The 144,179-nt window shown below is 44.6% G+C and overlaps 3 protein-coding genes, 1 long non-coding RNA gene and 1 pseudogene across 9 annotated transcripts; 2 read left to right on the top strand and 3 right to left on the bottom strand.

Moving 5' to 3' along the window:
* The first annotated feature begins 5,727 nt into the window (after positions 1–5,727).
* Positions 5,728–6,838, top strand: NKX2-4 (NK2 homeobox 4). Its single transcript, XM_085218657.1, has 2 exons — positions 5,728–6,094; positions 6,192–6,838. Exons 1-2 carry the CDS (start codon positions 5,728–5,730, stop codon positions 6,836–6,838), a joined length of 1,014 nt encoding a protein of 337 aa, XP_085074783.1.
* Positions 6,839–8,633: 1,795 nt separating this feature from the next.
* XRN2 (5'-3' exoribonuclease 2) lies at positions 8,634–53,424 on the bottom strand. Its single transcript, XM_019612476.3, has 30 exons — positions 53,256–53,424; positions 49,341–49,468; positions 49,149–49,260; positions 47,827–47,938; positions 46,723–46,781; positions 46,555–46,644; positions 45,674–45,746; positions 45,535–45,585; positions 45,044–45,201; positions 44,572–44,646; positions 44,345–44,478; positions 44,203–44,260; positions 43,991–44,098; positions 42,998–43,042; positions 42,134–42,265; positions 40,511–40,626; positions 38,128–38,263; positions 34,620–34,727; positions 34,454–34,543; positions 33,886–33,958; positions 30,782–30,865; positions 29,944–30,041; positions 29,777–29,856; positions 28,084–28,140; positions 25,563–25,631; positions 25,338–25,472; positions 23,930–24,057; positions 17,917–17,977; positions 13,061–13,202; positions 8,634–9,400 (listed from the first exon to the last, which is right to left on the bottom strand). Exons 1-30 carry the CDS (start codon positions 53,328–53,330, stop codon positions 9,338–9,340), a joined length of 2,850 nt encoding a protein of 949 aa, XP_019468021.2. The 5' UTR covers positions 53,331–53,424; the 3' UTR covers positions 8,634–9,337.
* On the top strand, positions 53,343–58,194 carry LOC146544840 (uncharacterized). Its single transcript, XR_014881801.1, has 3 exons — positions 53,343–54,166; positions 55,630–55,727; positions 57,331–58,194. It is a non-coding gene; the product is annotated as an uncharacterized LOC146544840 (long non-coding RNA).
* On the bottom strand, positions 55,584–57,347 carry LOC146544841 (uncharacterized; annotated as a pseudogene).
* Positions 58,195–60,013: 1,819 nt separating the features above from the next.
* On the bottom strand, positions 60,014–99,807 carry KIZ (kizuna centrosomal protein). Of its 6 annotated transcripts, none has more exons than XM_085218652.1 (12): positions 99,648–99,807; positions 97,940–98,002; positions 95,955–96,111; positions 92,266–92,355; positions 87,564–88,071; positions 85,082–85,220; positions 81,611–81,842; positions 79,003–79,162; positions 77,922–77,987; positions 70,501–70,597; positions 62,628–62,671; positions 60,014–60,250 (listed from the first exon to the last, which is right to left on the bottom strand). In XM_085218652.1, the coding sequence occupies exons 1-12, from the start codon at positions 99,743–99,745 to the stop codon at positions 60,147–60,149; spliced, it is 1,758 nt and encodes a 585-aa protein (XP_085074778.1). In that variant the 5' UTR covers positions 99,746–99,807; the 3' UTR covers positions 60,014–60,146. The 6 variants fall into 6 exon arrangements, with proteins under 6 accessions (XP_085074778.1, XP_085074777.1, XP_085074780.1 ...); XM_085218651.1 differs by having other exon boundaries at positions 70,501–70,600; XM_085218655.1 differs by lacking the exon at positions 60,014–60,250 and adding an exon at positions 60,278–61,001 and having other exon boundaries at positions 70,501–70,600.
* Between the last annotated feature and the right edge of the window lie 44,372 nt (positions 99,808–144,179).

Consider the following 144,179-nt stretch of genomic DNA (forward strand, 5'->3'; position numbering starts at 1 on the left):
GAAGCTGAACCAGAGGCCAAAACAGAGCAAATCACATCTATTTACTCATCTCAAGATGCAGTGCTGTCCTCCAGGATCCCCGCTCTGAACTTCTTGCTGAACCATCCAACACAAACCAGGTGCCAAGATTGTGCATAATAGTTAATAACACGAGTGTGCGCCAAGAATTGATTCAAAATCTTTGTTATTTGCTGTTGAACAAGCTATTGCCTTGATTTCTCAGCAAAGTTCAAGTTTACAGCTGGCTGATTTGTCCTGCTAGCATTCCTGAAGCACTGCTGTTGTATGAAATTTTATTAAATTGCCAGCATCGGCGGCTGTTCAAAGTTTGTGCGCCTTATTTCAATTGATGACAGCAAAATAAGGAAATAAAGGGAGGGGGAGGCAGGGGAACCCTGTTAAGGTTTTTTTTCTTTCTCCTTTTCAATAAAATGTCAACTCTATTATATAGATGTCAACTCCATTACTGTAATGCTCCTTCTGTAACCTCACCACAGAACTACCTGCTAATAAAACAAGTTTCTCAAAGGAAGCGCCGAGGGCAAGCGCACCCTCTGTAGCCTTCAATCCGCTTAAGGAATGCCTGTTCATCCCCATAGGCACCTATGTCGTTTCCATTATCCCATTTCTCCTGGTTATCTTGCCATCTGCTTGTTATCCCACAGAGCCTGCGGTGCCACAGGCCTCGCTGGAGAAGGCAGGAGGTGGTGATGAAGAGCAATGCTCAGCATCCTGATGGCACCACTGGGACGGCACCATGGGGACCACAGGGAGCACCTCATGGAATCACAGAATCACTGAACTGTTTCAGTTGGAAAGAACCCCTAAGGAGCATCTGGTCCACCCCCCTGCAGTGCACAGGGACACCCATAGCTCCATCAGTGCTCAGAGCCCCATCCAGCCTGACCTTGGCTGCCTGCAGGAATGGGGCAGCATCGCCTCTCTGGGCAGCCTGTGCCACTGCCTCACCACTCTTAGCATGCCCTGGTGTCCCCGAGGTGCAGCCAAGCCCCCAGCCAAGTCTCCCCACAAAATGCATCAAGGTCATAAATCCCTCTTCTATATACATACACATATATTCATACATTTTAAACCAGAATTTCCATCCTCAGTTGATATTCTCACTCATCCCCACGCAGCACCAGTGGGGGACAGACCACCATCACTGGCTCAGGTTTGTCAGCTGTATGCATCAATATCAAGAGAAAGATGAGTACATATTTAAAAAAGAATAAAGCAAGCCATTCCAGAATGGGAGTTGTTTAGATAATTGATTTCCCTTGGACTCACAAGCACTAAATAACACCCTCTGAGTTGCATCTCCCAGATAACCTTTTCCTTCAAATCGCTCTTCCTAAGGACTGGCCTTTGACAGAGGCATCTCACAAAGTGCAAATCCAGCAAGCTTTAAGCAAGCTCGTAGGTAAGACCTTTCTGAGAGAACGCCACGATGATTCCTCAAGCAATTATTTTTTCTTGGTATCCTTTGCATAGAGAGAGCTAATTAACTGCCTGCCAGGTTCTGCGGATTCACAGCGAAAAATGAAGTAGTACAAATGTCATAATTAATTAGCAGTTTAATGCTAGAATGAACACAGCAAAGGTGCTATAAATATTCAGGCAATGGGACCTCTGTGCTAGCACGTGCTTGTGGCACTGATCTGTCTTGTGGGACCCTGGACTGACCCCAGATCTGCACCCCACAGCCCCAGCCAAGAGCCCAAGCATTGCATGCCCGGCACGGGGCGTGCGCGAGCCTTGCTCCCATGGAGCTCCTCCTCTCCCCTGCTGGATGCCCCCTGCTCGGCTCAGCCTCCCGGAGCGAGGGCTCCCAGTAACTATGGTTACTTCTAATTGTGCAGGGAAAATTATTCCGACTTCAAAGGTAATGGAGAGAATCCTTCAGGAAGTCAACACTCTGTCATTTCCTCCTGCTGCATCTACCCCTAACCCAAGGAGTCACCTTGACCGCACGCTGACTTCAAGATGCCAACAAAGGAAACCAAGGGATGTCATCAAATGAGTACCCCCCCCCCCCCCTCTTTTTTTTCCCTTTCCAAAGCGAGCCCACATGATGCTATATGCCAATCTGTCTGCAGGGAGAGGTGGGGTCACCTGGAGGTGTCCCAGAGCCGTGGGATGTGGCACTGAGGGACGTGGGCAATGGGCACGGTGGGTAGGTTGGAGTTGGACCGGATGATCTTTTAGTGGTCTCCTCTACCTTCACGATTCTATGATTCTATGCCTCTAAACCAACCAGGAGAGCAAGTTAGCCAGGAGGTGCTGCGCCAGAAGTGGGGAAACAGAGCCGACAGCATCCAGCCTGATCCCGAGGGGTTCTGCTGAGCACAGAACCAGCTCCAGCTGGAACCACGGCAACCCACCTTAATGCCATCAGCATCCCTCCTCCGTGCTCGCAGCCCTGCCAACCCGCAGCACGCTTCCCATGGGCTTCGGAGCTGTCCAGCATCTTCCCCAGCGATGCGACAGAAAATCGGAAAAGTTTTTTTTTCAACCACCCTCCAAATGAACAGATTAACAGCCTGGCAAACGGCTCGAGGAGCGGGTTTCTGCCACGGGGTGCAAGAGGCACGCGGCACCCAGTGTGGGCGTCCAGCCAGAGGTAGGCATGGACCCATTGCGAGGATGGGGAGGGCACAGAGAAGGCCCCTCTGCTGCAAACTGCTCCGAAAACACTCTGACAGAATGCTTTGCTCAGCATGCACAGCTCTTGAGGAAGGATTTCAGGAGACCAATACGTTCGGCTTTTGTTCCAAGTAGGGGCACGTGCAACACCTACAGTCACTATAGTAGAAAGTAATTATCGAGTGGTAATTGCCATCAAGTAAAGACAGGCAGCACGGGGGGCCATAGGAGTGAGTGGTGAGACCAGGACCCCACCATACAACTCTGCTGTTGACTTTATCTCCTTATAAGCAACTCCCCCAAAAACACAAAACCATCTCCAGTGCGTGAAGTAGGCACCCAGCCCTGTAATTAATTCCCAAGGGCCTGATTGCTCTCGGACACATTGGTGTGGGCAGTGGGAGCAACACGTGCAGCTGGAGATGTACAGACATCACTCCTTCCCTCTGAACAGGGGGGGAAGAGCTGCTACACCTGGGGTTTGTAGGGAAATGATGTCAGAGCGCCCTGGAAAACCCACGTTCCCTTTTTAATCAAATTAAACGTCTTTAGAAAGCAATGCTTTAAGCCTCCATTCCTGAGCCCCTTTTTAATCTCTGCAAATTATTGGTAGGAGGTGAATGGAGGCAATCTGCCATCAGCCCGAGCGCAGCGCCGTAACTCAGCAATGGGCAGCTATGGCTGATGAGTTGGAGGGAACTACAAGCAGCAATAAATTAGCATTTATACAGGCTTACTGAAACGTGGCCCCCCAAAATCAGCCCCGAGCCTTGTGTCAATTGTGTCTCGCCAAGGTCAGTATCTTCACTGTAATAGACACAGTCTAAAACAGCAAGAACAACTCAGCGGTGGAAATGAGCGCCGTCCGCCCAAAATATGCCGTTATTAGCAGAAAGATAAGCCAAGCCATTATGATCAGAAAGACAAATCGAGCTCTGAAATAACACCTGCACTTTGCAGTGATCAGCAGTGGTGACCTCCTGCGCTGTGTGTGTCAGTGGGGAGCTACGGAAACAACCCCCAAATTAAAACCCCATCGTGGCACTTCTCGGCGGGCTCTTCGCTATCACTGCCTGCCTTATCGCACTTTCTTTTATAATGCCTTTTGAAAATCTGCCTTTGGAATTACTTGGCTGGAATTCTACAGCTCGGTCATCCCATACTATGGGAGGGTACGGTCTGGTTTTGCTTCTCACTTCCAGGTATGGAGCTATTCAGTTAACAAATATACATTCTATCATTAAGGATGACTTCAAGGGTCGGTTTGGGGTTTTTGGGGTTTTTTTTGGTGTGAAAATGCGCCTTATCAATTGGATCTTCATTTTCACACGTATTCTAAAGCAATGAAACATTTTTTCCGGTTGGAAAATTCCGACTCACGGGAGTGAGGAAACAAAGGCACGAGTTGGGTTGCTGCAAAGAGTAAAGCAGCACAGGGATAAAGCACCTCAACACTGCATTCCAACCCGGACCTGCTGCTTCATACCGCCCTTGCCAACACGCTTTCTTTCTGTGAAGACAAGATGGGCAACTTAGGAAATGATAGAAGAGATCATTACAATGCTGAGGGGTTGACCTATATAAATATAGACGTAAAAATCACACTTTTAATGAGTGAAGAATTCCAGGGCGCTCCTGGTGGGAGCAGCATATGGGCTGCATTTCTCCTGGCTGCACTCATCCTTCGGGGCTCAGCGCTGTGGGGAGCACTGTGCGTTCTGCAGCAGAGCTGTGAGATGTCCCCACACTGTCCTGCCAGGCATCCTTAGGGCAGGTCCCCATAAGACATCCTTAGGGCAGGAGGGTTTGGGTCCTGCGGCCCCTCCAGTCCCCTCCACTCTTTGCCAGTGGGGCTGAGGATGCAGAGAGGGAGGAAATGCACGAGAAAAAAAAATAAATGGGAGCACCAGGAATTCTGCTTAAAGTCTGGAAAACCTGCACATGAACCAAGTTTTGTAGGTAAACTTGGTGGGGATAAAGAGTTTGGGATGGATGAGTTAGTGAGAGAATTAATACACATACATCTCTGTCTGTGCTTAACTACTGGGATCAGAAAAAGGATGGATCCACAGAGATGGGATGTGGGGAGAGGATGGGATGAGAAGGGAAAGGGAACAGGGAAGGGAAAGGGAGAGGGAGAGGAAAAGGGAAGGGAAAACAAGAGGGAAAGGGAGAAGGAAAGGGAAAGGAAAAAAAAAAGGGGAGGGAAAGGAAAAGGAAAGGGAAGAGATGGGAAAGTGTAAGAGGAACGTGAGGGAAAAGAGAAGGGAAGGGTCCCACGGCCCCCAGGCCATCCTGCAGTGTGGGAGCAGCCTGCAGCATCCTGCACCGGCCACCTGGGTGCACGTCGAGGGGCTGCGTACGGTTGTGTGGTGCCCGGCGGCCCGTCCTCACCCAAGGAAGGGGCGGTAGCGGCGCGGGGACACGCCGAGAGCTCAGCCCCTACTCGCGGACAAGGCCGCCCCGTCGGGCTGCCCGGAGCGGGGAGCGGAGCCCGGCCGCAGTTCCCCCGACGGCTCCGCAGCCCCAGCCCGGCGGCAGCGGCAGCCCCAAGGGGGCACTTCGCCGTCGCAAAGCGAACGAAATCCCAAATCCCCGACCGTCCATCGCCCTTCCAAACTCCCCCCGGCCAGGCCCGGACCCCACGGAGCGGCGACCCCCGGGTCCCATCCCCACCGCGCCCACGCCGGGAGCGCCGCGGGTTTCGGGAGAGGCGTTTTCCGTTAGGGCCGTGCCGTCGGGTCGCGGATACTTACGGGCGAGGGCCGCGGAGGAGCTGCTGCGGCCGTGCCCCGGGGCGGCCGGGCTTAAGAGCCCGACGGCGGCCGCGGGACAATGCCGGGAGGAGGGGGCCGGGGCCGGGCGGCGGCGGGAGGCGGGGGCGCTGCCCGGCGGCGGGGAGGGGACGGGGCCGCCCGCCGCCGCTGTCCCCCTCCGGGCCGTCGCTCCGCCCCTCGGTGTCTGGCGTAAAGCTGGCGCCGGGCTAAAAGAAACGGCGAGCTACGAGCGCCCAGGGGCTGGTAGCCGCCAGCGCACGGCTCGCCGGTGGCGGCGGGAGCGGAGGGCCCGGCCCGCCCCGCCATGTCGCTGAGCCCCAAGCACACGACGCCCTTCTCCGTCACCGACATCCTCAGCCCCATGGAGGAGAGCTACAAGAAGTTCGGCGGCATGGACGGGGCGGCCGGGCTGGGGCCCTACAGGCAGCCCGCGGTGCCCGGCGCCGCAGCGGCCGCCGTCCCGCAGCACGTCGTGGCGGGCCCCGCCGGGGCGGCCGCCTACCACATGCCGCACGGCGTCTCCCAGTTCCCGCACGGCGCCGTCGGGGGGTACTGCGGCGGCGGGCTGGGCAACGTGGGCGAGCTGCCCGCCTACCCCGACGGCATGAGGAGCGGCGCGGCGGCGGGCGGCGGCTGGTACGGGGCCGGCGGAGACCCGCGTTACCCTGGCAGTAAGTGCGGGCGCGGGGCGAGGGGCGGCGGGCGGCGGGATGGGGCGGCCGCGCTCCGACGGGGCGGCCCCCGCTCTGAGCCGCGCGTCCCGCTCAGTCTCCAGGTTCGTGGGCCCGGCGGCGGGGATGAACGTAGCCGGGATGGGCGGCCTGAGCGGCCTCGGCGAAGGAGCCAAGGGCATCGTGCCGCTGCACGCGGCCCCGCGGAGGAAGAGGCGAGTGCTCTTCTCGCAGGCGCAGGTCTACGAGCTGGAGCGGCGCTTCAAGCAGCAGAAGTACCTGTCAGCGCCGGAGCGGGAGCACCTGGCCAGCCTCATCCACCTCACGCCCACCCAGGTGAAGATCTGGTTCCAGAACCACCGCTACAAGATGAAGCGGCAGGCCAAGGACAAGGCGGCCGCCCAGCAGCTGCACCCCGACGGCTCCGGCGGCCTCTGCCAGCAGCCCTCGCCCCGCCGCGTCGCCGTGCCCGTGCTGGTGAAGGACGGCAAGCCCTGCCCGCCGCCGGGCAGCGGCACCCCGGCCCCCGGGCAGCCCGCGGCCCCCAGCGGCCCCGGGGGCTCGCTGCCCGCCTCCCACCCTCACCCCGGCTCGCTGGGGCAGGCGGCAGACCTGGAGGAGCTGGCGCCCAGCCCGCCGCCGCTGCACGGCCAGGTGCCCCCCCTGGCCCCCATGGACTCGGCCGGCGTCGATTACAGCGGCGGCATGGTCAGCCCCAACCTGCTCTACGGCAGGACGTGGTAATCCGACGGGGCGGGCGGCTCGGGGTGTCCGCACCCAGCCCGGCCCCGCCGTCCCGCGGAGCCCGAGAGCCGCCGTGCGCGTACCTTGCGGCCCCGCCGAGCGCGAACAATAAACCTTCTGAAGTGCAACTTAGCCCGGCAGAATTAATTTTAGAAGGGTGCCCCCGAAGTGCGATTTCATTATCGGTTGATTGGAGGGAAATTGAGTTGTAACCGGAGGTCGAGGAGGCGGCGAGCGGTGCGGGCGGGAGCGGCCGCTGCCTTCCGCAGGACGGGGAGCGCCGGCAGCGCCGAGAGGACGCGGAGACTTTCCGGAGGAGCTCGTCGGCTTCGACGCTCGCGTTCCAGGGGGAAAAAAGAGTCGCGTTCGTTGTTCTGAATTACGGCTTACGAAATTAACGGTCGCGCATGGACAGAAAGCCCCCCGACGGCAGCGGGCAGCCCCCGCCGGGCCGCCTCGGGGCTGCGAACGGCGGGCGGGCGGGGAGCGCCGCGGGTCCCGGTGTGCGAGCCGCTTCCTTTTTCTGATTTTCTTCTTTGCTCTTGTTGTCGTTTGTTTGTTTGCTTTGTTTCCCCATCCCTTTATTTTTATTCCTTTTCCCCTGAATTTTTTTGTTTTTTCCTTTTACTTTTCCGGGTTTTTTTTTTTTTTTTTTTTTGCGTCTTTTTTTTCTGTTTACATTTTTTTTCCTCCCGATTTCTTTCTTTATTTCTTTTTCTTTCCTCGATTTCTTTCTATTTATTTATTTATTTTTCCCTTCTCTTTTTCTTTCTTTCTTCTTTATTTTTTTTTATTTTTTATTTTTACAATAAAGACAAACGTTGTTCTGAACCCTGGCTGCTTCCTTCCCGCTCCACACCCGCGGCCGCCGCCTCCCTCCTGCAAAACTGCGCTGGGATTTCGTTCCGTGATGCTACCTGGGGTCGTTCTGCTATTGGAACGGTTTTGGGGGTGGAATAGATTTATGGCTCCCGCTCCCCTGCACCACGCAGGAGCAAAGGGGATGCTGTGCCCATGCGGACACTCACACTGCTCTCTAACCGGCTCCGAGGGGGAACGCCAGCTTTGAGAAGCGTGGCTGCCAGCCTGGGGGCAAAGAGCTGGGCAGGGGGATGCTGCTCTTCAGGAGCTCCCTTTCACCCTAAGCTTCCTCCCCTTACCCCAGAAATGATTGAGGGACAAGGGCATGCCTGCACCCCGGGTTCAAGCCCAGGAGCGGCATCTGTAGGGGAAGCAGCAGCTCCTTCCACCAGCCTCCCGCCCACCACTGCACTTGCACGAAGAGCCACGCTCGCTGTGGCTCAAAAATTACTTTCGGAGACCCATGTATTTTTATGGAAGTGGGAGAAGGGCACGGGGGAGCGCTGACAATGTTTGCCAGCTCCAGGTAGGACAGCAATTGCATTGCAACGAAGGGTATTACACCAATCTCCATCACTTGAAAATAAAGAACGCAGTTTCACCCTCCAAGGTCACAGGGTTCGAGGCTTTTGCCCCATTGTTGGTGATGAAGGTGTGGGCCTAAACAGAGAGATGATACAAAAACACTCTCAGGAGATGGCTGCAGCAATGCTGTCTCACAGCTGCGCGTGCAAACCTTAGGAGCACGAGCAAGAGGTGCTACAGCAGCTTTTACCTGGACGCTCCACGGCAGCAGAAACATGCTCAGGTTTTGGTTAAACAAAGCTTTGAAATGCTACGGTAGAGGCTGTGTGGAATTAGTGCTGCAGTAATTAATATCAACTGTGTGTGTACAGAAATACAAAGGGAAGAAATAAAGCACGGGGTAGCGCTCCAAATTTCAAAAGCCACTTTATAAAGCAAATAAAAATATTTACTGATTTGGTACACTCACATGGAAAACCCCTAGAAAGAGTACTAAAAATGAATGGAAACTCCATACAGGGCAGCTATTTTAAATTATATATCAAAACAGACCGATACGCCTTCCGTGCTTGTTTGTGTTACAAAAACCAAGTCAAAAAACAGGCAACAAGCTGTAGAAGTGGAAACGTTCTGCTTCAAAGTCCAAAAATCTCCTCTTTTCCCCTATGAGAAATCCAAAGAAGCACCAGAGCAGCACTGCTGGACACGTCCTTAACCCCACGCGCTCCGTGCTGCCCGCTGCGCCCTCCCCGAGTTCATCAAATCTGATTTCTGTGCATTCTTTACAACTCCGTGTCTGTTTTCAGGCTCTTGTGTGTGAAGTAGAGGGTGGCTGCAGCTCGCATTGACAGGCGTTGTGCGGCACAGCTTGGGGATGCCACGAGGACAAAACAGCTCTCCCACCTCGGCTCACGGCTTTGCAGATCGGGGTGAACTCGTGGTTCGCAGCGACAAAACATAATCGGTTCGGTAAGAAATGTACACATGTAAAACAAGCAGAGTTTAAAAACTACAGGGAGGTTTCCGAACGATTTCATTTCTTCCCCCCTTCCTCCCCCAGTTAATAAAAACAAAACCAAAACCCGGACGTTTTCTGGGCTTGGGAGAGCAGAGCTAATTCCAGCTGTATCTTCCCGAGGGTGGAGGCAGCAGGTAGGGCCTCCCGGGGCCGTATGCCTACAAACAAACAAAAGCAAGCATTTATTTTTTGGATTAACAGCACAGCAAACAAGTTAGCGGGGCTCCGGGCGCCCCTACAGCAATGAAACAATGCATCCTCAGCACAGAAAGGCACCGCGCCGCAGCCGCGCTCAGCGCAGCTTCAGCCTCCGCTCAAGGAGGGCAGATCCACACAGCATCCGTGCCCCAGCAGAAGCAGTGCTGCTCAATCAATGGCTCCTTTTCTGCTTGAGCTGTATGCGAGCTGAAGCTAAAGGGAGTCACCCGTTGGTACAGAGGGACGACTGAAAACAAAAAATGAAAACCATTTGGTTTTGTTACAGAAGCGTTTTTCAGCACTTGTTTGCTTTTAATACCAGGTGAAGCAGCCCAAAATCTCACACAGACTCAGCGCAAATTAAGGCATTTTTGTCTTTGGGATCAAGCCTTCTATACACTACGTAAGAAAAAAAAAAAAAAAGCTGCTGGAAGAAAAAAAAAAAAGGTAAGAAAGGTTAAAGTGTCCTTGAAGCATTTCAAACGATTTAAAATCCTGATGCGCCGCAGAGCCCACAAAGTTCATTCTGTTGGCAGCCACGGGGTTTTTGTTGGCTTTTCCTGGGGGAGGGACCGGGGGGACCAAGGGGTGATGAAGAGGCTTCGTTTTGTTCTTTCAAAGAGAAAACCATCTTTACCCGGGAGCGGAGATAGCTGCTGGAACTGAAAAGGCAGAGGGCTTCGCTCCACGTGTTTGTGGCAGGCAAGCAACTAGACTTGAACAGAAAACATTTTCTTTTACACCCTGTTTTTAAGCGGGAGCTGAAGAGAGATGTGCAGAATGTGCTGCTTTAGGAAGATCTTGGGTTTGTTTTTAATCGCAATCAATACAAAACCCAACAATTAAACTAGCTGAGTTGCCTGCAACCCCTGAGAAATCCTTCCAGTTGCACAAAGAGCAGAAAGCTCCGTCTGTCTGTGCCCAAGCATGGTTCAGGAGGGCTCTTCACAGCTACACAAGGCATTTATCTGGACGTTCAGTTACGTATTAGCACGGCCTAAAATCAGGATGTCAAGCAGCTCCACGACCACATTTATGCTTTATTTCTCTGTGCCAGCTCCGAGGCACAGGGAATGTGCACCACCCCCCAGCAGCCCCTATCCGTGGCAGTTGCATTAATTTTGTAAGCACTTTGCAGCAGCGTGTTTATTAACCTCTTCACGCCATGTTCTGGATGCTGTAAAAAAAAATTCAGAGGTGAAAGGGACCAAAGATGATTATTTATGCTGCTCTGTGTCACCGCTTCCACTTGAATCCTTTTCAGGGCTTTAAAGCTTTGAGATGTGCAGGCAGCAGTGCTAGATTCAATTATTGGTTTCGCATCCTAAACCTTTTCAGGTAGAGGCTAATTTTACTTCATTGCCATCAGCCCCAAGGAAATAATTGCATCTGAAAGTTCATTCAAAAATAATGTAAAAAAAAAAAAAAAAAAAAAAACCACACAAAAAAGGCATGGCTGCCATCCTGGCTCCCATTTCACCACTGGGGCAGCAAGCAGCTGTAGAGCTGCAGAGGTTGTATATCAGTGCACATGCAGGTTGTATATCAGTGCTCCGAGATCTCAGTTCCAACCTCCCAAACAGGCACTGACCCCCATCCCACCCTGCTCTAAAACAATTCGTGTCCACTTCTGTGCTGCCTGGCAGCAACTGTTATTCACAAAGACTTAAGGTTGGGAATAAGCTAGTTGAAGCGCTGACTTCTTTCACCAAACTGCAGGATTCAGCTCCTGGACACCATTTCCCCACTAAGGCTAATGTGATAAAGATCCATGCTGTTTAATTTTGCTTACAGTCAAGCCTGTGCTGGAAGGATTAGCACTGGCCACACCTCCTCTGCATACTCAAAGCCAGGGTGCACAGTATACTTGCCTCTCTTTTCCTCATTTCCTGCTGCAATACTAAACACTACAGCTGAATGAGCTGGAGACAGTTCTTCCTCCAATCTTAAAAGCCTCCTCTGCACTAAAAATGCTTCAGGGTAGGAGATGGGGGGAGGTGTGGAGAGAAGGGAGATCTCAGCGCTGCTAACAAGGGTTCAGCCAAACACGAGTTGAAGAGTTGGGAGCAGTGGGGCAGGCTGCTTGTTGGCTATAGATCTTTTCAGCAGCAAGATGTAATCCTGCAGCCCAGAGACAATGCTGAGAACGGTATTAGTGGCTCTCAGGCTGTTTCTGCTGGGCTCTGGTCCTGACAAGCTGAACCAGCGACAGAAGCACATGGCACTCTGCAAAAAGCTTCCCCAGCAAAGGCCAAAGGCTCTTCTGTTACAAACTGGATTTGACAGTACGTGTCTTTATTGTATTAACTGCTTTAGAAAACTCAGAGCTAACGATGTCACAGTGCAAAGTGGTTGTGATGGATTCTGCTACCTGAGTCTCCCAGTCGGAATAGAAAAGAAAAATATGAAGTGGACAAAGAACCAGAAGTGGCAAAAAATGTAAGACTTTCAAGTACATTATGTATTAAATGGATTGTGCTTGCAGCTCCTGCTGCGTAAGCAAAGGAGACTGGGATGTTATCCAACACACTGCAGGACAGAGTTCAGACCTAAGAGAAAATCACTACTGGCAGCACAAGGGAACAGCCCTAGGAATCAAACATCAAATCTGACTCTGTCAAACTGTGCAACAAATGCGTGCGGGCTGGGATGGTCACAAGGAAAACTAAGAGTATATACCAAGTGTGACTTGACTGGAGTACATTTGTAAGAGGTAGGGAAGAAGCAGGTCCCAAAAAAAGGCAAATTTCAAACGGTTTGTGCCTTGTTTGCTATATTAAAGGGCTGGGAAATAGTCGCTGAGCAGCTGAGTACCTTTCTTTCTCTTTCCCCACTACTGGCCAGTAGCCTTCCCACTGCTGAGTAACAGTTCCAAGTCACAAAAACAGTACCAGAACGTGAAGCTTAATATAAACATCTGAAAAGTGTTTTAAACTAGTGAATAGCACTGCAAATGCTCAAGTTCCTAGCATAAGAGAATATGCAGACTGAGTTTTTACTGGGAATACACACTCAAAAATAGCACATAAGCAAAACAACCTCCTGTTTTCAGGCCTTTCTGTTCTGTTGCGTCTTCATAAACCGATGATAAAAACCACCTACCGTTTTGGATGTTCTCCTACCACGTTTGCTCGTTTTCGTTTAGCCAAACTTATTTCCAGGTGTACATTCACAGATGCTTCTTACTCTGACTACTAGAGCCTGACATTTAAATAGATTCAGCCAGTAAGCATTTGAGGGGGCAAAAAAAAAAAAGTCAAGTTGTAAGAAGCTACAGTTTAAACACACAGCGAGGAGACATCCTTCCATCTCCAAAGCACGTAGATCTCGTTTGTTTCCTTACAGAAAAGGAAGGCTCTGGTTGAAACACTTGCCTTCAGATTCTATTTTCTCAAGCTGCAAGAGGTGTGTGACTTGGTAAGACGCTTGATCTGGTTTTAATGAAATGCACGGTGATGGTGTGGGCCTCGTGCCACAAGCACACACACACAGAGGGGCTGTAGGGAGGCTTATTTGTCAGTGCTTGCACTGGTGGCACAGCCACCGGCCGAAAAGCAGCAGAGGAAGGCCCACCCCCTGCAGCCACGCACCGAGAAGACGTGCAGACAGCATTTCCATACCTGCCTTCCCCGGTCCATCCGATCCTCAGGTCTCTGTGGGTAGTTCATGGGCCCACCCATCCCCTGGTACTGGCCCGGTGGGTACTGACTTTGGGCTGGCAGCATGCGGTTCCAGGCGAGCAGCGGGGCGGCCCCAGCAGTTCTGGAATAGAGAAGAAAGCATGACCTCAAGAGTTCTGTGCTACAGAACGCACATTGCTGTGCTGTTGTTTGATACGTGCTCCCATTTGCCTCACGTTTGCTCACTGCTTCTTTCCCCACGCTTGAAAGCTACAGAACCACAGCTACCGCCAGCTGCAAACTCAGACTTCACAAACCAGATATTCCAAAATATTCCTTGAAAGGATTCCGTCCAGCTTTTATTCTAGGAGCAAATTTGCCAGCTCATCTGCAGCAATCCCGCCCATCGATTAAAACCCAGCTATCACCAAGCTAGCTAAACGTAACGCACCGTCCAAAGAGTAAACATGTGCAACACGGGAGAATGAGGCTTTCTTTTCTAAATGTCCAGGCTCTTTCTGGGAGTCCATTCTTTCTTGTTAATTGCAGGTTGCAAATGAATTCTTACTGCGAGTATTCTGAATCTAGGGTAGGGGCCTTGGCTGCTTTTTCCCATCCATTATTCTGCTCAATATGTCAGAAGGTCTGATCGGGAAGAAACCTTTTCAAGTTCTATTGATGCCGTTTTCAATTGACCACGGTGACCTAGCAACATAAGCACTAATTGGCATGGACTGACTGACATTTGGTGTACAGTTTATATGGGAACGCAAATCCAACATCCATTATAACCCAGTTTGCCATCCTAGATTACTAACGGCAAGAAATGTTTTAATTGCCTTCAAGTACCTATTCTAACATTACAATTATAAAGCAACAGGTATAATACATCCAATCATTGTTTGATTAAAAATATTTAGAAAAATGATACAGCCATGATATAGGCTTCAGAGCTAAACACTGGTAAGGGTACAACTGCTCACAGAATTCGTGGCACTTACGTTTTTGCACTGCAATATGTTGTTGTAATGAGAAAACACTGGCTAGCTGAGACAGCTAATCTTTTATGACCCACATTCAAGAGAGCCAGTTAAGCACAGAGACAGAAATAGGAGCACAGTGAGCACAAGTACCACGTTTCACATTTACCTGTTGCACTCCTTAACTGAGTTACTGAGCATATCTTCCAAGTCTTCGTCTAGGTTTGTTGGAGTACACTGGTGGGACTTTGGCTTTGGCCAAACAACCTGAGGCAGGGACTCAATCTGATACACACTGTCAAACACACACAGCTTAAGGAGGTGGTGTGACTTCAGGAAAGAGGCTGTCCTCAATAGGAGGATGCTCTGATGGGAGCAGAGCTCTACCATGGGAGGCAAACACTGCTTGAGTAAGTGGGGAAGCAATGCCAGGAGAACTGGGAAACAATTTCACCTACTGGAGCAGAGGCAAAGTTTGATTTGGCATAGAAACTCCTATCATCTCCCAAAATGAAACAAATGATACCTATTCATACAATGGTTGGTCTTACCTGATAAGTATGCAACAGGTAAACACGATGTGCAACAGATGTACTAAAAAGGAATTTGCACAAAAGCTAAATGGCAATAGGCAGCTTTATTTTTAGCTTCAGAGATGCCTAGAAAATGCAGTGTTATTGAAGTATTCAACAGGAAGAGCAAAATCATCTTTTGAGTTAATAGCACATTGTGCTTCCTAAACTAACACTCAAAATCAGCATTGTACCAAGGATGTTCCTTTTGATTAAGGGTTTTGAACACTAACTTCATTTTGTTATTGTTCCTAAAAGACAGCAGGCTCTTCAGGAAGAACATACTGTTCTGCCTTATGGAAAAATCCATTGGATTACCCACATAACCCCAGTTCTAGAGCTCATCAATCATTCAGTTTCTACAGCTTTGCCAACATCCTTGCGAGAAATACCCTCAGCCCTGAGGATTACAGGTCAAAAGTTGTGTCATATACCTGGAACGGGAAAGTTCGAAGCAAATTTCATCTGCCATTAACATGCATTTTGCACAGAGTTTAAATGTCACATTTTTATAAAGTGATGTTTATTATCAGGACATTCAGCATCTTGGTTTTGAATCCTTCTTAAGGTGTGAAACTGATAATAATCAGTTTACTATCACATATTCTGGGGGAACACAGAAAGGCCTGGATTGAAAAGGACCACGATGCTCATCTAGTTTCAACCCCCTGCTATGTGCAGGGTCACCAACCACATGTCCAGAGAATAAACCCAGGGATAAACCTGTTAGGAAAAGATATGCTGTAGTGCATAGTCTGATCTTCAAGCTACAAAAAACAGTTTAAACCCTTTCTGCTGCTCTTAATTCACCGAGCCATCTACTATTTTTAATCAAACAACTTCTTAGATCATCGTCTGCTAAACAACTCAGCAACCTATATGGTTCATGGCAATCGACTCCTCCAATGACTGCATTAATGGGTGATTTAAGCAACCTAAGGGCAGAGACAGCAAAGCTATGGCCCAGGGGTAACAAAAAACGTGTGCTGTGTGGAATATCACATGAATCCCCATTGGCAGTTACTCAAACGCAGTGCCCAGAGTTGTGCTGACTCAGAATTCAAGTAACACATCTGTGTAGGGAGTAGCTAACACACCGTGTCAGGAAGCTTTATGTAAAAAGAAGAAACCTTATGCTGGACACGAGATCATCTGGATTACGAGGAAAAAGCTTTACACTACTGATTTCCACCCCCTCCCAGAGGCCTGTGAAACAAGAGGCAGTTTAGCACCAGCTGCACTACTCTATCCCAGAAACAGCACAAAGGCTCAAAGCTTTACTGTCAGGGACAGGCTCCTTGCTTATCCTTTGCTTGATCAGGGATATCGTAGCCTCCTGCCAACCCACTTCATCTGAAAAGGCTGGAGCAGGGGCTGGCCTCTCTCTCTGCTGCTTTCTTCCTGGGAGTCGCAGTGGCAGAGAGCAGAAATTCCTTGCAGCTTTTGCTGTTGGAACACCTGAAGCAGCAGCAGCACGCAGGAACAGCCCCAGCAGCACATGCAGCAGCAGCTTTGTAGCACCCAGAGCTCACTGCTGGCCTGGCTGCCACCAGGAATTAACTGGGAAGCTGGAAACCTCTTGGGGAGAAAGTGATCGGTTCAATAGGTTTGACCATTGCCCAAAGCATATCTTTGAACACCCTCCTTTTTCCAATCAAATATACGTTCCAAAACCACAGCAGAATTACTTATCCTAGCTCTACAACTGGCAAGTCTGGGATCTTCATCATCAAATGAAATACAAAACAGGAAGGGGAAAGTCTTGTAAAGAGAACAGCTGGAAAAGCAGGAATTACATTTTCCAAGCAGCACCATTCATCTGCAAAAATGGTGCATCTGGAGAGTGGGTGATTGTTTCTGAAGGTATTAGCAAGAATCACATGCAGCAATCCTACGATAGGATTCTAAACAGAAACAGTCCACTGTGACAGTTAGGTGAGAAGACGCATTTCAAGTGTGAAACAAAACAATTTCTGCCTGAAGGGAATTATTTATATGTGAATTGAGAAACCCTTTCGCTTTCCAAAAATGAAGGACCCAATGACAGAAGCAAGCAGTGTAAAAAAAAAAAAAAATAATTCCATGTTACAGATGTGTGGCAATATTTCACAAAATGACACAATACAGACCGCATTCAGTTAAGGTGCAGGAACAGCAACTCTCACAGACAAAGTGATAGTAAAGTTTGTAATGTGACATTCAGGTATAATGCAATATTTCCCATTGACACGACACAGGACAAGGGAGCTGAACTTCCACAGGGATCAAAACGGTTGCCATGGAAAGCGTGACTGCAGAGAGCTCCATAAATTCTACCGAAGCTGATGCTTTCAATGGTTAACGTTTGCAAATAAAAACATGGGGGAAAAAAAAACTCCTGCCTAATAGGAGCAGAAACTTCAAGGACCTTCCACATAGCCCCGTTCCTCCATAAATATAAACAAATGTAATTATTCATAGCTTTCACAGGTACGCTGAAGTTTGTGAAGTCTGCCTGACTTAAGGGCACACAACCTATCAATGAGAGAACGCATGTAAGACATCCCTTATTATCAAACCATGTCACATTCCTTCTATTCGATGGCACTTATTGGACTGCGGATTCCATAATCCTCCTCTGAGTCCCTTCTGCATTTAATTCAGTTCAGTCTTAAGTAGTTAAAGAAACTGTTTTCAGTGGCAACTAATAACTACTGACCTACAGTGACACTGCCCTACAATAGGCTTGTCAGGCCTGAAAAACTTGTACCAAAGAAGCTGATTAGGACTTCAAGAGGTTTGTAGCAAGAATCAATGGCTGGTCTGTACTAATGCTCTGGTTGCGGCACAGAAATGATAAAAGTGGAACACCATTAGTTATGCCTCATTAAGCTCCACAGCCCTCCTAAAAAGAAATTTGTTTAGCCTGTCCAAAATCTAATGCAGTTTTAAGCTCTCTGTGTTCAATTTCATAGCATCTCAAAAGCTTCAATAAGATAAAGGCCAAAGAACCAAGAACGGTACCAAAGCACCAACAGTAAAGTTAATTTTGAAGTCTGAGTTTTTAATGGAAAGTGTTTTTGCCTTCCTTTTTTAATACAAAGTACTCAAACCTTTTAAAGGATGAACGCCGCACAGTGCGCTCACAAAATATAAATAAATCATGGACATTAATTAACTTTAAAAAAAAAAAAACACAACATGATTTGAACAAATTTAAACAACGGAGTTCAAAACAAAGAGGTAAGAATGTTGTGAAAGCCAAACAGAAACAAGTACATACTTTTAACCACGCTTTACAAAACATCAGTGCCACCTGCCTTACCTTTGTGGTGCTTGTTGAAATAAGGGCGTAGGGCCTCGCCAAGACTCCTGGGGTCTAAGATCTATAGGGCAAAACAAGAAGTTAAGAGTAAATACTCTTACAAGAACCATGCTCTGATTTCTATCCTGCATCATTCGTTCTTAAACTAGACAGATCACAAAATACACATCACTAATTTTTTGGTTACCACTGCTGGTTTTGATGGATTTCCTTTACGCCGGTCCACGACAAGCTCAATGCTAATGAAAGTCAACCTTTTAAAATAAGCTTCGAGCTAGAGGAATTAATTTTAATCACTTGATGCTTGAACACTTCACAGGCGTCTACCATTTCAAAATGCAAAACCAAGTCTGTTGCTCTAAAACTGAAGACTCGAATGTTTCCCACAAGTATGTCTGTCACTGCATTATATGAAAGAACTCTGCATTAACATACATATATAAATAAATCTAAACTTAGGATTTTGAGGTCTTAGAAGTGCATATAGATGAGATATTTAAGACATTCACAAGTCTATTAATTAAATCTATTAATTATCTCTCAGATCATATAATTAGATTGAGTTAAATCTTTTGGCCAAAGACACAGCCCTGCAGTTATAAGAAACTGGAATGAAGAGGACCACCCACTTCTCAATTGTGTCTTCTACCCAAACCACCTCTTTACAAAGACGTAGCAGTAACAACATTGCTTTAACAGGACACGCAATTAAATGGTTGTTGTTCTTCTAAATAAACTGGTCAGTAAACAGGATGAAAGAAACAGCTCATCAATAGCTCCCCGGTCAGGTCACAACACTCAAATTGTGTAGCAACCAAAAGCTTCAGTTTCAGTGACACCTTTGATTCTTTTCAATGGTGTTTAAGTGTGACCTAATTTTAACAGCTGGTTCCAGAAGCTGACTAATGGATATGCTATGATGGAACAGTAAAACCCTGTTAAACCACCAATATTCAAGTACACTAAAGCCCTGCAATCGTTTGAAAGAAACGGGGAGAAATAGATAGAGGGAGATCTGTGCCTCTCTCCTAACTCTGGCTGGATTGTCTGCGTGCTTTAATGGCCTGACCTGAACAGAAAGCTTTCATGGCAGCACTTGAGAGCTCAGCACACAGTGTGGGCAGGCCTTACTGAAGATAACACACTCTTGGGTCAGTGGAAATCAATCGTGATGCCCAGCAGCTCCGTCGTTTGTGTCTGGCCACCTCTAGCCACAGCTAATCCCCTCCAGCCAAGGAACACAGTCACCTCCTCAGTGGTACCTATATTTTATCTGTAAATATATTGTATTTCTGCACACATACACACACAGGTGCATCTTGTTACCAACTGATGCTCAGCATCAGGTAGAAGTGGTTATCTCATACCTAACGCACCACAAGGACCAGAAAGATGGAGGTATGACACACTGATTAAGCCTATCAGAATTGCAAGGGTTTTCACATGCATAAGCAGGCTGGACAAACACGATGCTTTAGTGACAGTGTTTGCTATTGAATAGAAAAATCAGAAAGAAAACCCCCGAATCGTAGTGCTGGCTTTGAGACTGTGTGTGTGTTTGTGTGAGAGAAAGAGAGAAAGTGAGCAATTCAGTTACAGCCCTCATCTGAAATGAAAATCATTACAGATTTTTATTTTTAAATTCGAGCTAAGATTTTGTTACATTTAACCATAAATTTGTTAAAGCCCAAGAGCATCCCTCCTTTCAAACAAAAATATCCCAGCAAGACTTTTCATTTCTAATAATTTCCAAGCCCTAATAATACTAGCACTGCAGAGAAACGTGCAATACAGCAGAACTGAGCTCTGCTAACATATGTTTGCAATTAGAAATCCTCCACCTGTAGCTAGCACATCTAGTTCTTTATGTGCAGCCACCAGGATGACTGCTGGGTTTGGGCTCCAGCATAGCTCAGGTTTAGGAGACCTACAGATCCACATACCTTGATAAACCGTGTAGTTTTCAAGCTACAGTTTCTTTTGCACAGATGCCTTTGTCACACTGCAATGTACCAGTCACCACAGAAGTGGGAGGAGGCAGCTCAGTTCTCTTGCTGCTTGCTGGAAGACAAACTTCCAGTAAGAAGACCCCAGTCTTGCCCTGGCATGGTGTTTCCCATTCGTACGGATCCCTGAATAAGGGCTAGTTAAAGTTTTATTTCATACTTAACTGCTTCTTTTCCATCTGAAAGAGGCCCCACTAGCCTGCCGTAAGCACATCTTTATCTAACAGTTCCCTAGAGCTGCAAAGAGTTTAATGAAATCACCATAAACACATGTAAAGCCACCTTATTACTGTTCATTTGTGTGGCTCTGGCAGAGAACAGTCTTTGAAGGGGAAAAAGCTTGGAACAGTAAATTACACTCCAAAAAGCGACAGAACTGGAAGAGAAATGACAATTAATATTTTATTTAGTCTTCAAAACAGAGGCATTTCCTAGAGCTATAAGGCCAAATAAACCGCCTTCCTCAGCAGCTCCTCAAGTAACAATTTATCTAATCAGTGCGGCAATCAAAGATGAGATTTTCTGTTTACTGATTGCACTAATCAAAATCACTTTTCAAATGCAGCTAATCGACAAGTTTACTGACTGAAATGGAAGTCATAAATCAGATACTTTGTGTTGCAGAAACCAAATATGCCATTCACAGAGTGCTACCATTCCACACTTGACTCCCCAAGTTATCAGCACAGACAATTATTCATCAGCTGAAAATTGGCACATCAAAGTCAAATCAGAGAACAGCAGTCAGGAACACCCCCAGCAGGCCCTTGAAGGAGAGGTGGCACTTTGCTCGACCGCATTGCCCTTCGAGAGTCTCATTTTTCTTCATCACACATAGAAGAACGTTAGATGTAAAACAAAAAGTTGCTTTGCATCAATCCCATAAGGAGTGGGCATTATAACCACATCAGTGCTCATTTGTCCTGAATGAATGTGCATTTTCAGAGAGCTTCCCAATCTAGTAATTCTGTATCATACAGGTGTTCTCTCACATTCTGCCTTTTACACCCTCACAAGGATGTAGCTGATGAACATCATCCTGACACAAGACAATCTGCCCCAGGGAGAAAATTCTGCTTACACCTTTTCAATGCCTTGTAAGTTGGTTTTCTGGTTGAAGACACCTGCCTTTTGATAGTGGCACTTGATTGAGCTTGGACTGAAAGGTGTGGCTGCAAAGACAAGGAGACAGCTGTGCTCTCCTGTTCAGGAAGGTACTCCCTGGTACTCCTAGACACAACTCTGTCTGGGTGAAACTGGTGGCAAGGAGAAATAAGCCTTACCCAATTCTGTCCACGTGTGCCTGTTCAAAGGGTACAGAGAGATGCTGATGTGCTCTCACCTCAACAGTTTGCAATCCATGACCTGGAACAGTACAGGGGTGTAGTCCCAACTGCAAAAACATCCCTTCATGCATGAGCATAAGAAACTGATCTCGGCACACGTTATGATAACTGAAGATGTTTTCACAGGTGCTTTTAAATGGTTTAAGCAGACCTCATTCTTAACTTGGTAGAAGAGAAGCTGAGGCACACAATGCAGTGACAGGTCCTCCTGACCCACCAGCCAGATGGCAGCACAGGAGGCAACACACTGCAACGGAGCTGGAAGGACCAGCAGGTTGACCTGGCAACCTTTTAATGCACAAACAATAAATCAGTCCCTGCCTGATGGAAAACAAAGCAGGAAGGAAAAGGCACAACAAGGAAGGAAAAAAAAAAAGAAAAAAAGGCTTTTAGGTTTGTCAAGCACACCCACAGAACAGCAACTGGGGATGCGAGGACTCTGTGATGCCTGGAGCAATTTGAGAATGAGGAAAGGGCAGGAGATGAGGAGAGAATGAGATGTGTGGAAGAAAGCCCCCAGACAATTTCTGTGAGCAACAGATGTGCTGAGATTCCACACTGATCAGTGGATTCAAGCCTCCTCAATTTGAAAGAATGACGGCATTGGGGCATATTTGCATTTGGAGTATTTCCTACACAACACAAAGTGCTCCAACGCCCCAAGGATGAGAGCTTTCAGAAGTATCTAATTGGCAAGATAAGCTCCACGTATGTAAGGCTCACAAAATTGCTTTGAAATAAGTGTTTTTCAGAAAGTGTCAAGATTCAAAGTTTCAGAAGACATGAACAGTACAGGGGGGACCTACGGACTCATGAACCCTTTATCTCCCCACAAAACCACACGTACTCTGTCCTTGGAGAGAAATACAAAAATATGATGCCAGTCTGGTAGTCCCACTCCTCTCTTCTTTCTAGACCGAATTTTTGCTTACTCCAAAAACCCACTTGTTTTCTTTTAAACAAAGTTCATAGCTCTGGACTCATACTCAATCTGTGCCTCCAGCCAATCTGGTTCCTCACACAGGAAGATTTCTGCACACCCCACTCAAGCACAGCTCATCCACTTTGGACCCAGGCAATAAGTTTAACTCAGTATGGCCAATGATATCATTTGCTGTTCCCCACGCAGTCAAGAAATACAAGTCAGCTCTAAGTAGTATGCAAGCCTTACTATGCAGCAATCTGGTTTGCTACGTATGACAAGATGCTGGAGCTTGGACTTCAGCTATTTCAGCTGTTGAAACTTCTAACATATGTATAAGTTTAATATTTCAAGAATTCAGCTAAATAATTACAACTTCTAAATTTAAAGCACCTTTTTGGGCAGTTTAGCAATGTTTCCTCCTGCTTCAATCCCACCGTTACAGAAATGCACTTCCTAATCACATGTAAAGAGACAAGATGAAAAGTTCTACTGTAACTCTTAAGTAACTGAAGCAGATGGCCCAAAATAAGAGTGGTATATAGGAAAGGACAGAACCAAACAGCTCCAAAAGGGACTGGGCACTCCATGTATAGCAGGAGCAAAGTCTACAAGACACCACAGTTGCCCTCTCCAAACACAAGCCATCAAAACGCTAAGTCCACAGATGCTGGTGATGTTGAAATTCAGCCAATACACTCAGACACTAAAATCCTTATTGGAAAAAATGCAATTTGAATAGCAGGCACGGTATTTAAAGTGGGATCCTGCTTACAGGTACATCTTTGCATTTTAGAATCAAAACTGTTTCAGCACGTTTCTTTTTTGGAATTGCTGTAGTGAAAAGTAATACAGAAGAGCAGCCCAAGGTTAATCACTCTGCTTCCCAATTTTCAGACACACAAAAAGCTCTGTAGCAGTTGTGGACTCTGCAAAAGCGTGACTGACACAAGGCAGATGTTTGGAGAAGAGTCATGTTCATATCAAATCATGCCTTGACATTTAACTAAGTCAAATCAAAATAATTTTGTGATTGAACTCGAAACAGTTTCCCCCCTACCACCAATTTGATGCCAATTATCCAACAGCTAAAGGGAAGAAAAGGTTTTCAAAAATGCTTCTTCTAGCATATTTTCATTTTTTTTCCAGCATTGTGCTACTATTTCACAGAAGGAAACTATCTGGTTGGGCTCTAAACAGCATGGCTAGTCAAGACTAAACAACAAAGCCAAATTGCTTTTAGTAACAGCAAGATTTTCCCAGTGAACAACACACACTGTGTTGTGTCATTTCAACAAGTTTAAAGAAAAGTAAATAATAAATAATTGTTATAAAAAAGCAGTGCTCACAATGGTGCTAATTCATAGGAAAAACAAACTTCTGCAAAAAGCAGAAGGTGGTCAGGCAAAAGGAGGAAATGGTGTTTGCTTCTTGGCAGGATCTCTGTAACAAAACATCAAATGAAGCAGTATAAACACTTCCCATTCGCTGATGTGAAAAGTGTTTAAAATTCAGCACCTCGTTGGGCAAGGGCACCAAATATACCATACCTGAGTACAACCATTTAAAGAGTGCAGAAAAATGCATTGCCTGAACTCTGTTGTCAGAACATCAAAGCAGGCAAAACACACCTCCTGCAGGATGAATTCCTGATTCTACTTGTCACCTGTAATAGCACAACAGACCAAAATCCAACTCATTTTTCAAACTCAGAAACGTATACAGCAGAACTCACTTACTTGACAGCAATTTAGGGATCTGCTGCTGCCCACTCATAAGAGGCCGGGTGTATGGGCTCCCATAAGCTCCAAGAGGTACTGCATTGGCATACATTCCTGGCATCCCTCTTTCCCTTGGCATTGCATGGCTATTGTGGGTAAGAAATGAAGAGGAGAATGAATAGGATGTTTTCACAAATGCCATCTTACAGCACAGCTGCTACCTAGTCCTTTAATACCCAGTTCTCTCCAGTGCATCAGGGGAGATGTGCACAAACATGATGTGGTGACATCTAAGGGTGCCAGGCACACCACAAACAAAGCATACACTCTGTGAGCTGGTGCTAGCACAAACACTCAAGATTCTATAGCAAATCCCAGTAAATAGGAGAAAAAAAAAACAACATTTTTGTGCAAACTGTGTAAGAGTTCAGTAAGAGTGAACTGCTAACACTGAAGGCAACATTTGTCAAGCCTGGATGTCTTTTCCTGTGTGAAATTACATTCACATTAAGACCTTAAAGATCCCAGTGGCTTATTGAATTGCATTTCACTGGCAGACACATGCGATCAGGAACATAACTTTTTGGTTCACAAATATAGTAGTGGAACAAGTTATGCTTTCTAATGCATGAATAAAAGAAAGGTTGTTATTTTTTCTTATTCCAGCTCCTCTACAGTCATAAGATGAGGTAAAAGAAAAGAAAAAAAGTATTTTCTCTTCCTATAGAGACTCACAGTTTACTTTTATTTGATAGTATTACAATCTACGTTAAAACATTCTCTGTTCAGGCTCTGAGAGACATATGGCTCCCTGTACTTCCCAGTAAGGGAATATTTCATTTTATCTGTAATACACAGCCCCAGCTCATTCCCTCTTAGTTGTCATACAATAATGCTTCAGAGCACAGAATGAAAGTTATCTTGACTTTTGGAGATCTAATAAAAACGGACTGTGAAAACGCCTTGAAAAATGACAATCAAACGGACTGTAGGGTGTAACACAAGTGCTTTAAATAAAGGTTTGTAAAACCCCCTCATTTTTAAAAGCATGAAAGACATTCCTGGCTTTGTAATAGTATTAACTACCACTTGTGTGCAATATCCTCATTGTATCTTCTGTACTCAAGAGAGTATCTAGCAAACAAGTTGAAAAAAGAAAAAAACAGGAAAGCTAGTAAGAAATATTTTGTAGAAGAAATAACCCTCAATATAAACAACTGTGCAGGGTACTACTGCAAAATTGTCCTGCCTGATTTTTATTAACATTGAATACAAAAAAAATCACACAGCAAAGTTTCCAGTATGGAACATCAGCATCTGATTTGTTTCTCTTTCCCCAATCCCTAGATGTTTGTTTGGGTTTTTGTTTTCTTGTTTTTAAAAGGGGAAAATAAAGGAGCATAGTCAGTAGTACTGCCAGGCTTACCCTAAAGTTCTAAATGCTGACTGGTCCAAGTGGACTGGCTTTCTGTCTCGATTAAAACCAAGCTGTGGTCTCCAAGGCCTGCCATCATTGTTGGTCTTTTCCCAGTCTCCTGGCTTCAGAACTGGAGGAGGTTTCCTGAATATCAAAAATAGTTCCATAAGTAGTTACCAGGGCAAATGCTCAGATTAATGAAAGTAAATTCAATTACTCACAACCAGTACTTACTTTGCACCAGGTAATACAATAGCCTTGAAAATAAAGTCTTCATCAAACTGTGGATCCTTGAAAGAGATACTGCAAGAAAATATTTGAGAAACGTGTTTACTTGAGAATTAAGACAAGCAAGATGAAAAAGTTACTTGCTGGTCAATTAACACTGACATGCACAACAGGAAGATAGAAGAACCCAAAACTTAAACTGTAAAAACACCTGGGTATTGACTGCAGGGAGTTGGATCTCTATGTTGTTTTCTACATGGTGATGTTTTTCCTCTACTGTGCCAGTATTCCATCCAAAAGAAAATCTTGTATTTAGAAAAGAGTTAATCCTATGTATGGTAACGAAAGTATCTTTTGCAGATCTGGGAGAACAGATCTTCTAGTAAAAGCACTTGTACTTGATTAAGGTCAAAGGATACCATAGCAAGGATGGGAAAGTTCGCAGACTGCTATGCAATCTACTCATAAATGCACAGAACTTGGAAGCAGGGACTTTTTATTCCCAAAGGCAGCCTTGTACTTGTATGTAGTTCTATTGTGAGATGTATGTTTTTTTCAGTGATCTCAAAGAACATCCATCTTGAGCTGTCTACCATCACCCAAAGAAAGAACAAAATATGGCTGGAAAATTATTTTATGCTGGTAGAATGCATTCTGTAGCAGTTTGGGTTTGCTTTTGGTAAATCTGTCCACACTCCAGTCTCCTGGTTTAAGTATCCACATTCCACCAGCTGCCAGGAAGAATTCTGAAGTACACAGGACCAGTTTGCTTGCTTCCTGTTCTCTCACTGTCAACCATTTCATACAGAAGAATGCTAGGGATGCCAAGAAAGACAAAAGCAACTCACTAAGCAGGCTAATCTCACTCTTCCAGATGAAATAAACCTATCTTTCCCCAAAACAGAGAATGAATTAGACTCCAAGGAAAGAGAATAACGGTCCCTTGGAAAATTCAATCAGAGTCAAAAGAACTGAAGAGTAGAACCATGACTACTCACACCATCTCAAAGCACAGGAAGAAAAATCTCTGCAAGAGAGGAATAGATAGAAGCATAAAACAATTCAAACCTCCTGACAGTGGCAGATGGGAAGCAAAGAACAACTACTCATGGCTCAGCGATGTTCTCATTTCAGAGCATCCTTTCAACAATACCCTGACAATCCACAATTTAATATTTCTTATAGCCCCTAAATAGTTGCACTAGTTGAACCAAGTTATGCCTCTTTTGAGGAAAAAAATTACTCAAGCAGATCAGAAGTGATTTTCAGTGTCTCAAGTATCTTACGTGGCACAAGACATGAGAAGTTACAGGCTCAAGTATTAAATACCTTCTCTACTGTGACAAATTAAGTGAGAAAAACATATAATAGCTTGTACAGAAATTTGCTGTTGAGTACAAGAGTCATTCAGATCATTTGTGACCACAAGATTTACCCCTGTAAAAACTCTACATTATTTTTTATTCATCATGAAGTTTCTTAGTACCCCCCCCAAACACTACAGTCAGGCGAAGACAGTATTACTGCTATATATTCTGCATTTAGGAGGAGGACAAAAAGGAAAAAAACAAGCCAGATCACATTGCTGGGGTGAAGCTTTGCATCTAACACATTAGGATCTGATTTTTAAAGGGACTGACAGGTACCACATGCCTCACAGAGAACATCCAGCACTTGCAGGGCTGAAATATGCTATCAGGTGGGTTTGCCCCAAGAATAACATGCGGATGGAAAAGGTTCACTTGATCAGGAGAACCCCTCTGTTAACCAAGACTTGTAAGACAGGAAGCTGATGAGAACCCATCTCCAGAAGAGAGAAGGTACTAAAATAAGAAATAGCAAAAAAAAAAAAAAAAAAAAAGTCCTAGCAGTAGAAACAACTTATGGAAAGAGTTCCTTCCTACAAGGCAGGGAACTCAGCCACTCAGGGAGAAAAAAAAAAAAAAGAAGAAACAGCTCCTTATTGCTGACTCTAAGATACAAAAAGCTTATATTCTCAGACACTGTCTGGGAATTGTTAGCAATTAAAGTAGATAAAAATCCAACCAGAAAAAAAAAAAGCTGAAAAAAAAAAGATAAAAATCAATATCCAATTCTATCTCAGGGGCTTGTCCCATGGAAGCTAGGTTTTCTTTCATTTAAAAGGCTTGAAAGAGAATACAGAGTTCTATCGGTGCTGCTCTTTGCTTGCCAAAGATCCAGAAGTTGCATAAAACAAGCAAAAAAGTAAAGGCAGACAAGAAGAGGCACTTCTGAAGGGATGTAAACCACTGGGTTTGATGCACTGAGAAGCAACCACTTCAGATATCCCTGCAATGGGCATGCCACCACACCATGCTTAACCATCATGACCCAAACATGACTACATTATATTCTGAATTCAAAAATGAGAAGAATTTAAAAGAAAAGTTCAATTTTTTCTTGAGATGAATTCTGCAGCAAATTCAAAACTACAAAACTACAGATTAAGCTGAGTTTTCTTACTGCACTCTGTACACCAACGTATTAAATCCCAAAATTTACTTACCTGACCGCAGAATTTTGGGTAAGATCACGGAGCATTGGAACAGGAGACTCTACTGTCCTGGTAAGAGAAAGGGCTCTGTTAAAATGTCACAAACTTCTCAGCATCTGCTTCACTTTCTCTGTGACTGTCAGTTAAGTCTTTGTCAAATAAATGATTTCAAAATTAGCTTGTCTTTTCACTACACCAAGCTGCTGTATAAGCAGTGGAATTAGTGAATTCTTATTTCTTAATGACCTTACTTTTGCAGCTGATCATTCACGTCGGTCTCACTAAGGTCCAACAGTGGATTTGCATATTTTCCACTGTCCAAGTGTTTAAGAGTTAAAACTATTCTGCACCTCAGAAACCTTTCCACATCAGTTTGATTATTACAAGCCAGCAGGTTCTGAGAGGGCAGGAGAAGAGCAGAGCAGACACACACAGATGCCACATGGACACAAACTGACTTCTCAGGGAAAAATGGCTCTGAAGAAATAAATATTTTTAGCAGCTGTTTTTACAAAGCACTTGAGGACTTAATAGGCTGGGATGCAGCTGCTTCTTAACCCCTTCCTTCTTCCCTCCAGAGAACTTATATCCTCATGTTGAGTAGACAGACAACATGATAGAGAACATTAACCTTATCGATCAGAAGCTGGATCCCTTAGTTCACATCACCATGCACAGCCATCACACATCCATGGGCACACAAATCAAACTGTGCACATGCTTTGCTAAAGAGATCTACATGAAATTCTGTGAGCTAGACACGTTTTGAAGTGGTGATAGAAATGCTTATCTTCACAGAATTCCTAGCAAACAGTACCTCTCCAGGTAAAACAAACAAGAAACCCCACACATTTCTCAAGCCCTAGATAGGGAGGGCAATGAGAGAGTTTTCTTGTTCCTGCATTACTGTTCTCTCCAAGAACAGCTCTGACTTGCTCATGTTCTCCACAAGCCATGAGAAGAATAGAGAAGTGTATATTAGTGAGTGTGATGGAGGATATATTATCTGCCCAACAAAATCAGAGTATTTCTGCATTTAATAGAAATGAGTTACAGAACACCTGCTTACACCTCTAAGCAAAGTTAGATTAATGAATGCATATCCAACAAAGCAAAGATGACACTGATGATTTCCCAAAATAAATGCATTAGCCAGAAAGAGGAAAAAAACAAGCTTATTATCTGTGTGTAGTTGGCTAATGTATATTCCTGAATTTAGCACTACCACCTAAACCAGAAAACAGCAAAGTACATCCCTATTTGGATTTTTCTTTAACACAATGAAAATTAGCAGGTAGGAAACAGGATGTTTTTTCTTTGAACAGCATGCCCTACAACTGGAAGTCACATCAGACTCTTAAATCAGAATTGGTACAAAAGCACAAGACCAAAGCAACACAATGATAGTGAGGAATTTCAATATATTTTCAATATATTGATATATAACTTTCAATATATAGCCCTGGTTTATCTAAAATAAGCTAGTAAAATGAGTGTTCTTGCCTCTGAGTAGTATAGTGATCACAATGCACACCTACTCTGAATCCTAGCAGAAAGCACACTTGGCTTTGACCTAGATACACCGTCTTATCAGGAATTTAAGTTTGTCATTGTTATTTTGTTGTTGTTTTTCAGTTTAAACGCAGGTGTAACTGAAGAAAGTACCCTCTGCCATCAAACAACTGAAGCTGATATTTATACTCACTTATCTGGAAGAACAGCATTTTCATTCAGTGTAAGCTTTCCCTGGATTCCATAACACAACTCTGGTGGCATATCCACTGGCTATGGAAAAAACATTTCAGATGAAGCACGTGATAAGAACTCCACCCCCATCATCTGTATAATCCCTTAAGAACAAATATCACCTACCTCTGTATTTTTGGACTTGTACTGTTCCACAATAAAGTCACAAAGTGGATGGTGTTTTCCAACAAAAAGAACATCCCCACCAAGGCTATTTCTTCTGTCTAGGAAAAAATAATGAAGACGACAGTAACAGTTCAGAAGAAGGAAGTGAGGAACACAGCACACCAGCACCATTCCATTGCTATCTCCACCAGTGCTCCTCCAGAGGAAAGCTTCATTGTGATTTGAGAAAGCTCTGGAAGTTCTTAGTATCTCTGCCCAGAACAGGATGCCCCCAGTCACAAAGAATAGCAGCGCAGTAAAAGAATGGAAATCCTGTGCTTAGTGGGAAGAATCTTGAATTCAGAACGAAGTGATGGCAAGGACATAGGTTGAAAAGGAATCTCCCATGATTTCTTTACCTACAAGAACTGGCTAACCAGGTTTAATTTTCACACAATGCTGAAAGCAAGGCACGATTTTGCTTACACAGATTGAACACGAAGCTTCACACGCTGTAACTGGATGCAGTCAGACTGCTAACCAGCTCTAATTTTAAAATACAAGTTTACTCATTGATTCCAATATATTCATCTACCAATTACTTCGACAACATACGCTGGTAGAAGATTCTGACATGACTAAGTCACCATCTAATTTTCAGGTTAGATCTTATGCAAGTCTACTCCATTAAAATAAAAGCAAAAATGAAAGTTATGAAAACAAATCCATCAAGGATCATTCTAATTACCAACACATAATTCAGCTCCTGCTCATTTAGTGCTTACAGCTATATGAAACTGCAGTAAAAGCATGTTCTGATGAATACACCACAGTCACAACAAAACACTGTAAGTCTTACTTTCTTCAGGAGTGAGGTCAGGATAGACTTCTTCCAAGGCAGCCCTAAGGCGTCGCTCATCAACAAATGGCAATAACGCAACACCTGTGAAAATCAAATCATCCCATTTCAACAAGTGAGGAAAAACAGCCACTGCTTTGTGGCAACCTAGGAGAAAACCATCTGAAAAAAAAAATAATCTACCCAGAAAAACACCAAAAAAAAAAATAAAAAAGCACTGTCCTCTTCAAACTCAAAACATTACACAAGCACTTTACTTGTGGCACTGTCTTACTGCAAATTATCTTTGCTATGCACTGCTCAGATGAACACACGTTGGATGTTGTTCTCCGTACCAAATCAAGCTAAATTACAGTAAGTTAATAGAGTATTCCTGCTCAGAGAGGAAAGGAAAAAAGTAGCATGAGGGTTTGGGAAAATGTGATTGTCACAGGTTTTAGCTTTTGCTATGTTTGAGACCATCCAGGCTGTATGATACCATGTGCTGGACCATTCTGCCAACTACCGATGCTTTAAACCAAAGCTCTCAAAACTGTGACTGGCTGGAAAAAGCTTGAAAGAGACAGCCCAACCATTTCAACTTTCTAAGTGTAGTTAAGAACAGAGAAAAGATGAGTCTGGACTGATGTGTTCTGAGCAGCTGTGGTTACAGGAATGATAAACGAGTGTTTGTGAATGGCCATCCTTGAAAAGGTACTAGCATGGAAAGTTTGAATAGATGCTTTACCTCACTGTTCCATCAGTATGATTAAAAAAAAAAAGTCTGTTACCCTGCAGGCTGCCGAGGAAAGGAGGAAAAGCAGTACAGGATAAAAGAGAATGTTTATGTCTGAGCACTCCTCTATCCTCCTCCCTTCTTACAGACTGGAGAGAGAGACACTTGGAAGCAGCATCCAGTACCCATATCTGCTTCATTTAGGAATAAGATGAGGTCATTAAGACAGTCATTATTTATCTCATTTGCAAAAGATACTCTCCCAACGGAATTCAATTCTACTTTATTCAATTTATTAGGAGATGACAACGGAAGAAATCACTGTGTTCAGACATGTGGTGATAAAGATTATATAAGTCATTAGGGACTATTCATATTAGCTATTAGTTTCACTCCCAAGTAAAATGCAGGCTCCTCTCAGGACCAAAATTCCTCACTAAGCAGTACATCTCACAACACTTCTCTGAGCCCATTCTTAATCATATTTGATAAAACTAGAGAACAGCAATCCCTGGTGTGCTCCAGTATTTTTCTTCAATTATCAACTCTAAAAAGCACTAAGAAGTTTACCATGGAAATTCTTTAAAAGATTTACTTCTGTCACCTTTATTAGGGGTTTTAATGTAGAGTTATTATTCCAGTTTTTAATTTCATTTCCCTTACCACAAACAGCAGGGCTTTATCTGACCATGACAACAGCTTGCTTCTACTGATGAGTTTCCCACTGACGATATTCAGTTTCCTATTTGCATCTGCACCAGTTCTACCAGCAGGCAGATCTCAGATGCATCTGCCATTAAATACAGTTTTAAATATGTCAGTATGAAGACTGACAGAGTCTCAGGATATTATTTAGCTGGGAGCTGCCTACCACAAGTAAGAAAGTAAGTTCTTGCTCTGCAAGCACAAGGGGCTAACTTCCACAGAGACTGAGCCCTGCTGTATCACATTCAAATTTCAGCTGGAACTACTTGTGAAGGAAAACTGATGAGCCTACTTGGAAAACAAACTATTCTCACCTTCACAACACAGTGGCAGAATGACAGTGAAGCATGAACAGAGCATTCATAACCCAAGAAATTACAGAAAGGACCAACGGTGAACCTTCAGGAGCTTAATTACAACCATAATAAGATGATCTTCAGATGTTGTATCAACAACACAAGGTACACTAGGCACTTTTACCTAGATATTTCTAACTTGGGAGCTATTTCTTGTTTTACTGACTATTTCTTGTTTTAACTGCCTCTTAAATATGAAAATTCTGGATGGTTACAGAACAAAGAACTTACAATGCAATTAAATATTAGATGAATGAAAAGTAATGTTACAGACTGCTAAAAGCATATCCAAGCTACTTAAAACACTACTGCTTTAAGCTGTGCATTTGATAATCAGACAAAAGGACTAAAGACAGTTGCCAGAACTACAGCAGGTGGTAAAAAAGACTTCAACTCACAGAGCAAAAACATGCTAAGCAATGTATCTCATAACACTCAGGTCTACTCTCTTTGATTTTGGTTCACTATCTGCAGTTAAGTCACTGGTGTCTCTAGCTGGCTATTTCAAAGCATGGATGAGATGATTTAGAGAAGGAACCACAGCATCATAGATGTTGGCAGAAACCTCTGGGGACAGTCTTTTCTAAACCTCTCCTCAAGCACAGTCACAGGTTGAGCAAGACTGTCCAGCTGGATTTGAAGCATCTCTGAGGACAGAGAATCTACAGGTTCTCTAGGTTAGCATGTTCCAGTGTCAGACCACCCGCAAAGGAAAAAAAAAAGTGTTTTATTGTGTTCAGATGGAATTTCCTGAGTTTCAATTTGTGCCCAAATCATGATTTATACATCTAATAGTGCTGTTACACTGCGAGCTGAATAACAGATAGAAAAATTTGGTAGCTCGTTAGAACTACTATTCTCTACAGAAAGAGACTCTAATAAATACTGTATCCATTTCCTCATTCTTTGTACATATCCAAGTATTTCTATATTCCTGAGCATTTTTCACTAGCTACCAATGAGCCACTGATTGAACAGAATAAAATCCATTAGTTAAACCACAAGGACAACAAGAGGCAATAACACAGTATGGCTAATAAAAATAGAAAAATGATTAATCTAGCTCAGAACAAATTAATCTAGAACGACTGCTGAAGTTACTGCTAACCACTGCCAATCCTGTATCAGTTTCTGAATCATAGTTTGTTACTCACAGAAATTCCTTCTCAAAAATACAGCTGCTGCAAAATACTTCTGCCTCACACCAGCTAATACAAGTTACCCCTGTTACTTGGTGTGTCCTTATCTCACTAGCATCATTTCTCATTTTCTTCCTGTTCTTACAGGCCAACATATTGTAGTTCAAAAGAAGAAACCTCAAGTTTCACCTTGCCAAGCGTACTTCTTCCCATTCAGATCAATAGCAAAGTCTTCAGGGTAGAAGTCAATTATGCTGGATTCCTGTATTTGAGAAAAATTAAAAAAAAATCATTAAAAACCTATTATGGAATTGACTGAGAATGCCATGTACTTATGTGTTAGCTCACACTCAGTAAGCATGCAAAGAACTCTGACTAAGAGAAACACCTTTTACTAAATACCAAGTAAATAAGAAGTTTGGTAGAGCATTCCCATTACCTACAACATCAGAACAAGAAATTAAGTGGGATAGGAGAACTCCTGACAACTGGTCTCTGCTCCCCGGATGAGTTTCACAGAGTTTCTTACATAAAGTGAATGTAACTAAAGCATGAAAAAGTCACAAAATGATTCTTGCTTGTTGAAAACTCCAATTCTAAAAATTCACTTGTAAGGATCTTGAAATGGTCTCTACAGTCCACCAAAAACATTTCCTTCTGTTCTCCACTATTTTTTCTGCCTGAAGTCAAAAGCAGCAAGTCATGATCACACAAAACAGCAAAACCTCACACAGAGGAATAAACCAAGAACTCTTACCGGATCTGTCATGAGCTTCCTCCAGGTTGGAGGCAGAAAATTCCCACTTGCAGCTGGAAAAACTCCCATCAGTTGCTCAAGAGGCTTGAACTGTCAAAAATAAACCAGCAGATGTAGGACATTTCTAGCAAGCTGTTAAGTCATAAAAAAAATAAGTATGCCCTACCGGTTTGGAGCCCTTTTCAAAATCTGAGGGCATGTCTGCAATACCCTCAAAGTCAGAAGCAAACGGAGCGTAGTGAAAAGGGTAATACCAGTTCCAGGAGGCACAGCCCTAGGACACAAAACAAGAGAATTACCATCAGGCAAATCAGAAGTATAAGAAAAATCAAATAAAATAGAAATCAAACAGCCCGGTAACTAAAGTTGTTAAAACTTAGCCCAGCATCAACCGGGAGAAAGAGAAGTCCCCACAATTAGAAAAGAAAGAGCTCTTGCCTCTAAAGGTACTCTGGACTTCGGGTTGGGACTTAATTTTTCATAGCCAGATTAGAGCGAGTGAGTTCAGTGGATAGTGAATGGAGACCTCGGGCATTTCCTTGGCAGCACAGAACAGCAGATAGGCTTCTCTGCCAGAGTACTCCTGCTATGTGCTAGGTCTGAGTCACTAAGGGAGACAGCCAAAGAGACAGACCTAGCACCGTAACGATACAAAAGACCTCACAGTACAGTCTTAACCTTAACTTCAGGACACTGCAACGTACCTCATGCTTATTTCCTCCCCCTTGAGAGAGAACACACACACACACACACACACACACACACACACACACACACACACAATCCAATAAAACCAAACACAAAAATGTCTTGCCAAGAGCAGGGGATCACAGTCTATCCACACAGTTCACCAGGCCCTGGGGCTAAGCAGAGCAGCTTACAGCAACTAGACATTTTAAATGTGTGTAGAGTTTCTGGCACATCTCAGAGCGTGGAAACGTGTGTTGGCAACACAGAACTCATTTACAAGTTCTCCATAACAGCATAACTGCACAAGTCAAAGCCATGACAGAGGTCTCAAGGGGAGTAGCAGTAGTATTTCTCTGGCAGCATACAGTTTGCAGCACTGTTTTTCCAAGCTAAATCCCACCATCAGCTTGAGAATACAAGGGACCAGACAGATAGGATGCACTCCACGTCATGTGAGTATCTGAATGGTACTTGCTGCAGGCTGAAAAGCTATTGCTTTAATTAGTTACTTTTGTACTGTGTAAAAGCACAGACATGAGCACGTCAGGTAACATTTTGTTTTTCCTTCTTACTTATTCCACCTTGGGCACTAGGAAATACTAAGTGCATTCACTTGAAAGTGGCAAAATAATACTCAGAAAGAAGAAAAGAAAGTCAACTCAAACATCGGTACACAATGCACTTTAAAGGAAATGTGCCTCCAGAAGGTCTAAGTCAAGTTTTCACCTCCTCAGCTATTTTTCTTAGCAGTACCACTTGAAACAAAAGCCTACTGTTTTGACTTCCAATGCTGAATAAGTAAATGTCAACGAGGCTTCTCCAGCAATATTTTTGGTACAAAGCTACACAGACTTTAATTATCGGATGCAATTCTTCAGACAGCTTCAGTATATGTCAGGAGCCAGGTGGACTGGGGTTCTTTTTTGCCCCCCAAACAGATGTTCCTACTAGTGGAACACGCTCCCCATCATTTGCTTTTTATAGGAGTAGAAAAGCACGTAGGATTCTTTCTGATGCTTTATGGATAATGAGCAGTGGTTGATTACTGGAAGGAATTTGTATTGTGGCCAACTGTCAAAAAAAAAAGCAAACTTATCTTGAAATTCTTACAGTCAACTAATGCAATCTGGCAGGTGTATGGGCAGAAAGTTACCTGACTGCTACACACTAACAGCTCTGTTATTCAAGTACAGACGACAGCAGCACATGCAAGCATTTCACTGCTGCATTACTTTAAGTCTGCAATATCATTTTTGATCAGGTCTAGAGAGAAATTTGCCTTCTTTTAGAGTTCTCTGGACACAAAGCAAACCATCTGTGTTTGTTCATCAAGTTTGTCTTTGAAACTTTACTAAACCAGAAATACTTTCTATGCAGGCACTTTTCCTCGAGACCTTATTTGTACTCCTCAATTTTCTCGAGAGCACTGTGGTCCTGCCTGAAGCCTCAAGTTATCAACCTCACTGATTTATTTTCTTTGCAACTGTAATCACTTATTACTCCTGTACGTACCAGTCACCTCCGTCTACAAACTCCAGAGGACAATGAGCTATCTCATATACACATCTCATTAACTAAGTTGGTTTTATATGCTAAACCAGGCAACGTTGCAGCAGGACTTGCCTGTATGGCTTTAAGTTTGGGTATAAATCAGTCTGTCAGTTCCTGTAATTTAAAACCACAGATATCTCAGCAGTGCAAGTGCAACTGAGGTTTGAACAGTTACAAAACCCCATGCCTTTTGCACAAGGCTGCAGCACGCTCACCGAAGAGCAATGAACGTACATCCCCCACTCCTCTGAATACAACAGCCTTAATGTTACAGCCTCCAAATGAATAGAAATATTTCAGTCCTCTTACAAGCCTTCTCTCAAGAACATCTAATCTCAGCTTCTTTTATAAGCTAGACTGCCTCTTGCAGGGGTTTTGTACCACTGCAGTAGTGAAGGCTGCACTGACAGTTTTCCAGCATACGTCTGTAGCTGATCTGAAGACTTACTTACAAAGCTGAGAGAGACGTTGGCACATACTGAGCTCTAGGAACACATCTTGCCACAATTAATAGGAACACAGTAAGCTTCCAGCAGACCTTAACCGTGTGCAGGATTGTGGGAATTACCAAGGTGGAATTTCCAACGTGGCCATTAACTCCAGGTGATGTTTTTCCTCTGCAGGAGGTAGGATATGCAGAGCTAAGTTCAACTCTCCTGCAGATCAGCTGCAATAGACTTGCCAGCCTTAAGCTGCAAGTCCTCATCCACCATAACTCTAATAAGCTAATATAACAGAATGGAAGACGCTTTTATTTTTGTCATTCCCAAGGAGTAATAAAAAAAAGCACATTAGAATAAGCATGCATGTAAGGTATCTGCCCTGCTGGTGTTTCAAGTCAGACAGGTGTGAGCCTCCTACGAAGAGCGCGTGGGCAAAGCCTTGGAGCTACAAAACCATACTGAGACAGATAAACTTCATCTGCCCAAGCAGATTCTATTCCCAGCTCATGCACAAAATATAACTTACTTTATCTTCAGAGCACGAAACTAGTTATTAACCAGCAGTGCAACAAAGGCCAATCTGACATCTCAATTATCAAAAGATTTAAATCAGATACAGATTACTTCAATCACAGTGCACTTCATGGAACATCATTACAATCCATAGAGCAGACCAACAACTCTGCTCCTTGCTAGCATTTCACATGCTTTGTGCTTTATTTGCTCACTGCCATTTACCATTTCACCAGCCATTGCACTGCTATCTACTGCAAAGGGGAAACACACACTGCTTCTTAATAAAGTAACAAGCACTGCTACTGTATGTGAGGGATGAACTGCATTCAGATCTTAAGTGTCAAACAGAATGGCTACTTACATCTTCAGAAAAGCAATGCTTTTCAAAAATAAGGAATGGAAGGTTATTATTTCCTGAAAAGAGGCAGGGTGCAGACAAAAGAAAACTGAAGTTGCAGGGAAGAAAATAAGTACCTGATAATAATATCTGAGAACCCAGCAAAGCCCTTCAACATAGGACTGTACAACTTTACGACGGAATTTCTCATCAGATGCATCAACATCAAACTTGTTTTTATAGTAGCGTTGCTTCCAACCAGATTCCCATAACCTGCATAACAAACAGAGGTCAATACACGTTAACATTATATGCCTGTTTACATTTTTGCATTAAAATTCAACTTGCCACTTCAGTTTTCTATATTAGGACGAGTTCCCCTCTTACTAAAAAAGAACCCAATTGTTATTTTATTAATAATAATCAGTTGGCTTCCTACTGCTCCTACTGCTGTTGAGACAAGCTGTGGTTACCAGCAGAATTATCTGAAACTCTGGAAGCCACCACTTGCTGATTCACATTAAATGAGTTCCCTCTAATACAGAGCCTTCCAACCTTTTGTGCCAGGCTGGGATATCAAGTCAAAAACACAACCACAGATACTGTTTATCCTTACTACATGTAGCTCCCCCTTATGTCTGCCTTGGGATTGGGCAGGGAAAACAGCCACCTGCTCAACTTGACAGATGTGCATCCGAATCCCTCAGTTCCAATGCAATGTTATTGTTACAAAGGTTGCAACCTGTTCAAATTCCATACAGAATCTAAAGCATATAGGTTACTTGTGAGGTCAACTCAAACTCAACAAAACTCAAGCTCACATTGCAGCACATGAAGCCTTTAAGATAAAGCAAAGGTTGCTTAAAACTGATACACAACACAAAAACAAAAATAACCCCAAACCTTGCTTTGAACTTAGTTGACTTGTACATGGATATTATTTATACTTGTGGTTGAGCTCAACCATAATTCAAACTGCTGAGGAGGTGGAAAAACAAGAGATGTTTTTGGGAGTGTAAGGATGCTAGCTGGTGAGCAAGGACTAGAGCTACCTGCACTGATGCCTGGACAGAGTCAAGAGCACCTGCAGTCTCAGCAGCTGATTCCAGGAATTCCCTCACAGCTGGATACCTAGCCAAGTTTCAAAACCCTTTCAATAAGGCAGCAACCACCAGGAAGTTTGCTAGCAGACTAGAACTACTGAATCCAGCTTTGAAGTCATTCTAAATACATAATGTATTTCTGCAAACAACTTTTGCATCCAGTTCATTTATGCGTTTTTACTAGTAAGCTGGAAAGGATTCTGTTTTACATTGATTTCCACTCCCATCTAAATACAACTCAATACAAATGACACTAAAAAAAAATAATAAATAAAGTTGTTCATTTCCTAAGACAATGAAAAGCATCAAAGTATTTTCCACTCAGAAAAGGATCTGAATAAGTATTCCAAAGCTACGGAAGAGCTTAAATAATTGCAGACAAATGCAGTGTTTTCACTTGCTTGACAGCACTACCTTTGTCCAAACTGCTGCTCCTTGGAAACCACCGTGACTCCTTCAAGCTACTTGCTTTAGGAACAGCACAAAAACCACTGCTAAAGCTTCTCTCAGCATCTGTGCTGAACTTCAAAGGGAAGCCAGTAATAACACTTATTTTGACATCAAATTGATGTTTTCCTTGATCAATTTTAAAAAAACCACAACATGAAGAACTCCTTCAGATCTGCATACACAATAGTTAAAATGAGAGCTAATGCTCCCTCCTGGCAAATCAAATTGGCAAGATGTAACGTGTCATAACAACACTACTGGACACTCATGATCAATACTTCACAATGAAGTAATCCTCTTTGCTTTCCCATGTTCACACAAGTCCCCTGACTACAGGAAACAGAAACCCATTGGCTGCATTGATCAGGATAGCGACTTGAACAAAAATTATAAGGTCTTCACCCTTCAGTTAGAGGGTAATGGCTTGATTTAAACCTCTGATAAATTCAAACTCGCTGGTAATTCACTGTCACTTAATTCCTATCAAATTCCTACCCTTTAATCACCTGGGGAACAACATAAATGGCCAAAGACAGGCTTGCTACCAATCAAAGATGGAAGAAAACATCGTGACAGTCAAAATAAGTAATGCTGCACATGCCAGTGTAACCGAATGTTATGGGTTAAATAGCTCAAAAATTCAACTGCAGAGCAGTGGCATTCAGCTCACATAATCAAAGCCGAACAGGGGATGTGTAGCCAATCTAGTGCGTGGTCTCACAGGGAGTAGTGGCTTGCAGGATGAAAACCTGCACGCATACTAATCTAGATACTTAGATTTAACAGCTATAGCTTACACATCTCACTGGAATTTACTGAATATTCTAACCCTCCACATTAATTACCGGTGGATAAAAAGATCACAGGAAAGCATCTGAAGGCACTGCTGCGCTAAGCTAGATGCAGCCTAATTAATGCCATTTATTTCAGCAATTTGCTAACAAAGTGCTACATAAAATGGCTTCACCTGATATTATCCTCTGGCTCAGGTTCACTGTCACTGTCTTCAGATTTTCGCTTAATTCCTCGTGCTGGGGATGGGGAGCCATCAGAATTGAGACTGGTATTTGGAGACGACATCGTCTAGGGACATAATTGTTACAGATGAATAGAGGGGAAGATTTATTAGTCATTTTAAATTTAAGTTCAAACTAGCAGTTATGTGATAAAGCAAAATCACGCTCATTCTGATCTCCAAAAACTCAAGGCAGAAGTTACACAGTCCTTAAACTATTAAGTCAGGCAGCAAAAGAAAAGAACTCCTCCCAGGGCACTGATTCATGCAGCCAAAAATTTCACTGTATTTGAGAATAAAAAAAGATGCAATGAACAAGACAGTTTACAACGATAAGACATGCCATGTTGATATATTCCAACTCTGGAATACAACTGTTGTCTTTAATCCTACAGCTTATTTTATGACTTCATTTTATACTGACAGTGAAAAATGCGTATGCAGAGCACCACACAAATGCTGCTTGTAATACAAAACCAGCAGAGATACTGTTTCCTCACTGCTGATCCCCTAAACTCCTTTCAAATGCATGTATTTTAATATTACAGCCTAAAAAAAAAAAAAAACCCTCTCATTTTCACTTCTAAAAAGCTAAGACAAATAATTGCAATAAAATACAGTCCTTATAAATGAAACCTCAGCAGACTCCATAAAAGAACTGATTTGCTTAACCCACGTGCAGAAGTTTCAAGATTAAAATGGAAGACTAGCAGAAAGTACACTTAAATAAAGCAAATTATATTTATTCAGACTTAAAAGAAAACCAATCTTTATGATGAAAAGAATCTTTACTCAAAAAATACATTCAGTGTTTTAATGAATATTTATGAACAGACGGAAAGTTTATCATAGTTATTATTTCAAGTAACAATTGAGACTGCTAACAGAACAGTGAACTTATTTCCAGGTTTTCATTACTTTCTAATACATTTTTAAAATTTGATCTGAGTTTCAGCTCTCTGCAGTGAGGAGTGATGTTTGAGAATGTTAAAAAGCAGTTCCCCAAAAGAGATGTGAAAAAAACAAAAAAAAACCCCACTACTTTCCCAAACAAAAATACAGACATGCTCTTTAACAATGATCCGTGTTCCTGATCACTTCTAAAGACTACAAATTTTGCCTAATCCTTCTGCTAGAAAAGCTACTGAGAATTAAACTAGAGAGACCGTGAGAACTTACTGACATACAACAGACACACATAGCTTGGGGAAAAGTAGTGGGGAACAGTGCCATTGTGTATACCTGGTTAATGGCAATTTGCATTATTTTTCATATACACAGCCCTACTGATGCCCTGATAGGAACAATTTACATACACATACATACACACACACACTGATCAGTGAAATAAATTAACAAAATGCACGTGCTATGTGTATTTCATATACATTCTCTGAAGCATGGGAATTTGGAGCTGAAGGAACAGTTTCAGCACAATCAAGCTGTGTCCCAACTCCCAGGTTGTTCTCCCAGTTTCCAGCAGTACTGAGAAACGAAAAAAATAACAACCAAACAGGTCTACAGGATGTGATTATTGCCCCCTCTATTTGTAAATACCTCTAAACATCTACTTACGGAGTTCTGTCTGTCATGCATTCTCATTTCAAAGGCAGCTTGCCTGGGGTTACTGATTGCCTGAGGACTGGAGCGATTTCCCAGAGCTTGAGGGGAAAACTGCCCACCAGGAATAAAGGAAGGATGATCCCTCTAGAAAATAAATACATACAGGTGTGCTGGAAAAGAAATGTGATCTCCACAGCAATGTGGTGATGCTCTCACAATTTTCAGATCAGCATGTCAAATAGCACGTAGTTACAGAGGTATGCAGTTACCCACTCAGTTCACCTTAAATTAGTTACGTCTCACAATCTTCACTAAACATAAGATTTTAAAGAATTCAGCTTACAGAAAGGGCAGACACGTTTTAACAACAATTACTGCTTCTCTAACACATTTATGAAACATCTGACAGCACTGACTTGCTTGCACACTGAACTGTGTAATAGCTATAGTTTGTGTTTGATTGATGCAAATCGGTATATGTATTTAAACATAAACTCTTAAGTCAAAGCCCATCTCCTAAGCAACACAATTGCTGAGAAGACTTGTGTCAACCCACAGGAAAGTAATTCTTGTACTGTGATCATCAAGAATCACTTAATCATCATCAAAGTTCATAATTATATATGCACATTTGAAAGACAAAACATACAGGTATCATCTGTAGCATTCAACTCTTCTTTTTAAGTCTTTAACATGCAATTCCTTCAATCAAAGCCCCAGTTTACAAAAAGTCATGGAAAAAAAACTAAAATAGTTTACACACAGCCCAGAAAATGCCATAATTACAACTACAGCCTCAACTAACACTTTCACTGAATGCTATAGCACACATTTTAATTCTTGCCAGTTTTTGCATTGTGAAAGAAGTGAATTTACCTTCATTCTTTTCTTTTTTTCTTTTTGTCGTCTTTTAAAGTTATCCTAGGTAAAGAATAAAGAGGAAAACATGACACAGATTTCTTGGAAACGTATTTTGTCATAATCCTCAACCAAAAGACTGCACGGTTTCTGAGCAATGCTCTGAATAAGAGACCTACATAAGTTCTTGTATCTGTAAATTCAATGCAAGTTGTCTAGAGTTGCTGCTTATTCAAAGGCCCCTAATTTTGGTTATGACTTAAATCACCTAATAAGCTTAGCAATAGTTTCAGTTCAAGATGACATCAGTGTCAAAGAACTAAGTAATAACACATGCCTAAGCTCCTTGACTGGTGTGGAACATCTGCCAGGAGGCCAAGAGAGCCAAAATCCTAGAAAAGGACAAGGCACAAGGAAAGATCTTGGGCCCGGGATACTGAGAGTTTGTGCATCAAATTAGTATTTCTACTTCAAGAGAAGCACAGGCTGAAGCAACTAGAAATCAAACGTTTTGGCAGCACTGGCAGATCACTGTATGACTGAACAGTAAATACAGTTTTCTTCCTTCATTCACAAGTGCTATGAAAAAATTGCAGTCCGTCTGCCAAGAACTGCACAGACTGCAGAGGTAGATCAAAAGAACAACAATTCCTGGACAAATTTCAAATTGCAGGAGGTACTGAAAGGCAAGAACGCACTTTGAACTCATATTTAGTATTCCAACCCTGGCAAAAAAAAAATTCCTTGTTTAGTTTTCATAGTAGCTATTGAAAAAGTAGCAGAACTCACATACAGTTCTTGTTTTGTTGCTACTTGAGACAGCAACCAGAAAAAACGCCCTGCACTCCAGGAAAAGCAAATCAACTGGAAGCACTTGACTAATTTTCAAATATGGAGGAAGCCACTAGAGACATTAACAAAACACAAAGGTTTTTTTCTCATTCTATTAAAAAGCATCACAGTAAGACAAGTGTTGAAAACAAAACTCCACGAATATAACATGGAAATTACATCATCATCTTTTCGCTTTTTGAAAATACTATCTTCAACTTCTCCAACAGCCAGCATGATCATCTGGACCCGCTGCAGGTTGACAAAACCACTTTCTGTGAGATAGCCCTGTAAAATACAAAGTAATGTGGTTGAAAAGCAAATTTATTTTGGTAGCAAACAACAGAATGCTTTAAAAAAAAAAAAAAAAAAAAAACAACAAAAAATATTACCCCGGTTTTGTGCACCACGTTTTTATATATGTTAACCAAGCGATCAATTGCTCCCTCCCTAGAAAGGAAACAAGCAAAAGCATGAGACCTTTCATTTAAAACTACTGTAGGTATACTTGAAGGAAAGTATATGCTCATGTACCTGATCTCCAGAGATGGCAGATGAGGAAGAAAGTCATTTCCAACAAAGAAGCACATAAAGACCCAGTCGTCAACGCTTCTTTCAAAATCAAAAGTGAAAGGTAAACTGGCCATAGTGAGTTCTCTTTCTAAATACTGCAACACAGGCAAAAGACACCAAGAACCTCAGTCAGTGAAGTTTAACAACGTTATTCACACACAAGGGATTTACTAACTGCTTCCACGTACCTCTCGCAAAACACATAAGCGGATGAAGATAAATTCTTGTTCAGAGGCAGGAAGACTGTCTGCAAACTGATCATGCTAAAATAAAAGGAAATGACTGAATTACATCCAAGCTTATCCTGCTCCATTTTAAAGCACACTTGGAAAAGAGCTAAGAGATACATAAGCACTGGTTCTCAAGTTCTTATGCCAAGCATGCATCTTACTACTTTGTGTGTCTTAAGTTACTGATTATCCTCCCTTGCCAGTGGGGAAAAAGAAAGAAAACTAATAAGTGAGAAAGTTAGATTCTGAATAGTATTTATATGCTACAGAAGTATCATTTTATTAATATGAAAAGAAAGCCAGGCAATTCCAGCAGCATAATTTGTATTATGCTTCAGACAAAACTGACAGCAAGAATAATGTGAGGATGTCATTAAGACACAAATTAGTTCACACTGAGAAGAACTTGTAGAAATATCAGAATTCTTACCTTGCCTTGTTTTTCTCTGGGCAAACCTTGACAATCCTTAACCTCGTGACCCATCTGGTTACAAAGAGCACACGGCTTGGGTTTATTTGGTTTAAACTCTTCCCTAATTATGGTGAAATTTGGTTCGTGTGTGGCTAATCCAAGCATTATTAGATCAGCTACCAATCCAAAGAGAAGAATAAAATAAAATGAATGACAAACATGAAGCATTTTCTTAAAAAGAACAACAAACCAACAACTGGAAACCACGTACATTCTGCTTTAAACAAGCATGACAGCAACTATGGCCTTACCCACAAACTACCCAGATAGTACAACTAAGTGAAAGTCAGCCCGTTGGCCACAGACAGTGGCTGTCAAAAACTAACAGGTACACTGGATTATTTATACATTATACAAACGCAAACCAAATTCTAAACACTACAGCTCAACACAATCAAAAAACAGCACAAGAAAGTTTAACATGAGATACACTGTCAGAAAAAACTCACCATCAGCCCCACACAGACAGTGATGAGTGTTCGGGTCATGGTTTGGTTGAGCTACATGAAAGAGAATTACACAGCTTTGGTTCAATAACGTAAAACAGGTTAGAAATAAGTGCCATACTGCAGTTTATTACAAGTATACCTCTTTGTCTTCTAATGTAATCCATGATTTTATGTTCACCTTCACCAGGAGCACTAGCATCAGACAGGATTACCTGCAAAGATTTATAAATAAGGTAATCAATTTATGCTGCCACCCTTAAAAAAAAAAAAAATCCACCAACAGTAGGTAGCTCAAGTATTCTTAAGTCAGATTCATATGAAATCCTAATTTGTAGTGTCAACTATCATATTATGACTCAAAAATCAATTATTTAAGAGTTTGGGTCCTCTGAGCAGGCCTTAATTTTTCTCTAATTTCAGGATGAAGCTGACATATTGATTCAAACACCACTGAAATTATCATATCATTAGCTTCCTGATAAATTATATGGACAATTGATGAAACAGGGTTGTCAGAAACAGAACTTGCTGGGGGTGGAGTGGTTGAGTAACAGTATAAGAGAATCTCAAAATCAAGAAAGGCATGAAAGCTGCTGTGAATAATTTTTATTGACTGACATCTACTGTACATCATTCGAATAATAGAAAAAAATGCAGTCTGAAGCAATGAACAAGTTAAAAATAAAGAGTGAAAAGAATACACGTACAATGGACCGTGACATTTTTCCGTAAGATAATAAAGTGTTCCTAAAACCCTGCCTCCTATTATACCAAATTGTGGCTTGCAATATCAGATCTTTTAACTGCTTCTAAATGAAATCCAAACAAATGGTGCTTTTAGATTGAGTTATTAGGATGAAATACACCTCCGAAGACCAGCAGAAGGTGCAGGTTGGTCCATTATTAATAACTGTCTGAAAAGATGAGACAAATCTGTTGAATTCAGACTCTTCAGTCATATCCTCGCCTATCCTAATAGATCACCTTAATTTTCCTGAAGTATCAAACTGTGAAACTCACTGTCAAATTTTTCCACCCTGGGTCACTGTTCAAACGGTCAGCGATGTAATAGCGAAGACATTTTGCCAGATTGTCCATAAACTCAGTTCCCTAAAAAGGGACAGAAGAAAATAAATTAAGCCATCATCCAGATACTGACAATTGCTGGTTAAGTGCAAGATCACTTACTGGGGTAATACAGTTGCTGTCAAATCTTTCCTTCACTTCTTCTGGAGGTAGAATGCCACCTAGAGCAATAGAGACATTTAACAGAAGTAAATCAACACGGAACATTAAACATTTTTGCACGACAAACACTCTGATGGCTACCCTGATAGTAATTAACACTTAGCAAAAGATTACTTTGTTTCAGAAACAAAACAGGTCTTACCATTACATTACTTTCAGCTTAAAGTTAGGTACTGGTGCTCTTACAAACGTTTGTTGCTTCAGAGCAGCGATTTCACTACCTGTTTGGCCAAAAACTAGAAGTCTCAAGGAAACTAAGCTTGCTAAATGAGATAAAACATTAGGAAATAGTTTTCTTGTATATTCTACCCTACGTTTCCACTTCTTACTCACTTGAGCACCCAAACAAGGTTACACTAACTTCTTATCTCTGAACTTCATAAAAGAGTCTAGAAATGCAACAGGAAAAAAAAAAGTGTGCCCTGACTTTTTAACCTCTAACGAGGCTATGCTTTCACTTGGAAGGCCACATTACTTCTGCCTACAGAGTCATCTGAATTAATTCCTCCAGCACACTCAACATCCTTCAGCTACAAACACTGCTTTCACTCGAGTCATATTACTGCCACTCTCAAACTGCACTGATGTTGCTCTGTTCCTGAGTTTCAAGTTTCCAATCAAAGTACCTACCCTTGCTTGCAGTATATTCCTTATTCCTGTGCAGCAACAACTTCACACGACCTCTACTGCTAAGCCTCAACTAACTTTTTGTTGGGACCCAGAAACATTCATTCCTTTCTGTAAGGGTAGTGGGAGGCTAAGCAAAACTCTGTTTATCCCTGTTCTTCTGTTCACTTTCTTCCTGAAGGAATTAAAAGAACACAAATCCATTTCAGGCAGGAAGATAGAAAACAAAAGTGACATTTTACCTTGGATCTTAACTTTGGGGAGGAAAAAAAAAAAAAAAAAGATCCACTACACCCTCCTTTCTGTAATGCACAGAGATATTTTGAGAGTACATCCCTTTTCTAACCCTTACTGAAACTCTAGAAACAAAAAAGGTGACTCTGACTTGAAAAACATCAGGTATTGCCACAACTTTACCTTTTGCCAGAATTTCTTGTCTTATTTTTTGCTTCTCTTCAGCAGCTTCCATGCCCTCCTTTGATGCTCTGAATCTTCTTGACCGCTGCTGATTCATTTTTGCACGTGGAGCCTGAAACAGGCATCACAATGCACGGGTCAGTCACCGCATCTACAGTTATTTTCCATCTGCTGGTTGTTTCTCAAGTTCTGGTTGGTTCTCAAGCCTTTTGAAATTGGCCAGTTTGTGAATATATAACCATTTAACACAGAGTCTCTCCATAACCAAACCTGGGATTCTGTTCACTCTGTCAAATGGCAACAGAGTTGAGCAAGTTTCTTAAGCCTCTCAGCAAAGGCAGCCCAGCAGCATGTGCAACTGTACCCTCATCTCAGAAACACACAATGCTCAAGGATTTAAAGGCTCTCTTAAAAAAATAAATTAAGCTTATAGGGCCACATTCCCAAGAAGCATTATTTATAACACACCCTTTCTCCAAAAAGAAACTCCTACCGTTGTATCATAGCTCTTTGAGTTTTCAAACTACTACAGCAGACAGTACTCACTCACTAGTTAGGACAGGTATTTGGGATTTTTAAAAGGATACATCAACATTTACTTGTTGGATTACTTTTACATATACAAACGCATTAGGAATTTCTGCACTCGTGTATCCTTAAGTAGGAAAGTTTTTACTTGAATTCATCTTACCTTGCTAAATGAGAAAGCTGAAAAGCCTAGGGAAACAGCCAAAGCTTAGCAGGCCTACCAGAAGCCTGCCAGGCTATTTCAGTGTGCCTCAGCACACAACGTGGATACAAATATATTCAGTGAAGTGAAGGTTTCAATGAAGAGTGGTATCTTCCACTAGACTAACCAATGTACCAGCAGGATGGGGATAAGGAACAGAGTAAGACAGACTCCGGTGTCTGCTTAAAGCTAGACATGAAACATTTCATGGCATAATCAAGTCACAGCTCACTTTAAGTGCACCTGTTTAAATGGCTTTCTGGTCTTTCCCAGTCTGCTGCATAAATTATTACTGAAGTCACAGAACAGAAGAACATGTGAAATAACTTCAGAACTTTACTGTCTTATGAAAGTTTCCTGCTTTGCAAGAGCAAAGTTCAGATTGCAAGAGACTACATCAGCCACCTGATGAGACCCTGTGGACTAAATTCTTTAACAGTTTTGAATACACAGAATTTAATTAACTGCATATTTAACCTGTAATTTTTTCATTTTGGAAAACTATTGTCCAGCGAATCTTATGAGAGCAGAAGGCATCAAGCATAGTTTCATAAATAGTCATTACTAGGAACTAAATTCAGTCAATACTTACCACTCCATCTATAGCCATGTAGAGAAGTCGCCTTGGTCTTACAATGTTGAAGATCCTGTCAATATACTCAAAAATTGCAACCATCATTTCATCTTCATTTTTAGGTGCTGGCCTACAATGTAGAACATTAAATTTAACACGTGAAATGTTATGAATGAGTCCTATTCATAGAGACAAAGGAAATTGCCTTACTTGTCTTCTGGATGTGTACAAGGGTGAATGATACCATTCATATCCAAGTACAGATTATCAAACTCCACCTCATTAGGGTTTGGTCTGCTTGTATCAACAGAAGCCTTGACGCCATTGCATTCTTTGGCCTGCAAGAGCAGTTGGAACAATTAATTCAGTACTCAATCATGCAAGCAGAACAACTAATCTACAGAGTATTAACATACAGACTCACAGGAGATCACAGAATCATTAAGATTGGAAAAGATCATTGAGACCACCCAGTCCAAGCATCAACTCAACACCACCATGCCTGCTAAGCCATGTCCCTCAGTGCCAGGTAATCACTTCAAAGGCAGTAGAAAAACACAGCAACAAATTCCCCTAGAGAGAATTACCTGGAAGTTCAAGCTTACACTACTCACACAGCTTTGTTTTTAAGGCCTTTATAAAACTAACATTACCTGAAGGGATTATGATGACTCAAATCAGAGCCAGTTCACTCCTGCTGATCAGCATGCATTACACATTTTGTTCCAAGGAACTTCCACACTGTGTATTTTCCAGATAAACTGCCAGCCCCATCCAGGCTCCCTCAAAATGCAGGGAAGGAGATTCAAAGTGTATAATATGACGTGATGATTCGCACACGACAAGAAATGTCAAAAATCTCTTCACTTTAAATGCTTGTTGTTTTAAAACAACTTTCAAGATTGGGACATCTAAACAAACTTGTATCACTTCCCTAGCCCACAGGAAGAAGGAAGCAGCAGAAGCCATTACCTACGGCTGATCACACATTGGAGAAGAGCAGGTGACACAACAAGCTTCCGAACAGTAAAAGTAGATACGTCGGAATGAGCAAAGTACAAGATTTAACTAGAACACTTCCTCCTACTAGATTCCACTCTACAAAGGAAAGAGATCCCTTCAGATCCCACCAGACAAAAACTGCCATTTGGAGCACATACCTATTACTTTTCTTGGTACCAAATGCACCAAGGCTCTCACACACCCCTGAACTCTTCAGCTGCTGACTCTGAGTTTGACTACAGATGCACTTGACACGCTAAATAAATCCCAGGCCCTACTTCCCACCTGTGAAATAACCAGACTTAACTCTGTGACTGCCTTCCTTTAGGCCAATATCTAACCAGACACAAAGCTCAGCTCACAGAGTGGATGGTCAACTCAATGCTGAATTATAGTTGCTCTAAACACCTCTGATCACCGATGTTCTCAGAGCTCGTCAGCACGATTGAACACTTACACATGGTAAACCCAGATGCACGGAGAAAACAAATTTCAGTGAACAACCAGGAAGCAAATCAAACACCAGTAACATCCATGCTAGAAGACATCCTTTGACCAAGAGGACATCAAAGTCATTTTAAAGACTTGATGACTGGAAGGAGTTATAACGTATCACAGAGTTGCAATGAGGAGTACAGCTTGGCAAGGAGTGTGATGCTATTCCATCCAGGCTGTGATCAGAGGATTCAAGGAGGCAGCAGGAAAAGTGTTCCCCTACTGCTCCTCCCACCCAAGCGAAACTTGTCAGAAGCCGACCAACATGCACCAGCACCTCCTCTGAGCTTACACAGCCCCTGAGCTGCAGGAGCACAGGATGTTTTCAGTACATTCCTGTGAATGTGTTTTTAAATACTGAAACACTAATCTCCTCCATTTCTTTAAAATACTGAAATTCTGCCAACTCGCATCTTTCTTCTCTTAGCCGCGCCAACAAGCCAAATTTTGACAAGTGGAATCAGGACCAGCTTGGTTCCTTCAGAACTCACAAAAAAAGGAGCATGTTACTACACTTTCTAGAACAAGAACAATCCTTTGGTTTTAGCAGGAACTAATTGCCAGGTGCAAACGCTATTCTGCAGCTTAAGATTTTTATCAAGTTCCTCTGGGCAGCGAAAGCCCTGATTTTAAAAGAAGAGCAGACATCCTGGTTTACATCAGATAACGGGACAAGCAGCTTGTCTTGTGTCCTACTTGATCTCCCATCAAACCTCTTGCCAAAGCTAACTGTGACATCAAAGGCTTACAACTATGTGATATGGAAAATAAAACTGCCCTCTCCACAGATCTTATTTCCCATCTTGAAGGTAAAGCAAAATAAGCACCATCTCCCTTAGATGGCTACGAAAGCCATTTAGTTTTCATCTGCATACTGCTATGTCAGCAGCTTTGCCACTACCCACTCACAAACCCATCAGCTTTTTAATGCAAACGTCTTGTAAAAGGTTTAAGTATCTGGGAGTGATATCTCTTGTGATAGAACTAAACTGTTCATTTCTAATCTACAGCTGCCTTTGAAACCATTGAAAACAGATCTTCAAATATGATACTTTAGTAGCAGCTTTATTAATTCGTATGAATCTGATTAAGAACATTCTCCCCTGGATTTTATATTATCTTCGAGATCTTCCTCTTATTCTTCCTGCTCAGCTTAAGAAAAAGATTAATCAGATTTAAGAAAAAGAAATAACCTAGCGAGGTAAGAGAACAAGGATCAACTCTGTCATATCTCAAAGAGACAAGCTACCCACAGATACAAAACTTCTGATTAGAAAGATTTATAAGCAATCCTAAGATACACACAGAACTGATTACATTGTGAGAGAAATTTAAATTCCTCCACAGTGAGACACAGCTTCTCACCACTGTCCTAGGCAGCTCTCAAATCTATAACCAGGTACGAATATCAAAAATTGTAGTTAAATGGGATTTATTCAGGTGTCCTCGCTGTATACACACTGCACTCCTAAGTCAGAACAAACCAGTGTGCGTAAGGAAATCTGGGTCTGATGCTCCATTATGGTCAGCCAATTTGACTCTAGAGAATTTGTTATCTTGTTCCTTCTCTTTTAAGATTTGCTGTTACAGTTTCAGTTACTGAACAGACCTGCAATCACATACACCAATGACCTCTGCAGGTACCTTTCCTTTACCTGAACTCCACAGCAATTAGGATTAAGTTAACATTTAGATAGATGTTTATTAACATGAAGGAAGCCTTCTGCTTTTACAGAAAGCTCTGCTGAATTGTTAAACATGAAAATGTATTTGCCATTTAAATTGTGACTGCTATTAAGCACACAGATCTTAAAGCATTATCCAGGAAATACTGGAAAGTCTGTAAGACAAAAAACATCCACTTGTAGTAAACACAAGACTGTAAACAATCTACGTATACCGTCACAACCATCTGCATTCATTTATTCAGAAGAACGCCGCTTTGGAGCAGAACAGCTGAATTTCACACTGAGTGATGGCTGTCAAGAGGACTGATAATTAATAGAGATGCTGTATCCACAGTCCTGCTTCATTGCTGGAATAGATATTCATAGAATCATAGAACGGCCTGGGTTGCAAAGGATCACAATACTCATCCGGTTCCAACCCCCTGCTGTGTGCAGGGTCACCAACCAGCAGCCCAGGCTGCCCAGAGCCACATCCAGCCTGGCCTTGAATGCCTGCAGGGATGGGGCATCCACAGCCTCCTTGGGCAACCTGTTCCACGTAAGACATACTGAAGGAAAGGGGGATTTGCTGGTGAAAAGCTCAGACCCCTCGGACAGGTCACGAACCCCTCACACTGCACTGAGGGAGGCTCAGGAGCCGTAAGGACGACAAGCGGAGTACTTCGCAGCTCCAACATGCGATTCACCCCAATCTAGGGCACCACTTCACTGCCTAAACCTGAAAAGCCGCGAAAAGAACCGAACGCCAACCCCGACTCCCGTTGTGCTACACAGAAACCTCGCTTAAGGCAAACACGTAACACGTGAAGGCTGCTCGGCTCTCTGCGAGGAGGAATTGTTCCCAACTGCCCACACGCACACGGAAGGCCGGGAGCCGAGCGGCCGCAGCGGGCACCACGCTGCCTCCCTCCCTCCCCCTCTTCCAGGCCGCCCCCTTCACCTTCTCCTCCACGCAGTTGACGATGATGGACGGGTACTTGCGGCTGAGCCAGCGAAAGAAAGCCGGTACTCCCATGGCGGCGCCGGGCCGCGACGGACGGCAAGGAACGGCCCCGAACGAGGCGGCGCCCAACGCTTCCGGGGCTGGAGAACGGCGCGGGGCAGCATGGGGGCCGGGCCGCCATCTTAGAGGCGGGAGCGCCTGCCGCGCACGCGCACTGCGGAGAGGCCGTGGCGGGCCTGTGCTGCGCGGGGTGTGAGCGGTTGTGAGGCGGGTGGCGTGAGAGCGACGAGTGCAAGTCCTGCAGAGCACCACCGTGCCCAACAACCACGTCCCTCAGTGCCACATCTTCCTGTTGCTTGAACACCTCCAGGGATGGTGACCCCACCACCTTCCTGGACAGCCTATGCCACTGCCTCACTGCTCTTTCAGAGAATAAATGTTTCCTAACAGCCAACCCGAACCTCCCGTGGCACAACACGAGGCCATCCCCTCTCGTCCTACGGCCGTTCCCTGGGAGCAGAGGCCGACCCCGCCTCACACAGCCTCCTTTCGGGTGGCTGCAGACAGCCAGCATAAAGAATCCCTGTCACGTCGCTCCACCCATTGCATAAGCAAATACTATTAAGTTAGCCGTGTGGTGATGTTCAAATGGAATTAAATCTGCAGATATTAAAAAGGATTAATGGGGGAAGATTTTGTGCTGTGCTGCACCCTGGCCCTTGCACGCTTAGGAGCACATGGGCAAGGAGGTGAGGAAGGAGCCCGGCTCTCATTAACAGAGCCAACAAACCTCAGCAATGCTTGTGGAGTCAACTGCCGACCTGGGGAGAGGAACCCTGCTAATTGGCTGTGCAACACATTAACCCAATATTGGATTTCTCATCACTCCGAGCCTCGTTTGGCTGTTGGTAAGCCATTTTCTGTTGTCACTTCTCTTATAAAATCTGTGACTGGAATAAATTTCCCCATCGACTTTCCGCTGGCACTACATCTGTTGTATCAGCTTGTCCTTTATCTGCTCCTTACAAAACACATCTTGATTGAAGTTTATTATTATATCGCTCTTCCTGCTGCAATTTAGTCTATAGCAAGACAAACTTAGTATGAACACACTGTATTGAGGGGCAATCAGTTGTTTTTATCCTGATAATACCAAAAAAGAGACAAATGCAAATGAAATATGATCATCTTATCTCATAATTACTTGTGTAAACAAGCTTTGTTGCAGTGTTATTATTATTGTTTTTTTCCTTGAACATTTCCTTGAAAAGTTAATCTACATTTTGCTGGGCGAATGAAAACAAATAAATCCTGCAGATATCCTAAAGCAGAACTAAGCTGCAGCCAGCACAGGACAAACAAGAGCATGGTATAAAGATGGAATTTTAGTTGGGTCATAGCTCTTCTTTTCTGTAACAATTCGAGGGCATGACGCTCCTCATAATTTGGCATCCACCAGCTGTTCCTCACTGTGAAGAGAAAACTCTTCCTGTGGGAAGCCTAGGATTGTTTTCTTTAAATTTTTCTGAGAGGTGAAATAATTGAGGAGTGAAAAGAAAGCCTTCAAGAGCTATGAGTGAAAATGACTCTTTCTGGTATTCCCCCGACACTGCTGTCATGCAAACAAATTTGGGGGCCAATGTGTTACCAAAAACTGTAACCAAGCAAACTCTCCAAATCAAGTGATAGTTTGCAAAGCGAACACTGGTCTATTAAAGCACTGGATGCACGGGGATCTCTCCACAAAGCATGCACACCTCGCAGCTAAAGCACCCTCTTTATATACATTCAACACATGAATCTTCATAGAGTTTCCACAAAGTTCCCACCTATCCCCAGAACTGTCAGAATTGGGGATTGTGAGAATATTATGTCTATCTTTGCACCTGCATCTGTAAACGGAGGGATTCTTGTGAGTCAGTTTGCCTGTAGATGGTACTGATGATAGCGATCACTCTTTGACGTCTACAGGACTAGATTGCTCTTGAGTGCCTCCCCATGTCTACACAAAGGGGCATATTCTTATCTGGAGCATCAAGGGATCTATTCTTTGAATACTAACTAAATTGTTTAAGTCTTATGGTATCAAGCGTACACAGTAATGAGTAAACATCTGCTTTGGCAATGCCTGTCTTGGGTAGCTCAGTGGACAAGGCTGGCAGATGCAGGGGGCAGCAGTGGGAACAGTAATGCTGGCTGGGACCTCATCCCACAAGGCAAAGTCATTCTGTCTGGAGAGAGTGGGAGGGGACACTTGAGTCTCAGGGCAGACTCTGAAGTTCCAAAAATGGAGAGGCACTTACTGGTTTAGCTTTTTATTATTATTACTATTTTTTACCATCCTCTTAAATTGTTTATTGTCCTTTCTTAGCAAAAAGTTCTAATGGAGCAGCTGGAATGGACTTTCAGGCTGAACTTCAACTCTTCCTCCTGTCCAAACCAAAGTCTTCTGCTTCTCCAGATGAACAGGTGCCTCCGTAGCTTCTCTGAGACCACCTGGGGGCTGCAGGGAGCTCACAGCTGTCCACACGGCAGCTCAGAGGACACCAGTTCCAGTCCTGCCCTCTTACTTGGGGCTCACCTGGAGGCTGCAAGGTGCTCAGGACTGTCTGCTGGACTCCTCCTGTTGTCCTGGAATGGCAGCAGCTTGGAGGACACCAGTCCAAGTCCTTCCCTTTTCCTCAGAGCTTGGGAAAAAAGGGGTGGGAGCTCCTGGGGAAGGATGAGAATTGAGGACAGGAAAGGAAGGGAGCAGCAGCTGGAGCTGGGGCTCTCCGGCAGATGGTGACATTTCAATGCTCAGATGGAAGTCGAGAGCCCCTGGTGTGCCGCCAGCAGATGTACTGATGTTTCCAGGCAAGCATGATGTTATAGTGCTTGCCTGGCTCTTATGGAGGTGAATCCATCTCCATTGGTTCTTCCTCTGGAGGCACATCCACTTCCATGGGCTCAACGTCGTCCTTGGGTGGATCAACATCCATTGGCTCTGGTTTGCTGCTGCTCCCCTGAACCCTACACTTCTTGGGTGGGGGAGGATCCATGGTAGGAAGGGGGAAAGGCTCCTTCTAAATTGCAGCTTCTTGTGGCAGAAGGCTGCACCAAGACACGAGTCTTTTAGAGACTGGAGTTCTGTTGTCAGGGTCCCCGTATTTATAGCAGTCATCAGGGAGGTGGCTTGGGACATTACAAAGTCATGGATGTGTTGGGCATGGGGAGCCCTCAGCCTGAGGGGTGCTGCCCCAGTTGCTGCTGATGGAATTCTAGGATTTGAACCAGTTCTCTTTAACGTTTTCATCGATGACTCCAATAAAGGTCTGGACGTTATATTAAGTAAATTTGTGGATGATGCTAAATTGGGAGGAGCTTTGGTTCCCTTGAGGGTAGAGAGGCCTAGGCCCAAGATCCTGACAAATTCAAGAGTGGTCACCATCTGTATGAAGAAGAGCAGATGCTGGTTCTGCACCTGGGATGGAGCGGCCCCGGCTGTGTGTACAGACCAGGGGATGAGGAGCTGTCCCATGGAAAGGGAGCTGGGGGTTCTGGCTGGTGGCAAGAACCTGAGCCAGCATTGTGCCCTGGAGCCAGAAAGGCATGCTGGAGATACCAGGCCCTGTGCTGCACAGCCTCACTGCCAGCACTGCCTGTGCTCTGGGGCCACAGTACAACACAGACATAAAGCCATCAGAGAGCATCCAGAGAAGGGCTACAGAGCAGGGGAAGGGTCCAGAGGGGAAGTCTGTGTGAATATACGTGGGTCCAAATGAGCCAGCTTAAAAGAAAACATCATGCTGATCCTTCTCAAAACATCAGCTAATACAGAATGAGATATTTGTGGGACTTGTGAAGCTTCTGTTCCAACCAATGTGTGTGAATATTAGTGCTTGAAAGCACACACACACGCTTTCCTCATTCTTAAATGCAAACTTCCTAAATTTCTGCAGCTTGGATACACTCCTAGCCTAGAAAGCTCACCACAAACTCATTTTCACTCTGCACATCAGCTCAATACCTACACAACTGTTTCCCCTCACTCAATGATGGCACTCATCCAGCTTTTTTTTTTTTTTGTCAGCACCTACCCATCTGCTAATTTGCTTTCGTGGGCACAAGCTGATGTTTAGCCTCAACTCAGTACAGCTGTGTGTGACGTGCAAAAAAGGATGCAGCTCTAAGTCACTGCAAATACACAGCAGGAATACATGAAGATTTCTCGTTACCGCGTTCTCAGTGGATGAGTGGCATGCTGATTTAAATCTGTTCAGGCTGTATTGATTACAGTCCTACTGTCCATCAGCATCAGCTGTCATCATCTTCAGGCTGCCGGTATGACAGCTGTCGAGGAGCAGAATAAAGTTGACTGGCAGAACGTTTTGCATCTAATGAGTCTGTGCACAATAAAAGTATAATAAAAAATATGCTCTGGAGGAACTCGGCTATCGCTTAAATACCAGAAGAGAGATATTGCCTTAGCAGAAACTCCCGAAGCCATCTGTCATCTGTCATTAGCTGCATGTCTGAGGCTAAGCTGGACTGAGGGAATGAAAAGCACCAGAGTCTAGTGATGGGTGCCTTGTGTCATGCAAGGAGATTTAAAGTGGGCTGACATCAAGAACCCAGAATCACTCAGAAGGAGCTTAAAACTACAAAGGCGCTGCAGATTTGATGCAGTGTTACTTCGCAGCGCAGCTCGCAGAGACTCTTTCCAGATGAACTTTGGTCTGACGTTCACTGGAAATCACATAGCAATGGTCTGTCTGTGGCGTGATATACCAGTGAGCTTACTTTTAGCAGATGAGCAGGGCTTCAGAAATGAATTACCACAGCTGAAGGATGGGCAGAACAAAGCACCGAGGGGCAACAAAGCAGGCCTTAGCATGGTGGGGTCATACACTCATTGTGCTGCAAGTCTCCCAGATGACATTGAGACTGCAGATAAAGAAGGAAAATAAGCTTCCGACATGCTGCTAGAAGACTACTGAGAAGTTCCTAGAAATATCTTCTTGTCTACCAGGACCAGCAGCAGGACAGCATTAATGCTTTTGGTTGTGCTGCCACTACAATGAAAAATTCATTTTCAAGCCCAATCTAAAGTAGCCCGTGGTCCAACAGGCACGGAAACTGTCACATTGAAGTAGGACACCAAAGAGCTTCCCTTGTGCAGATGCACGCAGGCTGAGAGTCGCTCTTCCTCTTGGCACAGAAACAGAGCAGCCACTCTGACCCAGGCAGACCTATAATGCTGGCTGGGATCCTGTGGCTGCAGAGTCCAGCTGCTTCCCATTCCAGCAACCCCGCTCACACACTCCATCCTTAGCAGCACTCACTTTCCAGTTGTTGGAATAATCAACACTGCACCATTGCCGGTGTCAAACTGGGAACCTGTAAGATGAAACAAGCCAACAGACATCTATACTAACCATTTCTTCTCATTTTCAAGCCTTCTTCAAAGCTCGTCTCAGGCTACACATTCTTTTTATTAAATAGAATATTGTTACCATTTAAAAATCGTTTTTGATGGACCAGACCCAAAGATTTGTGGCTGTATTCAAAGATGCAGTACTGCTTTGCAGCAGGGTTTAATTGGGGTGCTGTTTTTTGCTTTTGAACTTATCATAATTATGAACAGATTTTTTTTAATATGTCCCCTGGTTTCTCCCTTCGAAAGAAAATCTCATGTTTAATGAACTTAATTTTAGATAAAAGGAATTAAAAGAAGAAAATTAAAAATGCATGAAGCTCCTAGAGTCATCCAATTATTGTGATGTCCATACAGCAACACCAGCGTAGATTTTACAAAGCAACTAAAAGCAGAAAATCACTGAGGATCACCACATGTAAATTCTGTTCTGTTCCAAAATGTGCTGAATTAGAAATGTACATTTTATGCATTTCTTCTTCTTGATCTGTTGCAGAAGATGATAAAGATCAAACATGCCAGGCAGCCCCGAGTAGCGTATGTATGCATACCCAGAATGCTTGCTTTCTTTTTTCCAAACCACTTAGCTCTATAGCCAAAATATTAGAATACATATGAGAAGATGGTGGGTTTTTGCACTCGTACTGCAACAAAAGCAGCTGCCAAGCTGGGCAGTAGTAGTACTGCTATTAAGCATACGTGTGGCCTACACAGCTTCCAGAAAAACAGAGACTTTGGTGATGTGGCCATTAAGCACTGCAGCCCAACCACATTTCTCCTGCAGCACAAAAAGATACATTTGGATCATATACAACCAGGTACTGAAATGGACTTGATTCCCTTTTTCTCAGTGCCTCTTCTAGAAATGATCTGAATCACAGAGAGAAATAACCACACACAGCGTGATGACATTGCTGCCCCAAGGACAGCATCACCCAAGGCCACATTTCACTCTTAGAGTAGCTGGGACCACTCCCAGAGTAATTTGTCAGGCTGGAAGTTTTGACCCAGGAGGTGTAATTTCTCAATCACTGCTGACTCACACCTCGTGTGTGACAACCCATGCATCTCTGTCACGTAGCATTAGCCACTACACAGATGCATCCCTTGCCTTTTATACGGCACTGGGCAGGAGGTGCTTGCTGTGAGCAGGGACCTGCAGACAATCAGCTCCAACCCCCAAAAACAGAAAGAACTGGGGAACTAGCCAATGGGTCCCAGCTGCCTTCTGGAGAAACTTGTACAACCACCATGGGGTAAGTGGACATCTGAGGACACACCTTCAGTTGGACCTCCTTCAGAAAAGAAAAACAGAGTAAACACACATACAAAGAGTACGTAGAATACCAAGCAATCTTTATTCTGTATTTAAATGCAAATATCAACCTCTGAGGTGCACTTCTGAGACAGCAGCATTCAAGTTGTGGAAGACGATGCTGTTGATTTGCTTCCCAAAAGCAAGTGGTGGAACTTCAATCATAGAAGTCATCAAAGTCATCTGTTTCTGGGCTGTGAGTTTGTGGACGCAAAACATCCACAGCCTCAGAGCTGCTATCGTCAGATTCGCCCCAGAAAGCTGAGAGTGAAGGGAAAAAATAAAGGGAGAATTATAAAAATCTTTTCCACGCTCATGTGACAGCACAGGCACTACTGTTTTACTGCTCTTTTGAGGTAGCTAGACATTGTGGTTTATAGAGGAGCTCGGGCTTAGGGTTGTTTTGAGGACCCCCAGCAGAGGTGTGCATTTCTGGCACTGTGCTGTCACCAAGTCGTGGTCTCCTAACTGAGCTGCTGTGGAGGAACAGTGAGCCATTTACAGGGCTGACTTCATTGTTCCTCAAGGTAGTTTGGCAGAATATTTCCACTCCAAGCAATTTACTTGACCATCTGCTGCCTGAATTACAGCTTTGTCTATTATCTTCCACTTTCTCCCTCTATTTGACCCTACAGTGAAGTCACAGGATAACCATGACATCACAGAGTTGGCATAAAAATGGCAATGATGTCACAAATGGAAAAAAACACCACTCTGTGACAGGACCACATACAGACAAAAACGACTTCAAAGAACTGGATGGCTTTAACAAAAGGACCTGGTAATTAGCAAGCAATTTCACTGAAAAACAGAATCACATTTAAATTTGAAGTGCTTGAGAGATTCCTCGATATGTAAATTCCTTTGACCCATGGAAGGAGAGGGGAAAAAAAAAAAGCAGCAGACACACAGGGAAGTACACAGAGCTCTTCACAACGAAGGCCTGATGAGATGATTCAGGTGTGAAGGTTGCCAGCTCAGACGTGCAGTAACTGTTAATTTTTCTTTTTCCCTTGATTAAAAAAAAGAAAACCACAACAGAAAGCCACGCTTTTTTCTCCAGAAAAAAACAGTTGCTTCACCACAGAAGGGCCACTGAGGAGTGCTGCTGACCAGCAGCAACACTGGGCTCTGCATCAACAGCATTTGTATGTTAAACTGCACCCACAACAGCAACAAGCATAGGCTGAGGGAGTCAGAGGAAACAGAGGCACAGGTGGGAACAACATTCACAGGCACAAATTCCTTTCTTCTTTGGGTTCGTGGTTCCCCAGGGCAGCACATGGGAAGGGCAGGGGCACAGACATCCTACCCCACACCTCCCCCTGCCCTGCTCTGATGAAACCTCTCTGCAGGTTGTGCACAGACACATAACATACTTCTCTCTCTCAGCCCCACTGTAGGAAGCAGCCACAAGCTAGAATGTCAAGCCTACAGTTACTTCCAGAGCAGCACTGCCCATTCCTAACGGTTTTCAGAGGGTCCTCATTTCTCCAAAGTTATCAAAAGGAAGTTGATGCCCCAAATGAGGCAAGAGCCTCACAAATAGAGATTCAGACGGCAGGAGAGAGGCAAACTGTCAAGCTTCATACAGAAATTCCAGCTCATATTCGACTGAAGCACTGTTCACTGTTTTGTGCTTTTGATGGCACAAGCTATATAAATGCCTTATCTACAAATGCAGCAGCTGCACCTTTCATCCTATATCCCCAGACCCCTGGACTGCAGGTCTGCCGCGAGCAGCAGAGTGGGGCAGGCTGCACCCCGTGCTCGCTCCCGTGCTGAACGTGTGGGAGGAGAGCAAACGTGCCGAAGGGCTCCACAACATGCAGCTCCCCAGCAGAGAGCTAAGTAGGCTAGAGATGTGACAGAGGCCTTTCAAATGGCATCAAAGCAGCCACGGTTAATGGTGTCCTGAAATCAGCTCAGATTCCATAACTGTGAAATAAGCTTGGTGTCATTCAGGACTGTAATAGTTCCCGAAGCTGAGCTCCCAGCAAAAAACTCTCTGGTCCCAGTGCTGCCTTCCTTTACAGAGTTACAGATGACTTCGGACACTAGCAGTTAAGGTAATCAGAAGTAAAATCAAGTGTAGGGGAGAATGAAAACATGCAGGGCCTGGACACTGATTTAAAAGAAAGCCTGCACAAGGAAAAAAATTGTTTCAGACACACATGTGCGTACAGACACCATTGTGTGCCCACCTATGGTAACCACACAAACAAACATGCTGCTGCCCATCCACTCCTGCACTCAGTATTTCAAAGAGGAATAATGAAAAAAAAAATTGTCAGATTTTTCCTCTGCTTGGCCTGAAGGACATGGTTTAGTAGGGGAATATTGGTGGTAGGTGACTGGATGATCTTGGAGGTCTTTTCCAACTTTGGTGATGCTATGATTCTCCTGCTCCTGTTTGATTTAAATCACCAAGCACAAAGATCGCTGCCCTTCCAAATCACACACATGTTCTCTCTGATCCAGAATTTCCCATCAATAACTATTTGCCTGCTCCTGTGCTGAGGCACGGAAATTCCACATTTCTCCCATCTCCTTAAAAATGTTGTATTTAGAGGCTTTCTATCATTTAAATTTCCCTAAGAAAGACAGGTTTTTAAGTAGTTTAACAGTTGGCTCTTACCTTTGGATTTTATAGCAGTTATCGCTCCCTTCCTGAATTCAGGCCTGCAAACAAGGAAAGATTGTAAATATGCAGCACAATGTCACAAAACTAAAAGACAACCAGTTGACTTTTTTTTTTTTTTTTTTCTTTTCAGTAACTACTCGCTCCTTGGTTGTTGTTTTTCCCACTTGTATGTTTTAGAAAAGGTGGAGAAATTATCATGCAACAAGGACACTGGTCCAGATGTTCAGGCAGCGTGCTCTGGAAGCAGCCGTTGCTAGCACTGCTGATGTACACCAGTAGTGAATTAAGGGGACAAAGCATCAGAGCTTCATCTATCTTTCGCAGCCCTTCAGATATGCAAAGAAAGTAAAGAAAAAAATCCAAACAAAAATAAAAGCACCCCCCATTGATGCTCACTGAACTTCCTTATTTCCCGTCCTGCCAGCGCACTCCTCCAAGTCAGCTCCTGGGTTCCCATAGCATCACCCACGTCCCTATGTAAATGTGCAATCTTCCAGCTGCCTTTGATCTACCTTGATGTATATGCAGTTGCGATTCTGTTCTGTTAAATGACTGCTCTTGTGTCTAGAGCATCACAGGCCCTTTTGAATCTCTCAAACAAGCTGGAATCATTTTGATCTTTTGTGTGTAGCGTATGTATTGTGTTGGTGCTGTGAAATAATCACACAGGGGCAATGGTGTAGGAGAATTAACTGTTATATTAACAATCCCGCAATAAGCTCTAAAAATAAAGCTTCAGCTGATTTTAATAAGGAAGATCAAATAGGAGATATTTGTGACATTACTGTGTGAACCAGTCCAACATAAGCAAATGTCAAGCTGCAATTTGAAGCTGTCACTACAGTCAGAACACAATCAGCTGTCAAAATTTCACACAATTTGCTGCATTTCATTTAGAGACATGGCAGCTAATACATAATTACTTGAAGCGAGGAGTTAAAAATATTCTAACTACCATCAATGAAGGCATTTGTGAAGGAGATACAAGACGACACGATTCATCGCTTGTGTTACACCACCGTATTCAGTGAGGATTTGTGCTTACAACTGGAAAGTTCAACTTAAAGCAGGGGAAGTTTCACTACATTACAGCTACCTCTTTTTAAGAGAAAGTCCATGTTAGTTATATTCATTTCCTACAAGTTGTGAATGCCATTAGCCTCAGTCTCCCTTCTCTAAAGAGATTCACCAATTCCCAGAAGTAGAACATTAAACAGAGCTGAAGTTCAACTAAAATCCCAAAAGAACATTTAAGTACTAGTAACAAAATAGCAGTATTAGTTAAGTACAAACAATTAGAAATATATTCTTTAAATAATTAACTCAAAAAAGCGTTAGCCTTAAATAGTGCATCTGACAGTCATCAGCATGCCATCCAACTCCCTTTTGGTTTTATTCAGTCAAATCTCGCCCTACACTACACTCCAACTTCTGATTCAAATTCACTCACTCCACATGCTTGCTGAACACACTGCACAGATCAGGTTCTCCAGGCTGAGGCCTCGAACACGCCAACCACGCTGAGCTCCTGCTCATTGTGCTGAGATTTCCTGACCCTCGGCGCTCCCCAGGAGATGCCCCATGGATCCCAGGCTCAGCCCACAGCTTGCGCTTAAGAGGAGGCGACTCCGTCAGCCACCTCGTTTTCCCCTGGGTGTAGAGTGAGAACCCACTTGTTGCTGAGCTGCAAATGGAGAGGTGATTTCCGTGGCAGACTGCACAAGAACCATTTTGCCTTCGAGTATTTCATTAAAACAAGCTCACAGAGCTGACAGCTATCATTTATACTGCTTACTGCTTCGGCTTCCACCGTCGGGAAGGGAGGCGGAAAGGCTTTATCGTGCAGCCTCAAAGTGAGCCTTTGCTCCGCTTGGTTCAGGCCACGATTGGACATGTGAAGGCTGTTCAGGTGGATCCATAGCCCTGCTGAGCTGAGGACCACCATGCAATACGAGGACCACAGGATGAGCAGTGGAAGAGCACCCACAGCCCTGCACAGTCCTGAGCACTTCCAACTGCTCCGGGGCCACCTGAAGGCCTCACTGAGAAGCTGTGGTGGGCAAGGACCACCCCGACCAAGAGATGAGGCAGCCTGGTCTTGTGGGTGGCAACTCTGCCTACAGCAAAGGACTTGGAGCTGGTTGGCCCTTCATGAGCCAAATCATTCTGTGATTCTAAGATTCTGAAGATCTGAAAACCTTCCCTCCTCCTCCCACCTTCCCATGAAGAAAACAGCCAGTGCTGAGAGAAGGGGGGGCAAAGACAGATGTTCACATTCTACCAAAAAGCCATCAGTGCGTTCCCTCTCCCAGGGGAAATTACCATGCCTAAGAACAGAATTCCCTACCAAAACAGCCCAAAGGTGTATGAGACAGGCCTTGTCGGAAGCTAGTATCAGTGCCACAGATCAGGCAGAAAAGGAGATGCCAGGAAACGGTCTGGCATGGAAGCTGATGGCACACAGAGCAATGCTAGAGGAGATGCAGAAAATGATACCAGGAAAACAGAAGGGCAGAAACAGCAACTCTGTCAAATCGAGACTGGAAATACCGCAAGATAGCTTTGTCACAGGGAATAAAATTCTTGAATTATGTCTGAAGTGTCAGTCAAGATGCAGCAAAACCTTTACGTTGCAAAACACCCATATTGAGAAGTCAGGAAATTCAATCGTGAAAGTTACCGTCTGCTATGCCGAGCGCACAATAACCACACAGACCTCCAAGGAGAAATTTTAGGGCTATAAATGAAGTAAGGCCAATTTCCCTGCCTTGACTAATCCCCTGTAGTGACCCTTCGATATCCATTTACACATTTGCTTCTTTCCTAAAATAATGCCAAATTCAACCCAGGCTCTAACAAAGAAAAAACCCAAACCGGTTTAACTTCAAAGGGGCTTTTAATCTCTCCTTTACTCTGCTGAAATAGGCTTTTTTGTGCTGAAGATTCTGCAACAATAATAAATGAAAAAGCTCCAAGAAAATATTTTTTCCCTCCATAAAGAAAATTAATATTAAGTGGAAAAAAAAATCTAGTACAGCAAAAAGGCGAGTAAATAGATGCGGCATTGGGGGGAAAAAAAATAAAAAAATGAAGAGAAAATGTTTACTCCAGTCTGGGTATCTTTTTGCTATAGCACTTGTTGAACTTCAGTGCTTCAGTGGCAAGAGAAACGAACAAAAAATAAACAAAAAGGATACCCAAATGCCTTAAAAGAAAAAAAAGAAAAGAAAACCACATAGCCCACAACCACTACCTAAATAGCAAAGGAAAAAAAAACAACATCATCCAAGCAGCAAGAAAAACAGAACAATGTCAAGTTTGATCAGAAAGACAAACAAATTGAGGAGCGTGGGGGCTTCAGGAACACCGACACTATGGCTGATATTGGCAGAGGTTTCAAGGCTGTGCGCCTCTTCTGCATGAAAGCAGTGCTGAGGCACCAGAAAACAAACAGAGTATTTATATTTCACAGGGCAGTGCTTCATAACCCTCACTGAAAGAAGCGATGAAGCTTCTCCCCAGTGACACGTGAGGGTGCAATGCTGCAGATTTATCTTTAAAAATCGTTTTCTGGAAACATCTAAAAGCCTTTTAGGAGTATCAAGCCGGGCTACTCGGTGCCAGCGCTTCTGATGTGACAGACTCAGCTCAGCGTGCCCCTGTGTGATAAATACGCTTTGCTGTGAGCTGCAGGACAACTCTGATGGCACTATCATTTTCTGCTGATAGTTGACTAGAAACTGGGCATCACAGAAACGCAGAGAAGTTACAGAGTTGGGAATGCACTAACAAATCCATTCAACACACCATCATTTGCTGAGGAATGGAAATGGTAACACAGAATTTAAGTAATTACACTGCGAATATGATCACTCTCATTGTAGGATACAAAGATTGACATCAAGTTACATTTAAGATCGCTCCCTGCTTGTGTATCGTGTTGAAGAAAATATATATATTCCTACTTAGAAAAACAGACCAAAATCCATCACAGTGCAAGGTCCTGGCATACCCCCCCCTTTAACCGCCCTGCAGCACGGCTGCTACATCACCACTGTTTCTGTGGCTTTTAGGATTGAGACCAGATGTGCTAGCTCCAGGACTTGCAGAAAAACATCCCTGAGTTACAGTCGACCTTTGTTAGAAGTGATTTGACAATTCAAGCTCTGCAGAAGGATACAACCATCAGGCACGGACTCACCTACACACACGTGGCTCTTAAGGTGCAGGACACTGGCTGCAGCACCCCACTCTGCCCCGTTCCCTTGCTTTCATTGCTCTCAATGGCTATTTCCTTGTCCTGCTTAATGCATACCTTGGAAAATCCTGACCCCCAAACTTTAGGCTGGAGCTCTGACAAGAGATGCCAAACAAGTCCACGAAACGCCATCGAGATTTCAAATGATAGCAATAACGACATCAGGTAGAAGATGCAAAATGAATTGAGAGCTCCTAGTTCAGCAAAGTCTGAGTGCCCCCTGATGGCCAACATGCTGCTTTGCACGGCAAGCCACGCACCCCATTAGTTATAGCCAGTTGATTATTAAATATTTCCTCCAAGAATAATTAAGAGGATGAATTACAATCTGAAAACTTTTATTTACATCTCATTAAATCTGAGTTTGTTAGAGGCAGCTTTTGACTAAAAAACAGCCTCCGGGGACCGGGCTGGACTACTTCCAGAATGCAGATTAATCAAAGTTTAAAATACTTTACACCGTGCTTACGTCCTGACAAATTACAGTTTTCATTTGCTTCTCAGTCTGTAACGCAGCTTTAATCTTCAGATTATTTGGAAGCTAGACAGAGCAAACAAGTCACGAAGAAAAATAAATGGCTTGCATCAAAACCACAGAACGATCCCAAAAGCTAGTGACCTCCTCTGGCTGCAGCCATGGCTGCAGGGCCGCCCAATGCCACACACATCGCCTTCTGCCCGCTCTTTCGGGGAGACTCAGGCCTGACTTATGATACCTTCTCCCCCCGAGTGGTTCTATAATTTAACGTGCTCTTTCCTCTCGCAAAACCTTCACTCTTCTGGCTAAAGTTGCATCTACGAGCAGCTCGATAAAGTAAATTAGTCCAGGGGAAAAAAAAAAACAAACCCAAGCCAGTTTGATATCTAAGGCAGAAGCAGACAATATTTGTGGGAGAAGAGGAAGCTCTGGCATGCACCTCCGAACAAAAGGGAACAAGTGGTCTTTACTCAGAGAGCAGCTTCCTATTAAGACTCACTCCTTCGTACATTATGCCTTTCATCCCCACTCAACCACAAAATGATTTTGCTGTAGGAAATACAATGGCCGAAAAAGATTTACATTGAAAGAATCTTTAATAATAAACTGTTGCAGATCTGCCTACTTCCCCATGATTTATAATACAATAAACATCGGATTCTATTAAGTCTCATGCACTGAAGACATGCACTGAAAAACCGAATATGAAAGAGCTCAATTCTTCCCATCTCCAGTACCATAATAGTGAAATGAGCATGTATAAATGTGCTAAGAGTATCTCTTTGCATCTTTTATAGCTTGTGTGTATTAATCTGTAAAGCTTATTAAGAAAGTCATTGCTATGCAAAGCAGCACCCAATCTCTTTCTCTTGCTTTTCAACAGAGTGCAGTGTTTAGCCAATAGGACCGGTCCCCTGCCCCTCATTCTGCATTCATAACATGCAACATTTGCACAATGTATCTCTCAAAGGCTGCTGAATAGAAAGCCTTAATACTCATGTAAACAACTGCAAACCAATTACTTAATGAATCAGGCCCACACATAATGAGGTGCCAGACAAAGAGCTATAAATGCATTTTTGCGCCCAAGCCTCCGCTTTAAAGTAAAATCCCTCAGCTGTAGTTTGGGCTTAACTGGCACATCATAATTATTGTCTCCAGGACATCAGAGGAAGCCATTTTTTTTATTTAGGTCCAGCAGGGTCTTTTTCGAGGTCACTCATCAGCTCAGTGACAAAACAGCAAAGAAGAATTTATAAAAAGTACCACAGCAGTACTACACAGTTATGTTTATTCTCAAGTAGTGGGTTTCGAGACCACTTGTAAAAGCAATAAAGCACGAGAAGTGACTGCACTAAGTGGAGAGCTTACGTGTGAGCGGCCAAGAAATTTCGCCGCGCCCCGACCGCAAAGCAGCACCCATTGCTCTTGCCGTGCTGCCTCTGTGCAAAGTCCACGTCGAGCGTCCAAAACAAGCAGCACTCAGAAACTTCATGTTTAAAAAGGGAGGACTGCTTTCCTAGGCATTTTGGATACGAACCTTGAGCCGCTGTAAGACTGGCTGGTTTTTAAGGAGCACCGTCAGCACCAGTGCACCCAGTGCTGCTCAGCACTGGAAGGCACAAAGCTGCAGGGCAGAGCGATGCTAAAATCTATCACAAGTGAGAATTAAAAAGAGCACTGAAAAAAGGACAGCATATAAATAGCATCTGAAAAAGTACTGAAGATGCCAAACAGTACCCAAGGGTTTTTTTTAAATAGCTGTCATCATTAATTATACGTATTTTACGTGCTTATTTAGGTGCTTATGCACATATTTAGGTGCTTAACAGCAATCCTGTAAGCAAGTTCCCCAGGGCTCTGTCCTGCTCTGCCTGCTATCCTGGGCTTCTGTGAGCGACTGAAATTTAGCATTTCAAAATTCATCTACAAGAAAAACCCTTAAACTTCCTAACGTTATTATTCAGAAGCTCATTCTCAAGCAAACTAAGTTCCAGAAAAGAGATTGAAAAATAAAGAGGAAAAAAATAAGAGTTGGAGTCATGAGAGCTAATCCTAAACAAAAGCACAAACGTCCTTCATCAATATATGATTACAGCTTGCTTTTATTAACTGTATTGAAGAACTGCAGGAAGACTGTGTTCTAATTCAGAAGACAGTACTTGCAAAATCAGAATAGCCGTCTGTGTCAAAACTGGCCTCATCAATAACAATACAAAGAAACTACAGAAAGATATCAATGTCTTATCAGTAGGACGAGTTAGAAATTTATCAGGATGCTTTAAAGTCTTTTCCTGAGTGCTATTAATGGCTGTCTTCAGCTGAGGAGCCACACAACAGCAGAGCCCACTTGCAAGGCTGTTCTAATAAGAGCAGATAAGAATCTAAAGCCAAGCCAATATTTCATGAGATGGCTGTGCTATAGCCCATTTTCTGCTGCTGCTTGACCACTAATTTGATTGCTGCTGTTTGATTACCGTTACACACCCATGAAGAACACGGGGAATATCTAACACAACTGCTCAGGGACCCAAAGCAAATCACTGCAGCATTAAAAACAAAAAGTGTTTTTTTTTTTTGTCTGTTTAAAATTAAATAGACAGCATCCTTTAGGTAACTACAAGGCCATCAATTAAACACATTCAGTGTGAAAGCAAGACAGACATGCTGTAAATATCCCAGCATCAAAAATAACAGGGGAAAAAACCACCAGTCTGCAGACCGTGAAAAGTATGATCCAGTTACAACTAGTTTACATCTCAGCTACACGGAGAAGAAACCCATCACTTTATTTCTTGAAGACTTTATGTTTTCTGTCTGCCCTTTTCCTGACAACTTCTATTGTCTGGCCTCTGAGTAGCCCTACTGAGAGCAGCTGTACACGCTAATTTGTGGTTCACTGAGATGTCAATTGAGTCTTAAAATGAGAAAACAACAGCTGCAAAACAATACTTGGCTTTGGTGCAAATATTTTCTAAGGTGTACCAGAGTTTAAGTTGTTTTCTTAGATAAACATAAATACAAGCCTTAACCTCAGATCAAGTAAAAATCATCAGAGATTCAGTCACATTCTACAGGCATTTCTCATTCCACTGAAACATTTCAAATGTTAAATCCTTTAATAACTTTACCTTGAGAGGTCACCGCTTCTTTCACTGGATGAACTCCTTTCGGAGCACATTTCTTGGCTTTCTTTTGCTTCAGAACCATTATTTCCAATGACACAACCTGCTAAGTGAAAAACACAAAGTATAAATTTTCAAATGTTAAATCTGAAGACATCGCAGCTGTATGTCATTTCCGTGATCTGATGATGGTTTCTTGTGAACTCAGAAACGTTGGTGTGTTTTGACCTGTTTTAGAACAAAAGAGCAAACACTGGCTTTAAGAACTGTATTGCATCACACATCAACTTCAAGCAAAACTTCAAGGATTTACGCTTTTTCTTCATTTTCTTTCTAATCCTCAAGTTCTAATTTACTTGCCTTAATCAGGAAGAAGGGTTACTTTCATTCTCCTTCCCCTTAAATGCGTTAGTACACATTAACATCTCTGAATACTATTTGATACATCAGTATTTTTAACTTTTCCTTTTCAAATATAGAGCTGCATTTGGGAGACACAAATCTTAGATTTTTCTATGACTCAACAACCAACTTAACAGTCAGCCATTCCCAAATCTTTTATTCACACTTTCCTTTATTTCTTCCCCATTCTGTGCATCTCATTTTCTGTTCTGTACAGACTGATTTAAGAAAGTAAATAGATAAAATTCTTTCGCTGGAATGGCACAATTGCTCATCTTTGTGTTGGTTTCCATAGACCATGATGCTTAAGTACAAATCCCACTTTACCAGGCTGCTTTGCACTATAAATTGTAACTGGGACACAACAAGACCTCTATATACATGTGTCTATATAGATGTGACTGAAATTCTAAGCAAGCCCTGACCATGGAGGACTTCCAGGATGCAAGACTGGCAGTAGCTCAAAGCTGCAGACTGGGCGACGCAGGCATGCATTGAGAAACTACTCATCATAAAAGAGCTAATATTTGTGCTTGTTTGCACATGACTTCAGGAAAGTAAAAATAGTAATAAAAGAATCTAAGTCAGTGTAATCGGTTTAAAACTCCTAGAAATTGCTTTTTTACTCCAACATTGCTCTTCAGGAGGACAATGAACATCTGAGCTACTACCGGAGTGGTTTCAGTACTATAGGGATCCCACCAGGCCTGCACTTCCCCTACATCAAATGGGAGCACGACCTACTTGTCCTTCACCTTTGAGGCCCTCTGGAGCTTAGCTTTGCCCTATCTGTCAATTATAAAACAATACTGGGCTATCAATCCCCACTTCTGCCTTAGTTACATCAGACTTAAAGCCAATTAGTCAAACTGTTCCTCTCGAGCCTCTATGAATCTGCTTATATGCCCACATCAATGGGGGATCCTTCCAAGCCCTCACAAGCTCACCAACTCACCTTTAAAACTGAGCTTGGTATTTCATCTGGGTTGCAATACCTATAAAGCATCCAAGGAAGTTTAAACACTCTGAGCACTGAGCTCTTGCCTCATCTCCACACCTCAACAACATGTCCACGTTGTAAGGCAGTGGAAGAGACTGCCAAGTGGAAAGAAGTACTGCTTAATGATTTCCTTCAGCCAGTTCAAATGGTGAGAAAGCACGACGACTGCTCTGAAAATAACACCTATGTTATGATGTTGGTGGTATAGCAATAGAGATTAAACCTCCCCCCCGATGCCCCATTACATGTTGTTGCTGTGTGACAGGTGGCAGCAGAAGGGCAGCCTGACAGAGCGGTGTCTGACATGGAAGTGCAGATGAAGCCAAGGTGTGTCACTGAATTCCACCATGCAGAAAAAAATGGCACAACTGAAATTCATCAACGCTTGCTGAACACTGACAGAGACCAAACAGCAGATGTGAGCACAGGGAGGTGATGGGTGGTGCACTTCAGCAGTGGTGACAGTGATGTGAAAGACATCTGGATGTCCTGAAAGACCTTCTGGATAGCAGCATGCAGGCTCCTGCACGTTACTGGCAAATATGCACAGCTAATGGTGGTGACTGTTGAAAAACTGTGTTGTGTAGCCATGAATTTGCTTTATCAAACAGTCTTGCTACACCCTTTGTAGCTGTTGTAGTTTCCATGGCAACAAATAGGAGGCATTACTTTCAGAGCAATCAACATATTTTGTTAAGCATGTGGCGTTTTGAGTATTCACTCTACAGCTGGCCAGTGCTGACTGCACAGACAACTGAAAAAGCTTGATAAAACAGCTTTTGAGCTTAAACTGGGACGTTAATAATGAAAATAAGTTCTTAATCCAATCGTTCGAGCAATACTGCAAAAGAAGGGAAGCTGTTTTGCCACAGATGACACAGCTCTCCTCACATCTTTTTCCCCAGTGTATTCTTCCTTCCACTCAGAATGAGCGAAGGATATGAGATACCACTATTAATTAAAAACACTCCACACTTTTCAACTTAGAATTAATTGTGCAGTCTGTATGGGTCAAAGCAGCTTTCATGTCAGCTTTCACAATTTTGTTCCAAACAAAATGGGTGTACTTTTCTTCATTAGCCACCAGTTCCAGGAAAAACTGCCGTGGTTGCATAATGAACCACTATTATTTTGTTCTGCTGAACAGCTGAAATGATCTTTGACCCAGAACATACAGAGCAGAGCAGAACCAGGAAGAAGATATTTTCTCCATGCACTGCCCTATGGCCAAGGTTCCAGTGTTTATCAATGTACAGCCAGACATCTTTGTGACAAGAAAGTGATGCGATGTAACCTTCTGCAAAGAAAGAAGAAAGCTCCTGGTTATGTACTCACAGCATTCATACCTTGTTAACTGTGTTACCTGAGAAAAAAGCTCATAATTTTGAGCATCAAAACCAACATCTCTGTTACACTTGGAGCCCTGAACCGCAGCAGGAGTCCCAGGAGAAGTGGAAAAAAAGTCATCTAGAGATATCAAGTATTGTCATTACCAGCAACGCCCAAGAGCTTGACTTGGCATGCCCATAAATGAGAACGGTGCAAGCAATTCCCAGAGCTGCTGGATTTCCAGATGCAAGCTGGGGAAACAGGAAGTTTACTGCCAAGGCAGTTTGTGAGGAAACCTCAAATCTGTGACCTAAGCAAGTAAGCAAGCAGTAGGTGTTGCTCTGCAGGGAGGAGAAGAGCAGCAACTGGAATGCCAATTAAAAGCTATCAACAGCAATTAGTCATTGTTTCCAATAACAATCAGTAATCACATATGTAAACACGAGTAGCTGGAGAGCAAGTGAAGCCAGTGCCTATGCAAGCTCAACTCAGACGTGGATCTGCATCTCCCTCGTACACGAGTGAGTGTTCCACAAAAAAGGAACTTGGCCTTTTCTGTGTACTATTCACAACAATAAAATAGTTAGCAGCTTGGGTATTTCAGCTGTCACTAGACTTCAAAGTTAATAATGCCTTGAAAGGAATATTATCAGGATCAGCTGAGCCTGCAAGCTGTGTAGTTTTAGTTACCTTGGCAATATTTACTGCATTCACATTCAGGAGTGCTGCTCGGTCCAGGCTACCACGCTGCTAGCTGTGGCACGAAAATAGGGAACTAACAATAGCTCCTGCCCAGAGGAACTTCAAATCTGAACAGCCTCCTCCACCACATTAACACTAATTACAGCACTTGCTGATCATCCACAAAGAGCCATCTGGGATTAAACACAGGATATCAGCTGCCTTGCCACTGCCAGAACACAAACAGCCACTGTGCAAACCTCTGCCTTGGGACCGGAGGCTTGAGTGATGCCTACACACAGCTTTTATACGTGCTGATTTCCCCTGCAATACAGCAGAAAACTTGCTTACAGGGAGAGGATAAAGGCTACCTGCGAATCTGATAGAAGGATGTGCTCTTCTGATAAAAGGAAGCGATAGGAGGATGAGCAAACAGATGAAAAAGATCTCCAAATTAAGAGCAGAACTCTGCAGTGGCCAGTAGCCAGAAGGAGGTCAAATATCAACAACTATTGCCCCTGCTTTCCTTTGAAAAAAGAAAGGATAAAACATTCTCAGCATAACAATATACCAATGCATTACACTGCCCTCTCAAGAGGGTACACACACCTGATGACCAGAGGGCTCATGGAATCCTGATGGAGCAAGCCGGCCCAGCGAGAGCACTTCCAAAAGTTGCTGCCTCCACTTGAAGACTGAACAAAGCTTTACACTCAGAATTCACAACTGAAAGATGTCTTTCCCAAACTTACTCAAGTTGAGCAGTGTAAAACATCACCTATTGGAGAATGTAATCCAAACTAACTTAAGCAAAACGTACAATTTTACGCTGTGCCAAGGTACTTCTGTCAAACCAATGGTGATTAATCACATATAGATGAACTTTTTTTTTTTTTTGGCAACAGCAGCTTGTGATAGATTGATATCAAATGAAGCAAAACGTTGGGTAGACTTAATAACGCTTTATTAGCACACTCCAAGTGGAAACTCAGAACCCTTTCAAGTCCAGCTCAAAGAAGGACCTCACTGGGAAAGATGTGTGGGTGTGGGAAAAGTGCTGGCAGGATTATTGGCTCATTAAAGGTGTCCTAAAAAGGAAAAGAGAATTGGTTTTGTGCCCTCTCATGTTTCCCTATGATACATGAGAAGGACGGTTTTATTATACACACACACACACACACACACACACACACACACACACACACATTTTAATACTATTATTATTCTTTAGAGGGTTTTTCCTCCTTATGTCTACATTAGAGATTTCTCCACCTGGAGTGGAAATGGAATATGACATCTGTGAAAGCGAAGCCTGATGAGCAGAGAAGCAATGCCATTTTTATTCCAATACTTTACAGCTTTACTATCTATTTAAATCGAAGACATAAATGAAGGATAGGAATAGAATCTATTTTTGTTGAAGATTTAACAAACTGACCCCTTCACTAAAACCAGCAGTTTCCTACTCATGAGACATTTAAACTGTTATCTGCAAAACCAAAAATAATGGATTTTATCATTTTTAATCTCCCATCATTTGCCTACCTGAGGAACAGGTAAAAGGCCAACCATTTCTTTAATGTGTCTTCCCGAGGGAAAAAACTAAGCATCCAACAAGAGAAGCAGAATGAGTCCATATACACTCCTCTACCCACACGTAACTTCAGAAGCAGCGAGGTCACCATTAATAAAATGTGTGTGAGATCAACAGCATTTCTTAGGCTGAGAGGTACCTTACACAACACAAAATTCCTTCTGAAGTCCCTTAGTATGACATGGCTCTGCAGGGTTAAGAAGGGGCTCTATGGAGGAAATCACCTCAAAGTATGAGCTGGATCAATCTTGTGCCCTGAGCTAACTGCAGGCTTGGAAAAAGAATAAATCTTTATTGCCACAAATAGGAGTATTTACAGAATATTAAAATAAAGCATTTGGTTCCTTCCATTTCTCCCTCCTCCCCCCCCCCATAACAGAATAAAAAAAGAATAAACCAGAACTACAGAAGCACCTGTCAATTTCTATTGGGAAAGACTCTCAGCTCTCACAATGAAGTCATGAAGTCCATCAGAACCTCAATGCTTCCAATGTTTAAATGAAAATTTACAGTCCTTAAGGGATACAGTAGGCACTGAAAAAAAAAGTTTATATCCATTATGTATGGAAAATAATTGTATAACAGAATGGTCGTGTGTAGCAGTCCACCTAAAGACAAAAAACAAACCCCCTCACAAGTCACTGGAGCCCAAAGGCAAGGCTGAACAGTTTCAGTGCTGCAGGGCTTGTAATGGTGAGCACAAGGCAGGGAGTGACAGGCAGGGAGAGTGAGGAGCTAGGAAAGAACAAGAAGCCTGGAGAAGATGATGGGCTGAAGATGAATCGCAGCTGAAAGGAACAACTTTGCTTTCAAGTGAGATATGAAAAGCCTCACTCCCAGAGACAGCGAGAACGCTGGCCAAAAAAGTAGCTCATCAAGCAGATTTGAGAAGAAAGCATTTTTAACTTAAGTTACCATTTGCAGCATTCAGGCTAGGAGGAGTTTCTTAGCATTTTTACAACGAGGAAATATCGGTACTTGCATGTCCATTCAATGAGAAGCTCTGGGAGAAGATGTACATTTACATGTATGCAAAAATGCTGGGCTTCCTGGCTCAAAACAGCCACGCTACGTCCTGAGTCCAGCATGGGGAGAAGCAAGCCAGAAGCCTGGGCAGCTACACACATCCAAATTCAAGCCCGTGTTCTCCCTTGAAAAATAAAAAATATAAGAGATCTGTGCTGGCATTAGTTCCTCACATCCTTCTTGCTGGCGATGTCTGCAGATGAAGGACCTTAAAATCACAATCCTCTTAAATTACAGACAAAAAATCAGAACAATCCCAAATTCTGCCAAATTTTTGATGAATTTTGAAATAAGTGTGCTTTATTTCAGCAGAACCGTTTAAGTGGCTCGTGTGCTTTTAATTCCCCTAAAAAAATAATCGTCACAGCTCCCGTTTTACAATTACATTGCCATGTGCAACTGCACGACATTTTAAGCAGCAAGAAAAACGAAAGCATTCCACTCTCAAAGCCTCAGAGAAAAAAAAAATATTCTAAGTTTTATGTGGCTAACATAGTAATATTATTGCTGCAGTATAATTCAGGGATACAAGAAGCACGTTTTTATATTTCGGCTGCAAATTAGGCTCAAAAAGCAGCAGAGGAAAACCTCCATAGAGAAATGAATTGCCCTCCGAAAGACAGGCTATTTTTAAGTCGTAAAACAGCAGAAAGGCAACAGCGAGAGCTGTATAAACAGATGCCCTCGCACCTTTCTGTCGGAGTACACACCTGCATAAATGAACAGTTAGCCAAACATGCCCATTTATAACGAAGCAGCCCACGACTTTGCAAAAATCAGGCAAAAGCAAATTGAGACTTATTGCAAAAAGCTCTGCCCGGAATACTAACGCGTTATTGATACTTCACAACCCAAGGATCCTAAGCGAGCCTAATGCATGTGCTGCAGGGAGATCTGAACACGGCCTGATAAAACCTTATTGCTAAAAATTTGGTGTTATCAGGCAGCTTTTGTAACGGAGGCAAAAGCACAGCTTCCTGTCTAGCGGGATTTTTCCCCGCGCTTATTCTAATGATACACATTCAATTAGGAGAGAAAAGAAAAGAATCAAATCAGAAACATCTGTAGTTTGCCATATAATTACTGGATCTTCCCCACGGAGACTGACCTTTGTAACACCGATACGAGGACCTGAAAGGCTAAATGACGGGATATTCGCGCGGTTTAAATGTGTAACATGATTACAAGGAATTAAATAGGCACTGTTATTTTCCATCTTGGTTTACGTGAAGATGAGTGCGCACTTTCTGATCCCACGTTTAATCTCTGTGCTCGGTACGTAGGAGCTGAATTTACTCACTATTAGTGGTCCTGAGCCCCTAAAAACGCCGTGTTTTGATTATATAATGAAGTTGAATACCACATTTGAGGTTAATATGCAGCCATTACTTTTACCTGTAATAGGAATCTTTCCTACCACGCTCTCTTCCCGGCTCTCATCTTCACACCAGCTTGTGACTTCTGTATGTGAACACACCATAATGAAACCCATTTCAAAGTGGCAGCGATCAGACTGGTTTGTTTTCTTTTAAGCCCTACTCCCTTTAATTTCTCACTTTTGTTATCTCTTATTTATTGATCTAAACTATCCATTACCGTTCTTAAAAGAGGCGCCTACTGTGAACTTTACTCGAATGTGGAGCTGCTGTGTCTCTGTAGCTCCCAGAGAAAAGGAAAAGCTAACCAAATGTCTTAAATAATTTAAGACCCAATGGGATTTCAGAAACAAACAGCCAACAGTAACTCTGCGATCTTGTCCAGCAGCCCGACAGCCGCGGCATAGATCATACCCACCGCTGAAAATTAGTTTAAATCAAAGTCTCAGTCTCCTCCGTGGATAAAAGTGGCGTGGATTTAGGGGGCCTAAATCAGTTTGTTTACATGTGCTGTGTGAAGAACGTTGCAACCTAATTGCCTGTCTCTTCTGGACTTTGATGTGAGGGATGCTCTGAGAGCAGGCTGAGCAAGTTCCCGTCACCAGTTACTACACAGAGCTAATATATTACTTCCTTATCTGAAGAAATTAACTGGATTCTCACAAACATCCACCTTTTAAGAACGGCACTGCACACCTCTCTTAGCACCAACCCTTTCACTGCGGAAAATCTGTTCTGCATTCTGGCTTCACGAAAAGCAAAACAAAACTAACACAGCTAATTCACACCATTTCTAAACAGCAGGCATTTTCAAAATATACCTATGCATATAGAACCCGTTTTAATAACTACCACAAGGCTTGATTTTCTATCTCAACTGAGAAAACTAGTCCCTGTAGGTAGCATTCACATTAAGAAGTAACAAGAATGACCAAAATGCAGAGAAGTTTCAGGCAATCACCAGAAGCTCATTACAAATATTAAGTCCCAGCAGCTCTAACACAGTCCCTGGCAGATTCTGATGGAAAACACACTTGTATCTCACAGCAGGGCACAGCGGCAGCTCAGAGCACACAGGCAGAGCTTTTAGCACTTGTTACCTTGCTTTCCCATGCTGTCGAGCCACGGAACATGTTTTGCCTGCTCCATTTCCCTGCCGTCATTTGGGATCGATGGCAAGCTGTAAGATGATTCATTACTCTGAACAGATGACCTATCTCCACACTCTTCTGCAAGGACCTCTCTCAGCAGCGGTGGAGCCTGAAGCATTAAAAAATAAAAACAACCACAGCCCTATTATTCCGAGTCTCGAGAGGCAACGGTTTCCAACGCACATTTAGGCTCATCTACACTTCACAGAATAATCCGCTTGCAGGGTATTTCTGCTGGATGCTGAATTACCTCCGAGTTAAATCAGTGCTCGCGTGGGTACTGCATTCTGCCTTCGAGTAACACAAACTTGGAATTGTTCTTTTAATTGCTAGGTTTTCTGGAAGCTGTGTTCTGTGCCTCACGTATCCACCGTAAGCACAAGAGACTGAATAAAAAGTTTTCCTTTTTCCATTTTGGGTACAGCAGCAAGGCAAGTTAGCATGCATTGCCAGCAACAGCTGCAACAAAAACACCACCGAGGTCAATGAATCTGAAGCCAGAAAATCCAATCTGACACCAGCTTCTGATGGACTCGACTCACATTTTAACCTGTATTGTCACAGCATGTTCCTCAACTTCAGTCTCTCCTGTCAGGGTGCAAATCCTTGCAGCAGCTCTAGCCTGACCTCTGTTAATTAAACATCCCTTTTGATGTCCCCAAAGAATTAAGGTGAAAGTAGATGCTTTTACAGGGACCTGAACTGAGTGTAAATATGGCCAACTTATACAGTTTTGGGGCACTTTTCTTTTGTCTTTGTTACTTATAGGGCATCCTTTTGTTTTCCTTCTGTACCACAAAGCACAGACCAGATTCTTTAAATCTACAAGCTTTTTGATCTTATTATCTGTTTAATAAATGAGCCAGCCTTCAGCAACATAGGCCAACATCTCAGAGATAATCCCAACTACTTTAACTTCATCTATCTACACTTATCTGAGAAACTGGAGAGGCTTCGAGACCAAAACCAAGTGGGGCTCATAAGAAAGGTTTTCCTTCCAGCATCCATCCCCTCCTCATTAAGCCCATGTTTATTTGGGAGCACATCATGGCAGCTTTTCAATCTCAGCTTGAACTGCTGCTGTTCTGTGCTCGGAAATCGGGTGTTTCAATGTGGAAAATGCATCATGGGATTACACTTAACTGAATAGATTTTCTTAAATGGAAAAGTAGATGTTGAAGGCATATGTGTGGGCCACAGTAATGTGTAGCAGTAAGCAGATTGTTACTATATATTTACCCATAAGGCTTGTGTTACTAAGCTTTGACTAGAACAAGTCTGTGTATGAGATTTTAAACGTATGTATAGTATTTATCTGCCCATCAGCAGATATTTTTCTAATATTATTAAAACCAAAACATTCAAAAAACAGATTGGATTGCTTTGCTAATGTCTCACGAAAAATTAGAGGGCAGAAAAGTTTGGCAAATATTCTTGCTCTGGTGTTATTTCATATTTTACATACACATGTACATATGCGTATGTACATGTTTTTCTGTCCCTGTAAAGGCAATGCATTTCAGGATTATTTGGTTCTTCAGTGACCCACTTCCTCTGGAAATGAGCTCCCTCATTCCTTTTGCATAGATGTAAAGAAGAAAACCTCCAACAGAAATTGAAGTTACTTTATAAATGCCCAGTTAGGGTTTAAAAAAGACACACGTGCTGCTATCTGTAAAATGCTCTGCAGATTTAGCATACCAAACATAATTCTGTTTCTTTAAAAAGAAAAAAAACACTATCATTCATGATAAAAAGCTATTAAGCCACAGAGAAAGGCAGATGATATAAGCCTCACGATAAATTTGCACAGTGACAAAATGTGTTAGCTTCTTAAATCAGTAACAGGCCCAAAGGGTGGAAAAGATGCTGCAAGGATCTTTGTGGGCTGCCTGCTCCATGGGGCAAAGCCCTCAGACACACAGAAAATCTAGGTTCTCTCCACAGACACTTCCTAGCCATCTCAAAGATGGATTAATGAGCACTACTCACTCGTCCTCCCTGAGTACCCAAGTACTGGGCAGCGTTCAGAGGCACAGGGCCTGCTTCACTTTAACTGCATGTGCAATTTAGTCCCTTGGTGTCAATTATTTAGATATTCATACATGTACACTTCTATAGATATACACAGATGCACAGGTGTATGAATCTACATTTATATATTGCTCTCTACAACTTGAAAGGAGGCTGTGTGAGGCGGGGTCGGCCTCTGCTCCCAGGGAACGGCCTGGGACGTAGGACGAGAGGGGATGGCCTCACGTTGTGCCAGGGGAGGTTCGGGTTGGCTGTTAGGAACGATTCCTTCTCCAGAAGTGATTCTGCACTGCCACAGCTGCCCAGGGAGTGGTGGGGTCACCTGGAGGTGTCCCAGAGCCGTGGGGATGTGGCACTGAGGAACATGGTTACTGGACACAGTGGGGGTCAGTTGGGGCTGGACTGGATGATCTTAGTAGTCTTCTCCAGCCATAATAATTCTATGACTTACTAAACACACTGAATACACTGGAAAGCCTAAGGACACGTCATCACAGAGGCTCCCCACACCCCCAGAACTGACCTGGCTTCCTGGTGCCTCCTCGCCCGAATCCAGCATGCTGTGTACCACAGTGGCCAGCTCCTCAGCGCACAGGTGCTCGTGCTCCTCCAGGAAGGCAGCGTGGCTGTTCAGCGAGGCCTGCAGTGTGGCCACATCCCACCGCTGGCCTGGCTTGGCCCTGGGGAGCTGACAGAGGACAGCTGCCTCACTGGCCTCCAGGTCTTCCTTCAGACTGCCATCCTGGCTGCAGAAGCTACAAAATAAAGCAGGCGAGAAGTTTATGTAAAGCCCAAAGAGAGCCAGAATAGGTATGGAGGTCAAGTCCACCTGCAGGCACTTCCTCAGTTCTCCATTAAAATCCTCCAACAATTAAGTCTTTATGGAAACCCTACCTTAAGGAGTCTGAAATTTAATTTTAAGCAGGACTACAAAGCCCTTCCCAACTTGTGCAATTAAATGAACAGTGCCACGGAGTGACAGCCAGGGTAACCTGGTCCTCCTTTTGTTACCATGGGGGAGGTCGGTGACTTTTTTGCTCTTTTACCTCAAATATATCGTTTGCCCACTTGTTACTCTGTACCCTGGCATTGTTAGCCACTAAGCGGATGCTCTCCCTCCTGGAAATAAGAATTTACTGCATACACAGAGAGCAGAGCTGCAAAAAGCGATAAATTTAGGAACAAGCATTTGTTGGCAGCACCTAGCATCAATTTCACTGCAAATCCCGATTTAGAGAAACAAACGAATGGAAAATAAACCATCAACAAAGCAACCCACAGACTTCTTTGTTTTTTAAAACTGAAGTCTTTTCTACACATACTCCCTATTCCCAACTGAGGAGCCAGGCAACTCTTAAATCCCCAGCCGTTTCTCTCCAGCTGTTGGGAAATGGAATATTTCAAAGTCAAACAGAATATGCTGAAAAACCATGAATGCCTCAGAAAAATGGTTAGTGAAATGATGCTGTAAATCACAAGGAGGTTCAAATGGTTGCAAGCAGTAAGAGAGGAATCAGAATTTTGCTTTTTTTTTTTTTTTTTTTTTTAACTTATATGTACTATACAGAGCACATGAGCAAAGGAGACTGGGAAAGGCACATTACATTTTCCTACAACATGCTGTTTTCCTCAGCTGGTCAAATATCAGCTTCTTTATTCCAGCATTCCCTACAGCATTCCACATCAGCTGCTCAGGACATCAGCACAGTGGAGCTGGACCTGAGGCTGAGCTCTGCAGCAGGGAGAACCAAAGCCCTGGGAACAGGAGTGGGGCAGAACAGGGCCTCAGAGAGTTTTTCCTGAAGACGACCTGCACAACAACCCAAGTGCAGACTTCAGCAGTGAAGCAAAGCAGACTGAGCCTTCCCAAGGGTAGATCTGCCCGCTTTGTGTGGCAGTTTCCAGCCCAGGCCTCCAGCAGCCCCGAGGAGACTGGTTACACACCCAGGATTTTGTGCAGAAGCTGACAGCTACACAGCCAGCCTCGCTTTACCGACTAAAAGCTCTGCACTATTTCGTAATTACATTAAGATACAGCAGAAGTTTTGCTTTCTATCAGTCTGTTCAGCAATAGCCAACAATTAAGCGAGAGCCGTTCTGCATTGAGTGGAGTTTCCTAGACATCTGATCAGCTAAACAATGCCAGGGAGATCGCATACACAGTTAAACAGCGCTTTTTCTTCCCCCAAAGTCTTACAAAACCTGTATTTCAGCGGCCGGCTCATTTCCTATTGTTTCCCTCCCCCTGGGTGGTCTTTCCAGGGTGCCACTCGAGAGGGATACAATAATAAAAAGGGAAGGGGAAGGAAGGGACACCAGCATAAAGAAAAACAAAATGTATGACAATCTGCAGCAGGCTACGGATCAGAGGTCAGCAAACAAGAGGTCCTTCTCTTTTACAGGTTGCTTCCTGGAAACAGTCTGATTAAGCTGACAGCTTGAATTATGTGTTACATTTTGTAATGCACAATCCATCTGTGCTAAGTCCTCTTCAATGCAGCTGAAGCAGCACAGGCATAAGCTCTGCCTTTTTCCACCCCTTCAACACCGGCCTTAAAATAGTCATCATCTTTCTGCACGTTAATTCTCAGAGACCCTTTCCCCATCCATTTTTAAGTCCCGAAATAAAGGGCAGGGTACCCTGAGGAATGCCAAAAGGACAGAGCCCACCGGAGGGGTGAGGCAAAAGGCATGCAGCCCGGCAGGACTGACATCCCATCGAGCTCTGCAGATGCAGCACAGGGTGTGGAGATGCCCCACGGCACAAACGGGCTTTGGTTCAGCCACCATTTTTAATAACTGTGATAGCAAAGTGGCATCACCCCACCGGGAGCTGTCAGCGAGCCTCACAGCCTGCACGGAGTGACCTTTCCCTGCAGCATCGCCTCTCTTTGGTTAGCAACCTGACAGTGTTATCAGGATTAGTGCTCCTCCAGCTGCTAAAGGCAGGCTGAAGCTCAGTTAAAAAAAAAAAAAAGTCTTGCCCTGTGGTAAAAGACAACATACAAACACTTCCCAGGGGAAAAAATAAAAGCCAACTTCTTTTTCTTAAGCCTCAAAGAAAGACCTTGTTACAATGATGTCTCTGAAGTAAGGCACTTTTCCCCAAAACTTGGGACTCCCTGATACACAGCACAGATTTTACTCGTTGCTGAGTGAGCTACAACATCAAAACTGCCTCCATAGCAGTATATATAAACGCAGCCCACACTCTAATTACTTGCAAACTTCTCCTCAAGACTTCCAGCTCATGAATTACTTTGCAAGACTCAGGAACACACACTGAATTTCAAGTGCATTGGAACGAAGGACTTTGAAAGAACTTGTTACCAACTCAGCAACAGAGAGGCTACGTATCGCTCCTCGGCATCTTTCATGCCTGCCATTTCTGAAACTTTATCTGCATTTCAGTTTTCCATTGAAACAAATTTAAATTTGGATCTCTTCTGCAGATACACATAGCAGTGGAGATCACACTTTCATGGCCTTGAGAAACTAAGGTATTCAGCTTAGCATGATGTGAGAAGAGATACTCCCCGTTCTGGTTTTAGTCATGCTCCAGAGATAAAGCGAACAGTAAAACCTTTCTTATAATTTAGCTGGCTTCAGGAGCACTGCGCAGTATTTTTGTCAGCTCCTGAACAGCTAGGCATCACTAGCATCCACAGAGAGAGAACAAAAGGTTAAATTACCACTGCTCAGCTATGACTTCTCCAGCAAAGACAAGTACCCTGTGCAACTTCCCTGCAAAATGTTATGATTAACAGGTGTCATGCAAAAGAAAAACTGTGTGTAAGCTATTTAGATGTAAATGAGATGATGTTCCCGTAGCAAGCAGCCTGATGCAAATGTGAAATGATAAAGTTGCACAAGTGTATATTGGTGGCCATTAGTAGCTGCTCAACTGGCATCTATTAAAACAGGGACTGACAGTGAGATCAGTACCTACCAATACGTGAACACAAATATAGGAAGAACAGATGCAAGGACATACCCATCAGGCACCGAGCTGCCCAAGGGCTCATCCTCTGCTGCACAGCAGCTGGGAGGCTGCAAAGAGGAATTCTCTGCTGGGTGGGTGCTGCTGCTGGCTTGGCTGGCTGCCTGCTGGGTGTTCAGGTTACATCGGGGTCCTGGAAAGACAAGTAATAACAAAATTACTCCCAGAACATTAGCAGAGTCTCTAAGTTGTGACGTATGAAATTAAGACAGATGAGCTACTTACTGCACTCTCTCACCTCAAAGGTGTGAGCAAGCATCCCTCTGCCTGAGATTGCATTGGGCTTCCCATGCCCCCTCCCAACATTCCGTGTCCTTCTGCTCTTCCCTCGCAAGGGGGAGTTCAGGCAGACCCCGGCCATGCTCCCAAGCTTGGGTTTGCAACCAGAGCTCAGGACCAGCCAAAACAAACCCTGCCATGAAAATCACTACCCCAACATTATCTCCTACCTCACCCAATTGCCTTGGAAGAAGCAATGAAATAGACAAGCCTAAAAAAGTTTTTTTTTTTTTTTTTTTTTTTTTTTTTTTTTTTTTTTTTTTTTAGGATAAAGCTTCAGAAAACTTTCCCTGTGTTGGGGAGAGTAGTGTGGGGAATAGGGGGAGGGGAAATACACCCAGAGAGTCCACACATTTTCTAAATCTTGCAAAAGAAACACACACTCCAGTGGTTTTTAAGTTCAGCACATTAGCTTCTCTAAAGAAGAAGAGTACAGACACTAACTGTGCCTAATAACAACACTTTCTCTTTAAATGACAAAAATTAAGTGGACCAACTATTGCAGTAATAAATAAGCACTGCCACAGAAACTCCCAGTTTTCCATAAAATATCCCCATGGGTTTGAATGAAACAGGATTCACAGCTAATGGTACAGCATCCAACACTTCAGCTCAACTCATGCATGGGTTCCCTGAGGCCCCAGTTCTTGAGGGCTGTGACAAGTGGCAGCTTATGCCAGGACCTTCTGTCCTCGCACAAAGCCTGACAGCGGTGACAAGGAAGAGTGTCAGATGAAAGAAAACATCAGGACAGAAGTTATTTAGGAATGGATAAAGAAATGGAAAAATAATAAAGAAAAAAATTAAGAAAGGATGCCAGAGAAAATAAATCCATAGGAAATCATCTGGTGGAAATGCCAGCTATTGACTACAAAGAAAATCATGATCATTACAGGATAGAAGTCCCTTGATATTAGTGTTGCTACCTTCCATTAGGTTTCCATTAGGAAAAGCTCATTTTTAGTATTTCCTGTGTAGCTTGGAAAACTTAAAAGCTAGAAATTGCTGTATCAACTGGCAGGGCAGGGGAAGATATTTCTGCTAGGTCTTAAAGAAAAAAAAAACAAACAAAGGAAGAAACAGTTACTTAGAGACAAGTCTTTGTCGGTGTGATTTGAAGAACAAGTCTGTTAGCTTACTTGAAAGTAAAGCAGGAAAGAAAACATTTTGCCATGATAGCAAAAGAAAAGGTGAGATGGTGGGAAGCAGCCTTTAAGTGCAGCCTTCCATTCCCATACATGTGCATCCCAGCTGGAAGACAAGCATCACATCCCTCAGGAAAGCAGGAACAAGTCAGAACAAATAGTAGTTAATCTAGCCTCCTACATGGAAGTTATGATTCTTGGTCTACATTTGCAAATCCAATTTTCAGAAGTGAACTGTTCTGAATAAGCATTTGAAGAATGAAATCAATCCAAAATAGAAGTTACCTATTTTGCCAGAGAACTAAGCTGACATTAAACCTCTTAAAAACAGGCTCAAACAACTTCGAGACAATTGCAGGCACAGCAGTGAAGAAATCTTCACTTTCAGCTCTCAAATTAGACTTGGCCAAACCTCGCATCAACTAGAAGAGCAGTGTGCCTTGGATGAATGAGGGACAAAGCTTTATTTTACAGAGTAGTCATCCAGTGGGGCAGAGAGTACTCAGCGGGACCTATCTCAAATTTGGAGTCAATCATAAGTAGGTTGCCAGGACAAAGCAGCCTTGTAGGAGGCACTGCAGGACTGGCACCAGTGCAAAAGGCCCAGGTTCAGCTCTCGCTGCTTGTTTTTGCTTTGCACATCCCCATCCTCCTCTTCCTCTCTCCCACTTTGGTCTGCTCAGGCTGAAAAGCAACAAGCTAAGACCTTGAAGATGGAGCACAGGATACTCAGCAGGTATTCTGCTGTCGGAGATGAGCAAAGAGAGCAGGAGCCTCAAAACACCCCAGCTAAGGAATGAAAATCCAGCAGCTTTCATCCCCAGCGAGTCTTTGATGAAAAGCCTAGGAGGAAACAGCCAAGAAAAAAAAAAAATAAAAAAAAGAAAGGAGAAAAAGAACAAAAAAAGAAAACAAATGAGAGTTCTACTGTTCTTCAACCAAAGTATAAGAGTTGTAGGAAAAAAAAAAAAAACAAAAAAAACAGCAGCTGTGTGCATGTTTGTGTTTGGGGTGAGCATGCTGCAGCACAGCGGAGCAGAGGTTCCACATACCAGAGATGCTGGGCTCAGGGGCAGGTGCCAAGAGGACAGGCTGCTCACAGACTTCTTTTGCACTTGCTACCAGGTGCTCGTGGGTCACCACCTCCTCCACTGATGTGTCACTTGCTAAGTCAGCAGTCCTGCTCTGCACACTTTCTCCATCAGGTAATGTTGAGCAGGGTTCAGTGGAATTTTTCTGTTCTGTAAAATTCAGAAGACTGCTGTGCAAGCTGCTGTCTCCGATGGGCATCTTCTCCCCCGTGGGGATATATGACTTGCCACCTTGCTCATCAGGCTTGTTGGCATGCTGCATGTCACCATCAGCTTGCACGGGATGCCCGTCTGTCTCATCACCCTGCAAGGCTGTCAGTCTGCTGGGGCGGGCAGCAGTCTGAGGGGGTTCCTGCTGCACACTGCAGGCAGACATGCAGTGGCCCATGAGGAATGGCAATGGGTGATGCAAGCTTCTGGACACAGCTGTCTCGGCATGAATTCCAGCCTGCCTTGCAGCCTGTGGCATCTGGAAGACACAGGTGCAAGATGGTTAAAGAATCAAACAGGTAGCACACCGCACATGAAGCTTCTTGAGGATTGTGTACTCGTTTCTGAAGGGATTTTTCTATAGTATTAGTTTCCTTCATAGAAAACATTCTTTTGTCCATTTGCTTTCAAGTAAACTGAAGTAGTGAACACACTTTCTGCAGAATTCTGCAGCCCAATTTGCCAGCTGCTCCCACTAGAGATCAGAAAAGGTGGAGCCCAATACACCTGGTACGGGTTACCCCATCACATCTGTAAATAAGCACAACTCATTGAAAGTATCTGCCAAAAAAGAATCCTGCAATATGGCTAATACTACTGTAAGATGATGAGCGTCATCTCCCACACTGCAGGAATAGTGTCAGCAAGTTGGCACTTCATTCTGTGCATCCTTCTGTTGGACCAGCAGTTGGGCATCCTGCAGAGCCCACTGGTCACTGAATGCAGCCATGGCCACTAAGAGCCACCCTCCTTAGCCAACCCAAGCCTCACCACCCACTATACCCTAGTATTTGACTTTGCCTTCCACTTGTGTCATGCCCAGCCATGCTACCAGTAGTGGGACCAGTCTGCATGGAGGAGCACCCTGCTTTGACCAGCACCAGCAAGAGACGTTCTTGGGCACGCAGCATGGCAGAGATGGGTCTTCTTGAGAATGTGACAGGATAAGGAGAGTCTGAAATCTCCATCTGCCATCATTTATCTATATATCCAGGTCTGCTCACTGCATATCAACATAGCAAGGAAGACTGAGGAAAACAAACAAACAAACAAAAAAAAAAGCACAGGCAAACAACAATTTGATTCACAGTCTTCTGTTCTTTCCTCCAGCTGACCCACACCAAACAGGAAGAACTGAGCTAACAAGTAGGTGGAATTTTATTTTCCACAAGACAACTTTGGGAACCAAGCAGAAACATTTCAAACAACACTTTCACCGAAGAACTCTGCTGATCTTGCACAAAAATCATTCCAACACTATAAATGCTCCACTTCTACACTCCTGTGTCTTGGCATTTTTTTTTTTTTTTTACTCTTTGAAAGCTTACTCAACCAGGAAAAAAAAACAAACTTAGAAGGAATTGCTGCCACTACCAGAAGGTCACTGCCAGTTTATGCAGAGCCAAAATTAGCTACCACAATGCCATTGTTCATACTAAGCACAGGTTGCTTTTCAGCTCCAAATCACGGCAGGGCAATTTACAGTCACCTCCACACCCCTCTCCTCTCTCTTGCTGGCTGACCTCCTCCTACCACACAAAGTCAGCTGCCAAGCCCAGCTTAAGGGAAACAAAGGCATCTTGTCTAGTGTGCGTCCGTTTCATTAAAAAGCTCAAATTCCACCTAACAAGAAGCAGAACAAAAAGCCATGAAGTTATTTTAAGAAGTAAAGGTTTGCTATTGAGATCAAGTTCACAGCTTATTCTATCATCACTGCTCTTGGATTTCTCCTAATTACTTCTTGGGGCTTGGACTTGCTGCTTTGAAACACATCTAGCAGGTATTGTGTGGATTTAGCAGCTCCTGAGTTTAGTGTTCCAAAACAAATGCAATTCAATCAGGTACAAGTGCTTTACAGAGCTTTAGCAGAAGTACATCTCCAGCAGGCTCCTTCTTGTTTACAGGGAAAAACAACAACTCTTCACTGCCTTTACGTCCTTGGAGCAACAGATAAAGTTGGCCGAGCTTTTACCACCAAAAGCAAAATGTGTAGATGACCCACCTAAAACAGCAAACAAAACTATCAGTTTCATGTCACTCCAGCTGGGAGCTGAACGAAATCTCTCACAAAGCACACTTATACTACTTTTTTGGGCTGTGGAGTGGAGGGACCGTGCAGGCTCCCCACTTGTTCCTCCGCTAACAATCTTTTTTATCATTATTTAAGTACTTTGAAGAGAATAAAGATGATTTAAAAAATCCCTCCCATCAGTATGTGTAAGAAGGTAGTGTCTCTGTCTGGCAGTGACCACCTTAGCAAGCAAGGAGATGCTGAGCTAGAAACCTGCCTTTTCCAGACACAGAGCACTGCTCTCAGCTGGTTACACCCTTGGCCTAGAGACGGATACTCAGCCACTCAGGTATTCTTGGGAGGTGTCCTACACCCAGCATCCAAAAGACACAGCATTCCTAAGAGGTACAGGACCAAGGATTTCAAGAAAACATTTCCAGTTTGAAATTGGACTTCACTGCACAAGGGTATCAGAACCCCAAATTATACCAGCCTTTCAGCCAAGGATCCCTCTGATACAGCACCTCTCCTAGAATTTGTAATATAGGGCTGCCATTACACAAAGCTTCAAAATACTGGTGCTTAAATTCTTTTCAAGGAGAACCAAGGTTTTCTAGGTGATCTCTGTTTGGGCATATGATTTCTGAGCTTAAAGATTCCCCCAAAAGTTTAAAATCCAGAAGCACGTATACCCAACAGCTCCGAAAAGAGCAAGCTATTCACACTGGTGCTTTAGGGCCACAGAGATCCTGACCTTCTCTAGAAAGTTGGTTCTGTAATTGTCCATCTTGGTCTTTAACACACACTGGACAGAGACTCTGAGCATCAGCACCTGTTCACAAGCTGAGCTATCTAGCTGAACTTACCTTCACACTTAAGAATGGAGATAAGAAGCAAGAAGTGGAGAATGAAGGAAGTCCACCAACAAGATCACTGTTGTGATCACTCAATGTATGTATTTGGGTACACACCAAGTTCTCTATTGCCCACAATATTTTCAAAATCTAAGTTGTGCTGTGATCCCTTGATGTTCTAGCACTGATGTCAAAACAACTTTTCTATAGGTGAGAAATTACATCTCCCATACCAACCACTTTTAATTGTAGAATCCAGCATACAAAACTGAACTCACCTTTTCACACGTCTGAATTAAAAACATAATTCACAAACTGCTGGAGGCCTGCCTGTATAGGTCAAGGTTGCTCAGGTTCATTGCTTTGTATATTACAGTTTAAAGAATGCTCTAAATTCAAGGTTTTTAACTTTTTAATCTATGGGCAAAACTTCCTATAAACTCAGATTAACGACTGCTAATGCACTGAAGAAAGAAAACCAAAAACCTTCCTCCTACTATAAAAACAAAATAGTGTGGCCTCTGTTTCTTTTCTGATAAGAGTCTTAAATACCAAACATTTAACTGCATAATAACATTTACTGGCAGCCAGGCAGCCTGCTTAGCAGATATATAAAGCAGGTAAAAGGAGAAAAAGTTAATTTCTTGGCTGAATGATTCCATCGGTAGCTATAGGGCAAACTAGAAAGTCTTTTAGTAAAGTAGCAGTTGATTCTTCTATCAATCTGCAGCACACATACTCTTCCAAGGAATGCATTAAATATGAAAATCATATCCCGTTATCATCTGTTTCCAGCTTTCAGCCCAGTAAGCTTTTCTTAATGAATGCTGTAGCCTAAGGGACAAGCATGCTGTTGGCTTTTCTGAATAATGGAGTGATGCTACCATTTTTGCTTATTACAATATCGACTAGCTGAGGGGGTTTCACACATAGTCACAAGTGACTACTCTTGCCAGCATGCTCCAAGTTATTACAAGATGTTTTTAGACATTTCATCTAAAAGAGCTTTACTGCTTTTAGTGAAGAAAACAGCTATGGTCTTGAACTGTATCATTTATATGGAGATAGGAGGAGGGATTAGAAGCCTGCATTACTGCAGATATATAGCAGAATATATTTAAGTATTCCTTGTCAGTCTTTTTGTCTGTTACTTAGATAGGCAATCTCTTTTTGCTTCTTCTGAGAAAAGGTCAAAACACAAAATTATAAATACACCACGAGAATCAATAGCTGCATTTTTTAAATTACTGTTCATTAAGAACATTTCCTGCTTGGTCAGTACCTTTTACACATTATTCAGCACAGAAATTATAAAAACCGACACAAAGACAACGATAAACACTCAGAGTTCCTCTTCCTTTTTAATTCTAGCTCTTTGATTGAAATAATTGCACTTTTTACTCGGGTTCTCTACTTCACTCAGGCTCTAAACAATATTTCACACTACAGCTGACAGCACAAAATCCCCACGTAAAGGCTGCTTAGCAGCGTCTGCCTCTTAACACAGTCGCTCAGTGGAAAGAACATTACAGGAATAACACACATTTTTATCCCCCCCCCCCTCCTTCCACCACCACCACCACGTTACCTGCTCATTGCATCCTTCTTCCTTGTCACCTTGTGCCAAGCCACCCTCTTGAAATGACAGCCCACTTTTAATTTCTCTTCCATACCGTACCTAAACGTGAACAAATCCATTACGTTACATGGAAGGCCAAAAGAACAAAGCACAAACGAGCAAATATTGCTTTGCACACTGTGTACTGAGCATCCTTTTTCATTTGTTTTCACCCCCGTGAACAAATGACAAGGCTTGTGAATAAAAAAAAAAATAATAACTGCTGGAGATTGTAGATCATTACTCATTCATCTAAAAGTCTACAGAATAGCAATAACTTGTTGACTCAAATGTAACAAAACCCAGTTCTGACTGAGTACATCAAATTATTCCTGCTCTATCAGACAACTCCATCGAATGAAATTCAGAATTTGGGTTGCGTACACCACCTTGCAACTCATGGAGCTATTTTAAGGAAAGATATATGGCAGATGTTATGAAGAGCAACCCAGCATGAAAGGCAACTTGCTGTAGTGTTACTAACAAACAACTGCATAAAACATCCTCACCTCCACTCCACTGCTTAATTGACCAAACGTAACGCATTCATAGTAGGACTACTGCTTAAAAGCCAGGCACATGCAGCACCTATAATTAATCCCGTTTGTTAGTAATTGTAAACACCAATAACAAGTTACGCTGGTGCTGAATGAAAGCACTTCAATACCTATTCTGCATCAGGTAATATGCATGAAGATAAATCTTCAGAACAATTAACTTAGCCAGCCTTGCACTTCATTCCAACTGTGCACTCAGCAAGCCTTACTTTCCAGGTAAGGAGGGCTGTTCATAAAATCATAAACATTAACTTCTAACGAACAGAAATCAATTACAAGAGAACTAAAGATGCCCAAAAGAAACGCAAATGTAAGTCCTTGATTTTCCTGAAAGCTTGCGTGATTTTACACAGACACCTAAAAATTACTGAACAAACTGCAGGCATATAAATGGGAAAAAAAAAACAAACATCACCAAATCTCTCACAACTAAGGTTTTTTTTTTCCTCAGCTACAGCACATAATAAATAGTATAAATAGTCACAGTGAAGCACTCCTAAGGAGTGCTATAACCAAAAAAAAAAAAAAAGTAATTTCTGTCAGTGCACTTCCACAATAGATTAAACGATGATATACTTCATAATTCTTAAATAATCCACAATGACTGCAGCACAGAAGGTTTGTAATCAGTACTTTGTTCAGCAGCTCAGAGGAGAATAAGCCTGAACTAGAAAAAATAAAATACATGGTGCAGAAGCACCAACGTGGAAGCACTGAATGAAAACACTGTGTGTAGATCAGCCCAGGGCACAACTGGGATTCACACCAACACAACCTATTGAAGAGTGAAAGGCAAACTCGTAGGCATTAGGGCTGCTCAAGAAGAAAAAAAAAAAGAAAAAAAAAAAAGGGAAAAAAAAGATCTAGCATCAAGGTATTCCCAGTCTCACAAAAAAAGCAGCACAAAGGACTCGCATGCCCACACCTGGGACAGTCTCTAAACTATACATTAGCAAGCTGAAGCTAGGAAATTGTTCTGTGAATGTTACCAAAGCCAGCAGGCTTAAAAGGGAAGTTAGCAGACAAAGGCTGGGATGTAGCTGGGTAAGGAAGTTATGACCGTGGTACGCAGCCATGGGATGGGGCTGCCTGACTGGTCTGGGAGAGTGGAAATCAATCAGCACCATGGGAGAGAGCTACACCTTCAGAGAGCTTCCTTACTGCCAGCAGCAGGGAGGGCAGCTATCACAGCCCCTGGTCACCTCTTCTGTACTGAGGTCAGTGATGACACAGAAGTGACCTTCTGAACCAGAAACCTAAGTGTAAAGCCAATGGTGTTTTAAAGGAGTGTTAATCAACACAAAAAGTTCTCATTGCCCCTTCTCTAAAAGCATTCCAGAAGAAGCATTAAAAATTATTACAACCATAAAAATCTTCTATATGAAGAGAGAAAATAGATTGGGGCTATTTCTTTTAAGATGAACAGTGGAGGGCAGGGTTAATATATTGCATTATGACTAGCATGGGCCAACTACTCATTCTACTTAATGCAAAAACAAGGTTTCCTGAAATCAGAGACAACTAACTTAAAAAAGAAATATTTTCTTAACCACGGTACAAAGTTTCTTTATAGGATTTATCACATTATACTGGCATGACAAAGCTTAAATTTAAAGAGGAGTAAACACTCCATTAACACTGATACCAATAAAGGATTAAAGATTTTTCCAAAGAGCAGACTCACATTTCAAGTTGCACATTTATCTACTGAAATGAACTTTTCTGAGAACTGCATACACAGGCTGTCTTCCCTTTGCTGCAATGCAACGAGTGAAAGCCAAACCAGATAGTAAGAAAAAAAAAAAATAAAGCATGCTGCTGCTGCTACATCCCGACTTCAGGTTAAGCTCTAATAGTACTTCCAAAAATACTAAGAGAAGTTCCAAAGAATATTTAAAGGAAGGTGTGCAAGTGCAATCTGAACAAGGGCTTTTTAAATAGCCCCTTTTAAAAGGATCATAGTCTACATTTTGCTATCTCAGATGAAGCTGCATGGATCCCTGAATGGGAACAGAAGGAAAATGGTACACTGGGATAAGGCTGCTCCAGTTTTAATTCAGAGTGCACTTCAGAGAAGTAATCACAACTGAATTGTAGACAGCCACACAGTATTGTGTTAGCATCAAATGGGGGCTTAAAACACCTCACCTGTTTCCTCTCCTTCCTTATTCTAGCAAATTTAAAAAGAAAAAAAAAAAAAAACCACCTGCAGCTGCATGAATACCCCTGCCAAATGCTTTTAAAGAATGCTACTTCTCTTAGCAAGAGGATAGAACACTTCTTTTCCAGTAAAATGTCTTTACTTTTAGCTCTCCAAAATCTGACTCCATCTATCAATGGCATATCATCTTCCCTTTTTTAAATCCTAGATCACTTCCAATCCATGTTACCTTGCAACATCCTATATTATTCCTTAGTAAAGTGACACAAAACATCAATACTTCAATTACACAAAGTGATGAAATGCTCCTCAAATTTTACTTCGCCGACCCAGAAAAAAGTTCAACATTTTTCAGCTCTGAAAGCAAATGAACCACATCTGTTTATGTACAAAACTATTAGAAGACCTGAGAGATGCAATGGTTTGCTGGAAGAAGCTCTTTATCTTACCACTGTTCAAGTATAGCCACCTAATTGTTTAGTAAATAGAACCAACAGCGACTTGTTGTAGATCTGCTTCAGCCCAAACAGTTCAAACAGGGTAATTTGTTTTAACAGGAGAGTCAGTGACACCTCTGTTGATGAAAACAGTGTGATGAGCAGGAGTAAGATTAGCTACAGCTACTTAGAGCAATCACACCAACGAGATTAGAAACATACCCTGAAATACCTTCAAGGAAACGCATTAGGATTTTTTAAGTAATAAAATTATATTTTACTAAGGGCTTTAATAATAACAAAGTCTCTATGAAAACGTTACAACTCGAGTTCTTTTCCTGACCTAGCCTAGCTAATGATAACTCCCAAACACTGGCACTTGGAGCACTCTAAAATACGGGATGAAGTTAGACCAACATCTTGATGTGCAAAATAGACAAAACTAGTTCAGCAACCCCTGTAGTAACAGTAAGTACTGTATTAGTAAGTCTTCTAGAAAGTTACTTCCATCTTCTCAATCAGCTCTGAACTCGAAGCTTTCATGTGAGCTTCAAACCCGTTGAATTCATTTAAGAATGTCTGATTTCGCAGAAGGGCTCTTTTTTGGCGTTCATTTACTTCTTCCAAGTACTTTTTCAGCTTCACATATTTTAGTTTCATTCTACGGGGGGAAAAAGAAACTGTACTTTAACAGTAGGAAATTAAAAGCAACACATCTATCACAAACATTTCTTCAGACACATACAGAATTCTGGCATAGGGACTGCTGTATAAGCTACAGTTTAAACACAACTTTTGCTTCAAAAGGATAAACACATACTTAAATTTTCATAAGTTTGTTTGGAATTAATGCAATATACACGTCTAAAATGAAAGTGGTATTTAGAAGAATGCATATGGTGAGTCAAACAGGGAATTAAGGCGGCCAACCTAAATCCATGTTGCACCAGATGGTGCAGCTCACTCCAAGCCTTCCTTCTTTCATTGTGCTGATACTACCTGCTCTGCACCCACACAGCAAATTGGGCCAAGAGCAATCCAGGTGAAAAGATCATTTCTCACCCCCCCAAACAAACAGATTCACTTTCAGCCAGACCTATTTTCTTGTCTGATCACTAGGCAGCTGGACGAGTATTAATGCCTACAAAGGGAATTTGTGAAGCAGGGGCTTCATCCCTCTCCAGGATCATCTCTCCAGTTCAAAACCCATTGGATTAAAATAAATAACTCCGAAAATAAAGCACCTTACGTAGCCCCACCTGCTCAGACTTACTTTTTTCTTGTATTTACCTTCTGACATTAATCTAAAGGCCCTCTTTCAGAAGAGCATTCCCTGAGGGATCCTGCCATAATTGCACCTACCCATCGATCATTTGAGCTACAATTGAAAAGCCACTTCTATGAACTTTACAAAACACACTTGAGGAAGAAAACAAAAAAACCCAAAGCACTATGAACAAGGATGCCTGAAATTCTGCTCCTCTCTAGAATTCCAGATGCCTTTCCCAGCATCTTACGAGACTTCCATCCACGCAGACACTACAGTCACTCTTTCAAAGTAACAACATGCCCCTTTCATAATATTTTCTTTTAAAAATAGATCTACGTTTCAATACTTCTCAAGCTCATAACCCCCTCAGAGCTTCTCAGGAGAGCTAGGATCTTTTGATGCTCATATGCTCACTGGAGAGCTATCAGTTCCAGAAACTGCTAACCTTCTGTCTAAGCTGCTTGGGACAGGAATTTCATGGCTTATGTATTAAAAAAAAAAAAAAAAAAAAGAAAAAAAAAAGAGAGGAAAAAAGGAGAAGCTTTGAGATAAATGCAATTATTAAGAGAAGAAAACACACTATATTAATTTGAATGGGTAATGTGGGACATGTTTGCAGTTTTAATGGTTTAGCCTTTCTCAAAAGGGCTGTCATCAGCAATGCTTATAACCTGGCACATGTTATATATGACTGTGTCCAGATAAGGCATCTGAGTTTCTGAACATCCAGTCCAGATGCACAGCCAGCATACTACATGGCTTTTTAAGCTTTCCTTTTTTAATTCCAGACTGCATGTGTAACTTGCATTAAACAGATCATGCAGAAACAATCCAGGGAGCAAAATTAGAACCTAGAATATCCTTTAGCACTTCCTAAAACTGTCAGGCATCCTGTGATACGATAACTGCAGCACAGAGCACTAGGAAGGAAACACCTTCTATATTTCACACTACAGTGACTCCACAAACATTGCACAAAACTAACATGCGTGCCAGATATTAAGATAGTAACATTCAGTATTAACAGAATAAGGTAGCTATGTTATCCTAAGTTACTTCACCAGTAACTTCAAAGCATGAATCTTCTGTTGCACTTAAAATACAAATATAAAATCAGTTACAGAAGCCCTATGAGTGACATGCTATAAGCACTCCATGATACTGAAGTCTTTGCAACTAAAATAAAACAACCAATGAAAAGTTTTAAAATCAGGCTTACAGATACGCATCAGAACTTTTGTATTCTATCAGTTTCCTTTCCAGTTCTAGTCTTCTGGTTTCACTAAAAGAAAACATACAGTATATGATCAGACACAATTATTTTATAATTTAAATACCCAAAACACACGTGGACATAAGCCCATGGGGGGGACCAGGCTGCTTAAGAAAAAAACCCTCTGTTCTCAGAAGGAGAAAAGAATAACAGTGATAATAACCACAAGCCATTTCTGAAGGCAAGAAACCATCCCATGAGCAACAATAAACAATTGATAATTCAAATTTACTGGGCGCCACTGACTTACAAACCCTGCAACAATCAAAGCAAGTTCTTTAAGTTTGTTCTTTTCTTAAAAACGATCACAAATTTGTACTGGCTAGGAAGGCTGTACATGCGAGAGTGATATGGACAAGGCTGTATGCATCCACGTGACTAGGCATGCTTTTCCATGCGTCTGTGCTCCCTACGAACGAGTTCATGTCACAGCCACACACGTTCACCTCCTCCCAGCTGCCCCGCACAGAGGAAAGCCTTCCTCCTCTGCAGCCTATGAGATCAAGGCATCCATTTTACCCATCTGATCCTGCCACTGTCTGAAGCAAGATTACGTTTTCATGTCATGTATGCAATTTAAAAGCCACGCTTCATCTGGGATCTCACCCTTTCAATTTCCTTTTACATGATGGACAGCTAAGCAAAAGCAGATTTCAAGATCTTGTTTTTACACTTCTAGAAGTAATTTTCATGACTCGATGAAGAACACGGCGATATCCTGATGGATGTAAAAGTCAGCAGATGCCATTGGCATCTCTCCTATTTCTCATTCTCCAGTACCACAGGCAGCATGTTGCTAGTTCATGAAAGATTGCTTCCTTTCTCCCAGCATGCTTTGCCAGATCCCACTCACAGGTCTGTCCTGAATCACAGAATGGCCCGGGTTGGAAGGGACCTCAAGGATCATCAAGCTCCAATCCCCCTGCCACAGGCAGGGCCACCAACCTCCATATCTCATACTGCACCAGGCTGCCCAGGGCCCCATCCAACCTGGCCTTGAACACCTCCAGGGATGTAACTAGTCTAGAAGAGCCCAGCTTCCAACAAATTTGTATTCGTCATCTTTGAGGACATCATCTTCACGAACTCCGAGCCTTCTGCATTCTGCAGCTCTGACCGAATCTGGCCAATAATTTCAAATTATTAGAAAAATACTCTGGGCGCATACACACCTCATTTCACTTGGAAATCAGAACAAGAAGAAAAGCTTTTTCATAGAGTACACGTGAAATTAATGCAAACAGGCAAAGGATAAAAGAGTCATTAATTAATTAGTTAGTTCTGTTGCTAGCATTGCATCATTTATTTTCTCATGAGCAAGCAGTACAGATACAAGCACGCAGACAGGTAGCATCTGAATATATAATACAGCCCTTGTCTAGCAGGAAGATAAAGAAATATAAGAACTGTCACACGAGAGCCTCTCAGCATTTGAGTACCAGCGTTATAAACGCCTGGAATGGCTAACTGTAAGCCTCATGTTCGTCGCCTGGGAGAAGAGACCAAGCCCACAGCTTCCCTTCAGGAACACGCAGAGTGCAGCGAGGTCTCCCCTGAGCCTCCCCTTCTTAGACAACAATCCCAGCTCGTTCTCCCCGCCACCCAAACCCAGCGCTCCGAGCCCCACCGCCCCACCCGCCTTGCGGTCCCTCACCTCTCTCGGAGGCACCGCAGGAGGCCGCCGAGCCGCCGGCTCCGTGACGGGGAGCTCTCGGGGCACGGCTCGGCCGCCGCTCGGCCCGCTCCGCTCATGCCGCGCTGTTTACGGCCGTGACCAACGCAACGGCTCCCGCCCTGCCCCGCGCCGCCCGCCCGCCCGCCCCGCCCCGGAAGGCCGCGCTGCGCTGTGCGGATGCGGGGGAGCGGGTTTGTGTTGTGTGGAGAGCGGAGCTGCGGACTGTGGAAACGCTGAGTGCGTCGAGCTGCCCCCACGAGAGGCACCCAGCGCAGCCCCCGCAGCGCCTCTGTCTGAGCGCGCCCTGAAAGCAAATGCGTGTCATTCACACCACAGCAACGTTTCACACCTTCACAAGAGACAACAGACAAAATGTAGGGCTGGTTTTGCCTAAATTCCCAAAGCTGGATAGTTTAACCCCGGGATGTGTTTTACCCCCTGCCTCAGCCACCGCTTCTCAGTGTGGGGTTTCACCACTCCAAATGGAGCGGCTCCTTGGCTGCTTGGAAATAATAAGGTTTTCATAGCAGCTTCATAGTTAAATCTCTCTCTTTTTTTTTTTTTAAGTCCCCAGTAAGAGCTCGTATTGCTAATGTCTACGTCAAAGTAAATAATCTCCCCTCTGACACCGAGGTGAGGCACTAAAAACTTGTTATTTACAAATGTCAGCAATGAAACGCCCTGTCAGCCTGACACATACTTTGAATGCATCGCTGATTGTCAGTGCAGAAAACTGTCAAATGCTACATGGCATTTGAACAAGAAAACACTTTCATATACTACAATTTTGTTATTTTTCAAAACAGGCTAAGAATTTGGCTTTGTCAAACCCGTACCGGTGACATACCAGGCTTGGTTCTGGAAGACTAAACTGCTTTTGAAAATATTTGCGCTTGCTAAAATAATATCAAAACTTTCAAACACTTCTATTGCCATCAGAAGCTGTGAGCGTATATTATATTTACATACTGGAAAATGTTATTCCTCAACCAAGACTTCCAGGTCTCAGCTGAAGGGAATCAGCGGTCCGGCCCGGGAGGTGGGACCTGTAGGACCGCACGGTTTGTCTCAGACCGTGCCAGCCCTGCTGATGTTCTATTTGTGACCCAACGCCAAGCAAATGTGAGGCCAGGGGTCCTGAGGAGCTGTTGCCTGGCCCCTCCAATGTATCTCCTATTTTATGCCCCTTGACCATTTATTCTGTGGGTGCAGGGTGTGCTTGCATCCTCTGAGCTTTATAAGTCAGGTCTGTGATGTGATCCTCCGTGCTGACACTGATGGGCTCGTAATTGACTGAAGAATAATCTTATTACTCACATCCCTGATAACTAACGTCAGTACCCCGTCCCTGAAAGCCTACAAAGAGAAGTGTTTTGTTTGTGCTCTCCCTTTAGTACTTAACACTTCTTTTAGATTGTTTTAATTTAATTTTAATGTAATCTGATAAGAGCTGTAAAACTGTCAAAGAAATCTGTCTCGTTCTGTCTTATTAAATGCACTTTGAATGAAATGATGGGTTTTTTTCCCCCAATAGCTGCCAAATGAAGGTATCTCTCAATTCAAACGGAGGGATTGATGTGTGCTAATCTTACAGCTTTATCCATCATTTTTAATTTAGGAAGGAAGCCGTGTGTGCTTTTAGCATCCCGCTCTCCCCTGGAGATTTAGCAGCACCCTGAAAGGTGCAGGCTGTACCTCACTGCAGCAATCATTTGGCTGTGGGATCTCAGTTCTTCACCACCATTCTGTCAGTTCAGTCAAAGCACAGCAGCCCAGAGGTTTTGTTTGATTTCACTGCAAGGGGATTTGCAGAAAGCCAGCGACGTTCTGAAAAGGGATTTTTCCTCTGCGCTCTGCCTTGGTTTCTGAAGCAACTGTACATTTGGCTGAAGCTTGCCCACAAGCCAGGACGGAATTGAATATATTTTCTTTCTTTTTTTTTTTTTCAATTAGATTTATAATGCAGGCCCTGGTAGCTATGTAAAAGGCATACAAAAATTTGCATAATGCCCATATACGTCTTTTTGTTAATGAATCAAGTCCCAAATGAAGAGCACTAATAATACATTAGTAATCAAAGAGCAAATAACACCAGCAAACATATCTCGGCAGAGCAGTTGTGTGGATCCATTTCTGACTGCCAGTGTCAACGCGTGGAAGCAGTAATTAACATGTTGAATTTAATGTTTAAATTTTAATAAATTTAAATGTAATAAAACGCTTTTATTGAACGTTGCAGTTCCTTGAAACCTATTATTCCCCACGTCTGATGCATAAATAGAAAAGACATTGTCTTACTGAAGAGCACAGTGTTTGCTGCCAGCAGGACAGGTGAAATGAGTTCCTCTAGCAAGAACTTGTTAACACAGGAGCCACTGATAACAGCTGATTTAATACCAAACTTAAGAACAAGAATACAGTGTTTAAAGCCATACAGTGTTTATTAAGAACGTAAGGGCCTTATCCAGAGCCTGTTGAAATCATTGAACGTCTCTAGTAATGTTGTTGTCAGTGGACCAGAAGGGATCCTGTATGCCCAGCCCTTCTCTGGCTGCTCCAAGGCCGTGAGTCTGAGAGGGTATGGGGTGATCCGGGGTCTCAGTGATTCACAGTCACTGCTGTTTGAGATGTAGACGTGAGGAATTAACCAGCAGCTTCTAGTCTCCATTGAAGTGGCTGCTGTTGTCTGAAGAGGGACGAGTAGATTGACAGTGCTGAGCTCCCCCGTCCCTAGAGAAATAAGAACTGAATTTAGGTTTTCTGAGATGTGAGACGCGAGGATGAATTTGAGCCGGCCCACTCAGAGCAAGCCATCAGAGGGCTTGAGTCCTGTCTAACCTTAAATTATCTGCCTGCTTTACACCACGGAGTGCCCTGTGCAAACTCTACTTCGACTTCTGTTGCTCCAAGTGAAACAATGCTGATGCCCTTCTGTGCAGATCTTATGCCTCTTTGGGTCATTACTGGAGGACAGGAGGCTGCACCTGAGAGTGTATCAATGGGAGCACCCTGCCTCTCTTTCAGAGCCTGCTCCTTGGTGCCAAGGAGAGTTGGTTCTGTATTGTTGCCCAGATCCTCTCTCTGGAAAACAGCAGTGCTATGAGCACATTCCTCTCCTGCCTGCTGCCTGTCCCACTTTTACTCCACAAATCAGGAAAAATTGAAAGGAGGATATAAAACAAGCAAGAAATTCTTTCAACTGAACATGATAACATTTCCCTTTTAGCGCTGCATTTGAGAGAGATCTGTTCTGAAGAGTTGCTTTCCATGTTGGCAGGGATGAGGCATTTAGGTAAGGTGAAAAGACTGAAGATCCAAAACTCCCGGCTCAAAGGGAGAATGCCTGGCCCATTGTCTGGTGTGATTAATGAAGGCTTTTGCATAGCGAGATAATGTGATGTGTGCTGAGTATGGAATGCTACTGCACAGCAGAAATATCAGCAGTATGAATAATATTCGGCGCGATAACGACATCAATAAGCTAATCTATGTATTACTGGATTCGGCTCCAAAATGCCTCAAATGATATTTGTTTATTTCATAATTGCCAGCCACTTTGATGCACTTGTCGTCAGGTTCAACAAGTGCTCCAGGCTACAAGGGCTTGAAACAAAGAGAGGCACTTGGATGAGGTTTGCAGTTTGGGATGATGGGGGAGAAGTTCTGTGGCTGCTCCTCACTGCTGCCCCAGGCAGATAGGTGCTGCTCTCTGCATGGGTTTACAAACACAGCCTCTCTCTCAAGGTCTGCCGTAAGCCAGAATGCTTAAACCCTCTTAAAAGATGCTTCTATTTCAGCATGAGCGTTTGGGAGTCATCGGCGACTTTAAGACAAAAATTGAGCACATCAGCAAACAGCATGCATGGAAAATAAGTACGTTCCCTCGTCTGGAGTGATGTTCAGATCAGAACTGCATTCCGGTGATGGTGTGGTCACTGTCTCTCCCCCTTCTGTTTTTCCTTCTGCACGAGGTGTGGAACTGTGCGTGTGGACCCTACGAATTGCTAGGGCAGCAGAGCTGGTCTGAGCGTCACTTAGGGTGACAGCTCTATGCCGTCTAATTTCTTTCTTTGAAATCTAGTTTTGAGAAGACACGGTATTTTTCACTCTCATGTTGGTTTTCTGTGATTTATTATTTTTCCTCTCCATCCTGTATAGGGATGAATGAAATGATCCATACATATAAAGCATTCATTCATTCGAAAAGCGGAACGAGTGTAAATTGATTAAACTGTGTCTGCTCAGAGCTCAGCATCACTGGGCCCTGCCCTCTGCGCTCCATTTTCTCACGTGCAACAGTAAAAAATCACATCAAATCTCAACAGGAACCCGAAACAGAGGCCCTCAAAAAAACTTGAGAACAGACTGAAAATATTCCAACGGTGTGTTCGGGGCTGACAGTAATTTCAGAGCGCTCTCCAAGTAGTAGAAGGGGTAACCAGGTTGGAAGTGTGAATAGCAAGGGTCTGCCTCGCTGGGCTGACTTACGAGCTTAAAGTCCAACGTGCTTTGCTTGGGGGTAGATGTGCACAGCGTCGGTGCTGATGGGGACACTCATGTCCAACAGTAACGGTCCAGCAAACTTTGCAAGGAGCAAGCCTTTGTTCTCCCTCCATACGTAAGACCCTGCTCCCTTTTTTTGGCTTTTTTTTTTTTTTTTTTTTTTTTTTGCAGAAAAATGAACCCAGAACTCACGTGTGACAGTCACCGTCTGGCTTATCCCGAGCCCCTTTTCTCACATCCTAAGGATTACATCCCTGCTTGTTATTTCCAGAATTGACTTTAAAGGGAAAACGAGCGTTTCACAAACCTACACATTTTCCTACAGGGATTGTGGATTAATTTATTTATTTTTCAATAAAAGGAAGCATGGAATCGATCAATCAAACAAACAAACAAACAAAAAGTTCAAGGCAACTTCATAACCTCTTCAGGGCAACACCCCGACGGTTTAATCGCAATTGTGCGACCATTCGTAGGAGAGATAGGGAGCTGGAAACATCACAGTGCCCCGGGCAATCTCTCCGGAATCCCCATCGGCACCCAAAGGGCTGCTTTCTGCAGCAGGGGACAAGCGTATGCTAAAAGAAAAAAAAAAAAAAAAGGAAGAAAAAGAAGGAAAAGGAAAAGAAGTAAATAAAGAAAAGCAACCAAACAACTCTCAGCCCCGAACAAGACGAAAAGAAAGGAAAAGAAAAGAAAGGAAAAGAAAGGAAAAGAAAAGAAAAGAAAAGAAAAGAAAAGAAAAGAAAAGAAAAGAAAAGAAAAGAAAAGAAAAGAAAAGAAAAGAAAAGAAAAGAAAAGAAAAGAAAAGAAAAGAAAGAAAAGAAAAGAAAAGAGAAAAGAAGAGAAAAGAAGAGAAGAGAAAAGGAAAGAAAAGGAAAGAAGGAAAGAAGGAAAGAAGGAAAGAAAGAAAGGAAGAAAGGAAGAAAGGAAGAAAGGAAGAAAGAAAGAAGGAAAGAAAGAAAGAAAAAAGCCTCCAGCAGAAAATCGACTCGAGGGTAATTTTCGGAAGCGACGGCAAAACCGCCTCCCGCACCTCCGGTCCTAAAGGCTGTCGGGGTAGCAGAGCCGCGAGCATTTTAATCCCGTCTGTTGTAATGGTGATTACCGAAAGAGGAAAGAAACCAACGAAAGAAACCCCCCGAGCCGCGGGCGGGGGCTGAGGCGGCGCGGCGGTGCGGTGCGGTGCGGTGCGGGCACAGCGCTCTCGGCAGCGCCCGGGGCAGCGGCTCAGGTAGGTCCCTTCAATCCTCCTCTTCCCTGGGAACCGTGCTTACCGCTTTTTTTTTTTTCTCTTTTTTTTTTTTTTTTTTCCTTTTCTACTTCCCTTCACCCCCCTTCTCTCTCTCTCTCTCTCTCTCTCTCTCTTTTTTTTTTTTTTAATTTCCTTTCTCCGACATTTACCCGCAGCGATTTCATTCGGGCGTCTTTTAGCTTTCGGGCAGCGCGACCGCAGCGAACGCAGCCAGCGAAAGGGATGCTCTCACTCCTTTAAACCCCGACTATTTCTGCCGCTGGGCAGAGGCGTTGCGGGAAAGGACGAGCACCTTAACCCTGCTGTTCTCGCACCGAGACGCCCACGGGCACGCGGCTGGGATGGGAGAACGGAGCCCAGGGGCCGCTCTCCTCGCCCCCCTCCTCCCTCCGCCGCTTACCTGGGCACCGCACAGCGCCGGGGCCGAGTCCGGCTGCAGGAGGAGCTCGGGCAGCCCGGAGGATCCGCAGGATACCTTCGGTAACGAGCGAATAGTAGCAAAACAACAACAACAAAAACCAGTTAGGATGTTGCCCAAGCCTCCCTGCGCATCCCAGCCGGGCGGTAGGGATGAGCACTTCGGGGTTTTCACGCCGCGGACCCCCCGGGCATCACCGCCGGTCCCCCCCCCCCGCCCCGTGCCCGCAGCCCCCGGTTAGGCCGGGACCGGGCTGTAATGGCGATATCATCAGGAGCCAATTACCTTTTCAGAGCGTTCGCTTCTCCTCACGGACACTGTTATTTGAGAAATAGGATCATTTGATTTCATATTGCACTAAATAACACCCAGCCGTCTCAAATTGCCAGCTTCTTAAAAGCCACCCATTGGAATAAATTGCAGAGCGACTCCTTTGGCTCTGGCTTCTTCTTCTCCTTTTTTTTTTTTTTTTTTTTAAATTTTGTTTTGTTTTATTCCCTAAGTAAGCCGTGGAGCAGAGAGCCGGGCCCGGTTATTCCTATCCGGATTGCTAAACCCGATGTGTGCTGCTTTGTGCCCATTCCTCCTTCCTTCCTTCTTTTCCCAATGCCACTTTCTTTTCTCTTTTTTTCTTCCCTTAATATATTTTTAAAAAATTTCCCCTTTTTCTTTTTTTTTATTTCCCCCTTATTTCTATTTTTTTTTTATAAATATTTTTAAACCTTTCCCTCTCTATTACCTTTCACTCATTAAATGTGAGATAAACGAAACCAGCCGGGAAGGCGAGCCAGCGCAGGCCGGGACGTTGGGATTGCTTTATTACTCTTAAGATTTTCCTTCCTTAAAGCCAATTTATTATCGTTCTGCTCAAACGGAAGCTTCGGGAGACCCCGGCTGGACTCCCCCCGGGGCGAAGCGGCCTCAGGAAAGCCGGGCTTCCCCTGCCCAGGGCGAAGGCAGCCAGCCCTGCCCCCCTCCCCCCGCAACCCCTTCCCGTTCCCCGGACTCGCGTCCCGATCGCCTTCTCCTCCGGCAGCCGCTAATCAAGTAATTTCCCGATCCCAGCCCCATCAAATTGCTCTTTAGCTGTTGAACTGTGGAGTTTTGCTCCTCTTTTCTCATGCTAATCAAGCCCATTCAGCGTCTCTCTGTGAGGCTATTTGTAGTGGAATAAATCTCCTTGTTTGCCTGCTGCATGATTAATTGATATTGTTGTATGGCTTTTGTTTGGGCTGCGGAGAGCTGAAAGGCAGCGCATATTGGATGTGACGAAAGGAGCTCGAAACATCATTTCGCTGCTGAGGTCTTTCAGAGGTCGGGGGGGAGACGGCTCGCATTATTCTCCCTATTTATTTATCCGTATTAGAAAATATGATGAAAGAATAAGGAGCGGAGTCTTTTTTAAGCATTGACTAAACGGCGCGTACACAACCCCAATTAAGAAAAAAATGTGCCGAAGACGAGGCCTTTTCTCCATCTTAGAAAAATAGCTCTTCTTAACGAGGACCAATTAAATCGTCCTTCATTCTACCTGGGATCTCACAATGGACTCACCGACGGATCGCCTTTCTCCTTCGCCGTTAATTACGGCGGCTCCAACGCCGCTCCCCCCTGGGATGCGATGCCCAACCCGGGCACCCAAAGCCGCCCTGCCCCACGTCTCCCACCGCACCGAAGGCCTCTCTCGGTCCCTTCCCCTTCCACCGCCAACGTGTGGAGCTATTTGGGCCGGCCTCTGCTCCCAGCTTCCCCCCCTCTATTTTAGAAACAGCTCTGTGCTCCCCGAGGACGTTGCTACAACCAGGGGATTCAATTAAATCATCCCAGCGCTTGGCTTCTCCCACTGATGGCTTTTTTGGGGGGGTTGTTTTGTTGTTTGTTTTTTTTTTTCTTCCCCAAATATTTCCTTTCCTAAGTTCCTTTTCAAAAAGAAAGAAAAATAGAGCAGAAAAAAAAAAAAAAAGAAAAGAAAAAGCGGGGAGAGGGGGGAAAAGAAAGAAACTGTTCTCCTTTCTTTTCCCTGTATGCAGGGTAATTGATAGGCTCTATCAGAGGTCAGGATTTGCATAAGAATTAAGAGCAGTAAATTAATTTAATATTCCATGCACATCTCCAATTATTCCTGCAGACCTTTGTCTCCACGGCTGGCAGAGAGAAGGTTCAGCTGCTCTTCAACCAAACAACATCTGTGCAGTTAATAATTTGATAAACAGCTCATACAAATAGTTTCTGAATTATCTGCCAACCCAATGACTATTCAGTTCTGAAACACTTGGCAAGGTCTGCTACGTGCGCGCCGAGCTGCGGAGCCTTGTTCCTGTGATTTAGCTGCCTGGGCTGCCTTTAGCTGCTGGGTTCTCCTCCTTATCTTGTACATATAATCAGCTACTATAATCAGCCACCAATAACAATGCATAAATAAGTCATTACCAGTAATTAATAACAGTGCCCCCACCCTCTTTGTTTCAGATGATTTTTGCCCTGCAGAGGAGCTGGGCTGGCAGCAGGAGGGCTTTGCTGGGGTGATGCTCCTGGATGGGGCTGCCACGGGTGGGACCTCGACGCCACCTCGAGGTTTTCAGCCCCATTCCATCTGCATCGAGTTTTATGGGTAACTCAGTGCACAGACACAGGCTCCTCGCTTTTCCATAGGTGAGCAACCAAAGGTACCTCTTGTCACTGTGGTTCAGTTTGATTTTGCCCACTCATTTCCAGTGGAAATCCAGTCTTCCTCCATCCTGCATGGATACGGAAGCCCAGCTCCGTGTCGGCCCATGGCACCAGGCTTGTCAGATTTATTTCTAAATGCACACATTTAATGCAGGACCAACACTGATAACTACAGGGGTAATACCCCGGCACTCCACTCCCAGCTGCGTCATCGGGACAATAAGAGCACACAGACACGGATGGTTCCCACTAATTTCCTCATCTGCATGGCGCGTGTTTTGAGCATTGCTTCTGGCACATGTTAATAAACACAAGTGGATACGTGGAGGAAGGGAGAGATTTACATAGATATTGGGAATCCACTTGTAGCGAGCTCAGATCCAGTGGAACCGCGTGGATAATGAAGATGAATAGAAGGGCCAATTTGTTCCGGTGTGTGGCAACATGCTGCTTTATTGCCAGCACAGAGAGCCTGCAGGATCCATCCCCACACCGCAGTTGGTCTCTTACAGAAATTGGCTGCCCAGCCAGGCAGCCGCGCTGTGTTTCAAACTGCTGCTCCAGCTCTTGTATTCACAGCTCTAAATCGAATGCACAGAACCATTCCTTTTTCTGTTTCCTATAACGCAGCAAAAGTGCTTGAAGCAGTTGACAACTACACTAAGTTTTGAGTTGCCCTGGTAAGAAGTCATAGAATGATAGGATTATACAATCGTTAAGGTTGGAAAAGATCACTGAGATCATCGAATCCAACCGGGCTCCCTCAGCAGTAAGGACCAGAGCCAGGAGCTGGGAGCTCAGAGAGGGGCAGAGCCCTGTGCTGTGGGGTCAGGGCTGCAAACCCCATTCCTGCCATGGACAGCCCCTCCCAGTCCCCCTGTCACCATGCTTTGAACAGGAGTGTCTGGATGCTGCCCGTGGGACACCTGGCTTGGCCTCTGTTTGTGGTAGCATGGTGAGTTTTAAGGGACCCTGAGCCCAACATGGTGCTTTTTAGAAGCAGCAGGATGCAATCAGCCACAGTGCTGGGGACCTGTGTCCTTTATGCCATTGGCTCACCCTTGGAGACCATAAGTCCCTTTGGGCCACAGCAAGAGCATTTCAACACCAGCACTTGCCAGGGGGTGTTAGGCAACTTAATTAATGTTTGCAGAGCCTTGAGCAGACAGTGCTACATGTGCATACATCAGGCCATGTTCCAGCCAGGCCACGGGGCACTGCAGGTGCACAACACACATGGGCCCAAGGCTGTGGAGCCATATCCCATGGGCACAATGATGTGGGCACAATTCTGTGGGCACAACGCTGTGGGATCACATCCCGTGGGCACGATGCTGTAGGACCACATCCCATAGGCATCCCACGAGCGTGATGCCCTGGGCATGGGGCTGCAGGACCTCATCCCACGGGCACATTGCCTCTCACCCAACTCACCCATTCCACACTGCACTAGCAGGCACTGAGGATAATCATCACTAAAAGATGGGGAAGAGCGAATGGAGTCATTTAAGGCGCTTTTTGGAGCGATCTGTCTTTACAGACTTTCCGATCGAGTTGCTCTTCCGCTCTTTTTTCCTTTTTATTGAGCCATAGAAGTGTCTGTAATGAGAGATTAAAATAGTAGTCGTGCTCTGTGATTTATTTCTGGAATTCTCATGTCCGTGTGTGTGCGCACCATGCAGTCACCCTGCTGCAAGCTGAGGATAAATAAGGCGGTGTCATACAGTGAGCAAATGGTCACACAAACAGCAGAAAAATATGGAGAAGAGGAAAATACATTTGTAAGTTATTGAACCTTTGGAGCCAGGGAAGAGGGAGGCTGGGCAGGGGGCTTTGCTTCTGCCTTCCCTCCGGTGAATAAATCAGTGGCCGGGCGCTGCTCGTGCCGAATAAAATATGGCAGGGCTCAGGAACCAGCCCCGCTCCCATCGCACACACTGACTGCAAATCGTGCAGGTTATCAGACGGTGCCATAAAAAAAAAAATCTCTTCCCCCAGCCGATGATGAACCTCATGCATAGCAAATGACAGAGCAATAATGCTCAGATTTCCCGTCGCAGAGGTAAAAAAAAAAAAAAAAAAGAAAGAAAGAAAGAAAGAAAAAAAATTTACACACTGACAGGCTAATGGACACTTTCCCAAAGAGCGGTTAGGAAGAAGTAGTAAATGGGACTGTGCTGATGCGGGGCCGCGGGCCTGGTCAGGGATCAAGCCACACAGCAACATATCGGATAACACATAATTGGCAGGTCACATCCAAATGAGTGTAGTCATGCATCATCCGGAAGGCTTTTGCTGGTTATAAAGACACTTGTAAACAATTCAGTCGCTGAACATGGCAATAATATGTTGATCCGGCATGTAATGAGGTGTTCCTGGAATCAATAAACTAGTCATGAAGAGCAGGGAGCGAGGTCAGAGCCTGCCTTTTTGATGACCTTTCCTGGCGGGTAAGGACATCACATACTCTGAAGAGGACTTTTCTCATATTGCAGAAGGCGCCGAGTGTCAGAACTTCCATTCGCGGCAAGCAAATGAACAGCCGGGCGCTGCATGCTAATGAAGTCCAGGCTATTTTCCACCTTTTCATCTGCACATTATGCTCTTGACTTTGGAGAAGGTGGGAATTAGGTTGGACCCTCGTGTCAGACTGCCTGATGGCTCGGCTCCGGAAAACTGGTAATTGAAGCTGATGACTGATGCGGAGGAGGCCTGAATTTGGAAATAAACAGTTTCAAGCACTGCATGTCATTTCTAGAGAGACTGCTGAGTGAATGGAAATGAGCTCCGTTTCTTCAATCTAATGCAGTTTCTCAGCGGGAAAAACACCGTCTTTTAGACAACAATGCCAGTCATTAAGATTTAAATGTTCTGCCGCTAATGTAAGGAATAGCACCTGCTTTTCCTGGCAGCACTTATGCAAATGCTGCCCAGAGCCCAGACCGGAGTTCACCCACAGCCCCATCTCACAGGGTCAAGATGGGGAAAAATGCCAACTGCATGGAGAGAAAGGCTTCCAGGGATCGCAGCCTGAGCCCGGCCCCTGCTGTGTGCTGGGGGTTTGTGCATGGCGTGAGCATCCCAGCCTCAGTGCACAGAACGCGGGGTTCCTCGGCAAGGCGCCTCCAGGCTAACATTTTCCACCTTGACACAATGCCCCACCAGCCCTGCTGTGGGAAATGCCATTGGAAGTGCTGAGAGCTGTTTGAGAGTCTCCCTGCATCTCACTGCCTGGCGGAGCTGAGCCTCGGGAGCATCCCATCCCTGTGGGATCACAGCTGCCGTCAGCAATTAGCTGTGGGGGCACGTGAGCAGTGACACGCGTTGATTAGAATCATAGAATAGAATCACAGAATCGTAGAATGAAGGTTGGAAAAGACCACTAAGATCACCCTGTCCAACCCAAGCCCATCCCCACCGTGCCCACTGCCCACGTCCCTCGGTGCCACATCCCTGCGGCTCTGGGACACCTCCAGGTGACCCCACCACTCCCTGGACAGCTGTGTCACTGCCTCACCGCTCTTCTGGAGAAGGAACTGTTCCTAACAGCCAACCTGGACCACTACCTGGCCCACAGGTTGCCCCAGCACAGCTGCATCCCACGATGCCCAGCTCCAGGGCTGCCCTCCCATCAGTCTCCCCACATCCCTGCCATTGCCCCAGTGTGCCCCACAATTCTGGCTTTCCCTTCGGAGGTGGCAGCTCTTCAGGAGCGGGTCTGCTCATGTAATAGTTTGCAACCCTTCAGCATGAAAGGATAGAGAAGGATGCAGGTTGTTATTATGAAAATGAACCGAGCAACGGACAAAAATATTCAGAAGATGTAATCTGCTGTCCCCACAATGTGCTCACGGAGAAGAGCACTTGGCAGGCAGAAGAGTGGTCGCCAGATACATCGGCTTGGTTAAATTGCTTTTCTCTGACAACGCCTTTTAAAACCACATCCAATCTTATTTTAAAATACCGAGTTCCTCAAGGTGCTGAGGCCTGATGCTGGTTTCCACTCGGGGATTTGTCCAAAGCAATTCCACTGACCTGCTCCGACTATTTAATGATGCATCTCCTTATTTCAATCACACAGCAGATGGCGTGGAGCTGAGTCCCGCTTCCCAGCACCGTGAGCCAGATCCAAACACCACCACGATTCAATGGCCAAAGACTTTTCCCCAAACCTCGGTGGTGGTGAACCAGCAAGGAAGAACCTCCCGCTGTGCAGCCAGTTGTGCTGCATCCCTTTACGGCCACAATGGGCGGATGGCACCCATCAGCCATTAGCAATTCACACAGAGGAGCCTCTGCTAATTGTGCAGAATGTAATTAGTGATTATGTAATATCTAAGCTCTTGCGACTGTCATTAATGTCCACTATCCACCAGAGATAGTTCTTAGTGAATTAGAGAATGATTACTGCACGGTAAATCTACTTAATCCTAAATATGCTAATTAACACCGTATGCACTTTAGACAGTGGTTAAAAGCACTACTAACCTCAAAAACGTTGCCATACACCAGGATCTAAATGGCTTGCAATGAGTTTGCCTTCAAAAGGTAAATTTACTTAATTAAACTGTATGGCAAACTGCTAGGGCCAGCTATTGATTAGGGCAGCCAAAGCCAGGTTTTGCTGTCATGGATCTAGTGAAGCACAATTGCAGCACAGTGACATCCCTGTGGCATGGTGACATCCTTGTGACGTGATGAGGTCCCTGTGGTATAGTGATGTCCCTATGGTGTGGGGATATCTCCGTGGCATGGTGACATCCCTGCAGCATGGTGACATCTTTGAGGCGCAGTAACATCTCTGTGGCACAGTGACATTCCCATGACACAGTGACATCCCTGTGGCATGGTGACATCCCTATGACACAGTGACATCCCTGTGACTTAGTGACATCCCTGAGGCATGGTGACATCACGATGGCACAGTGACATCCCTATGACAGGGTGACATCCCTATGGAACAATGACATCCCCACAGCACGGTGACATGCCTGTGGCACGGTGACATCACTACGGCACAGTGACATCCTTGTGGCACAGTGACATCCCCATGGTACTGTGACATCTCAGCAGCATGGTGACACCCCAGTGATGGCCATCTCATGCAGGGCCCTCTGCAGCAGTGCCATGCACACAGACACACACTCTCACGCACGAGTCTCCGGTGTCACCTCATTTCAAATGGCTTCTCACAGTTTCCCCTGTCTTGGGTTAAATCCTGCCCCTCTGAGGCTCACGTTGTTTATTACTGTATTCCTCGGGCCGTAAAACATAACTCCCTTACAGTAGCTCCCTTCAATAAATTCGTACTTAAATCTTAATTTCAAGATTTATTTGCGCAAAGCGAACTTTGGATACTAAATGAACAAATGGAATAAATGGAGCAATCGTACAGTTTTCGAGCCGTCCCTTCCCAATGGCTGTGCTGCTTAATGTATTCTGCTTTTCCATATAAAAAGCTATGGCTGTCACAAACCCCCAGGATAATAGCATTTTGTGATTTATGGAGATTCCTCCCGCTTATATATTTTATATAAATAATACTCCTGCGTGCGTCCCCGCACTCATTCATAATCAAAAGCTGTAAAAAGAGTTTGCGCAGTAACCTATTTAAAATCAGCTTACAAAAATGGGATAACGAATAGATCAGACGCCAAATAAGTCATTGCAGCGAGCGCACCAAGAGCAAAATGAACAGCACAGTGCCATCCGCCACGCGCTTCTATAAGCAGGCTGCCGCAAGCCAAGGGCGCAAAGCGAAAATTCCCACCATGGAAAGTTCCCTGATTAAAAAAGATAAGAAATTAAGCGCACTCCTCCACGTATGAAGGTCGTGCAGCTGATAAGGAGATTGCATGTACGTCCTCGTACGCATGCACGCACGTGGGCACACAACCACACGGGCTCGCCGGTGAGGGGCAGCTTGCGAGCGTTGGGTGGTGACAATCCCCAGCTACGGAAATGAAAGAATTAGGGACACAATAAAACCCTCTAATTGCCTGGCAACAGCATTTAGGCCCCATTAGGTAGATTTGTAACTGCTTCTGGAGGAATAAACTCCTGTGTCATTAGATAACAAGGAAAGAAATAGGTTATTTCCTTTTTGAAAGGTATGAAAGCTCCCAATTGCCTGATGTATGCGCTTAGTAGATTATTTTCTGTCATCTCAGTTAATTGAATTTTACCCATTGCTCTCAGCATTCGTCCCCTCTGCGGAAGGTTAGGAAGTTCAGAGGAGATGTATTTTGCACCGTGTCCATTTATTGCATGAACCAACTTCAGCCATGCAAAGTACTCGGGAAAGTGGAGCGACAAAACCAGTGTGGGATCGTCTTCCTGGTGTCTGGGTGAGCTGGGGTCCCAGTAACAGAGGAATTCTCCTGACTGGCACAGAGTGGTGATGGGAGAGACCCAGAGGGGGGCTGGGGACAGCTGCTGCCATGAAGCCATAGAAACACTGTAGTTGGGGAAGACCACTAAGTTCATATAGTTGACCATCAACCCATCACTGCTAGAGCAGATCAGATCCTACCCGTCAGAACTATGGCAAAACTCCACTTCTCCCATTACTCCCAGTGCTCTCACTGCTTCCCATGTACTCACTGACCCTCCTGTGCCCATTTATCTTTCTGCTCCCACTGCTCCCAAATCTCACTGTGCTCCCATTTCTCCCACTCATCCCAGTACTCCCAAAGATACCAGTGCTCCCATTGCTCCCAGTGTTCACAAAATTCCCAGTGCTCCCATTGATTCCCATATTCCCACTGCTCCCCATGCTCCTACTTCTCCCAGTGCTCCCATTGCTCCCAGTGCTCCCAAAATTCCCAGTGCTCCCATTGATCCCATATTCCCACTGCTCCCCATGCTCCTACTTCTCCCAGTGCTCCCATTGCTCCCACAGTTCCCACTTCTCCCTCTGCTCCAAATGCTCCCAGTGTTCCCTTACCCTCACTGCTTTCTATAGTCCTACTTCTCCCAGTGCTCCCAGTATTCCCACTGCTCCCAGTGATACCTGTGCTCCCACAGCTCTCAGCTGCTCCCACTGCTCTCAGTGCTTCCATTGCCCCCCATTCCTCCCAGTGCTATCAGTGATCCCAGTGTTCCCAGTGCTCCTTTGGTGCCCACAGAGCCCCTCCAGCTGCACGCAGTACATGCACACAGGTCAGAACTGGCAGCAGCAATGGGCTTGCTTTCTTGCTTCCAACAGGCACCACTCAGTGGCTCCTGCCTGGCATTTATGAGAACATCAGGAGGTGTTCCGTGCCCACATCTGCAACCCTGCTGCAAGCACCAACCGCTGGAAGGGCACAAGCCGTGTGACTCCGGCATGGTTTCAGCAATAGGCAATATTTGCTTTGCAGAGTAGCGCCGCCCGTAATGAAATGTGATTGCCTGGCCGCCAAAAGATTACTGAAGTAATCGGCGAGTGACTTCAGAGCTGCTTGATTTTAAACACTTCTGAAAAGCCAGCTCCATTTTCTGCTTTGGTGAATAACAATTCCCCGCGCCGGCATATTAGAATAAATCAGCTCGGCTGGTACTGCATTGTTATAAAGTTCCCAACTATTATAAAATAGTTTCTATCAGAGCTGTTTTCTTCGCGGCCAGTCGAGTGGAATGATCCCTGAAAGCAGCAGTTTGTGGCAGAAATGTGCTCGCCGTTCTCCCTCCGCGCCTCAGCACCGCCGTAAATCTCTGATTGCCCACACGCACGCAGCGGGCAACCTGGGGGACCCTGCAAAGAGAGCAGGGCTTTCATGGGCTGGGAAGGGAAGGAGCAGCTGGAAACCTGGGGAAGGGAGGAAAAAATCAGGACAGGGGAATGAAGAAAAAAGAACCTTCCTGTGGGTGCTCCCCGGCCATGCAGGCCAGTGAGACATCCCCTTCTCACCTGATCCCTGAGGTTCCCCCCATCCCAAGGGCCCCCTGGCTTCTGGGATAGGGCTTGCACTCCCAGTTCCCAGGACGGCACAGGGCAGCACGGGGGCTGCAGGGCTGTGGGTATCTTGAGCATTGTGGCCATCCACCCTAGTCCACAGCCATTCACAGTCCCATCTATAGCCATCCATTCCCATCCATGGCCATCCACACCCCAATCCATAGCCATTCACTCCCGTCCATGGCCATCCACACCCATCCGTGGCCATTCACCCTCATTCATAGTCATCCACCCCTGTCCATGGCTATCCACACCCATCCATGACCATCCACACCCATCCATGGCCATCCACCCCCTGTCCGTAGCCATCCACCCATGTCCATAGCCATCCATCCATGTCCATAGCCATTTACCCTCCATCCATAGCCATCCACTCCCATCCATGTCCATCTAGCCCCACCCATGTCCATCCAACCCCATCCATAGCCATCCACCCCCATCCATAGCCACCCACCCTTGCCCATATCCATCCACTCCCATCCATAGCCATGCACCCCTGTTCATGGCCTTCCACTCCCTGTCCGAATGGGAAGAAAAGCATTTCTTAAAGGAAAGCAGCTCAAACTTAACCCTGAGAGCATGGCGTTCACCCAGATCACCTTGGAAAAAAACAGCAGAAAGAGTGGCACGCATTCATCCCGCATCCTTTATCATTTAAATCACCTGGCCTTCCTTAACTTGTGATGGATCGCCTTCAAATTGCCCAAATGGAGGTTTGTTTGTTTTCCCTGTGTAGCTGCATTGATTTTTCCCCCTCATTTTCATAACGGGGATTTTTGGAACACACTACTCCAGTGTAGCAGTGCCCAAGCGAGCCAAAGGGCTGCAACTGGGGTGGATTCATGGCTTCTGCAGGAACCAGTCAGCAGGAACCAGTCAGCTCCAACAACAGAAGCCAACAGTCCTCCTGGGGGGGTGCACGTGACAGGCTAGATGGCACCTGCCCCAGGGCTGCCCCATAGGCTTTTCCCTGCCAGGTTGGGTTTGTCTTTGGGCACAACCCTCAGCCTGTGTTTGTACGGGAGCAAGCTGAAACCCCAGAGCTGGAATGCAGTGATTTATCTTTGCTTTTTCCCTTGAAGGAGAAAGCCTGACTTCGGATAAAGGTGGTGCTATTGGCTAAAATAAATCATAATCACAATTAAAAAAAAAAAAGAAATCACTTTTCAGATGGAAGGCAGCACTAAGGGTGCGTGCTCTCCAGCTGTGTGCTGGGCTGGTAACGAGCTGGGCTTAACGAGGCGGGCAGTGCGTGGTGGGCAGGAGGGCATGAAGGCCTGGCTCTGTGCGGGCTGACGGCCTGAGCCTTGTTTGTGAGTATTTAATGTTTCTTAGGAAGCACTTCTAAAAGAAATTGGTATGTAATGACAGCACTCGCTGGAAAACAGGCCGATTATAAAATGCACTAACTTATCTGGTATTCATTTGAAAAGTAAATGGATGCAAGTAAAGGTGAGAGTTCACTACCAATTCAAATATTTTGCTTTAACAGGCTCTAGCACTCCTATTTTAATTCAAGCAGAAGCACAAGTATGAATAATCAAACTGGATGATGCTCATCAAAACCTTTGTGCCTTGCACCATTTCAAATGGTCATTGAAGCTTAATGGCAAAAAATTTACATTATTCCTTTAATTTGTATTCTGTTCCTTCCTTCTGAGTGATGTGATTGTGATTTTCTGTTGCCGGCTGTATTATTTTGATGCAAATGTTATGTGCTGCTACAGTTCAATTTCCTGCTTGCCCCCCCTCCCCGTGCCCCCCGTTCTTTCCCCCCAGTAAAGAAATAGTTCAAAACTGGGGAGGGATTTCAAAATAGTTCCTTAACTACTGCTCCTAATTAAAGCAAACAATGCAGGGTCTTGAAGCACGCTGAAAAGCTGAACATTAATTATTAGCTGGAGGGGGAGGGAAGCGGCTTTGCTCCCTGCACTGTCAGGGGAAAAAAAGAGAGTGAAAAAAAAGAAAAAGTGAGCTAAAAAAAAAAAAAAAAAGTTGAGGGATCCCAATTCTGCCCATAACAGAATTAGCGAAGGAAATCCGTAATGCAGCTGAAAACTCCTTTTGGTGGCACGCAGTCACCTGGGGATGCACGCCTGATGGAGAGGCATGGGGCTGCACACCAAAGCCTTGCGAGCAGGCGGCCCCCGGGATGCTGGCAGCACGTAATGTATGCACCGCCTAATTTATGGCGCTGTGACTAATTTCCATTCCTTGTGCTTAGAGTTGCCTGGCTAATTACAGGGATGTTTTCTTAACTCGGGTAATTGCGCTGCCCGCGCGCCGCCCCCACGCGTGCCCCATGTGGGCTTTGATGCGGCCCCACGGGGCGGCTGCGGCGGGGTGCCACCCTAATTAGGCCGCCAGCCTTAATGAGGGGATGCGTGGGGCCTCGTATCCCCACGCGTGGGCTCTGCATCTCTGTGTCCCGAGGAGCCCAGCGAGCGGCCGAGCATCCCCGAGCCCCAGCATTGCCCCCAACGCACCCCCACTACAAGGGTAGCAGTTGTGCTAGGGGCATCCCCAAAATGTGAGCAGTAGGGATGCCCTGGCCACGCGTCTCCAAGCACATCGCCGCGCTCTGCCCGCGCTTTATAGGTTGGAGCCGCTCATGCATTTAAAATTATTAGACAGATAATCACTTCCTTGAAATAATTTCAGCACTCATCTATAATAAAAAAGATTTCTTTCAAAGGACCCTTAGTTAAATGGGCTCAGTGCTACTTTCTGTATCACGCAGGTCAATTTGATTCTGCTCTATACTCTCTATACAGCTAAACAATTGCTTTTCATAAACTGAAGAGCGCGGTGAAAGCAGCCTGTAATATCCATCCAGCGATGGCCTTGAACACTTTCATTAATAAAAGCTTGACATCTGAAATTCTGCTTCTTTATTCCTCCCTTATCAAAGACTTGGTCAAGATTCCAGAAAATTAATGTCGCATTAAGAAGCACTGATGGCCCACAGCGGTGCCACTGCAGGGTTCCCTGTGCTGCCCTATGGGGGGATGACCTGGGGGGCTCTGAGCTTTGGGATGGGCTGGGATGAGGGCACTGAGGCGAGGAGCCCAGGAGCACCTTCTTCTCCTGCCTCCTTCTCCCAGCAAGAAATGTGGTTTGCTTCATCATAGAATCATAGAATGGTTTGAGTTGGAAGGGACCTTCAAAGGCCTTCTGGTCCAACTCCCCTGCACTGAGCAGGGACACCCACAGCTCCATCAGTGCTCAGAGCCCCGTCCAGCCTGACTTTGGCCGTCTGCAGGGATGGGGCACCTCCACCTTTCTGGGCTTGCAGTGCCTCACCTCTGTTAGTGTAAATACCTTCTTCCTTATACCCAGTGTAAATCTCCCCTCTTTTAGTTTGAAGCCATTCCCGCTTGCTCTGTCACCTGCTAAAGAATCTGTCCCCTTCCTTATTACAGCCCCTTCAGATGCTCCTTTTACCTCCCAAGAAAGAAAAGCATTTCAGCCCATACACATATTGCACGCGTGGGGTGAGCCTGGTCTCAGATAGTGCTGAACCTGGAGAGAAACCCAATGGAGAAGGAAAGAAATTCATTTTCTCTACCAAAAATGAGCTAGAATAAACGGCCGGGTAAGTTATCAGCATGCGTGATATCAGCAGGGCAGGAAACTTTCTCACGCATCATCCCAACACGTGAGCAGACAGGAGGGTCCAATAGGCTTTTCTCATTATTATTTATCATTTATTTTAAGGAATTTAGACTATCACCCTGCAGCCAGGCTCCCCCTGTCGTACCGCGCATCGTCTCACATGGGCAGCAACCACACTGCTGGGACTGGAGATGCAGCAGCATCACGGAGGTCCCCTCCAGGCTCAGGTTGAGCTGTGGAAAAGGAAATAAAGCGAGGCTCCCCCCCCAGGAAGTCTCGCTTCTAATAACCTGGCATATTCACTTAATACAGCCCGGCTCCTTCCAAGTTGTTAGCGACAGCGGGAGACACGGGCTGAACGCTGACCCGGTTTGCTTGCCAAGACAGAGCAAAGAGAAACCTTCACATAATCATTTCCAAACATTAAAATGGCTCCATTGTCATTATAGCTGAGAGATTGAATTCGCCTCATCAAAGCGGCGTATGACAGGTGACTCAATAGGATGGTGCCAAGCGCGGAGGCAAGGAGATTAGCAGGGCACTGATATCATTATTTCCGCCTATCACAGATTCGGCAGGGAGGCAATTGTAATTTCTGGGCTTATTAGTCTGCATTCGGAGGAAAAAACCTGGTGATAAACCTCAGTGTGACAGCCAGGCATTTGTGCAGCAAGTGCTGTCACAGTGACACTTATAAAATGCCAATGTGGCGACGTTCTCATAATCCTCCCTAATGGAGGTTAAAGCATGGCACAAAGGCACTCTTATCAATGATCAGGACACTAATAACATTTGCATTTTTAAGTTAAATATAGTAAGTCAGAAGTAAGTCTCTTCTTTGCAGCTTTGGCAATTAACTTGGCGTCAGAAGATGAGCAGAGTGGAGATCTCTTGTGGCTCCTGTTTCTCTGGGCTGTGCACATGGGGTCTGCAGTGGGATGCGGGACTGCAAAGGGATGCAGGAGGTGATGGGATGCAGAAGGTGATGGGATGCAGGGTTGCGATGGGATGCAGGGTTGCAATGGGATGCAGGGTTGCAATGGGATGCAGGAGGTGATGGGACGAAGGAGGTGATGGGATGCAGGATTGTAGTGAGATACAGGAGGTGATGGGATGAGGAACTGCGATGGGATGTGGGACTGCAATGGGATGTAGGACTGCAATGGGATGCAGGAGGTGATGGGATATGGGACTGCATTGAGATGCAGGACTGCAGTGGGATGCATGAAGCATGGGGGTCCCAGGGGCAGCTGTGCTGCAGGCAGGGAGATGCAAGCTTCCCCTTCTGCATTCCCACTCTTTGCCATGCACAAGGTTCATGGTTTCCCCAATTATTCCCTTCCAACACGACCCCATTGAGCAGGCACACGCTCCAGAGGAATTTCTTAAGGAAAAAAAAAGAAAAATTACAGGTGGTAAACTGTTACTTTTCCACATTTAAATAAGAGACCAATTAAGAAGACTATGTAATTCAATTCTTGAGTGAGTGCCACTGAATTCAATTTGTTTCAGGTCAATGAATATAATGTGAAGTTATTAACAAAAAGGTCAGGGACTGCATATAAAATATACACACATGACACAAGCAGGAGTAATTAGTACACATTTCACATGTTCTGTTGCTCAGACATATGGTGTAGAAAATCTTAACAGGATTAGATGTTAATAAATGTTTCGCTCTCCCCCCAGCTCCCTATTTAAATTGGGTTTAGCGCTATTCCCCTGATGCCTCCAGGATCCACCCAGGGCTGCAGCCCCACACCATGCACTGCAGCCTGGCAGCCAGCCGTGCTACCAGCAGTGCTCCTACTCTTCTCCCTTTCTGGCAATGCAGAGGAGCTCCCTTCAGCATACAGGATTGCATTCAATCTGGGATTGTTATATACGTGCCACCTTCCAGCGGTGGTTTTGCACGCAGAAGATGCAGACACATGACAAAAAAAAAATTAGGAATGGAGGAGCTGTGTAGCCTGAAACACACTTCTGTGAGTCTCAGCTGAGGTGTGAAATGCCTTCACGTGTAAGGGGCAGCTGTAATCTGGGAGGAGAGCCAGGAAGTCAGCAAACCTCCCCTAGAAGTTATAGGAACAAATCTCAGCATACGAGAACTCTGCTTGCTTATCTCTTCGATTTCCCATGCTGGCAGAGTCAACAGCTCTGATTCACGTGGGAAATAGCATCCTGCCTGCAACCTGCAGTGCTTACTCTTTGTCAGGTCAGAGCTGGAGTTTTTTCCACTAAGGCTGGTGAAACTGGCACAGGCTGCCCAGAGTGGTGGTGCTGCCCCATCCCTGCAGACAGCCAAGATCAGGCTGGACGGGGCTGTGAGCACTGATGGAGCTGTGGGTGTCCCTGTGCACTGCAGGGGTTGGACCACACGGCCTTGAAGGGTCCCTCCCAACACAAACCATTCTATGATTCTGTGGCACAGCCCCACAGTCACCCACCCACCATTCTCCTCCCGTCCTCACGCTCCCACTCTGGAAGCCAGAGAGATGTCTCACGCTGTGTGCCAGCGCCCAGTGTGAGACACAAGAGGCATCTGGGGCAGTGGAAATACTTTTACATGTGGATTGCCCCAGTTGTGTTTGGGATGAGCAGAGAGGAGTGCCATAAAGGACAGGTTAACCGGCACAGCACTGCCCCGGGGAGCTCAAGCTGATTTATGGAGAAGCTCTGGTGTCCATTCAAATCTGCTTGAGATTCTTTACTGGAAAAAGATACCGCGTTAATGAGCCAGATGTGTTTGCTTGCTCCGACATTTTTCTCCACATCTCCTGTTCAGGATGAAATATGCAACCAATTTCCCAAGTTATACTTTATCTCCAGTGTTGCCTAGTGTGTTACAGGAATTAAGTCATCTGCATATATTGACTAATAATTGTCGTTTATTACTGAACTTGTTAACATAATCCTCAACTGGAGGTATTTGTTTATTTTCCCCTGTATTGCTGAATTGTTTTTGCATAACAGATTGCAGAAAGCAACAGGAAAATGCAAGAGCAAGACACGGAGAGCCTTACTAATGGATATTAAACATGCTACCATATGGATACAACCCCAAATATATGTGCTTTTGATATTAGTCTGTAAAGAGTGAACTCAAAAGTGAGATTGACCCATCTGCATTTAAGACTGAATTAAACAAATCTGAGAGGCTGACTGTATTAATTAGCACCCCTGTGCCAAGGTGTTCAGAATGGGATTCTATGTGGGAGCCAAGCAGCAAGCAGAGGCCCTCAGTCATTCCCTGCAGCTGGAGCTGTGCTGGGAAAGCTGCTGTGTGGTTTGCAGACCTTCTTCCCATCACCAGTCCCTGGTGTTAAACGTGAAGCAGTGCTGATTAGCTGCCCTGAAGCCCCACTGCTGCTAGAGAAGCAGGTTTCTGGGGCAGGAGATTGTCTTCAGGATAAGGGGGGCGGGCACATTGGATTGGATCTTAGGGAAAACTTCTCAGAAAGATTGGTCATATGCCAGCACAGGCTGCCCAGGGAGTGGTGGGGTCACCATCCTGGAGGTGCTCCAGAGGCGTGGGGATGTGGCACTGCGGGATGTGGGCAGTGGGCACAGTGGGGGTGGGTTGAGGTGGGTGATCTTAGTGGTTTCTGAGCACCACCCCCAAAAAGCAAGGATGTGAAGCACCACTCCACACCCCACGGGCTGACTGTCAGCAGGAAGGGGAGATGGTGCCAGCGCTCAGCCCCCATTGCTGTGGGGTCAGTGCCTTGTGGTGCAGTGGGCTCTCAGGGTTCCAGTTCTGCAGCGTTTTCATTAACTGGAGATTGCGAGTGGGTCAGCAGATCTATACACTTTTTGTATTCCCTCTGCTTGGTTTATTTCTTCCTTTTTTTTTTTTTTTCTTTTCTTTTTTTTTCTTCTTTTTTTTTCTTCCAGGATGCTGAATAACTAACCTTTCCTTCAATAGATAGATTTTAAAAAAATAGGATCCATCACACAGCAGCAGGATAGCCTTGCTCTGTTTTGACCTTTCTGAAATTAATTTCCCAATCTTAGCTTTCGAAATCAGAGATTGAAAAGACCTATTAGATCAGCCAATCCATCTTATCACCGGCGCGGCAGCAAGCGGAGACCCCAGCTAAGTGCTCCTCTACACAGGAAAAATATTCCAGAATAAGACGGGGTGTGAATTTAAAGTGAAAGACCTGTTCCAGAACATTCTGCATGCGGACACTTATGCTGGTCCAGCAGCCACCCCCCAGGTTGCTTTCATCCACGTCTGGGATCACTGTAACGGAGCGGGAAAAGTCCGGTTTTGGGATGAGAGTACCCACGTGCAGAGCTTTTTGGGGTAATGCTGGGGGATATCTCACCCTGGTGGGGCACGGCACCGGGATGCGGAGCTGGCAAAGAGGTGATTTCGTTAAGGAGTTTGGAACACAAGGGCAAAATCCCTATCTGACACTTTTGCAGTGTTGAAGCCCACCCTCATCCCGCAGCCGAGCACTGTGCTGGGTCTGCTAAGGGCACCGCTGCCTTTTCCTGATGGATTATTCCGTGGCAAAGGGTGGCAGTGCAACACATGTCCCACCAACATCACCGTGGGCTTGGGGCTGAAAGAGAGGAGAATGCACTCACGTTGAAAAGGAGCGTCTCACTATCAAATTCAGTGCAGATTGTGCAAGCGCCTTCACAAATAAATGGTGAATTTATATAAATGCATATATCAGTTTAAAGCCTTTTTACATTTTACTATCAAGTATTGCAGCTCGGTCTACAAATGCAAGCCTTTTTCCATTAAAATGCCTCTATTATGCCTCTGCAGCTCCTGCCCTTCTCAAACATCACTGCATTGTGAGTAGCTGCCACTATATCCATACAATGGGGGAATGAAGAGCACGGAGATAAACCGGCGCGGCAAACTTTGCGCACTCAACAAGTCCTCTCCGCAGACAATTAGGGCCAGAAGATAAATATTGACACATTAGGCTATTTTCCTCAATTTGTTTTTCTGTCGATTGTCTGAGCGATCCGACGGGGGCAAAATTCCACTTTTCCGCTATCTTGGATTCTTGGCTAATAGAAACAAATAAAGAGAGAGCCTCTGTCCACAATGGGTGAGGAGCATGTATTGTCGGGAAGCGCTAATCGGATTAAATTGGCTCCTCACTCTATTGCTAGCGGGCGAACTCATTCCAAAATTTTTCACATCTCAAGGGGCTGCGTCATTGTGGCTTCTTTTTCTTTTTCTTTTTTTTTTCCCCCCTTCTTTAACTATTTAAATGTGACAAGCAGAAAGGAGCGAGCCAGGCGGCGAACAAAGAGCGGAGCCACAGCTGGGATGCGGGGTGCGCGGACACCCCAAACGCCGTTTAAACCCAAACATTCGTATGGCAGAATAGAGGAGGAGGACGTCTCGCTTCCCATTTGGGGCCATTTTCAGGTGGTTGGCCATTAGCGTGTAAATCCCCGCGGCGCTGGCCCCTCAGAAGGCATGGGTGCCTTTCTGCAGGCACCGAAACACGGTCCTAAATAACGTCACCGGTGCCTGGCCGGGGCCCTGCGGCCAGGGGTGCACTCCTGCCCACAGTCTGATAATTTTCAAAGCTATTGGCAACCTGGGAATTTTCCTGCCTTATCGCCGGGGCTCAGCTAACTTCACTACCACTAATCAGAGCTGGAATCATTCATTCAAGGATTGCATGATCATGTTTTTCTTTAGCGGTGACAGCTGCCTGAGCCATATTAGCAATGCAGATGAGTCAGCCTAATAGGTTAATGCAGAACACGCGAAAATTAGGTTTAATCCCCAGTGAAATAATCTAACATTTTCACATTTCTTGATGTTGGGATAGAGACATTGGTGGCGACTCAATTAGGTGTAATGTAGATCAAAGCAAATTTACCTTCTGGCTGAACCTTCCCAATAGTTTAGATAGAAGAATATAAGGGTTCTTTGCTAATTGGTGAATGGCTGTAGGGAAAATTATATTAAAAGCATGCCCACGGCAAGAATTGCCTTTCGGATCCGGACCAAATAATTGCTGTGTTTTGCAAACACCCAAGCACGTCGTTTTGCAAGAAGCAAACGTGTGGTGCACGGCACCTCCGGCGCGCAGCCCTTTCAGTGCAGTGCTTACAAATGGAGACATTTGGATTATATTTTTTCTTTAAACTCTGTTCGTTTTGAACGTCCTGTACCGAAACATCCCCACCGAGGTTTGAAAGGGCTCGTGCTATAAAAGAAGAATCAAGGGAAAGAAACAAAAAGCAGCCCGTGTCTATGTAACGCTGTCATTCTTGGGGAATAACATATCAAATGGCAATCTCTTTCAGTCATAAAGGAAAGGAAACCAAAAATTACATGCCCTCAGTTGCCAAATTATTTTTTGCCTTGACATCTTAATTCTTAATCCTTGTGTGTGGTCAAATCAGTCTACTATAGACAACCAATCAAGCAATTATTCCTAAATTATATTTGCCCAACTCACATTGATTGGTTATTCTTTTCTTATTGGGTAAGCTCATTAATTCTGAGCAGCTTGCTTATTATGCTTTCCACATCATTTTCTTTCTGAGCCTATCTACTCACACCAGCCTGCTGATGTTTCAAGATGCCATACAGAAAAAAAAGGCCCAGTGATCTATTGCATTGTCTCTTCCAGCAATTACAATTCACATTGCTGATTAACTTTGATGTGAAAACTAATGAGATAAGGCAAGTTATCAAGGCGGACCTGATCGTCATCTCATTTATAGAGCATTTGCCATCGGTGAATGACAAAAACTAATGAAGATGTATCTGACAGCAGGCTGAGCTGAGACAGAATTTCGTGTCTCATCAGCAAGTGCTCTGCTTCCAACTCATCAGTCTATCTGAAACATGTTGAAATTAGCTTAATAATGAAAACACTTCATCTAAATAGACAAATGTTTACATTAAAATCGCTCCATGATAAATAGACGTTACAGATTTTATGCCTTCTTGAGTCTAAACAATGCGGCACGAAACACGCTCCAACATTCACTAAATCACTCCTATAAAACCTCCGTGGATGCTGCTCTACCTGAAACTTCCCCTCTTTATGGCTTAAAAATATTTCCGGGCTGCGGTTTGCTCTGTTGGTAGCGTACGGCTGGGGCTGTAATTAATTAACTGCTGCACGGCGGTGGCTGCTGGAGAGCAGAGCGGAGCGGTGCCTGCCTGTAACGCACATTTGGGTGCATGGAGCTGGCGGGGCTGGTCTGTAACAGCAATGTGGGAGAGCACGGTGCTGCCCCACGGCGTGCCTTGGGAACTGAGGCGGATGGAACGCCTTGATTTTCCCCCCTAGATACAGCGATGCAAACTAGGGGTGTCACACATGCGAAGCACCCATATTTCTTGCCCGAGCCGCCACAGTGCAAAAGTCCGGGTAATAACAGCTTGGTTCAAAAATGCTCCTAATAAAGTGAGGCAGAGCTTTTCCTGTGTTTAATACTCTGGCTTCCGTATCTTTATTTATGAGATGCTCTTTTCTCTTCGTCGTGCATTGTTTCAAAAGCTCAGACCATGTCTAAACATGTCCCTGGTATGCTTTTGCTATCTGGAGTGAAACATTCATTAGTCACTCAGGACTCAAAAAGCAGAGGCAGACTGGTGAGGCTTCGGCTTCAAAAATGTTGGACAAATGGGCTAAAAATAAGTGGTGGGTAAAGAGGGTCTTTTCCATGATCATCACTTTTTTTTCTCTCTAAGAAAAAAAAAAGAAAAAGAAACAACAGTGCTTTTGCATGGGGAAAAAAAAAACACCTTCAGACCAAAGGAAGAGGGATTTTAGCAGAAGGCAAACATGAAAAAATGCTGATCCAAAAGGAGTGGGAAAAAAAAAAAACAAAAAAACAACCCGCAGCAAAGCTCCCCAAATTGCACGCAGCCACAGCTCAGCACCCGCGCGCGGAAAGAGGCTCCAATGCTGAGCGGGCTCTCAGCGCCGTGCAGCACAATTAATTGCGGCGTGCGGCTCCCCGAGCTGACGAGGAGCGGAGAACACCGTGCTGGAGCAGCACACGCAGCTCGGCTCATTGTCCCTGGAGTGTCACTTGCACGCAATTCTCATTTTACCGTTCCGACCGGAACGCACTTAGCAACTTTCATTCCTCATATTTTAAGGACATCTGAGGTCCAAAACGGAGATCCCCGGCGCAGATTCCCATTGTGTGTTAAAGATTAGCCTGCACAAAGAGCCCGCGTCCCGAGGAAGTTAAAAGAAAAGCCTGTTATAGAGAGGGAGCAACAAATTACTACTTCAACGCTGGATTAAATTTAAAAGCTCTTCACAGGACTGAAGATAAATCCTATATATTAGAAGAAACCATAAAAGTACTTGTTGGAGAGCGAAAGGCACAAGTGGAAAGTTGACCCCAAAGATTTCCTAATAGCCTGCTAAGTTTATAGCGTTGCTTGAGACGTGGAGACTGGGTTATGTTGCCTTGCTGCCATTGCACTCAACCACACCGTGCCCACACGTGCAGCCTGGGCTCCTTGTGGGGCTGGGCAAACCTGCGGGGATCAATGCAATTCCTTACATAAAAGGATGCTTTTCTTTCTTTCTTTCTTTCTCTTCTTTTTTTTTTTTTTTTGTAGTTTTTTCCAGTCCGTAGCAGGAAATCACCACAATGTTTGCACAATGGGGAAAACACTGCTCTGCTCCTTTTTGTTTTAATTTGCCTGTGGAGTGCACAGGTAGATCATCACACTGCTCCCAGCCCAATGCTGTGCCTCTGTATGGGAATGTCCAGCAGCCACACCAAGAGGGCTGGGTGCTCTCTGAGTGGTTGGGGCGCAGCATCGTTCTGCTTTTCATCCAAAAGGAAGTGAAATAAGAAAGTAAAGTAAAATAAAGCAAAATGAAATAAAGGGAAGCGAATTAAAATAAAACAAAAGAGAATAAAATAAAAGCATAGAATCATAGAATGGCTTGGGTTGGAAGGGACCTCGTGGATCACCAAACTGCAACCTCTTGCCACAGGCTGGGCCGCCAACCTCCGTATCTCATACTAGACCCACTGAAGTAAAACAAAATAAAGTAAAACAAAACAAAACAAAACAAAATAAAATGAAATGAAAAAAGACAGAATAATAAAATAAATGTCACGTGCTGAGCACCTGCTCTCGTTGTACTTTTCCTTTCTGCACACTCATCATTCAATAATTATAAAACTGGGGTCTGGGAGGCTGCAGCTACTCTCCTTGGTGGCTGGCTGTGTGCACATACCCTGCCTGTATGGGGGATGTACACAGAAAGGAATCCCGCTCCTCCCTCCCCCTCCCCGTCCTTTATCCCAGTAGCCCATTTTAATAAATAATTATAGGCAGCTAAAGGATTTGTTTGCTCCTAAAGGTCTCCCCTTCACATTTCTCAGAGGTTCAGCTCAAGGAGACACCATGATAATAAGGCTGACTCGGGATCCCTACTTCACAATGTCATTATGAGCTAGTATTTAAAATGAAAAAAAATATATGTATAATACCTAAAAGCATTACAAGGTTACTGTCTCATCTCTGGGAATATTTACTGCTGCAGGAAAAGCAGCAGCACCGCATGGAGAAGAAAGGAAAGGGGTAAAAAAGAGAGGAAAATCATTTCTGAAAACACAAGCTTGAAAAAAGCGTGTTGGGAGCAAGCACGCCATTCATTTGCATTTCCAATGACCGGGACTAATCCTCAGCAGTTATATTTCCTTATTCCTTCTCCTAATTATCTCCTTTCTCCGAGGGTGGTGGGGCGGGAGGGTGCTGCAATGAGGGTGCCCCAATGCAGTGAGCAATGGGTGCTGAGCCACGGGCAACAGGGATGGGGTGAACAGCCCCAAGCCCAGCTCCAGCGCTGGCTCTGGAGCATCCTCCCAGCAGCACGGCTTCATTTTGAAAGCCCTGCTCGGCGCGGCGCTGCCAGTCAGGCATGAGACTGGGGCCGTATCGCGACGTTCATACACGAAGGTCTTCTATCTCTGATGAGCAAATTACGCTGTTAAATGCTTTGCTCCACATCAGCTACTAAACCGCCGTTTTGGTGTTATCCTAAAATTCGTTAATAGCGGTTCTTTCAAATAAATTATTGAGTGATAATGAAAAAAAAAAAAAAAGTCCCGCTTTGAATTTATATATATTTCAGCGGAGGATAATGTTTTATTTAAAATAGTTACGGCGCGCCTTTTGATTTGGAGTTTAAAGTAAATAATATTTGTACATCTAAAACATACTCAAGACAAATGAAAAGCCTCTAGATGCTTTTGTATGAGATGCTGAAGAGCTCTACAAACTTAAAAGCACAACCTCAATTAAGCCCATCTTCATCTGGAAAAAAAATTAGCAACTGAAAGCTGAATATATTAGATAATGCACACTTGCAGAAGAGCATTCTCTTAGCAAAAAATTCTTGATAACCAACCTAAAGCTGGCCTTAGAGTTGCTCAATGCTAATTTTGTTTGAAACTGTTTAACTAACTCTGAATAGATATCCATATTCAACAAAGACATAATTAATGGCAACCTTTTCTTCTGCTCAGAAGACATCATAACAAGCAGAAAAGTACAAAAAGATTTTTATAGTAACTAATTTAAGGACAAAGGGTTGACCTCTAGCATTTCATTAAATAAACTGAGCGAATAAAAGAAGAGTGACAGTATTCATCCTTGTTCAATTCAAGCAGCCAATTTCAAAATGCAAATCATAATCTGCAGATGTTGGAGCCTGATATATTTTGTTAAAATATCATTTGTTCAATTTAAGAACATCAGACATTTGAATTTTAAATAAAAAATCAAACCCAATTTCCAGCCTCGGTTTTAGGCTGCGGTGCAGGGGAGGCCGGCGGGTTAGCCAGCCCCACGCCCCTCCCCAGCTGCTCAGGACCAGTTGTGTAAGCCATTCATTTCTTATATTACTCCCAAAACCTTTTAATGGAGGAGCTCTATTAAGCCATGAATTATTTCTGATGAGCGTGGCCAGCGAGCGCCGATAGGTTGGCCATTGAGCACACACTGGTGGCCGCATCCCACCTCGACGCAGGGAGGGGTCCGTGGGCATCGCATCATACTCAGGATGCATCGTGTGCCCTAGGAAGCACAGAGCTATGGCTTTTGCATCTGTTACACCCCAACACACAGGGGTTTTTGAGGAGCGGCTTTGCCTGGGGTCACTGCGGTGTCCCCCGAGTGGCTCCAACTCTGCCAGCTCCATGGGGACGTGGCTGCACCTCTGGCCATAGATCTGTGCCTTTGGATCCAAATCTACAATATCTGATATGTATGCCCGTATTCAGGGTCTGCTTTGGCTTTCTGGAGATGATACTCATGGAATTATAGAATGGTTGGTGTTGGAAGGTCCTTGAAGATCACCCAGTTCCAACCCTATGCCATGGGCTGGCTGCCCCCCACCAGCTCAGGCTGCCCAGGGCCCATCCAACCTGGCCTTGGGCACCCACAGCTTTCTAGGCAACCAGGGCCCAGTGCCAGGGCCTCACCGCCCTCGGTGTAAAGGTTCTTCTTCTTCCATTTCTACATCAAGACCTGCCAGGCTTACACATCTGTGGAGGACTAGGCACAGGAAATGCAAAAATGCAATCAAACATATTTGCAAAAACAAAAAAACTTATTTTATGAAACTGCTCTGGGATTTTGGGTGAGCAGAGTGTACAAGTAAGCACTGAGATACTGAGCCCCATGGCTCCACTGACCTGGACTTGACTGTGGGCTGCAGCACTGAGGTCAATTTTCCACAAACATTGGGAAAATAACTGAGATTTCCTTCACATGGGCATCAGCCAATGCTGTGAGAGGCGCTCCAGAAGTAATGCCTTCTACTTTATGATGTTGGCCTATGATGTTAGAGGCGGATGCTGGTGGGATGGCAGTAGAGTTTGAACCTTCCCATCAGTATCCCATTATATTTTGTTGCTGTTCGACAGATGGCAGCAGAGGGGCACTCTGACAGAGTGGTGCCTGACACCAAAGTGTGTATGAAACAAAGGTATGGGGCTGAGTTTCTCAACGTGGAAAAAATTGCACCCAGTAACATTCATCGATGCTTGCTGAATGTTTATAGTGACAAAAAAAAGTTAGGACAGTGAAAGCTAGATCGTGTGGGCAACATTTTCCTAGCAACAGTGCTGCTAGCAGCTGTGATACACTGGGTCGCCTCACTGGTGCAGATATTTACAAGCACTGCAAGCAGGCTCTAGTTCACCACAGGTGAGAATGCACAGCTAATGATGGTGACTGTGTTGAAAAATAGCATTTGGTAGTTGAGAGTTTGCTCCATCAAACAGTGTCATTATGCTCCTTGTATCTGTTGTAATTTCCATGGAAATAAATAGGAGGCATTACTTGCAGAGCAACCTACATACGATACAGCGAAGGACAACAGCTACAAAAGCACACATATTAATTAAATAGCTGTCGAACAGCAGTTGGCAGTGGGTCCTGGCTCCAGGAGAAGAACTGAAATAATTGAAATAAATGACGGAAACGCCGTTCTGGGGAAGGAATCCAAGCCTTGGCCAGCAATCCACAGCGCTTCACCCAAACAGCGCGAAGCTCTCCTTGGCGTGCCGGCGGCTGCTGCTCGGTGCAACGCTGCGCATGGGGCTCTGCGGGGCAGGGAGCAGTGGGGCTGGCCGTGGCCCTGAGCAAACAGAGCCTGCAGCTGTCCGGGCAGGAGGAACGGTTTCCGGGCGCTTGGGGGGATAAATGAGCTCATTCATGCAGACGTCAAGGGGACATTGTCTTCCGCCTTGAAAAAAACCCCAACAACCTATACATGAAGGTATCAATGGACAACAAACTCATTCTGCTATCACACAGGAAATCTGAAACAGAGGAGATGGCAAAACAAACTCGATTCATCTTCGCCACACAAGCGAAAGAAAAAAAAACTTGTTGTTGGGTGCCCTGACTGCAGCGTTCTTTGAGCGGCGGCTTTGGCTCCCATGCCTCTCGAGCAGCGCTTAAAATGCAAGCCACACATGGAGAATTTTGTGCTGTGGCTTCAGTAGGGGTTGCTAACTTCTTAGATTGAGATCCTTCCCTTAGGTTTATCCTCTTCAGTGTCAATGTGGGTACAATACGTCTGTAGAGCACATTTAAAAGCAGGCTGCAGATGCACGTAATCTCCGTCTTCCCGCATTACAAACAGGAGACACGTAGGTTTCTTTCCCAAAAGGGAGAGGAATTATTTATTTAAAGAAAAACGGAGCTTTCCATGTCCTCTTTGAAAATCTTTATACACGTATATATTTTTAAAAGGTCAAACTGGAGCTGGAATACCAGCACCTCGCCCCAAAGCCCGGCAGCAGCACGGCCCCATGCTGTGAAACAAAGCCCACGTTGCCCTCATTCCCAAAATACCCATCCTCCATTATTTTCCTCAAGTAAAACTGAAAGGAAAACCAATAAATAAAAAGAAGTGCAATGTAGTGCTTCTGCTATAGAAAACACATCTGTATGTTTGGCAGCCCTCATCAACCCAGCCTGCAGCAGGGGGTTGGAGCTTAGGGATCTTTAAGGTCCCTTCCAATCCAAACTGTTGTACGATTCTATGATTCCATGATTCATTTATTCCATGATTCCATGATTCTATCTGTCGCCCACAGCTGTAGGAAATGTTTGGCTTTCCCAGGAATAATCCAAAGGGCTTTTTATTAGGGAAAGCAACAGTGTGTAAATGAGTACGAGCTTGGAGAAAACCACTTGAAAGTAAAAATAACTGGGAAATACTGGGCACGGTTTTGTGTCTGGAGGGGAATTCTTCCAGAGCGATGGGCGATGTCTGCCTGCACAGAAGCCCGAGCAGCCCTGGGAGAACGGGCGAGCACAGGGCATTAATGCGGATCACATCCCGGAGTGCCACGCAGCCGGCCTGCAGCCCACCCCTCCCATCAGCTGCTGCCTTTCCAGCAGCCCAGCCCTCCTGTCTGTCCGTCTGTCCGTCTGTCCGCCCGTCCCACTGCCCTGCGAGGCCACATCCCGCTCTGCGCAGGGTGTGCGCGGGGTCCAGCCCTGCGGCCCCTTCTTTGCACCCATGTCACGCTCACGCCGCGGCTGCTTCTCTGTGCTCGTTTGAACTGTCCCTCCCAATTAGCGGTAATAAGTGACTCTGTACAGATAAGCAAACGCAGCGTGTCCGTCCCCCCAGGAAATCCCCAGGGCAGAGCCGGGGTGCTGCACGCCTCGTGCCCGGCATTGGCTGCTGCTGCCGCGAGGCAAATTAATGACAAGCCGTGTGAAGGGCTCGCCTGAAATTATTTAATTCTGCCCATCTACCGAAGAATTGATTACTCCCGGCATGAAAATATGTCCGAATCAATACGTGAAAGCCAAGAGCAAAAAAGACATGCTCTAGCCCCATTTATTTCATCCACTTTTTTGAGGAATGGCACATAATTTACTGGGGAGGAACGGCTCAGCCTTTCCAGCGCCAGGACTAATGACGAGCTGCGGAAAAGCTGTGCCTGCATCCATCTCCCAGCTGAGCATCACGATGCAGCAATGGGCAGGGGCAGGGCCTGCTGCAAACCTCGCATGCGGGTGAACGATCCTAAAGAAAGGGAAAGAAGGGTACAAATCAAAAAGCCCAGGTGGCTCACCCTGGTTTGTTCATATTGGCACACCCCAGGTATTTTTCTGCACGTTCTGCAGGCAAATATTTGCTCCAGGCCATTAAAGTATAGAATAAATATCCAGCACAAAATAAATAACCAAAAAACACCCAGAAACTCGGTTCCTGCAGTGACATTTTGACCAGGAAACATAAAGGGACACAAGCACTGGATGCTTGGGAATGAAGAAGTGCCACCACCATGTTCCTTTGTCATGTGCCACCACCGTGTGCCACCTTGCCACAGCAGCATCGGAGATGCTCAAACCCAAAAGCCAGCATATTTTGAGGAAGGAGCCCTTCCTTTTGCTGGGACCCAGCTGCAGCACCACAGGACGTGCTGCCTGGTAACTAGGCATCCAGAGCGAAGCCATTTGTGCCACCCTCAGCACCAGGGACGCTTGCCCAGAGAAAGCAGCCCCTTCGTAGCACACAGCTGGCATGGCTGGGACCGGGAACAGCAGCAGCCCTCAAGGACTGCACATCCACAGGCTCACCGTGGGCGCAGGCAAGAAGAAAAGAGGCACTGTTGGCCCCATTTAGCAGATGAGAGACTGAATTGGGGAGATTAAGTCCTTGCCAGGGCAGGAGAGGGAGCCCAAGCCAAAGAGCAAAACAAAACCGGGCTCGAAGCAAGGCTTCTTGAATGTGAGCCCAGTTCTCTCTGATGGGGAGAGGAAAAAAAAAGATAAAAAGGGAAACTTTCCATTCTGGCAGGGGCTGCAGCCCTGGCAGCACTGGTGAGCACAGGGCTGGCTTGGGAGTGCACAGCAGAGCAGGGCACAGAGATGCTCACAGCACAGCTGATAGGACTGGCTTAGGGAGAGTGGGTTTTTTGACATAAAAGCCCCAGTTTTCCCCCTTTAGAAAGGAAATATCCATGAGAAGTCAGCAGTCATGATAAACCCTGTCATCCCCAGCTCAGGAAGGGACTGGTTGCCTCGTAACCCGGAGCTGCCGACCTCACCACAGGGCAGTGGGACCCGGGCACCCTCTCTTTGCTCCACGTTAACAGGCACAAATCCCCACACGTGGCAGCGACGTAAACCAGTTTTATGGCTCAATAAAATATTTGAAACAAAATAAATGGTTTTGTCAAACACTATATCTCCTCAAATAATAACGCGCCGACTTAAAAAGAAAAACAACCGGCATTCATATTCTATTGCAAAGTTTATTTCCACTCCCAGAGGAGAGCGGGACGGGCACTGCAATTCTGAATTCAAATACTGTATCAGAATACAGTAACTATAGTTCTCAGAGGGTTTGTGCAAATGCCAGCAAAACAAACCCCAAATCAAATTTATTAGCTGGTGGAGATCTCTAACAATTTTACACAGTGACTGATAGAGCCGTCTGGGAATTCCTTTCAACATTAAGTGATTTAAGGCCCCTACAGAAACTTCATTGTCTGTTACAACATATAAAGAGTTTCTCAGTATCGAGTAACGCCACAACAGCAGCAATCAGGTTGTTTATTATTTCCAGCGCGTGTTTTCTTTAATCTGCAAAGCTTACCGGGAATCCTAATGCCTGGAGTCCTGGGGAGAGATAGAAAGGGAGGAAGCAAAAATTAATTAAGGACCGCAGCCTGTATTTTCAAGGAACTATGTGTGTTGCAATTGTAAGGTTGAGAAGCTCACGAGTGTGGTTGCAGAAAACGATTCCAATTTGATTGCATTGCAGCCCTTGAGCACCCATGGCCTGGCCGTGCACGCCGGGATCGTCTCTTGGCCTCCCACATTTGGGGCACTTCCCTTGTTGGGATAGCAGAGCGATGCCTGCTCGATGGCTCACCAAGCCCGAAGTCAGGGGATATTTTCTTATTGCCTCTGCTCTTGTCTAAACAGAGCCGACAGACAGTTCTTCATTTCAATTAGGGGAATGCTGATCGTTAGCTAACTAATAAGGACCAATTTTCTGTCACAACTATTTCCTAATTAAATTCAAAACAGAGATTTCTCACCCAGATGGTCAGTGATGCTACAGATTTGTTTAAATTTGGAATCACAGTAACAAACTACTAATTAGGGTTTGTAAATACACCAATTCCCCCCTGACTTAGTTGTTAGTAATGCATACAACTGATTTATTAAAGCACTAATTGTGTCTGGCTTTACTTGGGCCTAACACATAATCCACTTATCACATCCCGGTACCAACTCATTTTGAAGGGATTACGAAGGAAATCATAAATGAGGTCTCGCGGCCTGCTCCCCAGCACCGCTAATAGGGGCAGGCGTGGGGTTCCAAGGCTCCCGGCCTCCTGCTGCCCACAGCCAGCCCCAGCCTGTGGGCTTAAGGCAGGGAAGTCGGTGCCATTTGCACTCCAGCTTTGCCTGGTTGGCCATGGGCACAAGCCTTGGCCTCCATGACACCACAGAGGGGATCGCCGACTGCGTGCAAACCCACGGCCCCCAGCACCCACATCCCGCCTTTGCTCCATCCAAAATCACCCCAAATGGGAATTGATGGCAACGTTCATTATCACGAGTGATAATTTGCTGCACGGCCCGGCTGGGCCAAGCAGGCTGAGCACCCCTCGAGTGCACGTGAAGTAGGAAATAAATGATAGATAACAGTGAATTGTGAGGTTATGTAAACAGCGAGGGGGGGTTGGAGGAATCCTATTAAACCATAAAAGAAAAGCGCGGATGGTTTATCACATCACTAAGACCCAAGAATGCATTAATAAATAGAATAATAGATAATGAAGCGCGGAGTACAAGGCTAAACTATCTTCTATTGTGAGGATCCTGTGACAGTATAAACAATGGCGGGGAAAAAAAACCTTTGTTGGTCTGTCACCACGGCCGCGTAGTGCATCTTTTATAACCTATTTTAATGAGAATTCACAGCACCTATCTGTTATTCTCTGCCCAAATCCCTCATTTTCCTCCCTCTTGAATGCAAATTCCCATGCTGAGCTCTTCCTTCACCATGACTTCCCACGTTAAACTTAAGGCTTCTGTGGGTTTCAATAGCCTTTCAGCCACAGCAAAAACAACTTTCAGCTTCTGCTTTCATATTTCTAAGGGGTTACTAGGATGTTAACGAAAGCGTTTTTCAGTGCTAAGGAGGTGCACCTCTCAGCCCTCGTCCATCCTTTGCTTTTTCTCTACCAGGAGCATGCATAAGAGCAGATGGGTCCAATTCGGTCCTTGGTGAGGATGCTCATAGATCAGCCTGCAATAGGAAACCTGCACCAAAGCTGCAGGCACTCTTGCTACTTCCCAGCATGCTGAGGGAGTGCTGAGGATTGTTGGAAAGACTCGGACTTGATGCAAGTGGCAGTACTCTCTTTGTGGACAGTGCTGAGACTCTCTAACCTTTTATTTTCATTGCTCTGGGATAGTTATCATGGAATAGATACCCAGGATACATTCAGTGTAGATTGCTTTTATTTTTATTGCAGTGTTGTTAGGTGCAGAGGACTAAGGGATGACCACAAGCTCTGTTGTAGTAAAAACCCTCAGTCATGCCTCTAAAGGGGACGGAAATATTGAAAAAGATTTCCATTCAAGAAATGTAGAGATGTTTTGGCTGCTTGCAACAGATCTGATTTTGGGCTTACATTGGTATCTACTTCTAACTCGTTGTTCTTCACATTTAACAGCAGATGGGTTACAAGCGTCCAGGAAAAGCCAGATGGCTGCTGACTTGGTTCTTACACTGCAGTAGTGAATTAGAAATTTGAACACAAAACAGTCAGTAATTGGGGTTTGCTTTTTGACTCATCTCACCTGAATACCCAGCAATGTGACACTCGCTCCAGGTGTGTCCCTGCACGCTCCCACCAGGTGTGGTTGCCTCCCAGGAGCCTTGGGCTCTTTGTCACCTCTCCTCTCATTCACTGTGCCGCAGGCTGAGCTGGCCCACGTCCCCAGGTTGGGTACGGAAGGGTTCCCAAGGCAGCCTGGGCTCGGATGCAGGAGCAGCATCCAGGCTCACACTCCACGACAGAGGGGACAGCCCTGCACTCAGCAGGCTCTGGAAATAAGTGGAAATCAAGTTTGCCACTTTGTTCCCCTTTCAATATCTAGCTTTGATCAAAGTCCTTGGCTACTTGAGTGGTTGTTGACTTAATGTGGTAATGAGACATGCCCTTAAGCGAGGTGATTTCAGTGCCCACTCCTGGAAAAGGAGACGCAGGAGGAAAAGCCTCTCTGATCTGTAAGCTAAAGGCAGCTCTGCAGAGATCCAGCTGCAGCTGCTGGTGCTTCCCAGACAGGGGTTGTGGCTGTGTGTCCCCCTGCTGTCCTCTGGGCTCAGGGACTGACCGGTTGCAGTGCTTTGGACAACTCACAGGAGCTGTCTTTTCAGTGCACACTTACAAGAATTTATGGGCACAACACACCTGTCCCCTGCAGGTCACAGAGGATGTATGCCCTGGGCTGGGCAGGAGAGTACAAGCAGACATTTGCATGCCTCCTCAGAAGAAACCTGCATCAAGGCTTCCAGATGTAGACGTTTGAAATTCAAACTCAGTTTTTGCTCCCGTGTACACAGATGGGAAAAGGAAGCAGGAAGGCACAGGTGAGGTTTCCCCAGGGGAGCATTTGGCAATCAGCTTTATCAAAAGGAAAAGCAGTTCCAGTGCTTTAGCAGCGCTGTGATTTGCAGAACAGAGCAGAACGGCTGCTTCCATCGTGTAGGTTGTCCTCCAGGAGGAATCCTTTTCCTACCTCAACACACCAAACCAGCTTATTACTTCTGCACCGACAGTGGGAAGCTCAAGTTTATTCTGGAACCTACACAAGGGACATTTGCAAAGGGTTAAGTGCCACTGTGAGGGACATGCCTGCACTGGGGGGGTGACCTGAGCAGCAAACCAGTTCCTGGACACCTCCAGTGGCCCAGCAGCTGCATGGTAGGTTCTGTGAGCACTGCTTCCTCCTCCTCATCTCATCCTTTGCCACCAGCTCGGCGCTGAAGGGGCCAGCCCCATCCCCAGGAGATGGGCAGGCATTCCGCTTCGTCACGTCTTCGACCCGAGAGCAGCGAAACGAGGTGGGAGGGAGGGAAGAGCCTGGAAGCCTTGATGAAAACATCAAGCCCCGAGAAAAGTAAAAATTCTCAAACTGACAGGGAGCAGCTCAGCCAATTACGGTTTTAATTCCACTTGTTATGCACAGTCGGTCAATAAATTCTGCACCAAGCAGCTGCTCTAATTCTTAAGCCCATTAAGCCCTACATCTGATAGGCGGGAGGGAGGGGCTGCCGGGGTGCCCATACGGCACTCCTTGAGATATGAAACATTTCCTCTCGTGCATCTGGGTCATCCGCACCCAGCCCCACTCCTGGCGGGTATTTTATGAAGCTGGCAAATAAGAATTTGTGTGAATACACGTGCCAGAGACACACACATCACATACGGAGGGGATGAATAGGTAAGTGAATTAGATGTGCTGAAGGATTCTGTTAATGGTATGATGAAGGAGGAGAGAAGAGCCCCAGCTTCGTTTGCCACCAGGAGATGTCAGTTCCCACACTGGACACCTCATCCCTGACCAACCGCAGAGAAAGATGCAGAGCTCAACAGGAGACGGTTTCACTGCACAGTTTGTCTGATCCATTCAGGCCCTTGTTTTTTTGGCTGAGCTGGCCCATGCCCTAGAAGAACCTATTTCCATTCTTTCCCAGTAAAGAGCAGTGGGGGCAGCCCATCACCTGCAGCCATCTCAGGACAGACATCTGTGCTTGGCCAAGCCAGTTTTCCCATGCAGCGCCCAGCTTTGCCCATTCAGCCTCCCAGGAGCAGGGCCCACCTGCAAGAAGCCTGCCCGCTTGCTCCCCAGCCCACCTCCATCATGGTGAAGCCATCACACAACACAGGGAAGAGAAGATGGAGGAGGAAACTCCTAAGAGCCCTGTGTGAGAGTCCACCTCCATCTGACACAGTGCAGAAATCATCTCCAAAGAGCTAGCATTGCCTTTGCAACCATAGAAAATCCATGGGAACAATCTCAACCACCAACAAAGCATGGGACCCAAGGTACGTATGGACAGAAAAAAATGATCAGGTGAAATAAGACATGAAACCACAAAGGAGATGCAAGTCAAGCCCAAAGGAGATGGGATCAGAGGCAGCAGGGGACCAGGAGCTGCTGCAGCCATTCCCAAAACGGAGAGGCAGATGGCTTCAGCAGTGGCACTGGGCTGACTGCGGAGATGAAAGGCAGAAGAGAAAAATGGAATAGATCAGGAGTGGAAAAACATTCAGCTGCTGAGACAATTTTGCTGGTTAATTGGCAACCAGCTAACACGTTAATTACTGCATGTTACTGTAAGTTACTGCATGGTCAAGACAAAAATTGGCAGTAGGACAGTTTCTATTCCTTTTGAAACCCACTTCTTCCATGTTGGAAGAGGGAAGACCCCTGGAGACTGTTCCCATTGATGGGAATTGGGACCTCAATATTTCCAGAGTTCACACCTCGCTTCTGGGATCCAGACTGTCCCAATTATAGCTCTGTTGAACCCTTACAAATCTCAGAAGAACTCAAAAGATAAAATGCAGGACTCATACACTGAGCCAAGATTTATCATTTATTCCTAGTTTAGATAAAAATAGAGAAATAACTATCCATTATAAATTGGCACTGCAGGAAGAAGTCGTCACAGAATCACAGAATCATTGGAGCTGGAAGGGGCTCTTAAAGACCACCCAGTCCAACTGCCCTGAGCATCCAGAACTGGTCTGGATGGTCTTTAAGAGTCCCTTCCAACTCAAAAGATTCTATGGTTCTATGACCTCTCTGGCATCTAAATCTAGATCAGAGTTTCTAAGCCTTGAAGTACACCTCTAAGTCCTCACCACCAGACATCAATTGTAAGAAGGAGCTTGTAAATTAGCAGTGAGCATATTGCCCTGGGAAATCAAGGTTTCCTGATGATTGCTGCCAGCGCAGTGGTACCGAGAGCCTGCAGCAGCCACCAGCCTCAGGAAAGCTGCTCTCCAACCCACTCCATGCAGTTAATGAGATTCACTGTAATTAGCTCTGTAAGAGATGTGAAACTAATAAATGAAACTTGCCGCTCAATCAGCAAATAATTATTTTTCTGCTTTCTTCCTTTTGGTTTTCAGCTTGCCAGAGTAAGCATCGATTTTCTGCCTGAAGTGAGGTTGCACACTGCCTGCCTTGCTGCAACATGGGGACATGAGCGCGGCTCGGGGTGCTGCAAGCTGGGGTACAGCCCCAGGAAAGCTTCCAGGATCACAGCTCCCTGAAGGATTTGGGATTCCAGTGGAGGTGTGCATATGGCTGGGGATGGAGCGCAGGAGCATCACTACCTGCTGGAGCTCCCAGCCTGGTGCTGTGCCCCTGGGCAGATCTCTGTGAGTTCCTCACGCCTCTATATGCAACACAAGTGATGGTGCAGGTCAACAGGAGCTCAGAAAAGGAAATCAGAAGTCATTGCAATGGATGCACCAAGCACCGACAGCACCTGCCCTCAAGGAACCAACAGCAGCAGAGAGCGTCTTAATTAAATGGGACCACGAAACTCTTGAAGTTCTGAAGAAAACAGTCAGACAATCATCGAGGACAGCTCAAATACATCTGTGCTCTCGCTGTATAATATTCCTGCACGATTGCATTGTTGTTGATTATGACAAACGAAGCCAGAGATCAAAAGGAACAATAGCCTGTACTCAAGGATATCTGTATAATACCCGAAGGATGTTTGTGCAGGTGAAGAAGGAGTGAAGCATTGTTTCACCAAATGGTAATTTCCCTGCATCTCAAAGAACGAATCCCATTTGCTAGTCAGGGGCATAATTCAATTAAGAGGGAGAAGGAGTAACATCTCTTAGAATGGGATGCGAATCGCACTGAGGAGGAAAATGCCTTTTGGTCCTGACACGATGATTTATTTCCTACTCAGTATCTTGCAATTCCTACAAGATAAGCCAAGACTAGAAATTACTGTATGTATATGGGGGCTGTGTGTCTGATCCTCTTTATATTCCCTTCTTGACTTTGGCGCTGTGCGTTCCTTATCTCTTAAGAGGTCAGCAGTGCTAACGGTGATACTTCCAGCAGCAGGGGGCTGTGTGGGCCCACCCAAGGGCTCGCAGTGGATCCTAGAGCAGCACTTCTTCTATTTAGAGGGATTTTTAGTTAATTGATTATTAACAGTTTGCTTTAAGGAGCTCAAGATCTACCTCTTCTCATCATCAGGAACAGCATCTTCCTTTCCAGGCCCTTGCTCACGCTTCAGATTTCCAAGCAGACCAGGCATCTGGCAGAAGGAGCCAATTAAATTATCCATAGCACCACTGCATGGCATTGTGATCTTCTGCAGCTGGGTCAGAACGCTGCACGGCTGAAAGCCAGTCCAATCTGAACTGGTTACATTTTTATTTTACATATCTCCCTTCACTCTTCTTCCCCATAACACGCTCAGATTCTCATAACGATGTCAGCACTTCACATCGCTCTCCTTCCTCCCTCCTTCCCTCAGACCTTCCTGCCCATACAAACTGCCTGATTCGCAGTGCCTTCTCGGCACTTATTTCCTGGTGAGAGCACTGTGAAATCCATCTCCTGGCGCAGGCAGGCAGGTGGGGAGGCTGGGCCACCCCAGGAGGGAAGGGGAAGCAGCGATGCTGAGGGGGGTGCTGAGCCTCAGCCCTCACCCCACGGCTGCTGTACGATCCTGGGGTGGGCAGCGATGAACTCCCGGAGCCCAAGACTTCCAGGCTCCAAGTTTTATGCCCGCACTGGAAGTTAATGTAAATTCAAGAACAAAGGCATTCATATTTGTCCTTGCATGTCAAGGATTACTACTACTGGAAGTGTTTTCTATTATCAGCTTGTCACTTTCTCAGCTCTTTAATCTCCTCTGCCTGCTCAATGCCTTTCCCACCGCAGCCCCAGACCTTCCCCCCGTCCCTTTCCCAGTGGGAAGCCGAAGCCCGGCGCGATGCCCCCGGTGCCGCAGCCCCGGATCGCGGCCGCCCATGTCCCGCCGCAGCCCACACAAGGCAGGCGGAGCGGCGAAGGCAAGGCACGCTCGCACCCCTGAAAGAGCGAGGACGGTGGTCCATTCAGATCCCTAACGAGATCATTACCGCTAACTAAATACAAACCTGACCCCGTGACCCCCTGGGAAATCGGGCGGCCCCGCGCCAGGCATTCACCAGCCGCCTGCCCGCGGCCCCGCTCCCCCCGGCACGCCGCATCAAAGCCGACCCCGCAGCCCCGGCCTGCTGCGGGACCACCGGGGAGGGAGGCTGCGGCCCGCTCCCCCCGGCGGCCCGAATCCCCTTAATCCCCCAACCCCGCCACCGGACCCCAAAGGGAAGGGAGGGGATGGGGAGCACAGAGCACCCGTCGGGTGGCACCTGCGCCGGAAGCCGTACACCCAAGCAGGCGCCGGGTGCCCGTGCCCTGCAGCCCCGTCAGCCTCTCTGAAACCCCAACCATGTGATGGAGCATGGGCGGGACAAGGGGAAATGGTTTCAAACTAAAAGATGAGAGATTTAGCCTGGATATTAGGATGATTATTT

Source organism: Meleagris gallopavo, chromosome 2 (assembly GCF_905368555.1).
Source record: "Meleagris gallopavo chromosome 2, MGAL_WU_HG_1.1, whole genome shotgun sequence".
Taxonomy (NCBI): domain Eukaryota; kingdom Metazoa; phylum Chordata; class Aves; order Galliformes; family Phasianidae; genus Meleagris; species Meleagris gallopavo.

Coding starts and splice junctions, on each gene's coding strand:
- NKX2-4 (XM_085218657.1), top strand. CDS start 5,728: ATGTCGCTGAGCCCCAAGCACACGACGCCCTTCTCCGTCACCGACATC. Junction 6,095..6,191: donor AGACCCGCGTTACCCTGGCA/GTAAGTGCGGGC, acceptor CGTCCCGCTCAG/TCTCCAGGTTCGTGGGCCCG.
- XRN2 (XM_019612476.3), bottom strand. CDS start 53,330: ATGGGAGTACCGGCTTTCTTTCGCTGGCTCAGCCGCAAGTACCCGTCC. Junction 47,939..49,148: donor ACATGGCTATAGATGGAGTG/GTAAGTATTGAC, acceptor TGCCTGTTTCAG/GCTCCACGTGCAAAAATGAA. Junction 45,586..45,673: donor TTACATTAGAAGACAAAGAG/GTATACTTGTAA, acceptor TCTTTCATGTAG/CTCAACCAAACCATGACCCG.
- KIZ (XM_085218651.1), bottom strand. CDS start 99,745: ATGAGCGGAGCGGGCCGAGCGGCGGCCGAGCCGTGCCCCGAGAGCTCC. Junction 70,601..77,921: donor AGGAAAGATTCCTATTACAG/GTAAAAGTAATG, acceptor TTTTTCACTTAG/CAGGTTGTGTCATTGGAAAT. Junction 62,672..70,500: donor AGAAGCGGTGACCTCTCAAG/GTAAAGTTATTA, acceptor CCTTGTTTGCAG/GCCTGAATTCAGGAAGGGAG.